The sequence below is a fragment of the Lampetra fluviatilis genome, chromosome 36, assembly GCF_964198595.1.
Source record: "Lampetra fluviatilis chromosome 36, kcLamFluv1.1, whole genome shotgun sequence".
NCBI classification, from domain to species: domain Eukaryota; kingdom Metazoa; phylum Chordata; class Hyperoartia; order Petromyzontiformes; family Petromyzontidae; genus Lampetra; species Lampetra fluviatilis.
The window spans coordinates 11,173,064-11,317,242 of record NC_136310.1 but is presented as its reverse complement, the minus strand read 5'-3'; the positions used below and the strand labels follow the sequence as shown (position 1 = coordinate 11,317,242).

At 51.8% G+C, this 144,179-nt stretch overlaps 2 protein-coding genes across 3 annotated transcripts; both read left to right on the top strand.

Moving 5' to 3' along the window:
* Positions 1 to 29,296: 29,296 nt before the first annotated feature.
* Positions 29,297 to 141,821, top strand: IGSF21 (immunoglobin superfamily member 21). Of its 2 annotated transcripts, none has more exons than XM_078873383.1 (13): positions 29,297 to 29,405; positions 63,721 to 63,836; positions 64,672 to 64,784; positions 96,612 to 96,721; positions 105,023 to 105,138; positions 107,813 to 108,017; positions 117,884 to 118,093; positions 122,424 to 122,504; positions 123,165 to 123,300; positions 128,772 to 128,854; positions 129,707 to 129,899; positions 136,783 to 136,836; positions 136,981 to 141,821. In XM_078873383.1, the coding sequence occupies exons 1-13, from the start codon at positions 29,339 to 29,341 to the stop codon at positions 137,123 to 137,125; spliced, it is 1,629 nt and encodes a 542-aa protein (XP_078729509.1). In that variant the 5' UTR covers positions 29,297 to 29,338; the 3' UTR covers positions 137,126 to 141,821. The 2 variants fall into 2 exon arrangements, with proteins under 2 accessions (XP_078729509.1, XP_078729510.1); XM_078873384.1 differs by having other exon boundaries at positions 117,884 to 118,089; positions 136,981 to 137,143.
* LOC144945117 (uncharacterized) lies at positions 85,838 to 92,442 on the top strand. Its single transcript, XM_078873385.1, has 2 exons — positions 85,838 to 87,337; positions 91,119 to 92,442. Exon 1 carries the CDS (start codon positions 85,957 to 85,959, stop codon positions 86,941 to 86,943), a length of 987 nt encoding a protein of 328 aa, XP_078729511.1. The 5' UTR covers positions 85,838 to 85,956; the 3' UTR covers positions 86,944 to 87,337; positions 91,119 to 92,442.
* Positions 141,822 to 144,179: the final 2,358 nt, after the last annotated feature.

Genomic DNA, 144,179 nt, shown 5'->3' with positions numbered 1-144,179 from the left:
CACGGAAGACGTAAACCATCAGCGTCTATCGGGGTGCAGGGGCCAGCACTCCCCACGTGGTGTGTGCTGGCCCCTGTACACCAATACAGCAGCTACAGCTGCTACTGCTGCTGCGGCTGCTTCTGCCGTGCGAACTCAGTCGTAGCAGCAGCAGGAGCAGCAGGAGCAGCCTTTTAATCTGTGTTGAAAGCTGTCCGGCCCCCCGTTTGAGAGAGGGTGGCAGAGTGCCCAAAGGGTGGTGGGTCAAAGGGGGCCCTCAGAGACTCTGAGCCACCACCGCTGAGACGCTGCTTGGCTTTGAGTCCGTGGGATTTCAGCCGCCCGCCCGTCCCAAGCAAGCAAAGTGATGAATTCGGCTTCTGAAAGTGCAAGTGAAGTCGATGCATCTCGGCCCGGCCACCGGTGAACTTGTCCGCTCACACAGAGACCCCCCCCCCGTGTAGACTCACGCGGTGACCACCACATTAACGTAGAGGGCCGTGGACTGGAACTCGGAGTGAATATAACGCCGCGTTCTCACGTGCGGTGAGCTTGACGGTCTTCGCCCGGTTACCAATGTACGTGAACAAAGACAAAGACGCCCCACGTAGCATCGACATATTTGCGGGGAAAGTGCTGTTTAGTGAGCACCGATAAAAGGTCGGCACCGCACAAAATGGGGCGGGTGGCCAGCACCACGCCCGCCCGTCCGCCCGTCCGCCTTTGTCTCCCTCGTGGTGATGTTTACACACCGCACCAGGTACTCATTTACAGTTCATATATTCGTCACTGGTGTTGGCCATGAGTGGGAATCGATCTCGGGTCGCCAGGTTCGCAGCGCAGCGCGCTAACCGCTACCCTACCGCTCTCCCCATGCACATATACATACTACAGGACGTGGAGCGAAACGTCGGACATTGTACCAAACAACACGTGACGCAACCCGAAAAACACAGGCACCACACCACGTGGTGTGTATCGGGGTGCAGGGACCAGCACGCACCACGTGGTGTGTATCGGGTGTAGGGGCCAGCAGGCACCACGTGGTGTGTATCGGGAGCAGGGGCCAGCACGCACCACGTGGTGTGTATCAGAATTCAGGGGCCAGCACGCACCACGTGGTGTGTATCGGGTGTAGGGGCCAGCACGCACCACGTGGTGTGTATCAGAATTCAGGGGCCAGCACGCACCACGTGGTGTGTATCGGGTGCAGGGGCCAGCACGCACCACGTGGTGTGTATCGGAGTTCAGGGGCCAGCAGGCACCACGTGGTGTGTATCGGGTGCAGGGGCCAGCACGAACCACGTGGTGTGTATCGGGTGTAGGGGTCAGCACGAACCACGTGGTGTGTATCGGGTGTAGGGGTCAGCAGGTACCACGTGGTGTGTATCCGTGGCAGGGGACAGCACGCACCACGTGGTGTGTATCGCAGTTCAGGGGCCATCAGGCACCACGTGGTATGTATCGGTTGCAGGGGCCAGAACACACCACGTGGTGTGTATCGGGTGCAGGGGCCAGAACACACCACGTGGTGTGTATCGGAGTGCATGCGCTGCAATGTGAGTGCATAACAGGGTACGGAGGATGTTTGACCTTTTCATGATTTGATCTTTTTTGTTCGGGATGGAAGGGACCGTATGGATTTTAACTGTTGCCCACCAGCTCACATTACCGTGATCACAGAGCCTCTCTGGCTCGCTCTCTCTCATCTCTCCCCTCTCCTCCGTCACTTGTGCTCCAAATCTCTATAACCACCCAATACCCTTCGGCGTGCCCTCGGCCTGTCTCTGCTGGTTTTCATATCCCGTGCAACTCTATTATATACATCCGTCTGTTCATATCGCCCTTTTACAGGCGAGCAATATGAAAAACGCACCAACGGACAATGAAAAACTTATTAACTATTCACATTGTTTTTTTTATTATACCAGGTAAGGTCCACTGAGCTTTGCAGCTCTTTTTCAGAAACGACCTGGCCATGAATGACAGTTTGATGACGATGGCTTATCGTCATCATGTGGAAATGTATCGCAGTAGCCAAATACTCTTAAGCGCGTATTTCTAAATGTGGAGGGGAAAACCGGAGAACCCGGAGAAAAATCCACGCGACCACTGGGTGAGAGAGACACCGCAAACTCCAAAATAGACAGCAGCAGGCGTCGTCAGGGTCGGAATGGAGCCCACAACCTTCTGTATACGAGGCGAGGGAGTTGACATTTCGCCTGCATGGGGCTACTGGGGCGAGTGCCGTTCGCGAGCAGCAGTCTGTGAACGTCGGAACGACGTCCCTACGAGGTAGTGGGGGTGGCCACAACCACGCCACCTTTGTCTCCCCAGTTCTAATTGGTTACACACCGCGCCAGCGACTCATTTCAGGCTGAGTCAGCCTCATTACGCCACCGCTCCGCCCATGTGCATCACCGTACGTACCGGGGCGGCCGGGGGGGGCGGTGGCGCATTGGTTTGCACGATGAACGCCATCACCTGAGTTTGATTTCCGGTCACGGCTATCATTCGTGAAGCAGGTCATGGTTTTTCCCATCCACCTTCACCAACCCGCACGGACCAGCGTGGTGGAGTATGGTCGAAACACCCCCCCCCCGCCCATTAGGAGTTAACTCCAGCACTGGATTGACCAATGGCTTTAAAGTAATCCGTATGCACACATGATCAAATACGTTGCAAGAGCACAGAGCTCCACAAAGACAAAGACCCCCCGTATAGCCTGTAACAGACTGTTGGGGCAAGTGCGAGGTGTAATACGGCAATTATAATCATGTTAGGTGTAATATGTTAATTATAATAATGTTGAGTGTAATATGTTAATTACAATAATGGCAGGTGTAATGTTAATTATAATAATGTTGAGTGTAATATGTTAATTACAATAATGGCAGGTGTACTGTTAATTATAATAATGTTGAGTGTAATATGTTAATTATAATAATGGTGAGTGTAATACGGTAATTATAATAATGTTACTTAACCTTCCCAGGAGAGACACTCAGGACTCAGGAGGCTGCTGCTGCCGCCACGTTGGGGTGTTTATGAGCGAGACGTTTTCAGCCGATGAACAATGTTGAGTCATCGTGTTTATCATTATCCACGTGGGGGGAGGGCAGCGGAGCACCCGGAGACGATCCCACGCCTCGCGTGAGGGGGCAACGCTCGATCCCGCGAGCCAGCAGTACGGCACCACCTCGACAGACACCGGTGTGCTGCACTAGTAACGACTTGGCATGTTCTGTTTACGTGACGAACCTTACTCATTGGCTATGTCGGGTGGTGGCGGGTTTAACGACACATTTATATATTTACGCGACCTAACTCCAAAAAACATCCATTACGGACGATATTGGTCGCGAAAGCCTCCTACGTGTTGAATGGCTAGAAGGGAGTTTCACAACAACATCCGTGTGCGCGGTGATCCACCAACCCCTCCACGGTGCTGGATTACAGGCCACGCCACGTCAAGCCACCACCACCAACACCGCTCAGCATCACCGCGAGCAGAGGGGGATAGGGGGAAGCCTGCAGAGCGCGGAAGAGCAGCCCCCAAAAGCCGTCAGCGGTGAGAATCGGGCAGCCGTGAAGCTCTTCCTGACAGATCCACCTCATCCACACCCCCGCCCACACCAGTGACCCCCTGTGCTGGAAGGGCGATCACAGCACCCTGTGCGTGCCGCGCTGCGGCTCTTCAATATACAGTACAGGGTGCTTCAAAAAATGTTAACACTTACATGGGACTATCGTTTTTAATGGGGAAAAACTCCTTAACAAAATGTTTTTTTTTTAAAACAACTTCGTTTAACTCACGGTTGAGAAGTACGTCAATGATGCGGCGCCTGCTCCCACATCAACGCGGAATTGAATTAATTACTCCCGTAACTCGTTCACATGGAGCAGGCGCGCCTGAGACACTTGATGCCCGAGACGAGAGTCAGAGTCACGTGACGCCCGAGAGAGTCACGTGACGCCCGAGAGAGTCACGTGACGCCCCGAGAGAGTCACGTGGCGCCCCGAGAGAGTCACGTGGCGCCCCGAGAGAGTCACGTGGCGCCCCGAGAGAGACACGTGGCGCCCCGAGAGAGACACGTGGGGCCCCGAGAGAGACACGTGGCGCCCCGAGAGAGACACGTGACGCCCGAGAAAGACACGTGGTGCCCGAGAGAGTCACGTGACGCCTGCTTCTTGGGCGAGGCGATTCCAGAGTTTAGGGACCGCGGCGTTTTTGACCTACACACGAATATATATAAATAATAAGGCGTCCATACATAATGTTAATTGCTTTAAAGTAGCGAATTAATTGATTACTTGATGCCGATTTTGATACAGGCATGCATTGTCACCGGATCTGAGTACGTGTGTAAATTTGGAATTGATTGGACAACAGGAAAAGGACAACATTTTGATTACAAGATATGACCACGACAAACATAGGAATCAAGTTAAGTAAAACCGTTGAAAAAAAGAACCGATGACCCACTGTAACATGATAACAAATGTATGTTAATAGCTTCCTAAGATCCATAAAGAAGGCACTCCACTTCGGCCCATCGTTTCCACTATCAACTCACCTACCTACAAGCTGGCCCGTTTTCTATCTGATACCTTGCTTCCATTCACTGGCAAGACTACCTCAACAGTACATAACTCAGCTCACTTGGTCTCTCTAATCACTGTCCCCAGATGATTTTCTCGTCAGCTTTGATGTGGTTTCTCTGTTCACCAACGTTCCTGTGCCTGACACCTTAGCAATAATTGAAGATTTAGTCCAACATGGACTGAACCTTGATGTTCCTACGCTGGTTAGGTACTGCCTTACCAACACTTCACCTGGAATGGTACTTTCTACAAACAAAATGAAGGTACCCCCATGGGTTTTCCCTTATCACCAGTGATAGCGAATGTTTTCATGGAGAAATTTGAAACAGATGCCATCCAGACATCCACCCTACGTCCTTCCTTGTGGAAGAGATATGTGGATGACACTTTAGTTATTTGACCACATTAATTCCATACACCCATCCATCAAATTCACCATGGAAGTGGAGAAGGATGGCAAGCTACCATTCCTGGATGTTTTGTTTGAGAAGAGACCTGATGGCTCCTTGGGACACTGTCTACAGGAAAGCCACCCACACAGATTCCTTACTGAAACCTGACTCTCACCACCATCCGGCACAGAAGAATTCCCTCATCAAAACACTACACCATAGGTCCCACTGCATTTCTGACCAACACCACCTAGCCAGTGAACTGGAACACATACACCAGGCCCTTAAGATTAATGGATATTCGGACCGAATTATCCGCAAAGCTGTTTCTCCAACCATGGAGAAACAACCCCCTGAGACGCCGATCAAAACCATCATACATAGCACTATATTTTGCCACTGGTAAAGGAGGTCTCATAGTGTAAATGCTTCACCCCGAACTCTCAATACTTTGATAGTGCGCTGTTTTTTGAGTTGTACGCCTTTTGGCGTCATCTGGTCCAACACCATTGGAGACTAGGCTCTAAGAAAAGCTGTCTCGGGTGTGGACCAATCAACTTCAAGGACAGTGCATATTATCATTGTCAGAGTTGTTTCTTTTTGTTTGCATTTTGACTGCTTGTGTTGTGGTTATTGCAAACATGATGCCTTGTATTAAGGTGTCAGTTTTTGTACCAGTTGAAAGGGTAAAAACCTATCACTATATTTTGCCACTGGTAAAGGAGGTCTCATAGTGTAAATGCTTACCCCGAGCTCTCAATATCATGATAGTGCGCTGTTTTTTGAGTTGTACGCCTTTTGGCGTCATCTGGTCCAACACCAATGGAGACTAGGCTCTAAGAAAAGCTGTCTCGGGTGTGGACCAATCAACTTCAAGGACAGTGCATATCATTATCAGAGTTGTTTCTTTTTGTTTGCATTTTGACTGCTTGTGTTGTGGTTATTGCAAACATGATGCCTTGTATAAAGGTGTCAGTTTTTGTACCAGTTGAAAGGGTAAAAACCTATCACTATACATAGCAGGTGTTACCAAAAAGATTTCCAAAACCTTAAACAAACACAAGATCCAGGTCCGATTCAGTACAGTACACAAAATCCGTGATCTAATCCCATCTGTGAAGGATGGCATTCCTGACATGCAATATCCTGGAGTCTACAAACTAAGTTGCACCTGTGGTGATTGTTACATTGGGGAAACGAAACGACATGTCTCGGACCGTGTTTGCGAACACAAGGCAGATCTGAAACACGGCAGAACTAATTCCTCCGCCGTGGCTGACCATTGCTATAACGCTGTGGGCTCTCATGGTACTGTTTTTTCCGAGACTAAGGTGCTCTGCAAACCTTCGGGCTACTATCAAAGGTTTGTTCATGAAGCCATCCAGATATATAAACATAGACATAACGTCAACCGAGAAGATGGATACAAATTGAGCAATCTTTGGAAGAATGTTATTAACCAGGTAAAACCACAACTGCTTTTTGCCTGCCTTCACATCCAGCATCTCCAGTTTCCTAACCCTCCCAGCCCCGCCCACTTCTCCTCCCCACCCCGGCAATTTTTTTGCCGTACTTGAGTCTTACTTGTATTATCCACTCTCCCGACTCCACCACCCCACCCTCCCTGTCTCTCCTCCCTGGCTCCTCCCCCCTTCTCTTGCCTATATGGCCTCTTGTTGCAGCAGCCCCCTTTGCCCACTTCAGCAATTGTTTCTTGCTGTGGTTGTCCCACCTGATGACGGACGCTTGTGTTGCGTCCGAAACGTCGTGATTTAATTTATTTTATGCCTACGTGACTTTACCGACAGAACCAAAGAGGATAGCTTCAAAAAGTCAAAGAGGTTCCACTTGTTCGCCATCATTGTCAACGCGTGCCTGGAATCTTCACCAGGTGGTCTCTGGAGCCTGAAGACGGCACATTTCTCGTGGTATTGTTGCAAATTCTCAGAAATGTTCACATCTTGTTTGAAGCGGCCTGCATTCCCTTTGCCCGGGCCGGTCATATTTTCGGCATGCTAAACAAGAGAGGCGCTCTCAATCAGTTCGCATTTACAATCAATGGGGATAAAGAGAGGATATGATTCTGATCCATCGCTTGCGAGTGAGAATCACCACCACCCCAACCACCACCCCCACTACTCCACCACCACCCCCACCGCCACCGCCACCACCACCACTACCACCACCACTACCACCACTACTCCACCACCCCCACCACTCCACCACCACCCCCACCACTCCACCACCACCACCACCACCCCCCGTGGTCGTCACGGCCCCGTGGCTCCGCTTGGGTGACCCAGACGGGAGATCACGCAGAGAACCCTGGCTGCAGCGGGAAAGGGTTCCAGATAGGTGAGGATGATGATTATAATGATGATAATTATAATGATGATGATTATAATGACGATTATAATGATGCTGATGATTATAATTGTAATGGTGATGATGATTATAATGATGATGATGATGTTGTTTACACACCGCACCAGTGCACTCGTTTAAGGCTGAGTTGACCTTAGGGGAGGAGGAGGACGGAAAGTCCGGCTCAAGACGTTCGTCACAGGTGTTGGCCCTGAGCGCGGAACGAACTCCGGTTGCTGGGTACCATAGCTCAGTGCGCTAACCACTGCACCACCGCTCCCCACTGATCTATACAAAGACAAAGGTTCCCCGTGTAGCCTTAACAGATGTCTGGGGGCAAGTGCTGTTAGCGAGCACCTATGAAGGCCGGAAGCGTACACGAGGGTGTGGGTTAGGTGACCAGCGCCACTCCCGTCCGCCTTTGTCTCCCCAGTGGCGATGTTTTCACACCACACCACGTGCTCATTTGAGGCTGAGTCGACCTATGGGAGGCCCAGGACCGGTTCAGATAATCGTCAAACTAACCACGACACTATCACTCCCCATTCTGATCTGTACACACACACCACACGCGCTTACTAAACTACACACGCACAGCGAGAACTACATGCACACTGATCAATACATACACCTTCATGAGCACACGCACCATCTCGTACACACTAATTAACATACGCAACCACACATCGATAGGCATAACCACGCACAATGATAAACACGCATCACACAAAATACTCAACACACATACATACACATACAAAGATCCCCCGTATAGCCTGTAACAGACGATTTGGGCAAGTGCTGTTAGCGAGCACTTATGAAGGCCAGCACAGCACACGATCGGGTGGGAGCACAGCACACGATCGGGTGGGTGCCCAGCACCAGGCCCGGCCGCCTTTGTCTCCCCAGTGGCGATGTTTACACATCGCTCCAGGTACTCATTTGAGACTGAGTCGACCTAGCAGAGGCCCTGGACCGGTTCAGATAATCGTCATTGGAATTGTCCGCGAGCGGGAATCGAACTGGGGTCACCGGGTTTGTAGCGCAGCGCGCTAACCACTACACCACCGCACAAACACACGACTAAACATAGACACACCACACAAACACTATACACCACCACCACCACGTCACCCTACCACACCATAACTACCACCGCCACATTGTATGTTGAACTTCTCTCGCACCGTACGTAGTCAACTGTGCGAGTCCACCACACAACACCGCACTGCACCACCACTCCACCACTATCAACACCCCACCACTATCAACACCACACCACCACTAAAACCGCACCACCACCAACACCACCAACACCACCCCACCACTAACACCCCACCACCAACACCACTAACACCACCCCACCACCCCACCCCACCACTAACACCACCCCACCACTAACACCACACCACCACTAACACCACCACACCACTAACACCGCACCACCATCAACAACCCCCCACCACCAACACCACTAACACCGCACCCTACCCTACCACCAACACCACCCCACCACTAACACCGCACCACCACCCCACCACTAACACCGCACCACCACCCCACCACCAACACCACCCCACCACCACCCCACCACCAACAACCCCACCACTAACACCACCCCGCCACTAACACCGCACCACCACCCCAACACCACCTCACCACCAACACCACCCCACCACTAACACCACCCCACCACCAACAACCCCACCACTAACACCACCCCACCACTAACACCGCACCACCGCCCCACCAGCAGCTCAAGTTAATTTATTAGGTATAGCGCTGTGAGCCATTCGGCTCTTGAATCGGGTGCAACCGCAACAAACAAAAAACAAAAACATGAACAACAAAACATCTTAAAGTGACTATGTGACTATGTGCAAACAGAAAATCCAAGAAAAGACAGCAAAATGTTGCAGAAAAAGCACCGTACACCAACGCTGTGTGCAAAAATCCCAGCGAGATGCAAGTCAAACAACAACAACCACAAGACAACTTAGATTATGGCCATCAGTCTTACTCCGTACTACAATAAATAAACATAGCCAAAGCAAAAAACTTTCGAAATCACCAAAATAAAGCCATGAAAGCAATGAAACAGTGATCATAGGAACTGTGACCGAATTCTCACAATAAACGACATAAACAACATGTACCACCAAACCCTGCAGTCATAGCTGGCTGCATGAGTCACTCCACAACAGCAGGAGCATCAGTCGGAGTATAAAACAATTTCAATGCACCTTTAGGATCAGCACACTAAATCAAAACACAGGTCATACTTTGCAGCGATCATCTGGAGCGAAACATTTGATTTTAGGCCACTGAATCGCACTGGCAGCTAGGGGTGTACAACTCCTCTAGAGCAGTTTTGAGTGAAGATCTCACAGGTAGTGATTCAAGTTGCAGTTTATTGGCAATAGCATTCCAGACCCTGGGGGCATCAATAGCAAAGTCGCTTCCTCCAGTATTTGTACGGCAATAGGGAATGTGAAGCTGGTAAATGGGCGAAGACCTTAGGTAAAATGTGTTTTTTGAAACAGAGAGGAGATCCAGCAGGTAATCGAACATTAAGAGATGTTAAGTTGACCAAATGTAGAGATCACCGCACCATCACCCCAACACCAACACTACCAACACCACCAACACCACCCCACCACTAACACCACCACCACCCCACCACCAACACCACTAACACCACCCCACCACTAACACCGCACCACCACCGCACCACCACTCCACCACCAACACCACCCCACCACCAACACCACTAACACCACTAACACCACCCCACCACTAACACCGCACCACCACCGCACCACCACCCCACCACCAACACCACCCCATCACTAACACCACCACCACCACCCCACCACCAACACCACTAACACCACCCCACCACGATACCTCTCCCGCTCTCTCCCTCTCTCCGTGGTGCACGCGTGGAGAGTCCCAGCACTGAGCACGCGGCGGGGAGAGAGAAGGGCGAGGCAGGGACGAGTGGGGAGAGAGAGGGGAGAGGCAGGGACGAGCTTCCGTCGGAGGCCGTAGGACTGCGAGGAGGGTTGGGTGCAGATGCAGCACTTGTCGTAGTAAAATATACAAATATTACATAGAATACAGGGGGGAGAAGAGTAGGGAGAGAGGGGGTAGAGAGAGAGGGAAGGGGTAAGGAGAGCAGAGCGTGAAATCTTTCGTGAAATCTTTTCTTTAAACAGGGGGGGGGGGCACATCAAGCAAAGCATTGAAAAAACCCCCCAAAAAAACCGAAACGATGAACGAAGCAAAGTGCCGACTACACCGAGAATTTTCCTGTTTCCTCTGATTGTAAAAAGAGAGAGAGAGAGAGAGACAAGAAGAGAGATGAGAGAAAGAGAGACGTGGAGAGTGGGCAGAAAAGGTAAGAGGAAAGGTGGAGGAGGGGAGTGATGAACGGGAGAGATAAAATAAGGGGGGGGGGGGGTGAGGCGAGAGAGGTAGACGAGAGGGAGAGGGAATCTGGGAGAGATGAGAGAAGATGAGGAGAAAGGGCGACGTGAGGGAACATAGTTGGGTAGAGAGGGAAGGGAGAGGAACGGGGGGGGGGCATATGGAATGAGAGATGTTGTTGGGTGACAGATGGAGGAACGAAGGGGAGTTGGGGAGGGAGAAGAGAGAGTGGAGAGAGGCAGGAGGAGAGGGGGCGAGTGAGAAGACGGGAGGGATGGGTAGGAGAGAGGGAATATTACATAGAAAACATAGGGGGAACATAGACATGGAGTAGGGAGAGAGGGGGTAGAGAGAGGGGGTAGAGAGAGGGGGTAGAGAGAGGGGGTAGAGAGAGGGGGTAGAGAGAGGGGGTAGAGAGAGGGGGTAGAGAGAGGGGGTAGAGAGAGGGGGTAGAGAGGTAGGGAAGGGGTAAGGAGAGCAGAGCGCGAAATCTATTGTTAAATCTTTGTTTTTACGATGAGAGGAAACAAGAAGATGCACGGTGTAGTCGGCACTTTGCTTCATTCATCATTTCGTTTTTTTATGCTTTGCTTTATGTAACCCCCCCCCCCCCCCCCCCCTTTTCAAATGAAAGATTTAACAAAAGATTTCTCGCTCTGCTCTCATTACCCCTTCCCTCTCTCTCTACCCCCCTCTCTTCCTACTCCATGTCACTTTCTCTCGCTCTCTCTCTGGCGCCGTGGAGGGTGGCCGCACCTAGCGGTTGCTCCTGCCTTCCCAGGTGTACGGACGGAGGCCCGGGCACAGGTGAAGCCTGAGCCTGGCCTAGGGAGAGGTAACTGGGGGAGGAATGCGCCGTAATCCGCGCATTTCTCTCTGTACCTAGCCTTTGTTATTACCTTTTACTGTTATTATTTTTGCTATTATTTTCATGCTGTCGCGCTGCTGCCATGCGAGTGCCATGGCTCAGCTTGGCAGTGTTGAAGCCCTCACGGACGAGCACGGCTTCCGATGCTTCCCTCCGCCGGGGACGTCACCTGACGGCGTTGCTGCTGCGGTGGCGGAGCACATCGGGCCGGCGGCCGTCCATGTGGTGCAGAAAGAGAACCGCGGCTACGTGGTGTACGTGGCCACGGTGGATGCGGCGGCGCGCGTTGTGGAGAAGGGGCTCAGCGTCGGGGGGGAGGGGGGGCTGCTCGTCCAGTGCACCCCTCTCTCCACGCCGGCTGAGAGTGACCATCTCCGGCACGCCGCCGTACCTCACGAACGCGGAGCTGAGGGCGGACCTGCAGCGCTATGGGGTGGTGGTGTCGCCCATCGTGCTGCTGGCCATGAGGACACAGCACAAATAAATGAGGCACGTTCTGTCGGGCCAACGACAGGCGTTCCACGTGTTGAAGAGCGGGCGCACCGAACTGGACGTGGCCATCAAGCGTACCGCTGGTGGCCGCGTCCATACGGTCTACCTGGCCACAGCTGTGCCGCGTTGCTACGGGTGTGGCAGCACCGGGCATATAAGGAAGAACTGCTCTGCCAGGACTAAGGAGGGAGTGGAGAGGTCTGGCAGAGCAGCGACGGAGGAGGAGAAAACGCGGGTGCCGCAACTGCAGCAGCCACGGCAGCCGCAACAGCAGCAGCAGCGGGAGCACCCGCCGCCGCCGCAGCAAGAGCAGCGGCAGCAGCGGCAGCAGCGGCAGAAGCAGCAAGGTGGTGCCGACTCTGTGCCAGGCGGAGAGTCGGCACCTGGGAAGAAAACCGACGACGACGGTGGAGGGTTCACCGTCGTTAGAAACGCGCGGAAAAAGAGGAAGACGAGCAGGCGCGAGAACGGCCAGCTCAAGAGGGCGGCTACAGCTGGCGACACCGTCGAGCCAGCCAGCCGTCCAGTGGAGATGGGGGGGGAGGCCATGGAGGCCACTGGCGACGTGCACCCGGCGGATGCGACCAAGCCGGGAACGCGATCGCCGAACCCGGCCTCACCCACCCCGACGAGGGGAGGAGAAGGGCTGCCGACCACCGCCGGCGCCATTGGTGTGCCGGGTGGTGCTGCAACTCTGGGGAGCACCCCTTCGCCCGCCCTGAGGGGTGGCGGGGAGGGGAGCGCGGAGCCCGAGGCGACGGGACAGAAAACATTGCCGAGCAAACCAGCTGCCCGGCGGATACGGAGGGGGAGGCCATGGAGGCCAGCGGCGACGCGCACCTAGTGGAAGCAACCGAGGAAGCGCGACCGTCGGACCCGGCCTCGGCCACCCCAATGCAAGAGGAAGAACGGGAGAAGCCGCTGAGCGCCTCCGGCGCCATAGGCATGCCAAGCGGTTCTGCGGCTCCGGGGAGCACCCATTCGCCTGGCCCGAGCGGTGGCGAGGAGGGGATGGAAAAACCCGAGGGGAGTGGGTTGCCCGGGCTTGGGACTGAGCCCAGCGGGACCCTGGCTCCGGAGGGGTCGGCAGAGGTGGCAGGGGGGGCCGGCGCCGATGTAACGATCGGCTGTGGGGACTCCGATGATAATTGGGACGAGACAGAGTAACCCAAAAAGACCAGAGGTTGGAGGAATGTGCCGCCGCCGGAGGAGTACACGCCCAACAGACTCCTTTGCTGGATGAGGAGGGTGTATGGAAAGCGAAACGTTCATGTGCAGGAAATGTATCCCAATAGGGAAGCTTTCATGAAGATGGCACGGATGGTTGTCAAGGACCCACACAGGTACAGTTTCAACCGGCAGGAGATCTACCGGTTGAAGGCAATGATGACCAAGGTGAAGAAACTACCCCACCCCCAACAAGGGAGGAGGGTGTGGATGAGCAGGGGGGGCCCTGCCAGGCAAAGGGGCGTCAGAGCACGGACTGACAGAGCGCATCGGACACTGGCTGTGGGGCGGTGGCGATGTTGTGCAGATGGTGTGTGGTGATTGTGGTGCCGACGCTGCGTGTCGCGGAGCGGCACGTGGGCCGGTGTTGGTTTTGTTGCCATAAAGGCTCATGCATTGGAAAACTCCAGCGCAATTGCCGCTGGTGAATAAAATTTATTAAAGTAAAAGTCTCTCGCTTTCTCTCTCTCTCTTGCTCTCTCGCTCTTTTTTTAACTGTGAGAAGGGCTGCGTGCTGCATCTGCACGCAGCCCTTTTAGCAATCCAACAGCCTCCGACGGGTAGCTGATATCTGTATGCAGAGCTCTCCATCATCTGCCACCGAGCACACGGCCTCTTCCAGCACCCACTGCTCCTTGAAGGCCGGCACGGCGTGGGTCAGCCGCGCATGGCGGAACTCCAGCCACACCCTGGCTCTGACCAGAGCGTGGAAGATGCCCAGGCTACTGGCCGGACGTTTCCCCTCCAGGGACACCTTCCTCGCCCTGTATATGGCGAGCTTAGCGTAGCCGACGAGCACATTGACCAGCCCCTGAAGATGTTGGGGTCCGTCACCCTTCGGGTATCCAAAGATGAGGACCGTTGGAGAGAAGTGGAGGCTGAACCTTAGGAGGATGTTTCTCAGGACCTTGAACGAGTCCAGGCTCTTGCACTCCACGTATTGGTGCGCCACCGTCTCCACTTTACTGCAGAACCGGCACTCCGGGGACGTGTCGGTGAAGCGTGCCAGGGAGGCATTGGATGGTGACGGTGCCGTGGGCGATGCTCCAGCGGAGGTCGCTGATGCGGTTGTATGTCAGGCTGGAGTAGAGTTGCCTTCAGCGAGGCCTCTCCGGAGAGATGCAGGGCAGGGCTTTCTTCCAGGCATGGTCCTTGTGGCTCCGCAGGGTGTCCTGTTGGTGAAACCGGACCATGTAGGAGTAGAGCACCTTGCTCTTTACATTTGCGAAGGCCACCTGCGGTAGGTCTTCCAGCCAGCACAGGTTGTGATCTGCCTTCGTTTGTTGGCATTGGCGATGCAGTGGCATGACGGAGAGCTCCGGTGGAGGGGGACCGAGAGGGGCCTTGTCATCCCAACGCCAATGGGGGGCGTTCTCCCCGCTGCCGCTGAGAAGGCCCCCTTGGCTTCGGCCAGGATCCGGGCAGCCACCCGGAGTGACTGCAGCCTTGTCTTTGCGGCCATGTCTGCTGGTCCGAGCCACCGGCCCCGTGTTTCAGGCTCCACCAGATCTCCCATCCTGGTGAGCCACGCGTTGGCGAGGCGCCTCTCCATGCCTGGGGTGGCAGTGGTGGATGGCAGATTTGTCTGTGGATTCCTGACGATTGGTTCGAAGACCAGATCCTCGGCCGATTGCGGCTGGTTCAGCCTCGTGACGGCGAGGAAGCTCCATGTCTGTAGGACGCTCCTGTAGAAAGGTAGCAGCTGTCCCAGTGGGAGGCCCTGCAGGTCAATGTAGAATAGTTGTTTGGAGCACTGCAGACCCCCCAGCTGTTTCAGGAGGAAGGAGGCCATAACGCTCCAGGCCGGTGCAGGGGCGGCGTGCAGGAACTTTTGCGCAACCTGCAGTCAGAAGGTGGCCAGCTGACTCTGCACGCACACCAGCCCGTGACCGCCCTCGTCCAGTGGCAGGGCGAGGACCCCAGCCACGACCCGGTGTCCTCCGCCCGACCAGAAGAAGTCGAGGACTCGCTTCTGAAGCGCGTTGACGAGGCTCATGGGGGGGGGGGGGGGGGTGTGCAGGGAGTCGGTGCCACAGCATGGACGTCACCAGCTGGTTCACCACCAACGTCTTTGTCCTGAAGGTGAGGAACTTGCACAGGCATTCTCCTCCTACTCGACCCAGTTCCTCTGCGGTGGTTCCTCCTCTGGTCCGAGAAACACCCCCAGGTGGTGCAGTGATGTTGTGCTCCAATTGATGGATTTTGCCAGTTCATTTTTGACGAGGAGGCCTTCGAAAAGACCTCCTGGCACTCGTGCAGCAGGGCGACATCATCCAGGGAACGCAGGATGAGGACGTCGTCGGTGTATGCCGTCAGGACCAACTTGACGCTTGGTTCCCTGAGCACCAGTCCGCTGAGTCTCCGCCTTATGAGACTCAAGAAAGGGTCTAATGCCAGGGCATAAAGTTGGCCGAATAATGGGCATCCCTCTCTCACTCCTCACTCGAATTTGACCGGGGCAGTGAAGGTGCCATTGACCTTGATCATGCAATCCGCCTTGGTGTTGAGTAGGCGGATCGTTCGGACAAAGCCATCCCCAAAACCAAAGTTCTTGAGGGTTCCCAGCAGGTATTTGTGATCCACTCTGTCAAAAGCCTTTTCCTGGTCAAGGGCCAGAAACGCGATTGAGATGCCCAACCTCTGGGACAACGCGATTAGGTCCCTGACCAGGAAGATGCCGTCGTGGATGGTTCGTCCGTGGATGGTTTGTCCGGGGATGGTGTAGGACTGGTCCCTGTTTACGACTTGTGCAATCACCCCTTTCAGTCGCAGGGAGAGAGCCTTCGTCAATATTTTGTGGTCTGTGTTCAGGAGGGACACCGGACGCCAGTTTTGTAGGTGCCTCAGGTCTCCGTTCTTGGCAAGCAGAGTGAGCACCGCCCTCCTCCAAGACTGAGGCATCACCCCGGTGACAGAGGCTTCCTCTAGCACCTTTCTGTAGTCCTCCCGTAGGGATGGCCAAAAAGCGGCATAAAACTCCCCTGTTAGCCTGTCTAACCATGGGGATGTATTTGGGGCCAGTCCTCTTACAGCTGCATCAAGGTCATTCCTGGTGAGCTTTTGCTCTAGCAGCTCTTTCCCGTCTTCCCCCAGGGTGGGTAGACCACTCCATGCCTCCGCCTGGGCCGATCCCGATGTTTCTTCAGGGGAGAACAGGCTGCCGTAGAAGTCTCTGATGATGGTCGACATCTGCTGGAGTTCGTGTGCCAGGACTAAATCTTTCATTTAAAAAGGAGGGGGAGGGGTTGACATAAAGCAAGGTATTGAAAAAAAAAATGAAATGATGAACGAAGCAAAGTGCCGACTACACCGAGCATCTTCTTGTTTCCTCTGATCGAAAAAAAAAGAGAGGGAACGAGAGAGAGGGGACAGAATGAGGGAAATGGATGGCGGGATAAAGCGGGAAAAGGGAAGGGCGCGGAGAGATGGGGAGAGTTTAGGGAGGGAGCAGAGACGATTGGAGGATAGGGAGAGAGCGGAGGGAGACGGAGGTGAGAGTGTGAGATGAAAGGGAGAGAGAAGACAGACGAGAGAGTGGGGGAGGGCGGGAAGGGAGAGCGGGGAGGGAAAAGAGAGGGGCGAGTGCACGGGGAGGGGGAGGCGAAAGGGGGGAGGGAGATGGGGGAGAGAGAGAGTGAGAATGGGGGGAGAGAGAGGGAGAATGGGGGGAGAGAGAGGGAGAATGGGGGGAGAGAGAGTGAGAATGGGGGGAGAGAGAGGGAGAATGGGGGGAGAGAGAGTGAGAATGGGGGGAGAGAGAGGGAGAATGGGGGGAGAGAGAGTGAGAATGGGGGGAGAGAGAGTGAGAATGGGGGGAGAGAGAGTGAGAATGGGGGGAGAGAGAGGGAGAATGGGGGGAGAGAGAGGGAGAATCGGGGGAGAGAGAGGGAGAATGGGGGGAGAGAGAGGGAGAATGGGGGAGGATACCGAAAGGGCGACGGATCCCAACATCTTCAGGGGCTGGTCAACGTGCTCGTCGGCTACGCCAAGCTCGCCATTTACAGGGCGAGGAAAGTGGCCCTGGAGGGGAAACGTCCGGCCAGCAGCCTGGGCATCTTCCGCGCTCTGGTCGGAGCCAGGGTGTGGCTGGAGTTCCGCCATGCACGGTTGACCCACGCCGTGCCGGCCTTCATGGAGCAGTGGGCGATGGAGGAGGCCGTGTGCTCCGTGGCAGATGACGGGGAGCTCTGCATGCTGTTATGAGCTACCCGTCAGAGGCCGTCGGACTGCGAGGGGGGCGGCGTACATAACGAGAGAGTGAACGAAAGAATGAGCGACAGAACGAGCGAGAGAGAGAGCGAGTGAGAGAGAGAGCGAGAGAGCGAGCGAGAGAGTGAGCAAAAGAGCGAGCGAGGGCTACATAAAGCCCAGTTTAAAAAAAAAAAAAAAAAAAATTTACGAAATGATGACCGAAACAAAGTGCCGAATACACCGAGCATCTTCTTGTTTCCACTGATCGTAAAAAAATAAGAGAGAGAGGGAGAATGGGGGGAGAGAGAGGGAGAATGGGGGGAGAGAGAGTGAGAATGGGGGGAGAGAGAGGGAGAATGGGGGGAGAGAGAGGGAGAATGGGGGGAGAGAGGGGGAGAATGGGGGAGAGAGAGTGAGAATGGGGGGAGAGAGAGGGAGAATGGGGGGAGAGAGAGGGAGAATGGGGGAGAGAGAGGGAGAATGGGGGGAGAGGGAGGGAGAATGGGGGGAGAGAGAGGGAGAATGGGGGGAGAGAGAGTGAGAATGGGGGGAGAGAGAGGGAGAATGGGGGGAGAGAGAGGGAAAATGGGGGGAGAGAGAGGGAGAATGGGGGAGAGAGAGTGAGAATGGGGGGAGAGAGAGGGAGAATGGGGGGAGAGAGAGGGAGAATGGGGGGAGAGGGAGAATGGGGGGAGAGAGAGGGAGAATGGGGGGAGAGAGAGGGAGAATGGGGGGAGAGAGAGTGAGAATGGGGGGAGAGAGAGGGAGAATGGGGGGAGAGAGAGGGAGAATGGGGGGAGAGAGGGAAAGAATGGGGGAGAGAGAGTGAGAATGGGGGGAGAGAGAGGGAGAATGGGGGAGAGAGAGGGAGACTGGGGGGAGAGGGAGAATGGGGGGAGAGAGAGGGAGAATGGGGGGAGAGAGAAGGAGAATGGGGGAGAGAGAGGGAGAATGGGGGGAGAGGGAGAATGGGGGGAGAGAGAGGGAGAATGGGGGGAGAGAGAGGGAGAATGGGGGGAGAGAGAGTGAGAATGGGGGGAGAGAGAGGGAGAATGGGGGGAGAGAGAGGGAGAATGGGGGGAGAGAGAGGGAGAATGGGGGAGAGAGAGTGAGAATGGGGGGAGAGAGAGGGAGAATGGGGGGAGAGAGAGGGAGAATGGGGGGAGAGGGAGAATGGGGGGAGAGAGAGGGAGAATGGGGGGAGAGAGAGGGAGAATGGGGGGAGAGAGAGTGAGAATGGGGGGAGAGAGAGGGAGAATGGGGGGAGAGAGAGGGAGAATGGGGGGAGAGAGGGGGAGAATGGGGGAGAGGGAGAGAGAGGGAGGGAGAGAGAGGTCGCGCTTCGTTTGAGCTCCTGATTTTCCTATCATATTTCTTAAAAACCCGCTTCTAACTGCTTCATTTCTTTACAGATTTTACTCAGTAAGAGTAAGTATTCTGCCTCTTGCACACACAAGTAGTCATATTTGTGTGGTTTTCTATTTTTCTTTACTTTCTGAAGCGTAACAACTCGGGGTGAGGCACAGCCTTCTGAAACACGCTGTTGTTTCTAAGGCGCGGTGGTCAAACCCATAGTTTATTCAAGCATCGTTTTCATACTTTAACAGGCTTTTTATACTTTGCTTATAGTTCCGGTATTCTTCTGCTTATGCTGTTAATCTCAGTTTGCGATTCTCAAACTATTTAAGATTTGTTTTAACTTGTTTCTTGTGTGAGCATTTGCCGTTAAAGCACCGAGTTAGAGCCACACAATAATTTGAACACTATTGTTGACTTTGCGGATTAAGCAGCCTAATGGTTAATGATTAACTATTGGGCTCCTTACACGCTGGTGCAGAATATTTATTTATTTATGACGTAAATTTAGAATTCGATCTCCATTTATTATTTATTTGTACATTCTTTTTTTCTCTATAGGTTAATTTATTCAATAAATAAAAAATACATATAATTTATTAAATAACTTAATTTATTCCTTTTTCTAACTTTCTTTATTTTCTTCAACGAGGATTACTTCTTGATCCTCAGTTTACACTCTCGAAGGGAGCTCTATATAGAAGCGCTACACCACAGTCAGGCAGCGTTTGAGGGTAGGAGGAACTAAATGGCCACCTACGCACAGGCCGCAGCTGCCAATCTGCCCGGAGCCACGAGGCCCCCCACTCGGGCCTCTGCTCCAAGGCCAACCCCCCCAAGCGCGCAGCGAACATTTCCGCCGCGCGAGAACGGCATCCGCTGCTACGCATCGAGCTCCGTCACGATCGAGGAGTACGTCGTTGCCCTGGCCGCCATCGTCCCGCCAGGCACCGTCGCCCACGCCGCGAAGCTCAGCGGGAAAGCCGTCTTCTTCCTGACAACGAAGAAGGTGGCCGATGCGGCCGTCGAAAAGGGGATAACTGTGCGGGGAGTGTACGTCCAACTGGAACCCATCGTTTCGGTGGCGGCACGAATCGTCGTTTCCAACGTGCCGCCCTACATCCCCGACAAGGACATGCTGGAGCACGTGTCCAAGCTGGGCACGGTCGTGTCGCCAGTACGTGCCCTGCCGCTGGGGTGCAGAGACCCCGCCCTGAAACACGTCTTATCTTTCAGGAGGCAGGTGCAAGTCCTACTGACTCCCGGACAACACGAGGAGGGATCGTTTGTGATTGTCTATGCAGGCATTGCCCATAGACTGTTTTATGCCAAGGATTGCATCAAATGCAATCTTTGCAAAGAAGAGGGGCACTTCCGAAGGGATTGCCCTAAACCGACGACGCCAAGGGTCGGAGGAAAGAGTGGGGAGGAGGGAGGCACAGCAAAGGGGGGAAAGCAGCAAGAGCCCCCACTGCAACAAGGCCCCCAACAGCCCACACCGGACCCGCCAGCCACGCAGCCTCCTACACCTGAGGTAGTGGCCCCAACATCGCCACCTCAAGGGACTAATCGCAAGAGGAAAAATACAGAAGAAACCGGATCGCAAGGGTCTCATTCAGAGGAGGAACCCCTCCCAGACCTAGAACCGGAAGAAGCGGTGAAACCTCCCACACCGGGGGAGGAAGCAGAACAGCTGCCAGACGCTGACGACATGGTTTTCGCCATCCCGGACGCCACGCCGAGTGACGCGCGGGTGGCGAGGAAGAAACTCGTCAAGAGGAAGAAGCAGCGTGTGTCTGGGGACGGGTCTCCACAGCAGGAGAGCGTGGACGATGAAGGCGACATCGCCACGGAAATTGACCTGTCTACTGCGGTGATAGAGACTCACTCCCCACCAGCTATGCATGAAACGATGACAGATCCTATTGGCTCAGCCCTCGACCAAGAGGAGGAAGTCGGTGGAAAGTCATCAAGCACACTTGCCGAGGATGAAATGGATGGGAATGACGAGGAAGGTCCCCGTCCCACTGCTGACCCAAAACCAGTGGAAGAGACACCCCGGGGCCATCCACCCGAAGAGCCTGAGCAGGAGACATCCCAAGTCGTCCACGACACTGGGGGAGAGGATGCCGCTGGGCCATGCGCCAGCCCAGGGGCTGCAGCTCTTCCAGCAGAGACGGACGCCGAGGAAATCGACTCAGATCGGGACGACTGCCTCAGTGTGGGGAGCGAGAGCAGCCAGGGGTCTACATTCCTTGACTCTCAGACTTGCCTGGTCTCCTTGGAAGATCTCTGCAAATTCCTTGACGACACCAACGTGAGGAAGGACAGAGCGGACATTGCCATGGTTCGATGGAAGGACAGCAAGGCATTAAAAGCCTCTGTGACTCAAGCCGACAGAGTCCTCGCCAATCAGGGACTCAAGTCCCGGGGCAAGGAGAGGGCAAGGCTGAGATATTTCCGCAAACAAATTATTAAGTGGGAGGACGTGGAGGCAAGTAAAAACCAATGCCTATGTACATCGCCTCCCTAAACGTGAACGGCTGCAGGGAGGCAGTGCGGAGGTTTTCCGCAATGTCTCTTGCGAGGAAACACGCTGCCTCTGTCTTCTTCATTCAGGAGACGCATCTCACGGTCGAGGACGAAGATGACTGGACGAAGGAGTGGGGAGGGGACTCCTTCTACAGCCACCTTGACAACACCTCCTGTGGAGTCGCGACCCTGTTCGCTAAAGGGTTTCATCCCGAACTCATCACCCAGACCGAAGTGGTGAAGGGAAGGCTGCTCGCGGTAACGGTCAGGGTGGGCGATGTTACCACCCACCTACTGAACGTGTACGCGCCGGTCAACAACAAGGAGAAGATCCCGTTCCTGCACCTCCTGAGGAGGCACCTGGCTGGGATCCCGGACGACGAGTGCGTGATTGTGGGTGGCGACCACAACTGCACAATCGGCGCCCTGGATCGTTCGGGAAGGCAGCAGGGGGGAGTTGGGCCGAAGAAGGAGATGCAGGGACTACTGGAGGACGCCGCCTTGGTGGACGTGTGGCGCATACATCACCCAGGCCAACGCCAGTTCACGTACACGAGGACGAGGCGCGATGGCTCGGTGACACAGTCCAGGCTCGACAGATTTTACATCTCTAAGAACTTTGTGACGTGCGCCATAACGTCTGACATCAGGGCGGCACCCTTCACGGACCACAACCTCATCGTGCTCCGTGTCAAGCTGGAGAGAGCCCGCGAGGGTGCGTCCCACTGGCATTTTAACAACTCGCTGCTGGGGGATGGCACCTTCATAGAGATGTTCGAGGACTTCTGGGAAGAGTGGAGAAAAACCAAAACGCAGTTCGACTCTCTGGCCCAATGGTGGGATATGGGCAAAGTGCACACCAGGCTGTTGTGCCAACAATACACCTGGGGGAGCACCAGACTGAAGAACGCGGACATCACAGACATGGAAGCCCGGGTCCTCGATTTGGAGAGTCGCCTCGCCGAGGACAGTGACCCTGCTCTTCTTCGAGAATACGAGGAGATTAGGGAGCGTCTCAAAGGCCTACAGGAGGAGCAGACGAGGGGAGCGTTTGTGCGATCCCGGGTGAAGCTCATCACCGACCTCGACACGGGATCCCCGTTTTTCTACTCCCTTGGGAGGCAGAACGGGAGACGCAAATACATGGAGTGCCTCTTTGATGGTGACGGTGTCCTGGCGCACGAACTCCAGCAGAAGTCGACCATCATCAGAGACTTCTACGGCAGCCTGTTCTCCCCTGAAGAAACATCGGGAGTGGCCCAGGCGGAGGCATGGAGCGGTCTACCCACCCTGGAGGAAGACGGGAAAGAGCTGCTGGAGCAAAAGCTCACCAGGAATGACCTTGACGCAGCTGTAGGAGGACTGGCCCCAAATAAATCCCCAGGGTTAGACGGGCTAACAGGGGAGTTTTACGCCGCTTTTTGGCCATCCCTACGGGAGGACTACAGAGAGGTGCTGGAGGAAGCCTCTGTCACCGGGGTGATGCCTCAGTCTTGGAGGAGGGCGGTGCTCACTCTGCTTCCCAAGAACGGAGACCTGAGGCACCTACAAAACTGGCGTCCGGTGTCCCTCCTGAACACCGACTACAAAATATTGACGAAGGCTCTCTCCCTGCGACTGAAAGGGGTGATTGCACAAGTCGTAAACAGGGACCAGTCCTACACCATCCCCGGACGAACCATCCACGACGGCATCTTCCTGGTCAGAGACCTCATCGCGATGTCCCGGAGGTTGGGCATCCCAATCGCGTTTCTGGCCCTTGACCAGGAAAAGGCTTTTGACAGAGTGGACCACAAATACCTGCTGGGAACCCTCAAGACCTTTGGTTTTGGAGATGGGTTTGTCCGAACGATCCGCCTACTCTACACCAAGGCAGAGTGCATGATCAAGATCAACGGCACCCTCACTGCCCCCGTCAAATTCGAGCGAGGAGTGAGACAGGGATGCCCATTGTCGGGCCAACTTTATGCACTGGCATTAGAGCCTTTCCTGAGTCTCATAAGGCGGAGACTCAGCGGCCTGGTGCTCAGGGAACCAAGCGTCAGTTTGGTCCTGACGGCATACGCCGATGACATCCTCCTCATCCTTCGTTCCCTGGATGATGTCGCCCTGCTGCACGAGTGTCAGGAGGTCTTTTCGAAGGCCTCCTCATCCAAAATGAACTGGCAAAAGTGCAGCGGCCTGCTGGTTGGAGCGTGGGACATGACCGAGTGTCCGGAGAAGGCAAAAACCATCAATTGGAGCACAACATCGCTGCACCACCTGGGGGTGTTCCTGGGACCAGAGGAGGAACCACCGCAAAGGAACTGGGTCGAGCTGGAGGAGAAGGTGAAGGAGCGGCTGGGCACCTGGAGTCGCCTGTGCAAGTTCCTCACCTTCAGGACAAAGACGTTGGTGGTGAACCAGCTGGTGACGTCCATGCTGTGGCACCGACTCTTCTCCCTGCACCCCCCCATGAGCCTCGTCAACGCGCTTCAGAAGCGAGTCCTCGACTTCTTCTGGTCGGGCAGAGGACACCGGGTCGCGGCTGGGGTCCTGGCCCTGCCACTGGACGAGGGCGGTCACGGGCTGGTGTGCGTGCGGAGTCAGCTGGCCACCTTCCGACTGCAGGCCGCACAAAAGTTCCTGCACACCACCACCCCTGCACCAGCCTGGAGCGTCACGGCCTCCTTCCTACTCAAACAGCTGGGGGGTCTGCAGTGCTCCAAACAACTATTCTATATGGACCTGCAGGGCCTCCCACTGGGACAACTGCCACCTTTCTACAGGAGCGTCCTGCAGACGTGGAGCACCCTCGCCGTCAGGAGGCTGAACCGGCCGCGATCGGCCGAGGATCTGGTCTTCGAACCGATCCTCAGGAACCCGCAGACAAAGCTGCCGTCCACCACCGCCACCCCCGGCATGGAGAGGCGCCTCACCAACGCGCGGCTCACCAGGATGGGAGATCTGGTGGAGCCTGGAACACGGGGCCGGTGGCTCGGACCAGCAGACATGGCCACAAAGACAGGGCTGCAATCGCTCCGGGTGGCTGCCCGGATCCTGGCCGAAGCCAAGGAAGCCTTCTCAGCGGCAGCGGGGAGAACGCCCCCCATCGGCGTTGGGGACGACGAGGCCCCTCTCGGTCCCCCTCCACCGGAGCTCTCCGTCGTGCCGCTGCAGCGCCAATGCCGACAAGCGAAGGCGGATCACAACCTGTGCCGGCTGGAAGACCTACCAGAGGTGGCCTTCGCAAATGTCAAGAGGAAGGTGCTCTACTCCTACATGGTCCGGTTTCACCAACAGGACACCCTGAGGAGCCACAAGGACCATGCCTGGAGGAAAGCCCTGCCCTGCATCTCTCCGGAGAGGCCTCGCTGGAGGCAACTCTACTCCAGCCCGACGTACAACCGCATCGGCGACCTCAGCTGGAGCATCGCCCACGGCACCGTCACCACCAACGCCTCCCTGGCGCGCTTCACCGACACGCCCCCGGAGTGCCGGTTCTGCGGTAAAGTGGAGACGGTGGCGCACCAATACGTGGAGTGCAAGAGCCTAGACTCGCTGTTCAAGGTCCTGACAAACATCCTACTAAAGTTCAGCCTCCACTTCTCCCCGACGGTCCTCATCTTTGGATACCGAAAGGGCGACGGATCCCAACATCTTCAGGGGCTGGTCAACGTGCTCGTCGGCTACGCCAAGCTCGCCATTTACAGGGCGAGGAAAGTGGCCCTGGAGGGGAAACGTCCGGCCAGCAGCCTGGGCATCTTCCGCGCTCTGGTCGGAGCCAGGGTGTGGCTGGAGTTCCGCCATGCACGGTTGACCCACGCCGTGCCGGCCTTCATGGAGCAGTGGGCGATGGAGGAGGCCGTGTGCTCCGTGGCAGATGACGGGGAGCTCTGCATGCTGTTATGAGCTACCCGTCAGAGGCCGTCGGACTGCGAGGGGGGCGGCGTACATAACGAGAGAGTGAACGAAAGAATGAGCGACAGAACGAGCGAGAGAGAGAGCGAGTGAGAGAGAGAGCGAGAGAGCGAGCGAGAGAGTGAGCAAAAGAGCGAGCGAGGGCTACATAAAGCCCAGTTTAAAAAAAAAAAAAAAAAAAAAAAAAAAAAATTTACGAAATGATGACCGAAACAAAGTGCCGAATACACCGAGCATCTTCTTGTTTCCACTGATCGTAAAAAAAAGAGAGAGAGGGAGAATGGGGGGAGAGAGAGGGAGAATGGGGGAGAGAGAGGGAGAATGGGGGGAGAGGGAGAATGGGGGGAGAGAGAGGGAGAATGGGGGGAGAGAGAGGGAGAATGGGGGGAGAGAGAGTGAGAATGGGGGGAGAGAGAGGGAGAATGGGGGGAGAGAGAGGGAGAATGGGGGGAGAGAGAGGGAGAATGGGGGAGAGAGAGTGAGAATGGGGGGAGAGAGAGGGAGAATGGGGGGAGAGAGAGGGAGAATGGGGGAGAGGGAGAATGGGGGGAGAGGGAGAATGGGGGGAGAGAGAGGGAGAATGGGGGGAGAGAGAGGGAGAATGGGGGGAGAGAGAGGGAGAATGGGGGGAGAGAGGGAGATGGGGGGAGAGAGAGTGAGATGGGGGGGGAGAGAGGGAGAATGGGGGAGAGAGAGGGAGAATGGGGGAGAGAGAGGGAGAATGGGGGAGAGAGAGGGAGAATGGGGGAGAGAGGGGGAGAATGGGGGGAGAGAGAGCGTGCGCGAGTCTTCCTGCTCGTCTGCTCCATGAGCCTCATTTAAACACTGGTGGTGCTGCTGCTGCTGCTTTCTGTACTGCGGGCTGCACGCTTAATGTTGTAATCATCATCACTCACCACCCTGGTTGCGGTCATAGACGGTAGTTGCAATCATCATCATAGCCTGTAGTTGTAATCATTCATAATATACTGCAGTTACAATCATCGTAATATACTGCAGTTACAATCATCGTAACGGACTGCCGTTACAATCACCATAATATAATGTCGTTACAATCATCATAATAGACTGTCGTTACAATAATCATAATAGACTGTCGTTACAACAGCATGATTTCCACATTTACCTTCCACGAACGTCAATTATCACCCTGAGTCACCATCATCGCTATCATCATCATCATCATCTCTCCAGTTATCATCATCGTAATCACTATCATCATTTATCCTCATCACGAGTCACTTTCATCACCACGACAGTCATCACCATTCTCATCAGCGCGCGATTTCAACCTCAGATTCCGTTGGAGTGGAGTGGGCTCAGCGATCCTGAAAACCTGGCGCCTCAGCCCCAGTCGGATTGGATCACTCTAGCGGGATCGTGGGAACTGGATTTGTGGCACTTCAAATTCGGGATCAACGGTTCCAGGATGTTGTGAGCAGGCTCTCTCAAACAGAACAGAACAACACGCGGACCGGATCGGAGCCCTTCAAGGCCAGACCATCCAATCCAGTCAACTCGATCCACCCCGCATCTTCGGTTTCTTTTTTGACATCTCTCTCGCTCTAAACCGGGTTTGGAACTTCCAAAAGCATATTCGATCCTTCGAATCGGATTAGAGAAACATCGTCTCCGATCAAGCCGAAGCCGATCAATAAAAAAATCTGATCCTGAATTAAAAAAAAAGAAAACCCCCCACCGTCATCAATCATCAACGTGCTGGACCGCGCAGACAATCTCCGGGATCAATCGACTCTACAACCGGTTAGGGGAAATATTCAATCTGGGCGACAGTAAACCGGATCAGAAGATACTCAACCTGTGCCAAATATAGCCGGATCTATTTTTTGTGTGGAGGGTTTATTTTTCTCGGCATACGCGGCGGGATTATCGAAAACCGGATTGTTAAAAATCGGATCGTTTAAACTGGACTGCCCAAGCCGGAGCGTTCAAGCCGCATCGTTCGAAACGTCATCAAAGCTATCGAGGAAGATAGCGGGGGGGGGGGGAACCTGGATTAAAGCCATCAAATATCGTATTAATACATCCCGAACCGGAAAGTTCAAAGCCGGATATTTCAACCGGGATATCACGGCCATCAAAACCGGTTCGGGGAAAAAAACCGGTTCGAGCACTTGAAGACCTGAAGCGAGCCATCAGGGGCTGACCACTGCAACGGATTTTCAGAACTGGAAAAACCGAAATCCTTGAAAAACCGGTTAGAAGCCATCAAACCCGCCGAAATAATTTTTGAGCCGGAGTGAAGACATCAACGCGGAATCCTACAACAAACAACAACAACAAAGCCATAGAATTGGACGGCGCGGAATGTACCACTCGCTGGTGTGTGGGGCCAAGTGAGTGAATTTGCGTCTGAAGTGAGTGAATTAGTGAATGGGTGAGAGAGACAAAATCGTGACCGAGTGAGTGACTTCGTCTCCAGAGTGAATTCGCGTCAAGAAGTGAGTGAATTAGCGAACGAGTGAATAGATTAATGTCTGAGACTGTGAGCGGTGTGGGTGAATTTAGTGAGCGATTTGGTGTTTGAGTGAGCGAGTGAATTGACGAGTGAGCTCGCAATTGAATTTAGTGTGGGAGTAAATTCGTGTTTGAGTGAGTTAATTAGTCAGAGTTAATTAGTGAGTGAGTTTATTATTGAGTGAGTGAATTAGTGCTTGAGTAAATTTGTGTTTGAGTGAGTGAATTGGCGAGCCAGTGAATTAATGAGGGAGTTTATTATTGAGGGGTGAATTAGTGATTGAGTAAATTCGTGTTTGAGCGAGTTAATTAGTGAGTGATTTTATTATTGAGCGAGTGAATTAGTGATTGAGTAAATTTGTGTTTGAGCGAGTGAATTAGTGAGTCAGTTAATTATTGAGTGAGTGAATTCATGTTTGAGTGAGTGTGAGGAGTGAGTGCGTGTTAGCGGATGACTTCATGTGAGTGAGTCGGCGGGTTTACGAGTGAGTAAAACAAGGGCTTGTAGGTGAATTGGTGGCTAAGTGAGTGAATAGATGGCGAGTGGATAACGTGGAATGTGATTACATGCGTGAGCGCACGAGTTAATTTACGGGTGTAAGTGTATAAGGGAGCGTGGGGCGGGGGGAGCGGTGGCGCAGTGGTTAGGGCACTGCGTTACGAGTTCGATTCCCTGGGCCCACGGATGACATCTGTGGCGAGTGACACCCGAAGCCGATCCCGAGCCTCGCTCCCTCCCTCCAACTTCAGTAGCCCTGTGAGCCATTCGGCTCTTGAATCGGGTGCAACCGCAACAAACAAAAAACAAGAACAAGAAAACATCTTAAAGTGACGATGTGACTATGTGCTTCACCAACTGCAAGTGGAGTTCGTGATCCCGAGTTCGATTCTCGCTCACGAGACCAACATCAGTGGCGGATATCTGAGCCGGTCCTGGACCTCGCTTCTGGTCGACTCAGGCCTCAAATAAAACATCAACACTCGAGAGAGGACTGCCGTGGTGCTGCCCACACCACATCGACCCCCCCACCACCCCACCTCCGTTCCTGGAGGCCAAAAATAGGCGATCGCTAACAACGGCCCTTGCCCGCCACAATCGTCTCTTGAAGGCGACACCCGGGGGAGGCGTCGTTCTCCTCCGCGCGACCGCGCAGACGGCACCCGCGAGTGTTTTGCGGCACCCGTTGAGCGACTGCGCTGAAGAGCCGCCGACCCAAAACAACGCGGCAAAGGGGGCGAACAAGTTCGAATCCCAGCCGGGACGGGCGGACTTTGGCGCTCGAGACTTCGCGCGGGGGGGGGGGCGCTCTACATCATCGTCATCATCATCGTCATCATCGTCATCATCAGCCTGGAGACGAACTCCAGCGGGCGCCACGGTTGAGTCTCCGTGAGCCGACACCGGGGGATCACCGGTCTGGTGGGGGGGCGGCGAGGGGGGGGGGATTCTGGGGAAGCCATGTGATTGGTGGACCGGTGGGAAGGGGCGTGGCTTTGTGCAGGTGTGAGGGTGGGGGGAGGGGCCATGGGGGGGTCCGCGCTGGTCACGTGGTTGGTCCTGGCGCTCGCAATCGGCCGAGCACCCGGTGGAGGTGAGTCTGGCTGCCCGCCTGATGATGCCCGTTGCGATTACTGCCGAAACGTCGAACTCAGATTGGAAATGTTGTGGATTTGCTCTCCAATACACAACCGGTGTACTGTACTAATGACGAATTCGGCCTGTTCTATTTACGTGACACACCTTACTAATTGGTTGTGTCGGGTGGTGGCGGGTTTAACGACACGTTTATTTCCGCGATCTAACCCAAGAAAACCTGTGTTATGGATGATATTGGTCGCGAAAGTCTACGTGTTAAACTGAGTGAGTCTTCGTGCACCTAGTCTGGCACAGGCACTCGGCGGCTGCTGTTGTTGTCGTCTTCGTGAGCGGTGGCGCAGTTGTTAGCGCACTGCGCTGTGAAACCTGCGGGGCGCAAGAATTCCATTCCCGCTCACGGCCACCACAATCGGTGGCGAATATCTGGGCCGGTCAGAGTCCTCTCGCCTGACTCGGGCTTAGATGATTACCCGGTGCGGTGTCGAAAGGACACGGGGAGACAAAGGCGGCCGCGCGTGTCGCTGGCCACCACACCGCCCTGTGTGCCCTACCGGCCTTAATTGGCGCTCGCAAACAGCGTTTGCCGCAACAGTCTGTTCAAGGCTACAAAGGTTCCTGGTTTTCCCCCCCACCCCCCTTTAGCTGAAAACCAAACCATGCAATGTCACTGGTATTGGGCCAAGACATCCCAATGCAAAAAGAACATCGCCTGCAAATGACAATTCCGCTCTTGCGTGTGATGGGCCCTGTGGCTGGGGAGATAAATTCCAAATGTCGGGGTCTGCTGTTCCTGCTGCTACTGCTGCTACTGCTGTTCCTGCTGCTACTGCTGTTCCTGCTGCTACTGCTGTTCCTGCTGCTACTGCTGTTCCTGCTGCTACTGCTGTTCCTGCTGCTACTGCTGTTCCTGCTGCTACTGCTGTTCCTGCTGCTACTGCTGTTCCTGCTGCTACTGCTGTTCCTGCTGCTACTGCTGTTCCTGCTGCTACTGCTGTTCCTGCTGCTACTGCTGTTCCTGCTGCTACTGCTGTTCCTGCTGCTACTGCTGTTCCTGCTGCTACTGCTGTTCCTGCTGCTACTGCTGTTCCTGCTGCTACTGCTGTTCCTGCTGCTACTGCTGTTCCTGCTGCTACTGCTGTTCCTGCTGCTACTGCTGTTCCTGCTGCTACTGCTGTTCCTGCTGCTACTGCTGTTCCTGCTGCTACTGCTGTTCCTGCTGCTACTGCTGTTCCTGCTGCTACTGCTGTTCCTGCTGCTACTGCTGCTCCTGCTGCTACTGCTGCTGGCCACGACGAGAGAGACTTTGTGTCGTATCGCTGTTCCTCCTCAGTTCAAGCAGCGCAGACTACCACAGTGGGTTTAAAGGCCTCGCGGTGGCTAGGATATGTTAACTACCTCGCCCGGTATACAGGAGGTCGTGCGTTCGATCCCGACCCTGACACCTGCTGCTGTATATTTGGAGTTTGCGGTGTCTCCCTCCCCATGGCTGCGTGGATTTTTCTCCGGGTCCTCCGGGTTTTCCCTCCACATTTAGAAGCACGCGTTTAGACAATTTTTCTGCTTTACATTTCCACGTGATAAGCCACTTCATTGTGGCTTATCACATGGCCAGGTCGCTTCTTAAAAAGAGCTAAATAACTCAGTGGGTCTTACCTGATAAAATAAAAAATATATATATGGTTTTAGTTTAGTTTATACGATCTATAGTGTGGGTTGCAGCGCCAAAGTCGCTCCACTGTGGCTTGTTTTTAATGCATCTCTATGAGTCGATATGCATTTCTCTGTGTCTTTATGTGGCTTTCTATTTACTCGATGTTTCATAGTTTGGGTTGCATGGCTACGGACGCACTGCTATGCATTAATATTGATGGTTCTGTCTCTCTTTGTATATCAGTGTGCCTCTGCGGGTCATCTATCTCCATGACTATCTATCTCTCTGATTCTCTACTATCTCAATGGGTCTATTTGTATCTGTACTAGTCTATATATCTCTTTGGGCCTCTATGGGTCTCTGTATCTCTCCGTCTCTACGCGTCTCCATCTATCTGAGTCTCTGTGTGTCTCTGGGTTCACGACATTGGTTTTATAGTTTGGGTTACATGGCCACAATCGCACGAATTTTCTGTGACTTGTGTCTTGAATTTTCTTACTTGGGATCATGACGATGATCTGAACCGGTCCTAGGCCCACCTCTAGGTCGACTAGGCCTCAAATGAGTATCTGATGTGGTGTGTAAAGCATCGCCACCAGGGAGACAAAGGCGGTCAGGCCTGCTGATGGCCACTCACCCGCCCGTGTGCCGTGCCCCGTGCCGGCCTTCATAGGTGCTGCTTGCTAACAGCACTTGCACCGACAGTCTGTGAAGGTTATACGGGGGTTATTTGTCTTTGTGTTACTGGGGAGCGATAGCACTATGTTGCGCTACGAACCCAGCGATCCGAGTTCGATTCCCGCTCACTGCCAACACCGGTGACGATCCATCCCCTAGGTCGACTCAGCCTCAAATAAGTACTTGGTGCGGTGTGCAGTAAACATCAGCACTGCCATCCAGGTGCTCTCTAACAGCACTTGCCCCAACAATTTGCTGAGGTTATACAGGAGATTCTTCTTCTTAAAAATAGAACAATTATATAATAGGCAATGTTCGGGCAACGGCCCTTTTTCATAACACATGCATGTGCTGTCGATATGTGATATGCTCTGAAGCAGGGTCATTGCCCGAAACGTCGCCTGAACGTCGCATGTTACACAAACATACACACGCACACATTTTATTTCAAGGGTTTAAAAAAAATCTGCTACTTGTGAAAAAAAGATTGTATATTTGGGATAAGAACTGTGAAGTCGCATTGCTTGGCACAGTGGGCATCTTCCTGCTTTGTGCATGAGTTGGTTGTGGTTGTTGTTGACTGGTTTTGCACCACTGCCAACGCAACAGCAGCAGCGCCACCAAATCACGTGTGTCAAAATAGTTGATATCACTCACTGGAAAGGTGATGTACGGGCGCCACGGTGGCTAGGAGATGTTAACTACCTCGCCTCGTACATCGGAGGTTATGGGTTCGATCCCGACCCTGACGCCTGCTGTATATTTGAAGTTTGCGTCTCTTTCTCTCTCTCTTGTCACCATCATCACGGTGGCTAGGAGATGTTAACTACCTCGCCTGGATATACAGGAGGTTGTGGGTTCGATCCCGACCCTGACGCCTGCTGTACATTTGAAGTTTGCGTGTCTCTCTCTCCGTGGTTGTGCGGAGTTTTCTCCGGGTCCTCCAGTTTTTCCCCTCCACATTTTTGAAGAACGCGTTGAGAGTATGTGGCTACTGCTGTACATTTCCACGTGATAAGCCACTTCGTTGAGCTATCATTTGTGGTCAAAGTGGCTTCTGCAATAGAGCTGCATCGTAGGTCAGCGGACCTTACCCGGTAAAAGAAAAAAAAACGGGTTTAGTCTTTTATTTTAGTACTGGCATTTAGCTCCTTCGCCTAATTACACTATCGCACGAAGTTAATATTCGTCGGCATCTCGGTAGAATGTTTCATTGGGCTAAATGCGCCACCGAGACCATAAATTCAACTACCCATTAACGTCTCGCCGGCTATGATTGTGTCATGTCACTGAGAGGGAGGGTTGCCACCCGTCCTCGTGGAGCCGGGACGATCCGGCATCCGGCTTGTTGCCGGGGTCTGGGCGCCAAGTGGCGCTGAGTTGTGTTGAACTTTGTTGGAGTTTACTTCACCGTCGTAATGACGGACCGAGCGTTGACTGAGAACGAGTTTGATCTACAATAGAAAAGGTCGCCACCCTTCCACTTCTTCACACACTCACACACGATCACGCACCCACTCATTCTTTCATCTGTCCAGTAACTCACACACCCACCCACTCACCCACGCACTCATTCACTCATTTGCCCAGTCACTCAGTAACTCACCCACCCACGCATTAATTAATTTGCCCAGTCACTCACAAACTCACCCACTCGCTCACCCATCCAGTCATTCATTAATTTGCCAATTCACTCAGTAACTCACCCATCAATCTACTCACCCATTCATTAATTTGCCAAGTCACTCATTAACTCACTCACTTAACCACTCACTCATCCACTCACCCACTCGTACACCCATTGGGGTTGCCACCTGTCTGGGTTTGACCGTAACATTATTACAAATCATTTGGTGATTCTGCAGCTGCGTGGGCAGTGCTAAAACGAGCACAATTGTATTTATGAATATAAACAAAAATATAATCACAGTTCTTAATAACAATACTGTGGCCGTAGAAACAAACACAAATCAATATATAATATGTGACGTTTCAGGCAATCATCCTTCTTCACAGCATATATATAGAGGCCAGATATAATTTGTATCCGGGCTTGAAACCTGTATGGAAAAAGTGGTAACTGAATGAAATTAACGGCGCGATCCGACTTGGTGAATTGTGGCATGCACAGGCAGCCAAGACTGCTCAACCCCATCCCCCCTTCCCGTCACCCCCCCCTCTTCCACTGCCCCCCCCTCCTCCACCGGACCCCTTCAATGGGCATCGCTCATTAAAATAGCTCGGTGGTTTAATGAAGCAAGGGAGCGCGCGCGTTAATGAGGGATGAGGGAGAGGGATCGGACAAAGGGATGGGTTCACAGGCACACACACGTGTTTGTACACACACGTGAACACACATACACATGAACACACATACACGTGTTTGTACACACACATGAACACACATACACATGAACACACCCACCCACATGAACACACACATGAACACACACATACACATGAACACACACATACACATGAACACACACACGAACACACGCACGAACACACACACATGAACACACATATGAACACACACACACGAACACACACACACACACGAACACACCTACACATGAACACACATACACATGAACACACACACACTTGAACACACACACATGACCACGTAAACACTTGAACACACACATACACATGAACACACCTACACATGAGCACACATACACATGAACACACACACACATGAACACGTACACACATGAACACACAGATACAGACAAAGATCACCCCCCGCCTCCCGTGTCGCCTTCACAGACTGTTGGGGCAAGCGCTGTTAGAGAGTAGCAGCAGCGCCTATGAAAGCCGGCTGGATGGCACGCCGAGAGTGTGACGGTGGCCAGCACCACGCCCGGCCGCCTTTGTCTCCCCTCCCCACCCAGGTGCCGAGTCGAACCTACGGGGAGGCCCAGGGACCGGTTGAGATAATTCCGTCGGCGACGCTGAGCGTGAGCGTCGGGTATCGAACTCGGGGTTGCGCGGGTTTGCAGTGCGGTGCGCTAACCACTGCGCCACCGCTCCTCTACAGATACACTTACATACTCGTGCACACACAAAGACACATGGGGACACTCATACATACACAGCAGGTACACAAACAATTCCACACAGACACACTGACACACACACATATATATACACTCTCTCGTGTTTACTGTACATAGATGTGCATGCTCATGAATAAATCCAATCATAACACTCTCATACATACACAAGCGTGTAAAGATACCTGCCCGTACAGCCAGACGGCCGGGCTGCACGTGCTGTTAGCAAGCGCCTATTAAATTAGGCCGGCTGAGCGCACGGCTCTCTGCAGTGGTCCGTTCCAGCACCACGCCCGGCCACCTTTGTCTCTCCTCGCTGCCGATATTTTAGACATCGGCCAGGTGGCGCCGAGGAGGGGTGAGTGGGTGGGTGAGTGGGTGAGTGGGTGGGTGAGTGAGTGGGTGAGTGAGTGGATGGGTGAATGAGTGGATGGGTGAATGAGTGGGTGAGTGAGTGGGTGGGTGAGTGAGTGGGTGGGTGAGTGGATGGGTGAATGGGTGGGTGAGTGAGTGGGTGGGTGAGTGAGTGGGTGGGTGAGTGAGTGAGTGGGTGAGTGAATGGGTGGGTGAGTGGGTGAGTGGGTGAGTGAGTGAGTGGGTGAGTGGGTGAGTGAGTGGGTGAGTGAGTGAGTGGTTGAGTGGGTGGTTGAGTGGGTGGATGGGTGAGTGAGTGGGTGAGTGGGTGGATGAGTGGGTGGGTAGAAGAATGCATGTACGCATTCTTTAAGCTTCCACGCCGGAAGATCGACTCGCCGTGCTGGGCGACCCACTGGATGTCCGTCGTGGCCGTGGCGTGTTAACCCCACGACAGCTCCAGTCAGCTGCTCTGCGTGTGTCGGGGGGAGGGTAAGATTTATTTATAATTAATTAATTTATTTCTAGGAAATGTATGTACGGTTCGACAAAAAACAGGTAGCCGGTTTAAAACCGGTTTTAGTTAACGGTTCATTGGCGCTTAAATAAAAGGTGTTAACAACACGAACGCACATTGGCATGCAACAATATACACGCCACTCACACACACGCACACGCATACCATTATCACACACACACGCACATGTGCATTTATCTGTGCACTAATAATCAGCTGTCAAGCACTCAACACAATCACACGGGCAAGAATCATTATGTGACACACACACACACCACTCACACAACACTCACACACCACTCATACATCCCACTCACACATGACACACACCGCTCACTCACCACTCACACACCACTCACCATTCACACACCACTCACACACCACTCACACATCCCACACACCACTCACACACCACTCACCACTCACACACCACACACATTCCACTCACTCATCACTCACACCATACACCGCTCACTCACCGCTCACTAACCACTCACACACCACTCACACACCACTCACACCACACACTAACTCACCACTCACACACCACTCACTCCTCACACACCACTCATACACCACTCGCACATCCCACTCACACACCACTCACCACTCATTAACCACTCACACACCACTCACACACCACTCACACACCACTCACACCCCACTCACACATCACTCACACATCACTCACAAACCACACACACATCCCACTCACACACCACTCACACACCACTCACTCACCACTCATACACCACTAACTCACCACTCACACACCACTCACACACCACTCGCACCCCACTCACATCCCACTAACACATCACACTCATCACTCACACACCACTCACACACCACTCATAGATCACGGACACATCCCACACACACCACTCACACACCACTCACATACCACTCACACACCACCCACATACCACTCACACACCACTCACACATTCCACACACCACTCACTCACCACTCACGCATCACACTCACCACTCGCACCCATCATCATCATGGCTTGGCTTCGCGAACGAAGATCTAGGAAGGACATCCACGTCTTCTGCAGGCACGCTGGTGGCTGAAGAGGCCTATGCGGGACAAGCAGGTCCTGCCACAACAGCTGCAAGTATAGGTCTCATCTGGGATGGGTGCTGAGGGATCATGGTTCTTCCTCCTTCTCCTTTTGTCCTCCATACGGGCCCTGCGGGTATCTTCGAAGAAGGAGGTGGCCTGGTGGACTGTGTGCCGCCAGGAGTTGCGATCAGCTACTTGTGTTGCCCACTGACGGTGATCGATGCAGCAAGCAGTGAGGGACTTCTTCAGGGAGTCTTTGTATCGCTTTCGTGGTGCCCCTATGTCGCGATGGCCAGAGGACAGTTCCCCATACAGCACAATCTTAGGTAAGCGGTGGTTCTCCATCCTGGCGATGTGCCCTGCCCAACGAAGCTGTGTCTTGAGGACCATGGCCTCGATGCTGATGACCTTCGCTGACTTGAGAACGTCAGTGTTGGCGACGAAGTCACTCCAGTGAATATTGAAGATTGTGCAGAGGCAGCGCTGATGGAAACGCTCGAGGAGACTCAGGTGACGACGGTACGTGACCCAGGTCTCAGCGCCATACAGGAGAGTGGTCAGCACAACAGCTTTGTAGACGTTGACCTTTGTGGCTCTTTTAAGGTTTCTGTTGTTCCAGACACGTTTGTATAGTCTGCCAAATGCACTGTTTGCCTTGGCCAGCCTGTTATCGACTTTATTGTCGATCTTGGCGTCAGACGAGATCACGCACCCCAAGTAGCTGAACTGGTGGACAGCTTTCAGTTCTGTTTGTTCAATGAAGATGCTTGGTGGATGGTGCTCCTCATGGGGTGCGGACTGATGAAGAACTTCAGTCTTCCTCAGGCTGACTTCAAGGCCGAAGATCTGAGCTGTTTTCGCGAAACAGGACGTAATTCGCTGCATAGCTGCCTCTGTGTGAGCAAGGAGGGCGGCATTGTCAGCAAACAGCAGCTCCCTGATCAGTTGATCCATGGTCTTTGTGTGGGCCTGCAAACGCCTCAGGTTGAACACGCTCCCGTCGAGACGAAAACGGATGTATACGCCATCAGCGTCGTCGAGGTCCTCTGTGACCTGCTGGAGCATCATGCTGAACAAAATGGTGAACAGCGTGGGAGCAAGAACACAGCCCTGTTTCACGCCGTTTGCAATAGGGGAGGGCTGCGAGAGATTGTTGCTATGTCTGACTTGTCCAAGCTGGTCTTCATGAAGCTGGACGATCATGGTGAGGAACTTCGGTGGGCAGCCTAGCTTGTCCAGGATTTTCCAAAGTCCCTGCCTGCTCACGGTGTCAAACGCTTTTGTCAGGTCCACAAAGGTGACGTACAGCGCTTTGTTTTGCTCCCGGCACTTTTCCTGAATCTGCTTCAGGACAAACACCATGTCTGTGGTTTCCCGGTTGGCTCTAAAGCCACACTGGGTCTCTGGGAGGTGATCTTCAGCTATTGCGGGTACCAGTCTATTCAGCAGTACTCTTGCGAGGATTTTGCCGGCGACGAGGGGCCATATACCGCTTTTAGAGCTTCATAGAATCCCCTGTAGTCGCCAGTATCAGCGCAAACCTGAGTTTTTACTGCGAGGTTGGTCCACCACTCGTTCTGAATCTCTCAAAGCTTGCGCTGGATGGTGCTGCATTCCAGGCGGAAGGCTGCTTTTTGTGCGGGCAGGATGGTCGGGCCAGGTGGGCCTGGTCTGCTGATCTCTTCTTTGACAGCAGCTCCTGGACTTCTAAGTTGTTCTCATCGAACCAATCTCTGTTTTTTTTCGTGGAGAATCCGAGGGTATCTTCAGATGTTTGCAGAACAACAGTTTTGATGCGGTCCCACAGCACTTCAGGAACCGGAGGCGAGTCTCCTAGGCAGCTCGGTTCCTCTAGCCTAGATTGTAGGCTTTTCTGGAAAGCTGCTTTGACCGCGGCAGACTGAAGGCTGCGGACTTTGAGCTTCTTCCTCGGGGCGCCACCGTTCTTTGGTCTGGGTTTAAAGTGAAAGCTGAGTTTGCAGCGGACAAGACAGTGGTCTGTGTGACACTCGGCGCTGGGCATTACCCTGGTGTGAAAGACATCTTTTAGGTCACGCTGGCGCACAAGGATGTAGTCTATGAGATGCCAATTTTTGACCGAGGGTGCATCCAGGTTGTTTTCAGACTGTCTTTCTGCTGGAAGATGGTGTTGGTAATGGAAAGCTGCTGTTCCGCACAGAGTTCAAGTAACAAGCGTCCATTGTCGTTGCAGCTGCCCACGCCATGCCTTCCAAGTACGCCTCTCCAGGTTTCCGAGTCTCTGCCCACTCTGGCGTTGAAGTCGCCAAGGCTGACAATCTTGTCGTCAGCTGGGATATCCTGCAGAAGGCTGCGTAGGTCGGAGTAAAACTTGTCTTTATCAGCGGGATCTGCCTGGAGAGTTGGAGCGTACACACTGAGCAGCGTTGCGTGTTGTTGGTCACGAAGTGGTAGACGCATTGAGATGATGCGGTCAGAGTGATCAGTTGGCAGGCTTGCAAGCTTGGTAGCGATAGAGTCCCTGATCATGAAGCCGACACCTGAACGGCGTCTCTCTGTCGCTGGTTTACCTGACCAGTAGAGAGTGTAACCTGCGCCATGCTCCCTCAGACTGCCTTCCTCTGAAAAGCGGATTTCGCTGAGGGTGGCGATGTCAACATCCAGCCGAGCGAGTTCGTGTGCAATTAAAGCAGATCGTCGCTCAGGTCGAGTGCTGTCAGCTGAGTCTAGCATGGTTCTGATGTTCCAGCATGCGAGTTTGAGTCCTTTCCCACCTTTTAAGGCGAGTGGGATGCGCCGTAGATTCTTTGATGTAATTCGACCGCATATGAAGATGCCCGTTGACCGCGGTAAGCCAACTGAGGGAGGAGGAGACGAGCTTTGTTTAGGCCACCTTTTCTAGGCCCCTCTCCGTGTGGAGCAAGCAGTGCTGTCCCTAGAAAAGGCTGCTTGGTCGCTCAGGGTGCTGCCAGGTGATGATGTCGTTTCCAGGTCATCATCAGACGACCACTTGTGCCTGAGCCGCCTGCATGCAGGATTGAGACTGCGGCTGCCAGTGTCATCTTACACCTGCCGAGTTCGCCCCTTTCCCATCGCTACAGGACTTAGTGAGGCCGGGGGAGGGGGGGGGGTAGACGTGAAGATTCCCTTCTTGCCTGCGCAAAGGAGCTTTCAAGTGGAGTGCAGTGTGCGCAGAACTGACCCCACCCTTTAAACCTGGGGTTCGTCTGCCATGGCCTAGCAAGCTGGGACGGTGACAGCGAGGTCCTCGGGCCGTAGGTTTTACATCAGAGTTTCCTTCTCCTAGGTAGACGGCCTTCCAAGGCTGAAGAGATCCACCTTCCCTGCTATTTCAAACCATAGCTGGTAGGCCACAGCCGCAGTCCACAGTAACGAAGTGGCGCGCCTTAGTCCCGAACACTTGGCCGTTGGGTCCTAACGAGACCCTTCCGCCCTGGCCGGTGACTCCGTCGTGGGAGTTCATTCGCCCAGTGGTGCAGTGTTGACATCACCCCCTCACGTCGTTTAGCCCGCCAGCTGAAGCGGTTTACCGGGGTGTGGCACTAGGAGCCAGACGTCAGAGATTTAGGAGATGGATGAGGACCAGTGTTTCCGTCCACTCAAAAATTGAGTGCAGCTACCAGAAAACAAAGGTACTACCTCTATCCAGAGCTCCCTACACCCCTAACCACTCACACACCACTCACACATCATACTCCCCACTCACACATCACACATCACACTCACCACTCACACATCACACATCCTGCTGTAACATCTCCAGTTTCCTCAGCTTCCCACTCCCAGCCCCGCTCACTTTCTCCTCTCCCCCCCCCCCCCCCCCGGCATTTTGTTCTTGCTCCCTCGCTCCTTATTCCCTCTAGTGAGCAGCACTACACTCCCCCCCCTCTCTATCTCTCCTCCCTGGCTCCCTCGCTCCTCATTCCCTCTAGTGAGCAGCACTACACTCTCCCCCTCTCTATCTCTCCTCCCTGGCTTCCTCGCTCCTCATTCCCTCTCGTGAGCAGCACTACACTCCCCCCCCCCCTCTCTTATCTCTCCTCCCTGGCTCCCTCGCTCCTCATTCTCTCTAGTGAGCAGCACTACAACCCCCCCCCCTCTCTACCTCTCCTCCCTGGCTCCCTCGCTCCTCATTCCCTCTAGTGAGCAGCACTACACTCCCCCCCCCCCCCTCTCTATCTCTCCTCCCTGGCTCCCTCGCTCCTCATTCCCTCTAGTGAGCAGCACTACAACCCCCCCCCCCCTCTCTACCTCTCCTCCATGGCTCCCTCGCTCCTCATTCCCTCTAGTGAGCAGCACTACACTCCCCCCCCCCCTCTCTATCTCTCCTCCCTGGCTCCCTCGCTCCTCATTCCCTCTCGCGAGCAGCACTACACCCCCCCCCTCTCTCTATCTCTCCTCCCTGGCTCCCTCGCTCCTCATTCCCTCTCGTGAGCAGCACCCCCCCCCCCCCCTCTCTATCTCTCCTCCCTGGCTCCCCCCCCCCTCTCTTACTTCTATGGCCTCTTTTTACAGCAGCCCTTTTGCCCACTTCAGCAATTGTTTCTTGCTGTGGTTGTCCCACCTGATGACGGACGCTTGTGTTGCGCCAGAAACGTCGTGATTTAATTTATTTCATTTTATACCTATGTGACTTTACCGAAAGAACCAAAGAGTATACATAGTTTAGTTTTCATTAAGTGTCTACTCGGAGCTTCTTGGATTGTCTCTTTTATTCATTAAATGGAGCATCTCTTGTCACTGTCCAGCAATAGTCTGCAAGCATTGATGGGCTCTATTTCCCCAGATAGCTTTTCTCCATTGTTGCAACGTCCTGGTGACATCGCTCGCCATACTCGTTGCTCACTGCTCCGTAGTTCGGTGGGGGAAAAAATCTAGATGAGAGTGCAAAAAATGTGTCTTTAGTGACATGTTGCAACCAAGGCTTTTGTATACCTTGAGGAGGTTTTCCACCAACTCCCTGTAGTTGTCTGCCTTGTTGTTTCCGAGAAAATGTGTTGCCACTAACTGGAAGGCTTTTCATGCCGTCATTTCCTTGCCACGTAGTCCACTGTAAAATGCATAATCTCGAATAAGTTAATAATAGAGGTGTTTGGGTTAGATCGCGTAAATATATAAATGTGTCAAAGGGCTCGCCTAATGCCCATGCATAATGCACATGCATAATGTACGTTGCCTCAGTAATCCCCCCCTCCCATCATTGTGCAAGAGCGCAGAAGGGTGGTCAACACATCTTCGCCTCTATATGAGGAACGAAACAGTAAGACTTCTCCACAAATCTGGCTGTCGCCTGATGAAGCTAGTTGTAATTACTGGCGAAACGTCGTACTCAGTTTGTTAATGTTGTGGCTTGGCTCTCCAACACACCGGTGTGCTCTACTAGTGACGAATTGGCCACGTTCCGTTTACGTGACTACCCTTACTAGTTGGCTGTGTCGGGTGGTGGCTGGTTTTAACACCACATTTATATATTTACGCAATCTAACCCAAAAAGCTTTATTATGGATGATATGGGTCACGAAAGCCTACGTGTTAAACTCGAAGGTCACAAATCTGAGGGCCAACAAAGACACCTTTCTTTATGTTAGCTTCACTTAACCTTGGACATTTTCCACGGAGGTACTTGAAAGCTGCTTGTGTTTTGTTCATGGCTTTGACAAGTTCTTCATCAGACCCAGGATCCATACTCTTTGGTTCTTTCGGTAAAGTCACGTAGGTAAAAATAAATAAAAGTCAATTAAATCACGATGTTTCGATTGCAACACAAGCAATCATCATCAGGTGTGAAAATCCCAGCTAGAAAATGTTTACTAAAGTGGGAGAAATGCCGGGGCTAAGGAGTTTATATAAGTGTGGACTGGGACCGGAGACTGTGGGGGGGAGTGGGCAGGGCTAGAAGTGAGAGGTTGAGGGAGCTGGAGATGCGGGGGGGGCGACAGAGCGACGACTGCAGTTACAGCCGATATTGGCGCCCAAAGCAAAATAGCAGCACTGTTAAACGCTGGGGATGCAATTGACTTGGTAAAATAGACTAGTATCCACTAAAAAAGTTGGGACAATTATGCGCAGTTAAATATGTTTTACCTGGTTAATAACATCTTTCCAATGATTGCTCAATTTGTATCCATGTTCACGGTTGAAGTTGTGTCTATGTTTGTATATCTGGATAGCTTCATGAACAAACCTTTGATAGTAGCCAGACGGTTTGCAGAGCACCTTGGTCTCGGAAAAAATAATATCATGAGAGCCCACAGCGTTTAAACAATGATCAGTAACGGCGGAAGAATTAGTTCTGCCCTGTTTCAAATCCGCCTTGTGCTCGCGGATACGGTCAGAGACATGACGTTTCGTTTCCCCAATGTAACAATCACCACAGATGCAACTTAGTTTTGTAGACTCCAGGGTATTGGTTGGAGAAACCGCTTTGCGGATAATGCCGTCCGAGTATCCATTCATCTTAAGGGCCTGGTATACAGTGAGGGAAAAAAGTATTTGATCCCCTGCTGATTTTGTACGTTTGCCCACTGACAAAGAAATTATCAGTCTAAAATTGTAATGGTAGGTTTATTTGAACAGTGAGAGACAGAATAACAACAACAAAATCCAGAAAAACGCATGTCAAAAATGTTTTAAATTGATTTGCATTTTAATGAGGGAAATAAGTATTTGACCCCATCTCAATCAGAAAGATTTCTGGCTCCCAGGTATATTTTATACAGGTAATGAGCTGAGATTAGGAGCACACTCTTAAAGGGAGTGCTCTTAATCTCAGCTTAGTTCACTGGCTAGGTGGTGTTGGTCAGCAATGCAGTGGGCCCTATGGTGCAGTGTTTTGATGAGGGAATTCTTCTGTGCTGGATGGTGGTGGGATTCAGGTTTCAGATAGGAATATGTGTGGGTAGCTTTCCTGTAGACAGTGTCCCAAAGAGCCACCAGGTTTCTTCTCAAACAAAATATCCAGGAATGGTAGCTTACCATCCTTCTCCACTTCCATGGTGAATTTAATGGATTGGTGTATGGAATGGATGTGATTGTGGAATTAGTTCTGTGCTGGTAGGCCATGCGGCCAAATGACGAAAGTGTCATCCACATATTCTTAGGTTTTTTCGGTAAAGTCACGTAGGTAAAACATTAAAATTAATGAAAGTAAAATAAAATAAAAATCACGACGTTTCGGAGGCAACACAAGTCTCCGTCATCAGGTGGGACCGTCACAGCCAGATTTGCTGCATCAAGTGAGGCAATGATTGAAGATGTAATCCCTTAAAAGCAAGTTGAGGGGGGAGGAGAGGGGGGGCGGAGCTCATCAGAATGTGGTAGCCAATGAATGGAACGTATCGGAAGGGAGGGGGGCGGGGCTCAAAGACGGCACGACGTGCGACGTAGAACGCATCGGGAGGGGGAGGGGGGGCGGGGCCAAAAGAATGTACGACGTGGTACACGTCGGCGGCGTGGACGTGGTTGTGCGCAAGCAACTACTGCTGCACACGCCAACGCATTGGACAGAGAGGGGGAGGGGAGGCCAAAAGAGAGTGTGGTGCAAGTGTACGTGGACATGTGTGTGTACAAGCACCTGTTGATACACATAATAGAAGAGAACGAAAATGCCCATGTTTATACCAGTGCTGGCTGAACAATGAAGAGAGTACTGTTAAACACTGGGGATGTCAGCCAAATGCAAAGCTAACCTGATTTCTAAATTCAACCTCCTATCTAAAAAGAAACCAGAGCCACACATCGCAAAGCTGGATGTTAACAAGACCGTGATTAATCAGAGTAACATCCCAATTTCTGACAATCTAAAAACGGTACTGGCCAAAGGTCTAAATTTCGCCGTCACCCCTAAATATATACCAGTAGAGGATATGATTTCTCAGATTGATGTAGCCCTCAGAGGCATAGGACACATCCATGCGGATGTAGCAAGAGCTGAAATAGCTACTATTCTTAAGAATGCTAAGAAACCCACTAGTAACATCAGCAAAAACGAACGCTCTGAACTCGCGGACTTAAAAAAGAGAGATGATATAGTCATCCTCTCGGCAGACAAGGGCAATGCCACGGTCATCATGGATAAAGATTCATACAACAACAAAATCCTGGACCTTCTTAATGATGGGAGTTACTCCAAAATTAAAAACGATCCCACTAAAAGCCTAACGACAAAAACCAACAGTATCATCACGAGTTCGACTTCCCTAATCGAACCAAGCAAACGTCCCTCTCTAAAACCATCGGCGGCAAGACCTCCCAGACTCTATGGTCTTCCCAAAATCCATAAAGAAGGCACCCCGCTACGACCCATCGTGTCGACGATAAACTCTCCTACGTACAAACTAGCCCGTTTTCTATCAGATACTCTGCTCCCCTTCACAGGCAAGACCTCTTCGGCAGTACTCAACTCAACCCAATTAGTCTCTATGGTTAAGGACATGGTACTATCTCCTGATGACATCCTCGTCAGCTTTGATGTAGTATCTTTGTTTACCAAAGTCCCAGTACCGGACACCCTAACAATAATTGAGGACTTAGTCCAACATGGATTGAATTCTGATGTACCTGCGCTGGTTAGGCATTGCCTCACCAACACCTATTTTACCTGGAATGGCACCTTCTACAAACAGAATTAGGGTACCCCTATGGGCTCCCCCTTGTCACTAGTTATAGCCAACATGTTCATGGAAAAGTTTGAATCAGACGCCATCCAGACATCCACCCTGCGTCCTTCCCTGTGGAAGAGGTATGTGGATGACACTTTCGTCATCTGGCCACATGGCCTCCCAGCATTGAACCACTTCTTGGACCACATCAATTCTAGACACCCATCCATCAGATTCACCATGGAAGTGGAGAAAGACGGTAAACTACCATTCTTGGATATTCTGTTTAAGAGGAGGCCTGACGGATCCTTGGGACATTCTGTCTACAGGAAAGCCACCCACACAGATTCCTACTTGAAACCGGATTCCCACCACCACCCATCTCAAAAGAATTCTCTCATTAAAACGCTATACCTCAGAGCCCATGGCATTTCTGACCAACACCACCTGACCGGTGAATTAAGACATGTACATCGGGCCCTCAGGATGAACGGATACTCTGACCGCACTATCCGCCAAGCTGTTTCTCCCACCACACAGAAACAGCCACATGAAACTCCGACCAAAACTATCACGTTACCATACATAGCAGGCGTGACCAAAAAGATCTCCAAAATTCTAAACAAACATAAGATCCAAGTCCGATTCAGTACTGTGCATAAAATCCGTGATCTGATTCCATCTGTGAAGGATGTCGTTCCTGACTTACAGTATCCTGGAGTCTACATATTGAGTTGCATTTGTGGTGATTGCTACATTGGAGAAACGAAACGTCATGTTTCTGATCGTGTCCACGAGCACAAGTCAGATCTGAAACACGGCAGAACTGATTCTTCGGCCGTTGCCAATCATTGCTACAACTCGGTGGGCTCTCATGAAATTGTCTTTTCCGAGACCAAGGTTCTCTGCAAACCTCCTGGCTACCATCAAAGGTTTGTACACGAAGCCATACAAATATACAAACACAGACATAATTTCAACCGTGATGATGGGTACAAACTTAGTAATCATTGGAAAGATGTTATCAACCACGCAAAAAAGACTTAATTACACATTTTTGGACCATCTTATCTGACAGGCACTATTTTACTTTACTTTACCGAGTGTTAACATCCCCAGTGTTTAACAGTACTCTCTTCATTGTTCAGCCAGCACTGGTATAAACATGGGCATTTTCGTTCTCTTCTATCATGTGTATCAACAGGTGCTTGTACACACACATGTCCACGTACACTTGCACCACACTCTCTTTTGGCCTCCCCTCCCCCTCTCTGTCCAATGCGTTGGCGTGTGCAGCAGTAGTTGCTTGCGCACAACCACGTCCACGCCGCCGACGTGTACCACGTCGTGCATTCTTTTGGCCCCGCCCCCCCTCCCCCTCCCGATGCGTTCTACGTGGCACGTCGTGCCGTCTTTGAGCCCCGCCCCCCTCCCTCCCGATACGTTCCATTCATTGGCTACCACATTCTGATGAGCTCCGCCCCCCCTCTCCTCCCCCCTCAACTTGCTTTTAAGGGATTACATCTTCAATCATTGCCTCACTTGATGCAGCAAATCTGGCTGTGACGGTCCCACCTGATGACGGAGACTTGTGTTGCCTCCGAAACGTCGTGATTTTTATTTTATTTTACTTTCATTAATGTTAATGTTTTACCTACGTGACTTTACCGAAAAAACCTAAGAATATGAATCCTTGCAGTCACGAAAGCTTCAAATCTAGAATGTCATCCACATATCTCTTCCACAATGAAGGACGTTGGGTGGATGTCTGGATGGCATCTGTTTCAAATTTCTCCATGAAAACATTCGCTATTGTTATTTTCCAAGACCAAGGCGCTTTGCAAACCTTCAGGCTACTATCAAAGGTTTGTCCATGAAGCCACCCAGATATATAAACATAGACATAATTTCAACCGAGAAGATGTATACAAATTGAGCAATCATTGGAAGGATGTTATTAACCAGGTAAAACCTTAACTGCTTCATAGTTTGCCTTCATATCCGCATCTCCAGTTTCTTCAGCCTCCTACCCCACAGCCCGGCTCACTTCCCAGCCCCGACATTTTGCCGTACTCGGTGTTGGAGCTTGTACTTCTCCACTCCCCCTACCCACACCCCCACCCTCCCTGTCTCTCCTCCCTGGCTCCTCCCCCCCTTCTCTTACTTATATAGCCTCTTGTTATAAGCAGCCCCTTTTGCCCACTTCAGCAATTGTTTCTTGCTGTGGTTGTCCCACCTGATGACGGGCACTTGTGTTGCACCCGAAACGTCGTGATTTAATTTATTCATTTTATACCTACGTGACTCAAAAAAGAGTATGGATTCCTGCAGTCACGAAAACTTCAAACATCGTGGTTATACTGTGCTTTTGTGATGCAAAAGTCACTTCACCACAAACATAGCAGAAGGTATCTGCTTTGTTCACAGAATTATGAGGTATGTCTGCTCACTTTGGTGAAGCAGAAATGTGTCCTGTTGCTAAATCAAACACTGACAAAAAAGAGCACGACACTGCCTGATTTCTAGAGCTGATATAGGGCAATTTGTTCAGCAGAGGGATGTAAGCCTAGTTATGATTGCATCCTCCATGACTTCTAGGAATAACATGATGCAATTCATTTCATGTATGGTGCAATACCAGGTTCAGATTGCATCATTCATTGTTTTGCTCAAAAAGCAAATACTGTCCAAACCCTGTCATAAATGGATTCATAGATCCAGTCAAAGATGTATTTTAGTCATTTCTGGTTTAAATTGAGATCCCTTCCTTTTATAACTCACTTATCTTCCACCATTGCCAAGTCAAGGGTCGTATATATTGACCCAGTAGCATATCTTGAAAACTAGAGGCAATCAACAATTTTAAGCATCATTTTCATTCTCAGTGACCGGGAATTAGTGAAGTTGGACTACATTTATTTCGGAAGCATTTTGGCAGTAAACCAGTGTAATCAGTCACCGGTGTTGGCCTTGTGTGGGAATCGAACTCGGGTCACCGGGTTCGTAGCGTCAGCGCGGTAACCGCTGCACCACCGCTCGTTAAACAAACACACACACAACGCAGCGACAGTGGCACATTCACTCGCTTGGTCGTCGTGCGCACACTCACATACCGGGAACCACTCATCCATATATTCATAGACATTTACACAAAGATCACCCCCCCACATCCCCCTTGGAGATTCATTAAAACCGTTGGGGCCAAGTTGCTGTTCGCAAGCACCAATTGAGGCCGGGAAAAAGGGCGTATGCAGGGGAGGGGGGGGGCAGTGGGGAGAGCACCACGCCCGGTCGCCTTTGTCTCCCTCGGTGCTGATATCTCCACGCCGCGCACCAAAGGAGTCGATCCCGAGGGGTCCCCCCGGTTTGCTTTTAGGTTTCACTCCCCAACCTTCGTCGGCGCCTGCTTGGGGGTTCCAATCCAGGTCGCCGGTTTCGTAGCAACAATGCACTGACATATCAACGGGACATTTTCTCTTTTTTTTCCAGCATCAAAGTATGAAAAATAAGCATAGGTTATTTTATTTTTACCCTTCCTGGCAATAAAACAGGAGCAAGGAATCAAGTAGTGCATTAACCACACACCGTATTTGTGCTGAACATGCAAAGAACACATGCTCTCATAATAGATGGCATTGTCTTTGAAACTGATTGGCCTACATTAGAGACAGCAGCAGCCTTATTTATGGCCTGACCACTGTACCATCGCTCCAAAAGGCAAAGATTCCCCGTGTAGCCTTAAACGACTGTAGGGGCAAGTGCTGTTAGCGAGCACCTATGAAGGCCGGAACGGCACACGAGGGGGTAAGTGGCCAGCACCACGCCCGGCCGCCTTTGGCTCCCCTGTGGTGATGTTTACACACCACACTGGTACTCAATTTAGGCTGAGTCGACCTAGAGGTGTTGGTCGTGAGCGGGAATTGAACTCGGATCGCCGGGTTTGTAGTGCAACGCGCTAACCGCTACACTACCGCTCCTCACATACACACACGCACACACACACGCACACACACGCACATGCACACATACATACACACATGCACACATACACACATGCACACATACACACACACGCACATGCACACATACATACACACATGCACACATTCTCACAGACGCACTCGTGAACAAACACAAACGCAACCTAAATTAAAACTTAATCTCGTTATTTCTGAATCCCACAATAGTAATATTGTAACAACATCATATGAGCAACTCATACAAGATGATCATATTCAAGCGTATCACCATGGACAGAAAAGTAATCTTCATTACTAAAGTATTGTCCTCATCATCTTCGGGATTCCCATTCACGATCATTACCAGTCGTTATCAATCCGCTGCTGGACGAAGGCCTCCTTCCCAAGCTGTCATCATCCGGTTTTGTTTGAACACAAATGTTAAGAATATATGAATAGTCTATCATCATGATCATCGTCGTCATCATCATCAACCGTCGTCACATGCTCCACCTTGATCACAACGATTTGTCCTGACATCGAATTCATCATCAAATTGATTAAAGTCAGCATCAATCATTAGCATCATGCCACGTGGCATGCCACGTGGAGGGGGACTTGGTGGATCACGGGGAGGCATGCCACGTGGCCAGAGGCCGCTGTGGGACTACGTGGTGGCCAGCGAAAGAGTGCCGCAACATCAATTGTTGTACTGCACATCTATGTTGCCGCAGCTCTGCCACTGCCTACACCAATGGTTTTTCACCTGGGATTGCACGCGCCCCCTGCGAGATGCCCTTTCTCTGGGTGCGAAACATGGCCAGATTTGTTTAGAAGGTAAATCATCGACATCATAAATTAACCACTGGCATGTACATACAACAGCAACTTAATTTCATCAAGCTCGATACATTTATTAACATCGTACATTTTTTTACAATTTGGAACCAAAGGGGTGCAAGGCTGCAGTGAAGGTTAAAAACCACTGCCCTAACCAGCCCGCACCGACTACAGTGGTGAAGTATGGTCAAATACATTCCACGTGACCCGCACCTCATCCAGCGGTGCATTGAGAAAGGGATGTACGTCGTGGTTGTGGTTTTTGTGGCCGGCCCTCCACCATCCGACACAGATAAACAGCTTTAGGACAAGATACAGGAGGAGAGAATAAAGCCCATTCTGACTTCCTGCTTTCAGTTAACATGCAAACAGTAAACTCGAACATATGCAGCCGAATATTGTAATATTTTATTGATAATGTCGCATATATTTATTAATTTATTTGTTCCACCACGCTGGCGCGGCCTGACCTCACGGGCCCCTGATGACCACTCCACCACTGCTTGCATCTCAATCCATTAACTCTGAAGTTGGCTCGTGGGCCCAGAGCTCATGACTGAGTTATGGCCACCACACCGGCCCCACCCCTCTACCACCACCGTGCATCCCTCGCTTGCTATTTAATCAGAGAGCCCCGCTGCCTGGCGGTGGCTATGCCACTGCACGTGGCTGAAAGTGGCTGGCAGTGGCTGGCAGTGACTGGCAGTTTTCCTCTGGCGCTGTGGAGGCAGCAGCAATGGGGGGAGGGGGACTTGGTGGATCACGGGGTATGGGTGAGCCTCCGCAACTCCAATTAGCACGGTTGGCTACGTGCGGTGCGAAATAAGAAGTTCAACAATCCAGTCCATCCCAATGGGTGTCGAGAATGAGTTGTCATGTCCCCGGCTCGCCGGGAGAAGGCGGTACGGCGAAATGTGCAACTTCATCTGTTCCATGAGTATGGGGGGGATCGATCGTGTCCCCCTTCACACGCGTCGGGTTTCCCAGCGGGTTGCTCCGGTTACCCTTCGCATGTTAAAACGCTTATTGATTGGCTCGTAGCCCCTTGACATGTAGAGGACAGCAGAGCTTGGGTAAATGATTATTGCTGAAGTGGTAATCAATTGGCCACGGTTTGTTCCTCGTTGGCCGTGTGGGGTGGATGAGGTTCTGCACGACCCAATATTGTACCGTGCGTGTGGCAAATCCGAGCCGAAAAAGAAATTACAGACGGGGAAAATCTCTGCGGGTGGCTCCGCGCGTTCTCCTCGGCTCGCCGTCCCTCTCGTGCCCAAACTCATCACATCAACAGCACGTCCCCGATAAATGTCGCCCCGACTATGACGCACGGGACGGATGCCGCTTCTGCCGCTGCGGTGTGGCGGGTGCACACGGCCGCACTTGCCACCCGGAGGTCGCCGGTTCGACTCCCATCCCTGGCGGTGGTTGACCTACAGCGATCCGGCTATTTGTTTAACCCGCCCCCACCCATACCCCAGCCGCCTCTGTCCTCACCCAAGGGGAGCTGTGTGCGTGCGGGCGTCCCACCATCGCACGTCGTCTATGACACTGGTCAACACACTTTTTCTGGCATAAGGTATTTCAATGGTTTTAAGGTAATTTTGGGGTGCTGATTCCAAACCTGGCATCAGTTTTTGTCTATCACGTCAGGTTTTTGAGATATCAAATATTGCATTTTCAATAAAAACTGCAGAAGAAAAATATTAAATAAATGTGGATATCTACATAAAATAATATTATAAACACACTATCCTAAAAATACAGCACCATATTTTAATACTAAAGCAGTCACTGACTCGCAACAACTTGCAATCATAAGTGACAGAGTTAATTTTGGGTAAAATCAATGAAAATGGGGTATGCCGATAGCATTAAAATGATGTGATAGAGCAAATCTGAGATCAGTCTAAAACAGCTGCGAAAGTCCAGGCTAGAAAAAAATGTTTTTTTTTGTTGACCAGTGTGATCAGCAGGCCGTGTGCGGTGGTTAAGAAACGTGCATTGAGATGATTTCGATGATTTTGCTGCTATGTAAATGTCCAAATGATGGGCCACTTTGTTGAGCTGTCGTTTGTGGCCTGGTCACTTCTCGAAAAAAACTTGATACCTCGGGGGGCCTTGCCTGGTGTGATGGGGATGGTTTAGCTGTATTTGTGTTTGGGTGATTTGTTTACCTTTCTTATACTTTGTTGCTACTGTCGTGTTTTTCTTCTGTTTGCTGTTGTAACGTTGTTACCCGCGCCCCTACTGGACATTTGTGAAAAAGAGCTTCATAGCTTGTCGGATTCCTACCGGTATGAATCAATATTCTGCTCCTGTTGTAAAGTGTGGGTCCTCCCAGCTCTTCCACGAGACGCCAGGCCCCTCTCTGGCGAAGGCCTCTTCCGCCCGCAGGGGCGCCACGGGCCTGCGCCTCGAGCCGTTCCCGTGTGGCGCGCGCGAGAGTCGATCGCAGTGCCGCCCCCTGCCCGACCGAGTGTCAAACTCATCGCTGTCGTGGAATTCCACATTCCCGTGGTGGGGGCAAGTCGTTAAAAGCAACTTGCGGGAGGTGGTGGTGTCTGTGATGATGCTGATGACGGCGACGGTGATGGTGGTGATTGATAATGATACTCTGGTGGCAATGTTCATGGTGGTGGTGATGATAATGAGTGATGGTAGTGATCATGGTAATGATGAAGATGATGAGTGATTGTAATGTTCATGGTGGTGGTGATGGGGGCACGTGGTAGCGTCATGCGACGCATAGGGGCTCATTTGGCCACAAGGGGGCCCAGAATCAACAGATAAAGAAGCAACAAAAATGTTAAGAAATTTATTTTAAGAAAAATATTCAATTAAAATTATCTGCAGTCTGCCATGGTCCAAGCCCTACGAAAGCATCTGGCAATCGCATCCATAGAGCAGCATCAAGTTGCGCAATCCACACCCCCTTTGAGGAAATCCTCGACCGATGGGGCCCGCATGAAAGCACGACGCATTGATAGCGTAATTGGAGTATTGTCACAATTTAAATATGTTATTATTATTAATACCGTCACTGTGAGACGGTCTTCCTCTGAACCCAATACACGATGAAACAGATCATTTACAGGGTGCTTCAAAAAAATGTTAACACTTCTGAGAATTTTCAATGCCACGAGAAATTTGCCTCCGGACTCTAGAGACCACCTGGAGAAGATTCCAGGCGTGCGTTGACAATGTTGGCGAACAAGTGGAGACCCTTTTACTTTTTGAAGCTATTAACATACATTTGTTATCATGTTACAGTGGATTATCCGTTCTTTTTTCATTTAAAACGATAGTCCCATTTAAGTGTTAACATTTTTTCAAGCACCTTGCATATAATATAGTTATAGCTTAACATATTATTGTACTAGCCTTTCGCCCATCCAAAGACGGGTGTATTTCAGTAAATCTGGAATTTGCAAGCGAAAAGCAGACCGCAACGTGATATATTCATTGCATCAATTCGTGTGCAATTTGTAAGGCCACGGTGACACAGACTTATTTCATGTAAAGGTTATAATCCCTTGTGCATCATGGCGTCCTTTTTACTTTGATGTATCAATCGCGTTACGGAGATCGCGTGATGTGAGGGTTCTGCCTTTGTAGTGAGGGTTGTGAGTTGACGCCGAGGAGGGGGGAGGAGGCGCATCGCCCCCCCCCCCCATGTGGAGTGACGTCATTCGCTAATTATTCATTGGGGGGGATGTCCATTTGGAAGACGTCATCTCTTCATGATTATTAATGAGGGGGGCTGTTCGATGTGGAGTGACTCACCTGCTCATGATTATTAATGAGGGGGGGGGGGGCGCTACATGTGGAGTGACGTCACCCGCGCACGATTATTAATGAGGGGGGGGGATCATACTCTTAGGTTTTTTCGGTAAAGTCACGTAGGTAAAAATAAATAATAAAAATAATAGAAATAATAATAGAAATAAAATAATAAATCACGACGTTTCGGAGGCAACACAAGTCTCCGTCATCAGGTGGGACCGTCACAGCCAGATTTACTGTATCAAGTGAGGCAAAATTCCAAGAGACAAGCTCTTAAATACAAGTTAATGGGGGAGGGGGGGAGGCGCTTATCTGAATGTGGTAGCCTGTGAATGGAACGTGTTGGGGGGTGTTGGGGGGGCTAAAGAGAACAATCGGTGTACCTCGACTTAAATCCATGTGGAGGACATCACCTGTTCATGATTATTAATGAGGGGGGCTGGCCGACGTGGAGTGACGTCGCGCGCAGGACACACAGATATTCTTGGCTCGTTATAGTCGTAAATACGGGATTAAAAACCATCCGTAGCTATTTCAGTAAAAGTGAGTCGGGAGAAAGGGCGTTGGCCCACAGTCAGATGTGGGAGCTGCGGACCCTGAATGGTGGTGATGGCGATGCGCTGAATGCATTCACGCTCAGATGCAGAGGTGGGTCTAGCCACACGCAATCACAAACAGAAACACTCGGACACTGAACAGTGATGGTGTTTACGCACCACACCACTTGCGTGTTCACGCACGCGCGCACAGCTAACCTGCACAAAAGACAAAGGTCCCCCGTATAGCTTGGACACACAGTTTGAGCAAGTGATGTTAGGGAGCACCTATGAAGGCCGGCACGGCACACGAGGGGGTGGGTGGACAGCACCACGCGCAGCCGCCTTTGTCTCCCTAGTGGCGATGTTTACACACCGCACCAGGTACTCATTTGAGTCTGAGTCGACCGAGGGGAGGCCCAGTTCAGATCATCTTCACCGGTGTTTGTAGCCATGAGTGGGAATCGAACTCGGGTCGCGGGGTTGTTAGCGCAGTACGCAACGTGCTAGACTACCGTTCCCCACTAACGTACACACACACACTCAGACACAATCATCAAATAATAGTGAGATTATGACGAGTTGATGATGAACGACAGACGTTCGTACATTGACAGACACGCTCGCTCACTCACTCGGACAACTCTAGCGCAAGAACAAGAACATTTCAGAGAAAAAAAAACAATGCCAATCATCAACACAATCACCACCACTTAGCGAGGTTTTCCACCACCACCGCACAAAAATCCATACCGTAAACCTGGCAATTATCAACATCAGTATTACCATCGTCTTTATTCCTACTCGAGCGCTTAACCCCATCAGCGCAGACCACAGAAGACACGGATTAGCGAATGCACGAGTGGAAAAATCAAAAGGCTCTCTCCCCTCTTGCGTGAGAGACTGCGGTTACGAATTCCAGACCACGGAGCGCGTCACTCCGCGCTGTTTCTGCCCCGACGGCGCACGGCGCTGGCTCTGTGTGGGCGCTGGCTCTGTGTGGGGGCTGGCGGATGCCGACGCGATTACCCCTCGCCCCCGGTGGGGGGGTGGGGGGCTCTCTGGGGGCAAAGCCACCGAATGGCGAGGGAGGGTTGGCGGGCCACACAAGTGCTGCCGAAACTCCCTGGAGGGGGTGCCATATAGCCTGGCTCGGCAGGAGAATGCGCTACAGAAAAGTGCGGACTAATCTCCATCTGTACCGACTCCACATGTTCCATATGTACGGTGTAGAGCAGGGGTTGGGGGGGGGACCAAAATAACAAGAGCTCATTTCCGTTTTTCGAATTCGGTAATGAAATTTTTTAATTCACTCAGTATTTCAAGAGCCACAATTTCGATGTGAAAAACGGTCACGAAGCAGCCCTACGAAGAGCCGTAGGACTGCTTCGGAGCCGCATGCGGCTCTGGAGCCGCAGCTTTTGCCGAGCCCTTGCGATAATGCGAGTGTGTGAGTGTGTGTTCGCACGCGTGTGAGCAACGGCCGCCACGGTTTCCTGCCACATGTAAAACACTCTCGCTAATTGGCCGATAACATCTAAATAAATAAGTATATGTAGGGTACCCTAGAGCTCGGGCAATCGTTGGTGCGGGGCCGGCTGACCGCGTGGCAGCTGCTGCTGCTGACTTTCCTCTCGTCTGCGGTTCCTCCTCGCGTCTCTTGAGTCCTCCCTCCCTCGTTTTTTTACGATCAGAGGAAACAAGAAGATGCTCGGTTTAGTCGCTACTTTGCTTCGTTCATCATTTCGTTTTTTTCCATTGCTTTGCTTTATGTGCTCCCCCCCCTTTTTTTTAAATGAAAAATTTCACGTACTTTCCCATTGTGAAACAAAATCAATGTGTGCTACTTTCTTCGTAGACACAAACATCCCTCCTCTCTCTCTGTCTCTGCAAGAGAGCCCAAGCCACGGCGTCCCAAGTCGACCTGGCTGTCCCATGTGTCGCTTACGACCAAATCCCTATAACAGTTGCTCACCATCGTCGTCGACAACGACCACGATTGATCCACTGCTGGATGAAAGGGCTCCTCAAGCCGCCAGCGCCAGTTCTCCCTCCCTCCTTCCCTCGATCCCCTCCTTCCATTCCCTCCCCTCCCTCCCTCGATCCCCTCCCTCCCTCGATCCCCTCCCTCCCTCGATCCCCTCCCTCCCTCGATCCCCTCCCTCCCTCGATCCCCTCCCTCCCCTCCCTCCCCTCTCTCTCCCCTCTCTCCCGACATCTCCCTCCCCTTCCTCCCCCTCCCCTTCCTCCCCCTCCCTCTCCTCCCTTTCCCTCCTACCCTTCCTCCCCTCTCTCTCCCCTCTCTCCCGACATCTCCCACCCTCCCCTCCCTATCCCATCGTGCGTACAACCACAACAAGGAGATCAGCATTACGCCTGAGCCCCCCACTCTGACCGCCTCGGGTTCACCACTAGTGCCTACCCCCCCCCCCTGGCTTTCCTTTCCCCGCGCTCTCACTTGAAGGCCCCTAATTCGTTTTCTTGGAATTGATCGCAAGATTAATTACTGCATCGATTAACTTTGTGTTTTTCGACAGAATTCCATTTGTAGGAGGGGGGGGGTGCGGATGGGGGGTTGGGGGGAAATATAGAGGGAGTGGGGGGGGTGTAGGTGAGTGGTGGGAGGAGGGGCTGGGGAAGTGGAGGATTTCATTGAGATGTGGAAACTCGGGTGGAGGTTACAGCTGCTGCTGCTGTTGTTAAGGGGATTATCATCGTCAGTGTTGTTGTTGTTCGTGTAGAGCAGTTGTCATTAACCTTTACTGCAGCCTTCCACCCCTTTGATTCTCAATCGTAAAAAAAATGATGTTCATAAATACAGAGGGTTTGGTGAAACAAGGTGGTTGTTGTGCTTCCTTAGCCCGTGCTTAATTTGTGTTTTGGATTATTTACCTTCTAAAAAAAAAATCTGCCCATGTCTGGAATCGTTGGTACCAACGTTGGCATGTGGATGGAAGTTGACACCGACAATGGCACCGACGTTGACACCGACGTTCGGCCAACGCTGGGCCAGGATTCCACGATTACTGGGTGGTGCGCTAGCGTGGCCCAGCCGCGGCACGTTTTTGCCGATCTTGTTGCCGAGGCATCGTGGTTCAATCCTGGCGGGCCACCCTGGTTAACACCGCAGTCCGCTATGGAGTCTGCGCCGTCCGCTCCGCAGCGGACGTTGGGAAGAATCCCGTGGAGCGTCGTAGGAAGGGAGCAGCGGCCCGGTAGCCCGTGGTGTCGTGCGTCACGCTCCCAATTTTTGCCACAATTGAACAAGAACATTTTATACTGGAAGTTATTTTTTTTACTCGAACGTGATCGGCACACACGCGCACACGCAGCGGCGACAACACACTAAAATCGCATCCCGCTGTGATAACCAGCACACGGAGAGCGGCTGTATAATCAGCAGCACCAGTTAATGCGTCACAAGAACGACAGCGCCCAGTACACTCGGTTATGATGACGATGAGAATTGACGCTTCGCGGTCCGGTGGAGGTTTCGCCACCGTTGTATCGGTCTGTGTACAGTGGTCGCTTCTTCAAGTGTGACATCTGGACCATCCTTCTGCTGCTGCTCCAGTGAAAAGAAATGACCACACTCCCGCCGTATATATTCATCTTGGTTTTCTCGCTGTCGAGATTCTGTATAAAATCTCTCCGTTTATTTACAATCCCCACCACTCTCTCCGTCTCTCTCTCGCGTCGCTCGGTGCCGTCGCACGGCTCTACGCGCGCCTCCCGTCGTTTATTATGACACGTTAAATTGTAAATTATTATAAGACGAATTATATATTATGACACCTTCAATTATTAACTATGACAATACTAATGATAGTTTTTATTGTTATGTTACTACTCTTTGGTTCTGTCGGTAAAGTCACGTAGGTATAAAAAAAATTAAATTACGACGTTTTATTGTCTTCTTTGTTTTCCACCTGACGATGCTTGCTTGTGTTGCGCCCGAAACGTCGTGATTTAATTTATTTTATTTTCTACCTACGTGACTTTAGTGAAAGAACCAAAGAGTATGGATCCCTGCAGTCACGAAAACTTCAAATCTATATTGTTATATTACTAATGAATGTTTTTTTATAGTATTGATTATTATTATGAATCACTTTATTATGACACCTTCAAGTATTAATTATTATAATATTAATTATATTAGTAATTATTATATTGCTAATTAATGTTTTTACGAAAGTATTAATTAGTATTGATCACTTTATTAGTACACCTTCAACTATTAATTATAATACTTATTATCCATGAGAGTTTTGTTTTTAGTTAGATCGCATACATATATAAATGTGTCGTTAAATCCTGCCACCACCCGACACAGCCAACTAGTAAGGGTTGTCATGTAAACAGAACGTGGCCAATTCGTCACTGGTACAGCACACCGGTGTGTTGGAGAGTCAAGCCACAACATTTACAATTTGAGTACGACGTTTCGCCAGTAATTACAACTGGCTTCATCAGGCGACAGCCAGATTTGTGAAGTTTTGTTCCTAATATAGAGGCGTAGATGTAGTGGCCACGCTTCTACGCTCTTGCGTCACGTGGGGGGGGGGGGGGGATTACTGAGGCAACGTACATTATGCATGTGCATTATGCCAGCCTTTGAACTTGTCCTTCCTGACTATTGTTTATTAAAATAGCCCTACCAACTGTAATCCCTATTGAAGTACGCTGTCCTTTGTAGGCATGCATTTGAATAATGTATTATTTGATGATTCGCTTCCACGCAGCACTAAGGCGGTAGCTATCCGAACGGTGAAAGTTATTTTTATTTCTTTCAATTTAGATAGATTATCCAATTAGTCTTGTCCAGTAGTAGCTAGTTTTGCACAGAACTTCAACATTATCAAAATCAATTGAGTGTCCTTGTTGGCACGCGTGTTCTGCTACTGCTGACAGTTGTTTTTGAGATAATTGAATGTTTCTCTGATATTCTTTTAGTCTCGCGCTGATCATTCGTCCTGTTTGCCCAACATAACATTTACCACACGTGCAGTTAATCCTGTACACACCTTCTGTTGATAGCTTCGGTAATACATAATTTGTACCAGATATTAATTTCTGTATTTTATGTATTGTGCCAAATCTGACTCGGATGTTTTGTTTTTCCAAACATCTGGCTAGTTTATCAGTTACTCCCGCAATGTACCATATTTTGAACGTTTTAATTACTTGAGCAGTTTCAATGCTCGTATTATTTGATTTGGTTTTGGCATTCAATGCCCTGTTTATTTGTGCACCATTGTAACCGTTCATTTGCAGCGCTTCTTTAACATGTTCAATTTCACTTCTCAGACTGTCACCATCTGACACTTTCTTAGGGCTCACATAATGCATAATGTACGTTGCCTCAGTAACCCCCCGTCCACGTGGCGCAAGAGCGCAGAAGCGTGGTCACCACATCTATGCCTCTATATAAGGAACAAAACATACCTCTCCACAAATCTGGCTTTCGCCTGATGAAGCTAGTTGTAATTACTGGTGAAACGTCGTACTCAAGATTGTAAATGTTGTGGCTTGGCTCTCCAACACACCGGTGTGCTGTACTAGTGACGAATTGGCCACGTTGTGTTTCACGCGGACCCCTTTTTAAATCCTTTATATTAAGTTTGCTTGCTTGCTTGCGTGCTTGCTTGCTTGCTTACGACCGTGCAAATCTTTCGGTCGTTTTTTAACCCACTTCCCGTGATCCAATCGAGCTGACATTTTCCACACAGACTCGTTGTGCGAGACAATTAATGTTCGTGAAAAAAATTCCCAAAATTGTACACTTTTTAGGCAAAAAAAAATGATTTTACATATATTCAAATATAACTCATTCATGGCTTTGGCTGAACGTAACAGTGTAAGAGCCCAGAGCATAACCCCTCCACAGGCCGTGGCGGAGTAGCGCAGTTGGTCGCGCCCTCGCTTCCCATGCCAAAGGTCGCGGGATCGATCCCCGCGTCCTCCACAGGCGAATATATTTTTAAATCCTTTATATTAAGTTCGCTGCCACGCATATAAAGGATTTATAGTGAAAAATTTTGTTTTTACGGGTTATACTTATTTTTCCTCCTGTGTCACTTTTATTCGACCAGAACTCCTCGCGTTCAACACCACGTAACTCTCCTGCTTGCGATGCTCGCCTGCTTTACTCCGCTCGCTTTGCTCACTCCGCTCACTCTCCTAGCCTCTTCACTGCAAGCCTGCTCTCTCGCTCTCCTAGCCTCTCCACTGCTAGCCTGCTCTCTTTCTCACTCTGCTAGCCCGCTCTGCCTCGCTCTGCTCGCTCCGCTCTCTCTCTCTCTCACTCTGCTAGCCTATCACTACACTGGTAACTTCCCACCGTACACTCTGCTAGCCTCTCCACTGCTAGCCTATTACTTTACACTCTGCTAGCCTCTCACTATACACTCTGCTAGCTTCTCCACTGCTAGCCTATCACTATGTACTCTGCTAGCTTCTCCACTGCTAGCCTCTCGCTATATATTCTGCTAGCCTCTCGCTATACACTCTGCGAGCTTCTCCACTGCTAGCCTTCGCGTACTCACACTTAGGATTCCGCTAGCCTCTCTACTGCTAGCCTTTCTACGCTCGCTTCTCAACCTCGCCCTTGCTTCCAGTGGGGGTTCAACCATCACCGCTGGTGTGGAGAGCGGGGCCCCGAACTTCTCTTGTGTTCACTCTTCACTCCAACCCACCCCTGCCTCACATGTTGCCGTATTTATCCTGCTCCTAATTAAACGCCCTAATTAAGCTGGCGTCCTCCCGTCGCCTCTCGCACGTGGCTTCCGCTGCTATCGCCTCAATCTGCAGACTCCGAGGCGCCTACACCGTGTCTGCATTTGCAGCCAGCCAATCACTGCTATGCATCTTAATGTGTCGTCTCTCTCTGGATTACTCTCTCACCGCACCTGTTTGCCCTGACGTGACTACTGTCCGCGGCTCACGCGTGCATGCACACTGCTTGCAAATCCCCGCGCGCGTTACTCCACTACATATTTACGCGATCTAACCCAAAAAACCTCTATTATGGATGATATTGGTCGCGAAAGCCTACGTGTTAAAATATTTATATTATTAATTACTATATTGCTAATTGTTTTGTTATAATATCACATTATTAATCATTCTATTACGACACCTTCAATTATTATACCATTAATTGTATTGTTATTCATTATTATATATCACTAGTTAGTTATTATATGATTAATTATTATGACGCCTTCAATCACTTTATTATGGACGCCTTCAGTCATTCCCGCGATGTGTGCGAGCGCCGCGATTGCCTGCTCTTGCACGGAGACGAATCGTACGCGTTGACAAGGAGGCAGCGGCAGCGATTATAGTGTCATAATAATCAATAATAATGTAATAATTAATAATCTAATTATATTCATAATTTATCATATTAATAATATATGATTTTAATAAAATGTATAGTAATATAATTAATCATATACTAACATAATATTATACTCTTTGGGTCTTTCGTCTTTAGGTGAAAAAATACAGCAGACGGACTGCTGAGGCAGGAAGAGATATCGCGAGAGAGCTACTGCAGCCAGAGGTTATATAGGTTTGAGATGGGTACAACCCAAGGGTAAGTGGGCGGGGCTAGAGATGGAGTTTGCAAGTAAGTGTAAGATCGCAGAGCCAGATATACCTCGGCCATTGTATTGGTACAGATTAGCATGTCAATCTGTTAATGTAACCCCACGACTATGGTGCTGAAGAAGCCATTGCATTGCTCGAGATTAGAGATTAGCATGGCAATGTCAGACGGCTCCCGCAGCAGCGGCTGTGTTAATAAGAGACATTCAGCCGATTAAACAATGAGCGCCGTCGAGGAAAATGGAGCAGTAGCTATGTTAGTGAGACATTTAGCCTGTTAATGTAAAGACATTTAACAAGGTAATAACTGTTTTTTTCACCTGAAGACGATTTCTCGTATTGCGATCGAAACGTCGGGATTTTTATTATTATTTTTCTATCTACGTGACTTTACCGAAAGACCCAAAGAGGATGAATTACTGCAGTCACGAAAGCTTTAACTCAAGATTCAACATAATATTAATAACAAATAATAATATAAACATTTATAACATAGTAATTAATAGTATAATATAATAACTAATCGTTAATATCATGATTAATATGGTCGTTCCTAATATTGTAATGAATAGTGTAATGATGTAATAATTTCATAGTTGTTATTATATTATGAGTGAAGGTGTCATAGTAAGTGACGAGCGAGTCGCTTAGAGCCGGGCGAGAAATGGGCCCAGCTCTGGTGCGTTCGCGGTGCATGTGTGCCACGGAATACGCACCACGCGTAGCACACGGGGGGTACACACCGCCTTTAACAGACTAGTTGGGGTAAGTGCTGTTGGCGAGTAGCACCTATGAAGGCCGGCACGGTACACGAGGGGGTGGGGTGGAGTGGCCAGCACCACGTGACTCGGATGGCGTTAATTTGCTGGGCGCGTCACGTGGGACGTGTTTAACTGTCATCGGGCGCGTGCGGCGTGGAGCGAGGTAACGTGAATGGGGAGGAAATTGGTGGACGCGCACAGACGGAGTGTGATGGTGGGCTTGGGACAGCCTGCATTAGGGGGGTCCGCCTAGGGCAGTGGTGCTTATCCTGGGGTGCGTGCACCCCCTGGGGGTGCGAGATGCGCTTTCTGGGGGTGCGAGACGTGGCCAGATTTGTTTTAAAGAAGGTCAATCATCGAAAACACATTAAGCACGGGCACGTAAGTACAGCTAAAGTACTTTGTTTCATCAAACCCTATGTATTTATTATTAACATTATACATTTTTATCGATTGAGAACCAAAGGGGTGCAAGGCTGCAGTCAAGGTTATGAAATACTGGCCTAGGCAATAAATAAATATCGGTGCTCATCTCCCGTCTACAGCTCTGAGCCACTCGCTGCAAATTCCACATTCTTATGGCGGGAGAAACTCTCTCCACAGAACAACCACAGCTGGCTTCTCTACAAAGTGGTATCTATTTGTATCGACCACGGAGGGATTATGGGCTGAGTTAACCCCCACCCAGAATTTAAACTCACAACCTCGGGGATTGTGAGCCACTGGCTCTACCGCTGGGCCACATGGCCCGGTGAAGGTCTTGGTATTGATGATGTTTATGATGATGATGTTGGTGATAATAGTATTGGTGATGATGGGATTGATGATGTTTATGATGGTATTGATGATGGTATTGATGATGGTGGTGATGTTGGTGATGACGCAGCCCACCTGACCGTCTCGGTGGAGCACCGCGTCACCACGGCGACAGCGGGCGATGACGTCAGCCTGCGGTGCAACATTCGCACTGAGGGGGCGCTGCGCCAGGTCACGTGGTACAAGGTGACCTCTCCTCACCTCTCCTCACCCGCTCACCTGCTCACCTCTCCTCACCCGCTCAACTCTCCTGACTTCTCCTCACCCGCTCACCTATCCTGACCTCACCTCTCTTCACTTCTCTTCACCTCTCCTCACCTCTTCTCACCTCTTCTCACCTCTCCTCACCCATTCACCTGCTCACCTCTCCTCACCCGCTCACCTCTCCTCACCCGCTCACCTCTCCTCACCACTTCAGCTCTCCTCACCCATTCAGCTCTCCTCACCCATTCACCTGCTCACCTCTTCTTACCCACTAACCTCTCACCCCCAACCCTGCACCCGAATCTAACCCAATCCCGTAAAGGTTTGAAGCCTCTTGTTAACGATAACCCAAACTTGACTCTAAATACTGAACGTTAACCCGAACCATAAACAATGATATATAATCGTAGCTCGATTGCTGCTCCTAACTCTCCCCATACCCCTAACCCCAGATGAGATGTTAACCACCTCGTCTGGTGTACAGGAGGTCGTGGGTTCGACCCCTACCCTGACGCCTGCTGTATAATTGGAGTCTGCGTGTCTCTCTCTCTTCCCCCCCGTGGTTGCGTGAATTTTTATCCGGGTCCTCCGGTTTTCCCATCCACATTTTAAAACATGCGTTAAGAGTGCTTGACAGCTGTAAATGTCCACGTGATGAGCACACGTCGTTGAACTTTTAATTTGTGGTAGCCAGGTCGCTTCTGGAAAAGAGCTGTATAGCTCAGTGGGCCTTACCTGGTAAAATATAAATAGTATAGCTTATAGTTTAAACCCTCTCCATATCCCTAATCCCCCCTGCCCTCTCACCACGGCACAGGTGCTGGATGCTGGTGCGACGCGAGAGAAGATCTTCTCGTACGAGACGTTTTGGCCTCTCAACGACACGAAGTCTACTCCCAGGCAGATTCTCAGCCACCAGGCCACTGTGCGGTGAGTCGAACCAAACCAACCCTCCATCGTGACGCACAGGCGGCACACACGGGACAGACGGCTGCCATGGGGACGTGGTGGCCGTGCTGGCCAATGGAGCGTTACCCTATGAATAACCCAACTGGTACTGCGCAACCATTTTAGTTTTTCTGCATATATTAACCCCCCCTACTCCTGCTATGGCCTTGGCACCTGATTGGCTCACAAGTGACAACATCAGTTCTATCCCTCTATTTGGTTGTTGTTTTAATTACCGTCACGACACTCCAATTGTAAATGTTGTAGTGGGTTTACTCTCCAACACAACTGGTGTTGCCGTACTAGTGTAGTGACTGACTTGGAGACGCAAGTTCTTGGAGACAGTTATTTCATTAAATCGAGCACACTTTGCACAATATACATGCTACGCTGGTACACACTCTTCTCCCTCTCATTTATACACAACTCTACATAAGTTGCTAGCCTATTTACAATGCTAGCTGTCTGACACTGACAGCACTGAACTGAGACAGCCAACTACCGTCTAGCAGCGCAATATCAGGTGAAGACGACAGTGACGAAGGCGACGAGACGACAGCGACGATGGCGACGATCTTCAACAGCAACGACGGGATCCCACTCCAAACGACAGCCCCGAGGTCCCCTCCCGGCGCCCCTCTTATACTGTCAGCATGGCCTGGCTCCGCCCCCAAGGCCACACCCCCCTTCTGAAACCTACTCGCGGGTTCTCGACTTGTCCCTTCTCTAACCTTTCCCCTACACCCCTCTCTGGTCTATCACGTGCCCTGCTGTCAGTCAGGGCTCTGCAAGCTGTAGATCCCCGTCCCTGCCAGCAGCCAGCACAATGCTGCTTTGTGACGGATTCTATGTCACTACACTAGTGTAGGGGTGTTAGAGAGAGAGCCGTTATGCATGGCAGCTTATGGGAAACAAACACAGTGGGCGGGGCTACGTGAGTGCACGGGGGGGGTGCTCTCAACGACGTCCGCACCAGGCAGCCCGGGGCCCCACCCCTCAGCGGGGGTGGAGTATAAAGGGGGATGTGTCAGAGGGCTCGGGGCAGAATGTAAAAGCTAAACCAGTGAAGACCGAAGATCGTCTAGCTAGAGCCCTGGACTCCCCTGGGACGCCGCCCTTGTCAGGGCCGCGCAGGACCGAGCCAGCGGCGTGGTCCCGAGAACCAGAGCTAGTGCTCTGGGACTCCGGGTACCGTAGCCCGACTTACCAGTGTCGGGCCAGACAGCCTCCCCTAGCCCATTAGTGGAGGACTAGGAGGTAGGTCAGAGATAGCTAGCAGTGTATTCCCAGCTAGCCGGGTGAGGGGGCCGATACCCCCTCTAGTATTGTATGTCCACAGTTGTGACTACTTGTACGGAATAAATATGTGTGCCTCACCAACGGTGTCCAAGAGTCATCAACGGTACTTCATCTGGTGTCAGAACAACTACGAACATGGACACGCGCCGGACAGCTCGAGCCGGAGTACCGCAGGTGGAGGACACCGCTGAAATTGTCGAGCCCGAGATGGCTCAACAAGACATCGTGCAGCCGGGGCCGGACGCATTCTTACCAGGGCATCAGGATGAAGAGGAGCCGCCATCAGAAGGGCTGAGGCTGGCTCACGCGAGGCTGGCGGAGCTGCTTTACGCCGCTGCTGCCACACTCGAACACATCACGCAGCTGGGGGCTGGTGGACCACCACGGGGCGAGGAGAACCGACGTCCGATGCGCCTTCCCGCCATCTCAACGGATTCAAACTTTGAATCTCCCGCCATCGCCGCAGCAGCTGCTGAGGGCGTGGCCGGCCTGAACCTCGGGTCCAACATCGCTCTCGCTGGGGCTGCCGTGTCACCGCCAGCGGAGGGAGCGTCATCACGGCTGCGACAGGCGATACCATCTGCCGTTCGCGCCGAAGCGCAGCCGAGTTACGGGGACAGCAGCCTGCGAGCTTCCATGGCGACCGCTGCGCTGCACCAACGGCTGCCTCCGCTCAAAGAGTTTGTTGGCACGGAGGGCGACTGGGGCGGCTTCCAGCGATGCTTCCTCGCCCACCAAGAAATGGCACGGTGGTCGGATGCTGAGGCTCTCTGCGCGCTGCCGGCGCTCCTCGACAGCGACGCACTCGCTGCCCTTACATCGGCGCCGAGGGAGAAGCGCTCCACGCTACAGATGGCGCTGCAGTTGCTGGCCGGGGTCTACGGACCTTCAGCGGAATGCAGGCAGCAGTTTTACGATCGCCAGCGGGGTGCAAAGGAGTCGCCCCTGGCGTACAGGACGAGTCTCCTGGCACTGGCGAAGATGGCCTTCCCTCGAATGGACGACGATGGCGTGGACGCCATGGTCACAGAAAAAATCCTCCTGCTGGCAGACGACCTGGACATCGCCGTCGTTGCACAGGAGGACACGGAGATGAGTTCCCTCCAGGCTGCGCGGCTCCTCCATGCCAACCTGCTGTCACAGCGTCGGAAAGCCAGCAGGGCAGCGGCCGGGCATGCGGTGGCTGCAGCCACCCTCCCGGCGGAGGAGGTTTACACCGTCGACCGTCGACGGCAGCAGGGGACGGGAGCACGGTCGGGCCGGGATGGGTCGAGCCGCTTCGACCGTCCGTCATCACCGCCGGCGCTCCCGCGTTGCTTCAACTGCGGCGTCCGGGGCCATGTCGCCTCGGGGTGCCGCTCTCCTCGGCAGCGCGGGACGACGCCTCGACAGGACGCCGGCCCTCCTCCTCCCAAGCTCCATCAACATAATCCGGCGAGTCGCGGCACCCCTCATGTTTGGCCCAAGCACACACTCGTCACACACTCGCACACCGCAACGAACGGGGGGCCGACATTGCGCTGCGACGGGCCAACACGCACCACTATGGGGACTCAAATCGAACCCAGGCAGTGGTCCATGTTGGCCCATCGCGTTGTGGCCGCGTCGTCGGGGTCGTCGGCCGTGGTGGGACACATTGACGGGGTGGAGGTACGCATCCTGGTCGATACGGGGGCATCGGCAACCATCATTTCCGAACTCATTTACAATATCATACTTGTCCAGAGCCGTCCTTTACTGATCGGTTAACGTCCCATTCTATGCTGCTAACGGGGGCTCACTTGGCATCATTGGACAAATTCGAGCGCAAATTTGTATCGGGGATATCAAATTGTCGGGCCCGATTTTTGTTTCCTCCTCGCTGGCGGTTCCGTGCCTGCTGGGGACGGACTTCTTGGGCAAAATGCCGATTCGTATTTTAATAGACCAGGGATGCATTGAGCTCCCGTCGGGACGACGCATGGCGTTCCTGCCTTCCCCTACTGCGGCTCGGACGGCGTTCGTAACAGTACCAGCGTTCGTCGTTAAAACAGTTCGTGTGCCGCCGGGAGCTCAAATGTTGGTGCCTCTAAAACTTCGTCGGCCCTTCGCTGAGGGCATTGGGGACCAGGGAATTCTGCTGGGACCATCTAGGGCCGGGGTTAGTGGACCTCATTTGATCCGGCCCAGACCGTTGTAAGAGGGGACGGGGACCCTTTCATCGCGGTCCTCAATGTGGGGTCGCAGTCAGTGGTAGTTTCTCAAGGGACGGTGCTTGCTCACGCGACACCGGTGCCCTGCGAGGAACCTGCTGCGAATCACGTCGGCACTGCTCCCCGGCCGCACCCACATTCGGACAGCGATGGAGGGTGGCTCGATGCGCTTTGTGCGGGATCGACGGACCTGTCAAATTCAGAGCGCCAACAGCTTAGAACGCTACTGCGGGAATTTTCCGACGTTTTCAGTCGGGACAAATACGATTTGGGTTGCACTCATCTGCTGCGTCACCATATTGACACGGGTGACAGCGCGCCAATATGCCAGAATCCGTTTCGGTTAAGTCCCGCTGAAAAGGACCATGTCAAATCGGCTATTAATGACATGTTAGCCGCCGACATCATTTCTCCTTCCACCAGCCCTTGGGGAGCGCCGATCGTCCTGGTTAAAAGCAGGACGGCTCGTTGCGGTTTTGCGTTGATTTTCGGCGCCTTAACAAAATTTCGGTTGCCGACGCATACCCGCTCCCACGGATGGATGAATCGCTGAACGCCTTGACGGGAGCGCGATTCTTCTCCACACTGGATTTACTTTCGGGATTCTGGCAGCTTCCTCTGGACGATGATTCAAAGCCTAAAACTGCTTTCCGTACACCGCACGGCCTGTTCCAATTCAACCGGTTGCCGATGGGCTTACACTCAGCGCCGGCAACTTTCCAGCGTTTGATGGAATTGGTTTTGGCTGGATTGCAATGGGAGTCGTGCCTGATTTATTTGGATGACGTTATCGTCTTTAGTAAAACTTTTGACGAACATCTCCAGAGGTTGCGAGCGGTTTTCCTAAAGATGCGGGCTGCTAATTTGAAATTCAAACCCCAAAAATGTCATTTGTTACGCGATTCGGTGCGTTATTTGGGGCACATCGTGGGGCGCTCAGGTATTGCTACCGATCCCGCCAAAACGCAGTGTGTCAGCTCCTGGCCGACTCCCACCTCGGTGGGAGAGGTCAGGAGTTTAATTGGCTTCGCGTCGTATTACCGACGGTTCGTCGCTGATTTTGCGACGATTGCCAAACCCCTACACGCTTTAACATCAAAAGGGGTTCGGTTCCACTGGGGTCAGGAGGAGGAGGCTGCTTTCTGCTCCCTTCGGGACGCCCTGGTAAAAGCTCCTCCCTTGATTTACCCCGATTTTTCGGAACCATTTTTGCTCGACACCGATGCGAGCAACACGGGTATTGGGGGCATGCTTTCCCAGGTGGTTGACGGCGTGGAACGGGTGGTTGCGTACGGCAGTCGGGTGTTGTCTCCAGCGGAGCAAAGATATTGTGTCACCCGTAGGGAACTGTTGGCAATTGTCTATTTCATCCAACAGTATCGCCCATATCTGTACGGTCGGCATTTCACCGTCCGCACAGATCATGCGGCACTGCAGTACGCCCTGCGAGTTCAACAGCCATCGGGACAATTGTCCCGATGGTTGGAGATCCTCCAGGATTTTGATTTCGAAACCACCTACCGTAAGGGCGTTCGCCACACCAACGCGGACGCTCTGTCGCGCATGCCAACCACCTCCGAATGTGCATGCCTCCTGGGGTCGGGACGTTGCAAGTCAGCAGGGGACATGCCGGTTCCGGTACTGGCGGCCGCCGCCGACGACGAAACATTGCTTCCAAATTCTATCGCACAACAGGGAAAAGATTCCCTGCTGGGTTTGCCTGTTAATGAATGGGGGCGCCTCCAGATGGAGGATACCTCCCTCCTCGCGTCACGTCGTCGCGCCGGGGAGGCGGGGCGGGGGACGGGTGATGCCGACGCATGGGAAATGCACGCGGGGTTGCTGATGCATTGGGACGGGAAATCCCATCGACACCGGCTGGTGGTCCCTTCTGGGTTACGGGGTAGGGTGGTGTGGGCTGCTCATGAGCGCCTCCTCCACTTGGGTACCCAAAAGACCCTCGCCTTGCTCCAGCTTGATTTTTTTTGGCCAGGCATGACGAGGGATGTCGCAGATCTGTTGGCATCATGCCCTCGGTGTGCGCAGCGAAAACCACCAGCACGGGAGTCAAACCCGCCTTTGCAGTTTATCAGAGTCTCCAGAGTGAACGAACTTGTCGCGCTGGATATTCTGGGGCCATTTCCCGCCACCCCTAGGGGCAATAGATATTTGTTGACCGGGGTAGAATACTTTACGCGCTGGCCTATGGCCTGGCCCCTGGCCAACCAGTCGGCAGCAGCCATCGTGGAGGCCTTTGTCCAAGGTTACGTCATGGACAAAGGTGCTCCGGAGCGGCTGCTGACCGACCAGGGAAAAAATTTTTCCGGCAAACTCCTCCAACAGGTCTGTGAGATCCTGGGAACGAAAAAAATTCGTACCTCTCTCTATCACCCGCAAACTGACGGGATGGTCGAACGTCTGCATCGAACCATCACGTCTATGTTGTCGCAGCAGGTTTCGGACTCACAGACCGATTGGGACTTGCAAATTCAAGGGGTCCTGGCAGCATACAGATTTGCCCCCCATGCTGCGACGGGATTTTCACCCTTCTTCCTCATGTATGGCCGCGAACCTGACCCACCTGTTCGGGCACAGCTGCAGATCCCCGCGCTGCTGGGAAAAACTAAATTGGCCGACCATGTTAAATTTAACCTTGCGAAATTGACTGAGGCACGGGATGCTGCCATGCTAAATTCCGACAGGCGTCAGAAAGCGAATGAGCGCCTCAGACAGGGTCGCGCGCACATGCTACAGTGGAAGCCGGGGGACAGGGCATGGCTGCACTGTCCCCCAGGTACCACTCGCGACCTCCTCAAAACTGGTGCAGCCGTGGTGGGACCCCGTCGAGGTGGTCGAGGTTTTGCGGCCTCAGTGCGTTTGCATCAAATGGGGGAAGCGCCGGTGGTTTGTGCACCCCTCTAGGCTGAAACCCTTCGTTGCGGTGCGAGGCCCCACTCCACACACGCGTGGCCAAACATGTGGGGGGTCGGCCGACTCAAAGGGTCCGTCTCTGCTGCTCTCGCCTGACGTGTTGCCGGCTGTCCCGCCCCCAGGTGCACCAGGAATGACGGGCTCCCGCCCAACAACCCCTACGGGGGATGCCGAGGGTCTCGCGACATCAAGCGCAGACTTCCTTCGAAATGGACAGCTGCCACCGGATGGTCCGCCATCCGGGGTTGCCCCGTGTGACGGGCCTGCTTGAAGGACGCGCGCAAGAATGCGCAGACTCTTGTGATGCACAAAAAGAAGAAATTTATTTTTATTTTTTATTTTCACGTGTATGGTTACTGTGCGCTGCGTCGGTGGTGTGCTCCTGGCACATTGTGTTGTGTTGTGTGTGTGTTGGGGGTTCCTTGCGATTTGTATATACGTTGCTTTTACGGAATTCGTATTTATTCGGGGGGGGTGCGTCGGGTTGTTTTCCCTTCGGGGTTTTCTGGTTCTTGTTGTTGTTCTCTTCGCGTTATGTTGAAAAATAGTGAGGCACACGCGCGGTCAGGGGGTAAATGCGCTTTTATTGTCGTTTTTTTTGTATGTTGGCAGCCGGGACGGCTGCAAGCTATGCGGGGGGAGGGGGGGGGTGATGTAGGGGTGTTAGAGAGAGAGCCGTTATGCATGGCAGCTTATGGGAAACAAACACAGTGGGCGGGGCTACGTGAGTGCCCGGGGGGGGGGTGCTCTCAACGACGTCCGCACCAGGCAGCCCGGGGCCCCACCCCTCAGCGGGGGTGGAGTATAAAGGGCAGAGGTGGGACAAAGTCATTGTTATGCAAGTCCAAGTCGAGTCGCAAGTCATCAAATTCATGACTCGAGTCTGACTCGAGTCCAAGTCACATGACTCGAGTCCACATCTCATAGGTGGGACAAAGTCATTGTTATGCAAGTCCAAGTCGAGTCGCAAGTCATCAAATTCATGACTCGAGTCTGACTCGAGTCCAAGTCACATGACTCGAGTCCACACCTCTGATAAAGGGGGATGTGTCAGAGGGCTCGGGGCAGAATGTTAAAGCTAAACCAGTGAAGACCGAAGATCGTCTAGCTAGAGCCCTGGACTCCCCTGGGACGCCGCCCTTGTCAGGGCCGCGCAGGACCGAGCCAGCGGCGTGGTCCCGAGAACCAGAGCTAGTGCTCTGGGACTCCGGGTACCGTAGCCCGACTTACCAGTGTCGGGCCAGACAGCCTCCCCTAGCCCATTAGTGGAGGACTAGGAGGTAGGTCAGAGATAGCTAGCAGTGTATTCCCAGCTAGCCGGGTGAGGGGGCCGATACCCCCTCTAGTATTGTATGTCCACAGTTGTGACTACTTGTACGGAATAAATACGTGTGCCTCACCAACGGTGTCCAAGAGTCATCAACGGTACTTCACTAGTAACGAATTTGCACGTTTTGTTTACGTGACAAACCTTACTGATTGGCTGTGTCGGGTGGTCGCGTGTTTAATGACACATTTATATTTACACGATCTAACCCCCCAAAAAACCCTTCTATTATGGCTAATGGAGCCTCTTCGTTCTGTGGGCCCATGTTCAGATCCGGTAGCTTGGTGAGACTACTTTATCGGCGACGGGAAGAAAAAAAAACATCATCATCATCGCGGGCCGGGCCACGCAGAATCTCTCCACCACTCAACTGGCACGCCGCTGTGCAGACCCAAAGGCTCTGCGAGGTGGTGGTGCAACCTCCGGCATTGTGCCAACTCTGACTGTAACAAAGACAAACATCCCCCCCCCCCTTATAGCCCTAACAGACTGTTGGGGGGCAAGTGCAGTGAGTGAGTAGCACCTATGAGGGTCGGCACTGTGGCACACGAGGAGAGGTTGTGCATGTGGCCAGCCACCACGCTTTATGGCCAGCTTTGTTTGGCCAAAGTGCCGATGTTTATGCACCGCGATGGGTACTCGTTTATTTAAGGCCGAGTCGACCTAGGGGAGGCCCAGGACCAGTTGATATATTTGCCACTGTTGTTGGTCATGAGCGATCATCGACATCGGAGTCGTCGGGTTTGTAGGGCAGTGCGCTAGTCACTACACTACTCATCATCATCACAATCCATGGGTAGAGGTGTCCACTGCACATTTCGTCATTTGTTTCCACTTTTCTCTTCGTCTTGTGCCAATATCCTCAAGCAGTTCCGCGTCTTTCTGGCGCCAATCTCTTTACGTCGTCACCAAGCCATTCCCTGAGAAGTCTTCCTCTCTTTCCGGTTCCTTCCATTTTTCCGAACAGCACCACTGTTAATGTTCCTGTTGTTGTCCACCCTACTACGTGTGTCCCAACAGTGCCCAGTTTCCTTCTCATCACTGCCTGCATCATCACCAGGTTGCCTTCCTCTATGGTGTAGCCCTTTTCTCACTTCTACGTTAGTCACTCTTTGGGTCCAGCTTAGATGCAGCAGCAGTATAATTCTGTCGAAATACATTTCCAGTGCCAATATCTTATCTCTGTCAGTCTTTTATAATGTCCAAATCTCGCAGGCATTCAAATCTGTACTGAACACGCATGTTTATTAAGATGATCTGTTTGGTCATGTAGCTGACTTGCTTGCTTCTCCAGATGTTATTAAATCCTGTCACTACTCCTTTTGCTTTTGGGATTCTCGCTTTCATTTATTTTGTGCAGACGTTGTGTCATGTTAGTAGACTTTCCAAGTTTACAAATTCCTTTACATTCACACTTTTTTTCTGCTTTCTAGTCTTACTTCTTTCTTAATGGCCTCCCTTCCGAAGACCACCGTCTTTGTCTTTTCCACATTAATCCTCAGCCCTGCATCCTTTTCTGACTTATTCAGCAGTACAACACTTTCCTGCAGTACCACACAGTGTTTTTTCTTCAGATCTACATCGTCCGCGAATCTCAGGGTATTTCTTATTTCTTCTTGCACATATATTCCTGTGCCATTGTCCTGAATGGCATTCATCACTCTCGCCAACTATGGGACGATGTTGTTTGGTGATAGTGGATCCCCCAGTCCTAGACCTATTGTTTTTGGGAACCATTCTCTTATTTTCTGTCCCAACTTTTACTGCTGACTTTGACCTTTTACCTCTATCCTGCAGAATCTGTGTTAGTCTTTTCCCTACTCCATACGATCATCATGTTGCACATGTTATAGCTTTCTCAGTCGAATCGAATGCTTTCTGGAAATCTACGAAGCAGTTGTAAAGCACTATATCCTTTCTCTTTACTTTCTCTGCTATAAGTCTTCACATCAAGATTTGCTGCACCGTGTTCCTATTTTTCCTAAAACCGCCTGTTCGTCTGACAAATAATCCTCAGTCTGTGCTTTTAATCGACTTATAAGTATTATCATAAGTAAGTAATACTCGTATATATGACACCATTCACACAAGACCTCACAGCACTTTACAACACAATGCCAGTAAAAACCCTGAGCATTAGAACTAAGAGGAAAAAACCCTCTACACAGATGGGGATACGCAAGAGAAAATAAACGTGTTTTCAGACGAGCCCTTAAAACCTCGACTGAGCGTCCCTAACGGACTGGGGCAAGACAATTCCACAAACGAGGCGGCTGGTTACTGGACACCCTATCATCACCCATCGAATGCGGATTTGTCCTCAGTACCACTCGGGGTGCCCGGAGTTGGTGGAGCGAATTTTCCAGACAGGGGCAGCGTACGGTTTCAGCAGATCACTGATAAATAACGGAGCTAATGACCCCTCTCAGGGCCTTGGAGGCCAATACAAGAACTTAAAATTCGATATTCTATTTAGCTGGAAGCCAATGCAGGTGTAGCTACATCGCCGGATGTTGCTGTGTATGTGGCCTGCCTGGCAAAGGCACGCCATACCATGTACTGTCATCACGAACGCCACCGAGGGCGGATGCACTACCGGCCCCAGCGGAGCTCGAGGAACACGGACCGACAGCGACCAGTAGCCCCCCCTGTGCTGGGTGCAATGGCAGTCCTAGAGGATAGGGTGCAGGGGGGGTGCCGGCTTCGGGAACGGGGTTCCAAGGGGCCATGGGACTCTGGTTGACCCCGGAGGACACGTGACCGGGGGCGTCTACCCGAGGACCCCCAAAAGGGGGGCTGGGGGGACCACTTGTCCAGCAGAGATCCTTCTCGATGGTTTGAGGAGGTCGTGGCTAGGGGCGGAGTGAGCCCTGCTACGGGGGATAAAAGCGAGGCTCTCAGTGGGACCGGCTGCTGTTGTGATCCTGAAGAATCAAGGTGCAACTCCTCCGCTTGAAGACAAGACCGACACGGACTTTGACCCAAGCTTGGGTCCAGTCCATCGTAGCTACTCCCAGTATAGTTAGTGTAGTTAGCTTGGTGGACCACCACCATAGGTTAATATCTGGTGAAGGGGCAGTTACCCCTTTGTGTATAGTGTTGGTGTTAATAAATGTGTTGCCTCCAATGTTAAGCCTGAGTCTCCGTTTGAGCCCACTACACAGGGAACGAAGAAGAAGTGTGACTTGCTCATGTTTCCTCAGTCCACACAAAACCCCGGGGCAGCAGAGTTTTTGGACAAGCTGCAACCTCATTTAAAACATTCCGTGTCGCACCAACTGAACAGGGCGTTTTGATGAAATGAGAAGCATTGTGCCACCAACATCCAGCGTTTGGTGATAAATTATCTAATGCGTGAAATATTTCACAGGCGAAAGAAGGGGAAGACCTTCAGTCAGATTCCTTGCGTGATGCTCAACAAATATCTCTCAGGTGAAAGGAGGAGACCTTCGGTCAGATTCCTTGCATGACACTCAAACAAGTCAAGGCGGCATAGAAAAATTACCTCGGGGTTCTCGATACCTTTGATGATGATGATGTGATGTCAAGATCATCAATCATCATACTGAACCCATTTACTCGATTAAGCAGGTTGAGGGGAACCCGGCAACATGACCTCAGTTTTGTCACGGTTAAGTGTCAGGAAATTTGTATTCATCCACACCCTGACCCTGGAGAGACACTGAGACAGGACTGAAACAGTGGAATCAGTACCGGCTTAGTATGCAGATGTGTCGTCGGCATAAACATGATCATTCAGACCATGGTGACTGAAAATGCTCCCAAGAGGCAACATAGAGATGGAAAATAACAAAGAGCCCTAAAATCGACCTCTGGAGGATACCAGTGACGACTGGGCAAGTTTCAGATGTGTGGCCCCCTAACGTGTCAAACTGTTTCCGATCGGCCAGTGAGGCGATAGGCCAGGAAAGAGCTGCACCACTGATGCCAATCGGAGTCTCGAGGCTCTTGAGCAGACGGTATTTGAACACCACACTAAGATCCAACAACACCAGGCTCAAAAGTAAGCCCGAATCAGAGGTCATGAAAATATCATTGACCACCTTAACAAGCACTGTCTCAGTACTGTGCAGTGGCCTAAACGCAGACCGGAATGGCCCAAAGAAGTTGTGGTTTGTAAGATGTTCCTGCAACTGCTGAGCTACCACATGGTTCCAAGATTTTTGACAGAAACGGAAGATGTGAAATCGGCCTACAGTCTGACACAACATTGGAGTCGAGACCTGGCTGCTTTTAATTATGGTGAAATGGAAGCCAGTTTAAACGACACTGGCATGACTTCTGGGCCTGCCTGAGCTGACTTTCTTGGGTATCGTCACAAGTATGGATTTTGTCCACTCCTCTGGTATTTCATCTTCTCTCGATACTTGCTTGCTCGACAGACCTGTTCTTCACCTGAGGACGGCTGCTTGCGTTGTGGCCGAAACGTCGTGAGAATTATTTTATTATGTTTTGTTTTTATTATTTTATTATTTCCATTCTACGTGACTTTGCCGAAAGAACCAAGAAGATGAATCCCTGCAGTCACGAAAGCTTTAAATCGAAACTTGCTTGCATAGTTTGTGGATTGATATGATAAGTTCCTTCACTCCGGCTTTCATACTTTTTCCGCTTATGCCGCCCGCTCCTTTCTCCGCTTATGCCGCCCGCTCCTGGACTTTTTCTTCACATGTCTTATTGACTTTTCCACTTCTTCGTACAAGACGCTATCATTTTCATTATCCCTCGGTGGTGGGGACATCTTTTCCAGTTCATCCAGCAGCTTTGTTCTCTTGACCCGTATCCTGATACAAATCACTGCAATACTCAGTCCACCTCTTTGTTGTCTCTTCTTTGTCCACCAAGATCTTGCCGTCCTTGCCTTTTATCACCGTTTTCCTCGGCTGCCACTTCCTCTTTGTGCTCTTGACTCGTTTGTGCACCTCTCTTGGTCTTGTATTCTCCAGCGCAATATTCAATGTCACTACGTTGCCTTTCCAGTCACCCCTGCTCATCATTTCTTGCCGATGTCCTAACCTCATTGCATAGCTACTTGTACTTATTGCCATCTTATACGATTGCTTTATCTTTCATCTTATTTTTCATCTTTTCCTCTCTTTTAGTTCCAAGGTTTTTTCAGTTATCCATTTTCTTCTGGGTTTTACAACTAATGGTGGTGCTGCTAGGGGCGGCCCGAGACGGGCTGCCAGCAACTGGTGCCCCCCTAAGGTGATGCATGCAATCGGCACCCGACCCCAAAATCCCAAGGGCAGATCTAGGCTGAGGTTTTTTGGTAAACTGGGAAACTTGTTGCCCCTATGTTCCGTTTAATGTATTTGTAAGAGAATTGTTTTTAAATAGAGACATAATTATTTGGTTTGTCTGTCCATTTACCTATCTAACTGATATTTTTGAGATCAGATTAAATAGAGACACACGACATTTTCAGAAAAGATTTGTACACGACAGCTAGACGATATTTAAGTCCGATTTACGCTATTTATTTTTGCCTTAAATAAAATACTTTAAGTGAAGAAATTCTAAGAAACGTTGAGAAATTAATTATAATTCATATTCCCTCGAATTTGGCGCCCCACTTAACTTGGCACCCGAGGTGACCGCCCCAGTTTGCCTATAGGGATGGGTGGCCACCCCTGCGTGTTGCTACTACTGCTTGCTCCACGATCTCCTTCAGTGTTAGAGCCTTGCTGTCGACGCTAAGGTGTTGTATTCCCCCCCGCCCCCTGATTCCACTCGACATTTCCTAATTCGTATTTCCACACCTCTCTCTTGGCCTCCTAGTTATCTGTGTTCCTCTTCTTCTCATATTGCGTTCTGGGTATATACGTTTTAGTTTGAGCCGTAAGTTGTGCAGTACCAAGCAAGCCGTGGTCTGACACATCGGTTCCAAGGGATGTTCTGCATAGTCGAACCGATGTCTTCCAGCCTCTGTCGATCATTACCAGAGCTATCATATTCCTTTTGTTTCAACTTAGTATTACATCCTAGCATGTCATGTCTCGAAGCAAATTCTTGCACAGTTTCCCACTTCTTTCATTCTCTCTCCATATCCGTTCCTTGTGCACGATGCATTCCCATCCAGTGTTATCCTTCCCAATATTGGCATTCCAATCTCCCAGAATTGTCCTAATATCTTTGTGAGGCAGTTCCTTTCAAGTGCTTTTCCAGCGTTACGTAGATTTCTTCAGTGTCATCATCTGTGCCGACTGATGCTGTTGCATACATTTGGACGATGGAGATATTTAGGTGTTGCCCATTAAATCTCGCTACAATTACCGTCGGACTAACCGGTCTGTCTCCACATAATGATGCTTTGGCTTTCACGCTCAACAAGAGCCCCAACTCCTTTGGTGTGCACTTTATCATCCCATGACCAGATGACTTCACCCCCCATTTATCTCCCTCATTCCTGTCCATCGCATTTCTGCAAGTCCTAGTACGTCGTGCTTGGTATATTTCCATTTCCTTTCTTCGCGGCTCTTAACTGCCCCATTGCCCACAGCGTTCTCACACTCCACGCCCCTGACTGTGGTGTCCTCATTCGCCATTCTCAGCCTCTTCGTTCTTTTGGGAAGTTGGCCGCTTTCTTTCCTAACGGCTGTCATAGCTGCTGCTGCTACTGCTGCTGCGTTGCCAGTAGCAAGTTTTTCAACCCAATCCTGCAGGGCTGCTCGTCTGGGAGACGCGGACCTTGTTGATCCAAGCCGATGTCCTAGCCGGTATTCTTCTTCTTCCTCTTCCGCTTCCTCTTCTTTTTCTTCTGTGGGAGTCACGTGGCATTGTATTTACTCTCCGTTTTTTTATTTTTCTTCACAGCCGAAGTATCGGTACCACGCTTTTCAGCCCCCAACCCCTCCCTCCTTTTTTATCCAGGCTTGGGACTAGCTCCAGATATCCACTGCATTGTGGACAGTCACCCCCGAGGCACAGTTACTACTCAAAGACAAAGAACCCCCAAACTCTACCGAGCAGCATAGTCTGTCACAGACCGTTGGGGCAAGTGCTGTTAGCAAGTGCCTATGAAGGCACGCAGGAGGGTTGTGGGTGGCCAGCACCAACGCCCCCACCTGCCTTTTCGTCTGCCCAGTGCTAATGTTTGTGTAGTGACTGTACCTGTCACTGTGTGGTGCCGGAACTTGCGAAGTCACGGCCGGTAATGTTGTCATTGCGGGCAGCCCGGGTTGCGGGCTGCAGTTCCAACACTAGCGGTGGTTGGGTGAGCGCGGATTAACGCGGAGGTACCGCAAACAGAGTGCGGTGCCGGCTCCCAGTGAGGGAGAGAGAGGCAGTGTCAGCCAGCCAGGGTGACTCTGGGGCATGACTCTCTGGCTGACCTGTGGACGGGGGCCGAGGGGCGGTTACGTGGTCCCGGAGAGCTCTCGGGAACATTCGAGAAGGAGCTCGAGAAGCCTGGAATGTGGGTGGGGCTGAGGGCGGAGCCAGCCCCAGCCCGTGAGCATAAAAAGATAACTCTGTGAGGAGCTCGGGGTTCTTCAAGTGTCGGTGTTCGAAGATCCACGTCGGGGAGAAGAAGTCTCTCGCCACGCGGTCCGGGACCCAGCTTGTGGTCCGGACCGGGATAGCGAACCGTGTCTAGTTCTGCCGTAGCGTGGTTAGATGGGCATTCGAGACCCGAGCGTAGGTTGTGTTATGTTCGTGTTGTTGTGTGAATAAATAGTGTTGCTACCAAGTTATCGTCTGCGACTCAGTTGGACTCAATACAAACAACACTGCAGGCGGGTACTAATTTTTGTTGTTTGTTTAAGGCTGAGTCGACCTCGAGAAAAAGGTCCAGGATAGGTTCAAATATAATATGGCCGACGTTTCGGGGGTGCCGACTGGGCCTTTCTTGAAAGCACGTAACGCGTGAAAATGTATCGCATATTATACATTCCCCTTGAAGGCTACGGCGTTATATTACTGACAGGCGTTCGTGTAGTTGAGTATTTGCTCATGCACGACTCCTGACGCAGCAGCACCACCACCAAATAATTGGATGAATATATCACGGTCGTGATATAATAAGTCACAGAGCCTTGGCATTAGTAATAAAACAACGTTTGTTGTGTCCATGAGCCTTTGGCCACCAAAGAATGGTTTTATCACTCTACTAGAGAGGGTGGCAAATGCTAACAAAGATATATATTTAAATCGCGTTTTATCTCTCCGAATCACAGATGTCTCGGATAGCAAGGGTCAGCATGGGCGCAGCTGCTTTGAGTAGATTTTTCATTAGAAGGCTGCCCGAGCTATTGTGTAGAATAGACTGCTTGTGATAGGGAACATCCACGGGATATAGACAGTGAATAGGAGCCGTGTCTTTAGACGGTGAATAGGGGCCGCATCGCACGGCGTTGTGCCATGAGATTCCTGCTCATAGTGGACAAGGCTCATGGTGGACACCGCCCATGGTGGACACCGCCCATGGTGGACAGTTTATGGTTGAAAACTCGGGCAGTCTCCACTGCTCGTGGTGGACACTGCCCATGGTGGACACTGCTCGTGGTGGACATTGCTCATGGTGGACACTGCCCATGGCGGACAATTTATGGTTGAAAACTCGGGCAGTCTCCACCGCTCATGGTGGACACTGCCCATGGTGGACATTGCTCATGGTGGACACTGCCCATGGTGGACAGTTTATGGTTGAAAACTCGGGCAGTCTCCACCGCTCATGGTGGACACTGCCCATGGTGAACACCACTCGTGGTGGACATTGCTCATGGTTGACACTGCCCATGGTGGACACCGCTCGTGGTGGACACCGCTCGTGGTGGACATTGCTCATGGTGGACACTGCTTATGGTGGACACTGCTCGTGGTGGACACCGCTCGTGGTGGACACCACTAGTGGTGGACATTCGCCACACCAAGTGGCCGGGTCGTTAAAATCGTATTTTCTTGTTTTTAATTACCGGTAACATCGTAAAACCAAATGAAAACTGGTTACCGTCATAACCGGTTTTTGCCACATAAAATACAAGTGCCTGGCAATATACATAACGCGTCCATGTTTTTGATTGAGAAAAAAACGAATGCAGCAGCCACGGTGGTGTAGTGGTGGTGGTGTCGTGGTGGTGTAATGGTGCAGTGGTGGTGGTGTAGTGGTAGTGTAGTGGTTGTGGTGTAGTGGCGGTGGTGTAGTGCTGGTGGTGTAGTGGTGGTGTAGTGGTGGTGGGGGCAAGTGCTGTTAGCGAGCAGCAGTGCCTATGAAGGCCGGCATGGCACAGGAAGGGTTGGTTGGTAGCCAGCACCACGCCCGGCCGCCTTTGTCTCCCCAAGTGGCGATCGTTATACACTGCACCAGATATTTATTTGAGGCTGAGTCGACCTACATTAACAAAGACTAAGACCCCCCTCTCTCATATAGTCTTTTAACAGACTGTTAGGCTATGTGCTGTTAGCCATCACATGAGCAATGCAACACATACCCACGCACACATACATAAACACACTGATAATCCAACACATACCCACGCACACATATGTAAAGACAGTGCGTATGTAAAGACAGTATGCGGACTAGCGGTCACGAGCGGTAATTACGGGTGTAGAGATAATATAGAAGGCTAGCGGTCATAAATGGTAATAACAGGCGAGGTGACAGAGAAGGGAACGATCTGGAATCTCCAGGAAGGTTCGGGAACTCACCAGAGAGTTAGATATGTAAGAGCGATGGCCAGGGGTGGAGCGTTGGCCACACTGGGAATAAAAAGGGGTGAGAATCAAGGTTCTAGACTGCTGTGGAAGTCGGGGTCGTCACGGTCCGGGAGCGCTGTTGTCACGTCGGTCGTCGCTGTCTTCGGTCATCACTGTCTTCGCGCCGTCGCTGTCTTTGCGTCGTCGCTGTGTTCAAGTCATCATTTTGAAGCGACCGACCAAAATAAATAAACCCTTTACAATCCGTGTGTCCGAGAGTCGTTACAACTGGTATCAGAAGTGCCTGCATCAGTATGTCAAAATATACAAGAAAAAAATAACCTACCTGAATCGACTTCGGATGAGGGAGAAGATGAGGAGGAGACCCCCCTCCAAGCAGTCCCAGGAAATGGGGTCTCGGTCTACGAACCCGTGGGTGTAAAATAAGCGGCGGCAGTGGTGGAAAAAGAGGGAGCTGGTTGCAACAGCCACAAACCACGAAGGGGTGGTGTGAGGTGGCAGGATGGTTCCTCACGGCCGTCGCGCATCTCTCCCTGCAATTGGGCGCAGCTGCGGAAAGTAGGGGAGCCGCGGAGAGTGCACTGCAGGTCCCGGTGGATGGGACGGGACGAACGGCAGCTGCCATCATTTGCGTGGTGGAGCCCGCGCGAACGGCGGCTGCCATTGCCCCCATGGCGGAGCCCATGCAATCACTGGCCTCCATTTCTCCCACGGTGGAGGCGGCGTGATCGACAACCGCCATTTCACGGGTGACCCAGGTGGCAACGGATCAGCTCCGTCTCTGGTGACGCAGGGGAGAGCAGCGGACCGGCCAAGACGAATGCCTCCCGTTAGGGAGTTTGTTGCAGCGGGGGGTTACTGGGCCACTTTCACCCAGAGATTTGAGGAGGCATATTTATCAACAGGGTCAATGGAGGATGAAGCTCTGAGGGCCTTGCCGACTGCGCTTGATGACGGCGCCCTTGCAGCATACCGAGCCATTCCTGAGGACATGAGGGCCACCCTTCAGCAGGCATAGAAGGAGATGGTGGCCGTCTTTGTCCCGCCATCCAGCACATGCAAGAAGTCCCTGCAGCGGAGGTGGGGGGAGGCCGAGATGCTCCTCGCTTACCACAGCGTGCTGATGGTGCTGGGGCAGGCAGCGTACCCACGTATGGATCAAACGGTACTGGACTCTTTGGCCATGGAAAATATGCTGGTGTTGGCGCAGGAGATGGGGGTCGTGCTGTGGGTAGCTGGGTTTGACGGCAAGGCTGGGTTTGACGACGAGGGGAGACCTCGCGACAGCCTCGAGACTGGGGGCGACGGGAGGAGGCGACTCCTCAGCAGGAGACACCCGCCATCGCCTGCTTCATGTGTCGACAACCAGGAGCGATGCCCGACCAACGACGGCATCGTCGAGATCCACCCTTCCGCCGACCCCTCCACAGCCCCGGCAGGCAAGTCGCGACACACCAGACACCTGGGCCAAACCACATCACGCATCTAGGGCATCCCGTGTTCCAAGCGTAATTTTCACCCCACATTGGGAGTGGCCGGCTCCATCGATAGACACAGGTGCCTCAGCTACTATTATCTCGGAGTGGATATATGAGATGTTACCATCAAGGGGCCGTTGCGTTACGCTGGTGTGGAATGCGTGTGTTGCAGCTAACAGAGGGAGGATGGGAATCGTAGGGCAGGTAGGGGCTTGCATAAAGATTGGGGAAATTGAAATGTCGGGCCTGTGTTGATTTCAAAAACACTGGCAGTACCTTGTCTGTTTGGCACCGACTTTTTTAGTAAAATGCCTCTTAAGATTCTGACGGACCAGAGATGCATCGAAATGCTGTTAGGGCAGCGATTGTGGTTTTTGGAAGCCAGTTATGAACGTAACAGTTCAAGCCCTGGTGAATGAATTGGTAAAGATTCTGCCAGACACGCAAATGTTGGTCCCTTTGCATTACCACAAATGCTTATATTTGGCCGACCCCAATGCGGGAGTCCTCCTTACTCCGTCCAACACAGCGACCCGTGGGCTTACGCTGGGGGGCGTGCAGACCATCCTGCGGATGAGCCAGGAGCCATTTCTGCAAGTGTTAAATATGGGTGCGGGGATGGCTGTGGTCCAGGCGGGTACTGTACTGGTCCACGCAACGGCTACATGTTTTCGAGGCTGTGGACTCAGCTGCGGTGGATGTCGCAGGTGCGGTGGAGGAGGGAGCCGAGTCAAATTAGTTGAATGGGGCATGGGCTGATAATTGGTGCAACGAGATTCTGGATTTATCTGATGCGCAATGGGCGAATTGTGGTCATTGCTACGGCAATTTTCAGATATTTTTAGCAAGGGCAAGTTTGACATTGGTCATACCTCGCTGCTGCAGCACCATATTTATACGTGCGACGCAGCTCCTATTCGCCAGAACTCATACCGTTTGAGTCCAGTAGAAAAGGTGCATGTGCAGCAGGCAGTGGAGGAAATGTTGGCGGCTGATATAATTTCACTGTCAAACAGCCCTTGGGGAGCCGCTGCGGTATTGGTGAAAAAATCAGATGGGAGTTTAAGATTTTGCATTGATTTCCCTCATTTGAATAAGGTCTCGGTGGCAGATGTATATTCGCTTCTGCATATGGATGATTCTCTGGATGCATTGTCAGGCACTCGTTTTTTTTCAACATTGCATTTATTGTCGGGATTTTAGCAATTACTCCTGGATGAGTCATCTAAACCACAGACTACATTTTGAACACCTCATGGACTGTATCAATTAAATTGTCTTCCTATGGGATTTAATTCGGCGCATGCCACATTCCAGGGACTTATGGAGTTGGTCCTAGCAGGTTTGAAATTGGACTCATGCCTCATTTATTTGGACAATATCATTGTGTTTGGTCGCACATTCGAAGAACATTTGCAATGGTTGCGAGCAGTTTTCTCAAGAGTACGTTCGGCTAATCTGAAATCTAAGCCTCTAAAATATCATCTGTTACAAACCTCGGTACGATATTTGGACCACATTGTAAGCGCTTCTGAAATAGCTACAGACCCAGACAAAACGGAGTGCATACATGATTGGCCAACCCTGAAGACTGTGGAAGAGGTGCACAGTTGTGCTGGGTTTGCTTCTTACTACCGATGGTTCGTTCCACAGTTCGCGACAGTTGCAAAACCCTTGCATGCCCTGACTGCTAAAAACAGAAGTTTAAATGGGGTGAGGAGGAGGAGGCTGCGTTTGTTGCGCTTCGCAATCACCTCTCCAATGTGCCCCCCCTTGAATATCCAGATTTTTCCCTGCCGTTCATCCTAGTGTAATGACAGCCATAGAGGGTTCACGTGGGGATTGGCTTGCCGGTCCTGCTTGTAGCCAATAAGGGTTGAGATAGGGACCATGGCCCACGCGTGATCACGACAGGTCATCAGGAGTGATTGGCCTAGCCATTCGGGGCCCCAGCTAATGGGGAGCCGGATGAGGGGCGTGGTCCCGGGATTGACAGGGAACCATCGAGAATGGTCGAAGCTGTCCATGAACGATTGGCTGGGGGAACCACGTGACGAAGGTATTAAGAGCGAGTGAGAGAGAACGATCGGGAGCAGACTGAAACTGACAAGAGCAGGGTCACGGAGAGTGAGTGAGCAAAGTGTATTGTGGAGTGGAAATAAAAGGACTGATTCCGAAGCCGTCTCCCGAAGGATTATTACATTGGTGTCAGAAGTAATTCTGCGACTGTTTGGACGATTGTCAAGATGTCTAAGCACCTCAGAAAAAAGAACTTGCCCGTGCCTCTATCGGAGGAAGAGGTCGAGACGGATGAAGATGAGCTGTTGGGAGCTACAGCCCTGGTGCTGCCGGCTGATGACGCTCGCCTCGACGCCTCTCAGCGTCGACCGGGGGAGAATGCAACCACCGCAGGACCGAGAGACGAATGGCGGCTGATGGCGGAGCAGATTGAGTCGTTGCGCGCAATTCTGCTAAGCCTGGTGACCGCGGTGGCGTCCTCACCAGCCGTGGGTCACCAGATCGCCGATCAGCTGGACGCCGCGGGAAGGGGTCCTGCTATGGAAGCGGGACCCGCCATTGCTCCTGCCACGCGGGAGGACGCCATCGTCTTGGGTGGGGCGGCTGCGCAGGAGTCGTCGGTTGCCATTTTGGGCGCGCCTACCACCACGCGGCCGCCGGACGCCATTTTGTCTGCACCGAGCGGAGAGCGGGAACGGCAGCCGGAGACGCCCGCGGCACGCGCCTGCCACCGCGGACATCGCCTTCCACAAATTAAAGAATTTATCGCCGGGGGCGATTGGAGTGCTCTTACGTGGCGCTTCGAGTCAGCTTTTAGATCTGTCAAGTGGACGGAGGAAGAAGCGCTGGGAGCACTACCTACGCTGCTCGATGATGTGTCTCTGGGAGTCTTCCGCTCCATCCCGGCGTCCAAGAAGAAGACACTGCGGGATGTGTTCACAGAGATGGCGGAATTTTACGACCCGGCGACATCGGCCACCAGAAAATTTATGTCGTGTCGCCGGGCACCGGAGGAATCGCCGTTGGCCTATCGGGGGACGTTGATGGCGATGGCCATGGCCGCCTACCCCGACGCAACGGCCGAGCATTTGGATCCACTCATCCTTTCCCGCATGCTGGAGTTGTCTCAGGAGCTCAACATCTCTCTACCAGTGTGCGGCCACGAACCGCTTTCATCGCGGTGGGTGGCGCTGCTGCCTGGACGCAAAGTTTAATATCGAGCGGTGGGACCAGATGGCGGCGTGGATGGGGAAACCCGAGATCGACGGGCCGCCTCTGGGGTGGTCTCCGCGACTGGTTTTCCACTGCTCCGACGACTCGGGCGACGACGACATGCTGGCTGCTGCTGTCCCGCATAGGATTCCGGGACGGCGGCTGCGCGACCAGCGGGGCGACTACACGGGCCGACCGCGTGCGAGGGCCGGGTCGTCCGACCACCGGCCGACGTCGGCCGCGTGTTTTAAGTGCAGCAGACGGGGCCACTTCGCCCGTGACTGCCGCTGCCGACCTCTGCTGTCGCCTCCTCCGCCAAGGGGACCTCCATCTCATCTACCTGCTGCGGAGCTGCAACAACCTCGGGCGAGTCGGCACAAATCGGACACCCGGCAGGTCGTGTCACATCACTCATCCACTCGCACTCATTCTTACACTCCTAAGGATAATTTTACTTCTCCTGCTCCATTGACACGCTCTGCTACACAGTGGAAGAAATTGGCTCGCAGGATTGTGGCTGCGGCGTCGGGCTCGTCGACGGTACGCGGTACCATCGACGGCGTTGACGTCCGTATCTTGGTGGACACTGGCGCATCGGCTACCATCATTTCGGATGTAATTTTTCATTTGTTGTCCATTCCTGCGTCGAGAATACGCAAGGTTAATGATGCGTGTGTTGCCGCCAATGGGGGGAGCATGGGTATCTGCGGACAAGTGGATGTGAGCATCGCTATCGGAAATATTGCCGCCGCAGGACCTGTGTTAATTTCTCGCTCGCTAGCTGTTCCATGCTTGTTGGGTACGGATTTCCTGCGCCGGATGTCGTTGCGAATACGGGTCGACCAGGACTGTTTGGAAATGCCGGGGGGTCGTAGGATGGCGTTCCTGCCTTCCCTGCTGGCCAAGGCGCCTACAGGTAACGCAGTTACTGCTGTAGTTGCGGCTACGGTGGAGGTTCCATCGGGAGCGCAAATGCTTATTCCGCTACGTTACCGAAAACCACTTCAAATGGGAAGGGGTGCGAAAGGCGTGCTATTATCTCCATCGAATTCCGTATCGAAATCTTTTCTTTGGCGGCGGCACAAACGATCGTGCGCCCAGGCCAGGCACCTTTCATACAGGTCTTGAATGGGGGACCTGATCACGTTGTTGTTCCGGAGGGATCGGTGCTGGCTAACGCCACTACCGATTTCGCCTCTTGTGAAAAACCGCCGTGCGCTCGGATGCCCGCGGATGGGCCTCCGCATGATCGTTCACAAGAATGCTGGATCGCGAATTTATGCGGAGAGAATTCTTCCTTTTCAAATGAACATAGGAACGCCTTGCGTTCGCTGTTGCTGCAGTACGCTGATGTGTTCAGCAGAAATGATTTGGACCTCGGCCGCACATCGCTTTTGTCGCACCATATTGAAACCGGTGCGGCGCCTCCTGTCTGTATGCACCCTCACCGCATGAGCCCGGCGGAAAGGGAACACGTGCGTGGGGCGGTAGATGAATTGCTGGCGGCGGATATTATCTCGCCATCCAACAGCCCTTGGGGCGCGCCCGTCGTTTTGGTTAAGAAAAAAGATGGTGGTACGAGGTTTTGCGTTGATTTCCGCCGGTTGAACAAAATCTCGGTAGCGGACGCGTACCCCTTACCGAGGATGGATGACTCATTGGATGCTTTATCGGGTGCTAAATTCTTTTCCACCCTTGACCTGTCCTCGGGCTTCTGGCAGCTTCCCCTCGATGACGAGTCAAAAGCCAAATCGGCATTCCGCACGCCGCAAGGCCTCTTTGAATTTAATCGGTTGCCGATGGGCCTGAACGCGGCTCCGGCCACGTTTCAGCGGCTCATGGAATTGGTGTTGGCGGGACTGCAGTGGGAAACGTGCCTCATATATCTAGACGATATAATTGTCTTTAGCCGCACGTTCGAGGAACATCTCCAACGCCTTGAGACAGTTTTTCAAAGAATGCGTGCGGCTGACCTTAAGTTTAAACCGAGGAAATGCCACCTCCTGCAACACTCCGTCCGTTACCTGGGTCATATTGTCAGTTCGGATGGTGTATCCACTGACCCTCTGAAAACGAAGTGTGTACGTGAGTGGCCCACACCCACTTCAGTGGGTGATGTTCGGCGGTTTATTGGATTCGCTTCCTATTATCGCCGCTTTGTTAAGAACTTTGCGACGTTGGCAAAAACCATTACACGTTCTGACTGGCAAAAATCAAAGGTTTAAATGGGGGGCGGAGGAAGAAAGTTCCTTTATGGCACTTCGGGACCACCTCGCCACGGCGCCTACGTTAGATTACCCAGATTTTTCACAGCCGTTCATCCTTGATACGGATGCTAGTGATATCGGCATTGGGGCCGTTTTGTCGCAACGTAAGGACGGGGTTGAGAGGGTGGTGGCGTATGGCAGCAGGGTTCTGTCCCCTGCGGAAACGCGATATTGCGTGACAAGGCGGGAACTTTTGGCAATTGTCCATTTTGTTCGATTGTACCGACCGTACCTGTATGGACGGAAATTCCTGGTCCGCACTGATCATGCGGCTTTGCAATATTCCCTCAAATTGGATCAGCCGTCAGGCCAATTGGCCCGGTGGTTGGAATCGTTACAGGAATTTTCCTTCGATATAACATACCGAAAGGGGGCCCATCATGCGAACGCTGATGCGCTCTCAAGGCTGCCGCCCGTTCCTCCGTGCACTTGCCTGATGGGCACGCACCGCTGCGCCACACCGCCCACGTCGCCCTGCCCGGTTATGGGGGCAATAGCGAATGAGGACGACGCAGGGGCGAAAGCGAAGGAGGAGGACCAGCAGGTGTCGGTGGACACCGATGATACCTTACGGCTGCCGCACGTGGTCTGGTTGCGCGAGCAGGAGGCCGATGCCTCGCTACGTAAATTGGTTGGGAAACAGAAATCGCAATTGGCGGGCTGGAAGTGGCAGATGTTCCGGGGTAAGTCGGGATTGCTAATGTGTACCGACGGGGTGTCTCACCGACCACGCTTGGTGGTGCCTACTTCACTTCGCTACGACCTGCTCCGTGCTCTGCACGCTGATAAGTTGATGCACCTCGGCGTCCAAAAGACTGTGGCCGCGATGCAAAAGGATTTTTTCTGGGCCGGTATGACGGCGGACATCAATGATTTTGTCCGCTCGTGCCATGATTGTGCGAAGAGGAAGCCGCCTCGGAACCACTATGTACCACCGTTGCGTTCCATTGAAGTGTCCCGTATCAACGAATTAGTGGCTCTCGACATTCTGGGGCCGTTTCCCCCGTCGGCTAGGGGCAATAAATACCTTCTGGTCGGGGTGGAATATTTTTCTCGATGGCCGATGGCCTGGCCTCTGCCCGACCAAACGGCAGCGTCCATCACCGACGCTTTCTTGAACGGGTATGTCATGGACAAGGGGGCACCTGAAAGGCTGCTCACAGATCAAGGCCGGAATTTCTCCTCTAAATTGCTTAGGGAAGTTTGTGACGCGCTAGGTACAAAGAAAGTTCGCACCTCCCCATACCATCCACAAACAGTTGGTATGGTGGAACGATTCAACCGTACCCTTTCCGCTATGCTTTGTCACACGGTCAGTGAAAAGCAAACCGATTGGGACTTGCACATACCAGGCGTCTTGGCGGCATACCGCATGGTTCCGCACACGTCCACGGGATACTCACCGTTTTTTTTGATGTATGGCCGTGAAAATGTTCCACCCATCGATGTGCAACTGGGTACGCCGAGTAAACAACCGTCCCGCTCCCTGCCTGACCACGTGCGTGACTCGCTTGAACGAGTAACGGAAGCGCGAGAGGCTGCCCAGTGTGCGACGGCCCGTGCTCAGGCAAGGAACGAACGGTACGCGCGTCGATCGCATACTCGCATGCCTTGGTCAGTGGGAGACCTGGCGTGGCTCCACTGCCCCCAGGTACCGGCGGGCACATCCCCTAAACTGCACAGGCCATGGCGGGGGCCTGTGACGCTCGTAGATGTTCGGAACTCGCAAAGTATCCGCGTTCAATATGGCAAACGTCGGTGGTATGTTCATTCCTCGCGACTTAAACCCTATGTTGACGCGCGTGTCGGTCCTTCATCCCCAATAGCTGACCTGCCGGGTTCTGCTGGGCCGACTACGCCGCTTGACACGCCCGTTGATCCCAGGGGGGACTGTGTTGTGCCTCCTGCAGATGAACAGGTTCTGAGGGCTGAGGAAGCCCCCGCTGCCCCCCCTCCAACGGGGCCCGCCCTGGACGTGACCAAGCACCAACAACCGACTTCTTCTTCGAGCCTGCCACCTCCTGTCCATCCGGAAGCAAAGCGACCTTGCGCTGGGAGCGGAGAGGGTCCCGCGTCGCGTACGCGGTCGAAATCTCTTTCGTTTCGTTAACGTTTGATCATTCGCTGATTCCCTGTCGTTACCGCGCTGCAGGGGCGCCCTAATGTATGTTGTGATTTTTTTTTTATTATTATGGGTGACTGTTTTAAATGTTGTTAGGCGCGGGAACACCGGTTCACCCTCAAATTGTTAAACGCACCTTGGTGCCCTAATAAGATGTTGCGGAATTGGTTCTTCACCCTTTTCCCAGCCGAGACGGCTACATTTTTTCACCGGGGGGGGGGGGGGGGGTGATGTAATAACAGCCATAGAGGGTTCACGTGGGGATTGGCTTGCCGGTCCTGCTTGTAGCCAATAAGGGTTGAGATAGGGACCATGGCCCACGCGTGATCACGACAGGTCATCAGGAGTGATTGGCCTAGTCATTCGGGGCCCCAGCTAATGGGGAGCCGGATGAGGGGCGTGGTCCCGGGATTGACAGGGAACCATCGAGAATGGTCGAAGCTGTCCATGAACGATTGGCTGGGGGAACCACGTGACGAAGGTATTAAGAGCGAGTGAGAGAGAACGATCGGGAGCAGACTGAAACTGACAAGAGCAGGGTCACGCGCGGACGGGGGCTCGGGGTGCCACGTGCGCGGTGGGGACTTGCGTAGTCTGTCCTCTCTCCATTGTCTGCCAGCAACGGAGAGTGAGTGAGCAAAGTGTATTGTGGAGTGGAAATAAAAGGACTGATTCCGAAGCCGTCTCCCGAAGGATTATTACACTAGACACAGATGCCAGTGACCTAGGCATAGGGGCTGCCCTGTTTCAGGTGAAAGGTGGGGTTCAAAGGGTTATTGCGGAGCAGGGGTATTGTGTTACCCGGCGGGAACTTTTTTCCATGGTCTACTTTATCCAACAGTACAGGCCTTTCTAGATTCTAAGCTTTCGTGACTGCAGGAATTACCCTTTGGTTCTTTCGGTAAAGTCACATAGAAATAAAATAAAATAAATAATAATAGAATACAACGTTTTGATTGCAACACAAGCAACCATCACCAGGTAAGAATTAATGAGAAAACAAACATTTTACTACAATTGTTTTCTTAAACTTCCTATTTCTCTCTCTAAATTTTGCCGTGCTTGTTAGTTTGTAAGTCCATTGTCTCTCCTCCGGCCGCTATGGGCAGGAATTCCACACAACTCTCTCATTGTTCTCTACCCCAATTCCCCCCCCCCCCCCTTTCTCTGCCCCACCCCCCTCTCTCTATTTAAGGCCTTGACACAGAGGCGTTGTCTTTCTGTTTGTCTATGTGTGTGTCTCTCTCTGTGTGTCTCTCTCTGTGTGTCTCTGTGTGTGTCTCTCTCTGCTGGTGTGTCTGTCTATGTGTCTTTGTGTCTGCGTTTTGTCTCTCTCTCAAATTTAGCAATCTTTGGAAGAACGTAATCAACCAGGTAGTGTGTTGACTGTTGTGTTAGCCGAATCTCTGTGTTGTATTGCATTATATTTCTAATTTTACTATGTTTGTTTTCTCATTCATTCTTACCTGATGATGGTTGCTTGTGTTGCAATCGAAACTGCGTATTCTATTATTATTTAATTTATTTTCTTTCTACGTGACTTTACCGAAAGAACCAAAGAGTACAGGCCTTATCTATACGGCGGGGAGTTCGCAATCCGCACGGACCATGCGGCCCTGCAGTATTCCCTACTAGTAGACCAGCCTTCCGGCCACCTGGCTGGAGATACCTCAGGAATATTCCTTTCGCGTATTCTATCGGAAGGGCTTAAGGCACTGCAATGTGGATGCACTATCTCGGTTGCCTCAGGAAGAACGGTGTGCATGTGTGTCCGGCGCGGGCGGTGTAAACCTCCTGCAGCTGGGTTGCCACAGGTCGTAGCAGCACTAAGTAATGCAGAGCCAGCCGGAGTGGTCACGCCTACGAATAACACCTTGGGGCTCACACGTGGAATGGGGGCAACTGCAGATGGAGGACAGCTCCTTGTTAACTTTGCGGCACCGCGCGGAAACAAATCGCGACAACCCTACCTCTTCGGGAGTCTCGGGGTTTGTTCTCCGTGAAGGTCTACTAATGAGATGGGACGAGGTCTCACAGCGTCGATGGCGAGTGGTCCCCACTTCCCTACGGGGTAAGCTGACGTGGGCGGTACATGACAACAAATTATTGCACCTCGGGCATTGGAAAACGTTGTTGACCTTGCAACGAGACTTATTGGCCGGGAATGTTGTCCAATGTTCACCATTTAGTCGCAGGTTGCACAGAGTGTGCGTGCCAAGAGCCCCCGTTGAAAAAGTCTGAGCCCCCGTTGCAGTCCATCACAGTGTCCCAAATCAACGAATTAGTTGTGCTAGACATCCTGGGACCTTTTCCGTGTACTCAAAATGGGAACAAGTGCATTCTGGTCGGGGTGGAGTATTTTACCTGGTGGCCAATGGCTTGACTATTGCCTGACCAAACAGCTGCATCCATTGCAGATGCATTCCTGCACGGCTACGTGATGGACAAGGGAGCCCTGGAGCAGCTTCTCACTGACCAGGGTCGAAATTTTTCGTCTAAACTGCTGCACGAAGTGTGTGACGCACTGGGTACGAAAAGGATTATAACTTCACCATACTATAACATCTATGCTCTGTCAAGTGGTTAATGAGGCACAGACGGATTTGGACTTTTGCATGTTCCTGGGGTCCTGGCAGCCCCACACGCCTCTACGGGATTATCCCCTTTTTTTCTAATGTATGAGCGGGAGAATGAACCCCCCATTGAGGCTCAATTGGATACGGCCTCAGGGAAGACAAAAACATCTATTCCCGGACCTCTGCAGATTACGCTCGATCGTGTGGCAGAGGCGCATTAAGCAGCTCGAGAAAATACTGCCAGGGCGCAAGCCGCGAATGAAAAACACACAGAGCAGCATGAGCACGTGCTTCCATGGGCAGTTGAGGACACGGCATTGTTTTTTTGGCCACAGGTGCCGCTGCGTACGCCCCCCAAACTACACCGGCCATGGTGTGGTCCCGTGGAAGTCATAGAAGTGAAACGGCCGCAGTGTGTGTGAATGCAGGCAGGACGTCGCCGTCACGCTTAAAACCATTTGTACATCCCCACCCAGACAGCTCATCCCCATGTCCTGTATGGCCAGTATCTGGTGGGTCCAATGTGCCGGGGTGATCGGCCAAAGAAACCGTGCGTCAAGGAAAATGTGTTGTGCCGCCCACAGTTTCCAAGTCCCTGATGTCCGGGGAGTCACAAGAATCCGCCTCGTGCGATGGACCGGTCTCTGGAGCCCGGTCTAGTCCTTCCAAGGAAGCCAGGGATGAGCCTGCCCCTTCAAGGCTTTTATGCAGAGAGGCACAAAAATCCGCCATGGGCGAGGGACGGGCATCAAGAACCTGGTCAAAGTGCTTCAAGATGCGCTAGTAGAGCTGGAAGCCCTAAACCATGGACTTTGAAAATTCCCCTTGAGCGACCTGCGGTGGTGTGTGGTTGGTGACCATGACGGTTATGATTATTATTGTGGCGGTCGGTCGAGGGAGATAATTATTGTGTTCTTGATTGTTGTTATCGGGTGGGTCGGTTCACACCGCTCACCCATCATAATAGGCCATTATAATTGCGATCGTCGGGCGTCGGACTATTTGTATGCAGTTCTTCTGCCCCAACGCACATTTTTTCATTGTTAATCGCCGAGACAGCTACTTTTTAAGAAAGGGGGGGGGGGTGATGTAAATACAGTGTATATATAAAGACAGTTGCGTGGGTAATGACAATGCGCGGACTAGCGGTCACGAGTGGTAATTACGGGTGTGGAGATAATATAGAAGGCTAGCAGTCCCAAGTGGTAATAATTGGCTAGGTGACAGATAATCGAACGATCTGGAAGCTCCAGGAAGGTTCAGCAACTCGCCAGAGAGTTCGAGAAGTAAGGGCGTGGCCAGGGGCAGAGCGCTGGCCACGTTCCGCCCCTGACCACGGTCGTTGCTGTCTTCGCGTCGCCGCTGTGTTCAAGTCATCGCTGTGAAGCGACCGACAAAAATAAATAAACCCTCTACACACACTGACAATACAACACATACCCACTCACACATACATAGACACACTGACAATGCAACACATACCCACGCACACATACATAGACACACTGACAACACAACACATACCCACGCACACACAAACGGACAGACTGTACACTTGTTTTATGCATTGAAATCGAGTTTTATGCATTGAAATGCAAACTGCATACATGTGTATAAACACACACATAATAAACAGCCCACCCTCACTGGCAATGTATTTATAAACACATTAAAATAAACACACCAGCGAATTACACTGCCGTATGTAAAAAAAGATGAAGATACCCGGGATAGCCTTTGAACAGACTGTTGGGGCAAGTGCTGTTAGCGAGCACCTATTAAGGCCGTCACACGTGGCACCTATGAGCGATTGGGGTGCCGACACCACGCCCGACCGCCTTTGTCTCCCTAAGTGGCGATGTTTTTTTTTTATATACACCGAACCAGCCATACATTTTATTTTCGTTCAGGTTGAGTCGACCTAGGGGGTGATGGTGCCCAGCACCGCTTGGGCCTCCACCGTCGTTTCGAAATTCCCCTCCGACGTAGACACCATGACTTGACATCGGCTCGCCGCGCGCTAACCACTGAGCCCACCGCTCACATTCTCGTTCGACTCAGCCCATCAGCCCTCCCTCCCTCGGGGGGGGGGGGGGGAAGTCAACAGACGTCCTGTAGAAATACTTGCCCCCTGCCATAGGAATGTGTAATTTCCACAACCAGCTACGGTGATGGTGGTATCCCGAATGGTGGGATTGTGAACCCAATCCGTGCAGACATTTGAGCGTTCAATGGTGAATGAAGGGCCTCCCCACACCATGTTCATCGTAAAGGCCGGTTCAGATATCACTCGCGGCAATCTGATGTTATCGCCGTGTCCAGGTATCGAACTCGGGTTGCCAGGGGTTCGGAGTGCAGTGTGCTAACCACTGTGTCACCACTCTCACGAACTGATGTTAGCCGTGTCCAGGAATCGAACGAATTGTCACGTTTTGTTTATGTGACAACCCTTACTGATTGGCCATGTGGGTGGTGGCAGGTTTAACGACACCTTTAAAAAAACTCTCCAAAAAAAAGCTTATGGATAACATTAGTCTAGAAAACCCTCCGATTACGACTACTGCTGCATGCCTTTCAACAGCGAATCCCAACCAATTCTGACCAAATGCTTAAGACGCGACTATTACCAGCCACTCAGGTCATCCTCCTGAGTGACCTCTACCCAGACATGCCATCCTCCATGACCTATTATCCTATGAACCCAGGCTGGCAGACGTGAAGCTGCGAGACCACGGGCCCTACCAGTGCCACGTGAGCGTCTACGACAGGAGCCGCATGCTGGAAGCCACGGGGCACGTGTTCCTCAACGTCATGGGTAACAGAGACACTCACCCCCAACCCTCAGCCACCCATCCACTCACCCACCGCCTGGCCCACCCATCCACTCACCCATCCACTCACCCATCCACTCACCCATCCACTCACCCACCACTCACCCACCGGTTCGCCCCCCCCCCCCCTGCTCACTCGCCCGCTCACCCACCCGCTCACCCGCCCGCTCACCCACTCACCCACCCGCTCACCAACCTGCCCACCCACTCGCACACCGACCCACTCACCCATCCTCCCACCCACTAACCCACCCACCCACGCACCGCACTGCAGGCCACTACACTTCTCTCCGCTTCTTCCCTCACACTGTTCCACTGTGGAGTTTCCTCCTACTATCATCATCATTGGTGTCGTCATCTATTTTGCACTCCAAGCTCTCATAACAACAACAATAACAGCAATAACACCAACAAAAAAAGAACAATAACAGCAACAACAATAATCAGAACAACCTCGCTGCGTTCAAGAAACGTGTTCATGCACTCTTTTCCAATTACACATTTGACGGCGGTGCTGTTTGTTTCTGTCTAATGGCAGCTTGAGGTTTTGGGCCTCTCTGGGCCTCTGCCCGGCAGCAAACTCAGAGAGTTACATCGAGATCCATATAGTTTCATAGCGTGACATAGAGACTCATAGAATTACATAGAGATCCATAGCGTGACATAGACACTCATAGAGTTACATAGAGACCCATAGGGCACTGCAGGGTTGCAATGTGCGAACTTAACACGGACAACAACAAAGACGACAACGATATCAACGACGACAAAGACCACAACAACGACAACAACAACAACGACAACAACTTATTGACACATGAAGCCCAAGCCAGAAAGCTACTCAGCCCACCTCTACAGATTCACGAAGCTCGCCGACCCTTGCTTGCATCCAGTTAGCTAAGGCATATATAACGCATGCACGCACACATACACACACAACAACAACAACCGCCATTCGCCACTAAGTGGCGATGACGTCACCACGACGCTTGTGCCAGGCCATGTGCACCCTGAGGCCACGTGAAGTGTCGAACGCCCGCTGGCAGGAGGTCACGGGGCAGACCCAGCAGGTGCCACGGGTCGACTGACCGAGATGACCGAGATGACTGGCTGATGCACCACCTGTGCCCCCTACTGTGCCAACTTGCTGTGCTTTAGCCACCCGGCGCTCCGCTCGTTGTTGTGAGCGTCGCTCCTCCGCCCTCCGTTGTTGTTGGAGGGCGACTGCCTCCAACTGCCCAGTAGCGTCCTTCAGGAGCCTCCTCCACTGAGGCCGATCTTGACACCGCTGGTACCAGTCATCGGCAAGTCCACTCAGCTCCACGTCCTCCTGTACCACATCACTCCATCTCTTCTCTAGCCCGTGCCGCGCCCGTTTAGCCCCCTCGATCCGGCCGAACAGAAGCTGTTTGGGCATGCGGTGGCTGGGCATGCGGGCTACATGACCCAGCCAACGCAGCCTTGCCTGCCGGAGGAGCTCACTGATGGGACTTTGCCCAGATCTTTCAAGGACTTGTGAGCTCCTCACACAATCCAGCCTGGTTAAACCCAGGATGGATCGTAGGCAGGCCAGCCTAAATGTTTCCAACCGGCGAAGATGCTCCACTAGGGGGGTCCACGTTTCGCAAGCGTAGAGAAGGGAGGGAATGACCGTGGCCGAGAAGACCTGAAGCTTCGTGCGGAGCGACAGACCAGGTAGCTTCCACACAGCGTTACGCAACCGATGAAAAGATATTGCCGCTCGACTGATTCGGAGTGAGACCTCTGCTGATAAACTGGAGCCGGTCATAAGCACACTGCCCAGGTATGGGAAACTCTCCACTCTCTCCACAACTGCCCCATCACCGATTGGGAGATGTGGGGGTGGAGTGCCCGATGGTACAAAATACCCAGGCAGGTGCTTAGTTTTGGTGGGGCTGATGGTAAGGCCCCACCTCTTAGTGGCACGCTCCAGTCTCAGCAGCAGCGTCTCCAACTCCTCTTCTGAATGAGCAGCTATTACCAAATCATCGGCATACATAACGTGGTTGACCAATAGGGAGCCATCCCTTGATCGCACCCGGGCGTCGATCAGCCTCTCATTATATCTGTACCAAATGGTAATTCCCCCGGTACAGCTATTGAAGGCTTCACGAACTACGCAGTCGAAATAGATGTTAAATAATGTGGGAGCCAGAGGACATCCCTGTCGCACCCCAAGGTGTACAGGGAAAGGTTCCGACTCCCGGCCACGTAGTTTTACCCGGGCCCGCTCACCATCATGAAGGTCCTTAATGATCGTGAGCAGAGGGTCAGGGACTCCGAAAGCACGAAGAACAACCCAGAGCCCAGTCCTACTGATGGTATCATAGGCCTTGACCAGGTCAATAAAGCAGAGATGTAGGTCTTTTCGGAATTCCCTACACCTCTGCTGTAGCAGACGGACAGAAAATATGGCATCTGTGCAGGACCGCCCTTTCCTGAAACCGCATTGGGGCTCCGCAAGCCTCTCCTCAGCGTGCCTAGCAAGGCGATGTTGAATAATCCTTGCCAGGACCTTACCCGGCACACTGAGGAGTGAGATGCCCCTGTAGTTGTTACAGTCGGTACGGTCCCCCTTCTTAAAGAGGGGGACCACCAGGGCATCCTTCCAATCCTGCAAAACCTGTCCAGTGGTCCAGACTGTTTTTATGATGTCATGTAGGTCAGTCTGTGCACAAACGCCACCCTCCCTCAGCATTTCGCTTGGGAGATCATCTCTGCCCGGTGCCTTCCCTGGTCTCAGACTCCGGATCGCCCTCAGTACTTCCTCAACAGCTGGCACCTCAGCCAGCCACTCACAGGGGGTGACCTCTTCCAATATTTGAGGCACCGCAGCCTCGGCAGAGTCATCCCCACTTTGTGCCACGTTGTTTCCAGGCTGAGGGATTTCCCCTCCCCCAGGACCCCACAAAAATACTCAGCAAATCTGCGAACCTATTCCTGGGGGTCGGAGATTGGATCACCGTTTGTTCCCCTAATGATGGTAATAGGTGTGGCACTGCAGGTAACTTTTTTGATGGAATTAAAGAGTGATTTGTGATCACGGGCCATTCTCCGACGTGGGATGTTGTAGCCGATGAGAGTGGGCCTGTCGCTTTTTCTCAGCCAGCTTGAACACCTCCTCTGTCAGCCAGAGTCTCTGGGGAGGTCTGGACCATGTACTCAAAGCAGCCATTGCAGCTGCATGAGCTACAGTCCTGAACCTCGTCCATTTCCCCTCGACATCAGGACAAGTCGGGGACAATGCCAACCCCAGCCGCAAGCGATGATTAAATTCTGACTTGCAATAATAGTAGGTTTTTACCCTTTTAACTGGTACAAAACTGACACCTCTGACTTGCAACTTTCATCAGATAGCTGAGACCATGCCACTATGGGTTTGAATGGGGTCCTGGGTGTACACCCACCACCGGAGTGGATGAATGGCAGGCGCATCTTACAGATGACAAGTCAATAGTCAGTGGGCAGATCAGCTCCTAGGTAGGCCCTGGTGTCAAGGACATGGGCCCGCATCCGCTGTTCCGTCACTATGTAGTCCAGCAGATGTGCTTGCTTGGACCCAGCATGCATCCATGATGTTGTGTGGATGCGCCGATGCCAGAACAGCATGTTGGTAATTACAAGCCCATGGGCTGCACAAAAATACAGCAGCCTCCTGCCGTTATTATTAAGCTGATCTGGCCCATGCCTTCCAATCACTCCAGACCAGGTGCCAGCATCATGACCAACTCAGGCATTGAAGTCACCCAACAGGATGACTCTATCCCGAGGGGCCACTTTAGCTAGCACCTGTGATAGGAAGTCATGGAAAACATCTGACTCATCGGCCTTGCCTGCATCCTTCCACGGATGTTCGTCTTTGGTGGGGGCATAAGTAATCACGACCACCACTCCTCGCCTCTGGTTGATGGGAAGGTGAGCCCAAAGTAGCCTGGGGCTTACAGCTTCCACCACTACCACGCTCCCACCACGCTCCCACGCCCCATTCATTATTTTTTTCATAAGAAGAACCACTCCCTCTTGTTTGGCAGTCTCCTGTCCCGAGTAGAGGACTGTCCACCCCTCATGGTGGCAGGAGCCAGAACCGGTCCACCGGACCTCCTGAATACCACAGAGATCCAGGCAGTACCAGTCCAGCTCCCGACAGAGGAGTGGTAGCCTCTCCTCCATAGTGAGCATTCGAACATACCACGTGGCCACACGTAGTATTTTTGTTGTTGTTTTTTGAGGAGCCCCGAGGGTAAGGATTCAGTTTCCTGGCTCCATCAAATGGGGTTTGGTCAGGAGACGTCATAGACGCCTGTACCCCCGGGGCTTTCGGTATAAGATTAATACATTTTTAAACTCGTAGTTTAGTGGTAATTAATTGAAGATGGAGGGGTTACCAGCCCCTCGCACCCGTCCAGAGCGCCCATTTGGCCGCTTTGTTGGTTATAAACGCCATAAGGGGAATGGCCAATTTAAGTTGGCCCTCCCCCCACGGCACTGCCCACCACAGCGTTGCCGTCTGGCACCACGAGGAAGGAGGGGTTGTTTTTGCCGGACACATATACACATATACACACATACAAGCAGACAACGGCTGCCCAGCCAATATAGCAGCAACAGCTCATTGCCAAGACGAATACCTTTAAACTGGGCCACGCATAAATCACACGCACGTACACACACATACGCATGCACGCACGCACGGAGCGCTGCGTGTATATATCACAGCAAAGTGTAAAGTCCACACGCTGACAGAAACACAAATAACACAACACACACACGGCTACACAAATCTTACGTGCGCGCGTTTAAAAGACAAAGGCAGGCCCCCTATACAGTCTTTAACAGACCGCTGGGACAAGTGGCGATGATTATGCATCGCACCGGGTACTCATTTGAGGCCGAGTCGACCTAGACGAGGCCCAGTATCGGCTCAGATAATCGGCGCTGGTGTTGGCCGTGAGCAGAAATTGAACTCGGGTCGCAGGATTCGTAGCGCGGTGCGCTAGCCGCCACACTACCGCTCCCCGCACCTGCGGTACCATACAAAGATAAAGGTCCCCTGTATCGTCCTTGACAAACCGCTGGGACAAGTGGTGTTACGATGGGGCGGCCGCCTTTGTCTCCCCGGCGCTGGCTGGCTCCCCCACACAACAGACATATGCATGCAGGGACAACGATGACCCGGATAGCCTTCGACAGACTGCTGAGGCAAGTGCTGTTCGCTTTTAGGGTATTGCGTGAATGTGTGTACGCGTGTGTGTGTGTTTACGTGTTATTGAGCGCCTATTAAGGTGCTCGCTAACAGCACTTGCCCCCAACAGTCTGTTCAACCTAGACAGGGGATCTATGTTATCTTTGTATTTGTGTTAGTGAGCACCTATAAGGCCGGCAGTGCAGAGGTTAGCGAACCCAGTGACCCGAGTTCGATTCACGCTCACGGCCAACACCGGTGATGATTGTCTGAACCGGTTATGAGCCTCCCTTAGGTAGACTCAGCCTCAAATAAGTACCTGGTGCGGTGTGTAGACATCACCACTGGGAAGACAAAGGCGACCGGGCGTGGTGTTGGGCACCCGCCTCCTTGTGTGCTGTGCCAGCCTTCATAGGTGCTCGCTAACAGCTCTTGCCCCTACAGTCTGTTAAGGCTATACGGGGGATCTTTGAACCTCATCACGGACACGCAGACACACACACACGACCCGACCCACACAAGCGCAGACATACATACATACGTACCCACGCACCCCTATAAACTACCCATTCACACATGAAAAACCACACACACATTTTTTCTCACACACGCACATACCTACCCACACACACACTTACAATATCATAAAAAAAAGAGAGACAACCCATGAGCCCGAACAGACAGTTGGGGTAAGTGCTGTCAGCAAGTCATTGCCGTATTACAAAGACACACGTCCCCCTCGTAGCCTCAACCGAATTTCGTGGCGAGTGCTGTTAGCGAGCAGCACTTGCCACTTGCTCACACGCGCGGTGGGGTAAAGTGTGGAGTGTGGGTACTGCCACCTCTCCCAAGACGTCTTCTGGTAAACGTGGAGGAGGAGTAGGGGGAGGAAATTGCCACTCGAAATATCACTGCAGCAGAGGGCCCTTCCGGCAACAGTGGCGTCAGCTTGCAGTTTCAATGCTGCACCTTTAGCTGTGTCTCAAGTATACACACTAGCAATGTAATACCGAGACAGAGATCCCCCGTGTAGCCTGTAACAGACTGTTGGGGCAAGTGCTGTTAGCGAGTAGCAGCACCTATGAAGGCCGGCACGGCACACGAGGGGGTGGGTGGCCAGCACCACACCCGGACGCCTTTGTCTCCCCAGCGGCGATGTGTGGGTACTCATTTGAGGCTGAGTCGACCTCGGGGATGCCCTTGACCAGTTCAGATAATCCTCACTGGTGTTGGCCGTGAGCGGGAATCAAACTCGGGTCGCCAGGTTCGTAGCGAACCGCTACACTCCGGTACATTACGCACACACAAACTAACCTACCCACACATACAAACTAACCCACACACAGACAGACAAACTAACCTACCCACACACAAACACAAACTAACCTTCCCACACACACACAAACTAACCTACTCACACACACAAACTAACCCACACACACAGAAACTAACCTATTCACACACACGTGCAGTCGTATAAAACCTCCTCTTGAAACGCCTTCCTCCCTCCCCGCGTCTCTCTGCCGCCTGCCCACAAAGGGGCTCAATTTTATTGAATTATGACTTAGACTCCAGCGTGCATGCTGATGTGGGGCTGGTCACCCCCAGGGACGCCCAGGCTGCCACCAAACCACTGAGCCCACGCGGAAGTAATTATCATCATCATCATCACGATCATCACCACCATCATCATCATCTCCATCATCATCACCATCATCACCACCACCATCAGCATCACTATCATCACCATCACCACCATCACTATCATCACTATCATCACCACCACCATCATCACTATCATCATCACGATCATCACGATCATCACCACCATCATCATCCCCATCATCATCACCATCATCACCACCACCATCAGCATCACTATCATCACCATCATCACTATCATCACTATCATTACTATCATCACCACCATCACTATCATCACCACCATCACTATCATCACCACCACCATCATCACTATCATCACCATCATCATCACTATCATCACCACCACCAGCCAGCGATTTCATTGATCCGTCTCTCCTTGGGTTGGGTCCCCCCCACCCCCGCCTGCCCCGGGACGTGCTCCATTCCTCAGCTTCCGCCTCTGTTCTCGACCACCGGGAGAATCTTTTTTCTTCCTGGAGAGACAAATCCGATGAGCTATAAAGCTCTTCTTCCCACAGATGTCCAGTAGGAGCATGTAAGAACGTTATAGCAAACAATAGAAAAATACGGTAGTCGTGCAAAGTATAAGAAAGGTAAACAAATCCCCCTAACACATAGAAATAAAACGAAACCATCCCCATCCTACCAGGCAAAGCCCTGAGGTATTCATTTCTTTTTCAGAAACGAGTTGGCTATCACAAATGACAGTTCAACGAAGTGGCTCATCATTTGGATATTTATAGCAGAAAAAAATATCTAAATAATCTCAATGCGTGTTTCTAAATGTGGAGGGGAAAACCGGAGGACCTGGAGAAAAAATCCACGCGACCACGGGCAGAGAGAGAGACACCACAGACTCCAATATACAGCAGCAGGCGTTGCCAGGGTCGGGATCAAACCCACGACCTCATGCATTCCAGGCGAGGTAGTTAACACCTCATAGTCACCGTGGCCCCTCTCTCTCTCGCTCTGTACGAGATGGGTTCGTAACGGCCTGGTCATGCGAGTTCACTTCTCTCGCCCACGGCCAACTTCGGTGAGGAATATCTGAACCACGTGCTGGGTCCTCCCCTGTGCCAAGCCACCCCTGAAAGGAGTTGCCTGTCGTGTCAACGTTGTTAACTTAACGTTGGGGCTGAAGTGCACCCCTTCTACTTTCACTTTCATTGAATATTTTTACTTGTTAAATACGCCACAGCCACGACCGTTCCCAAATGCAGACGGTCTCAAGTGGGCAGCTCACGGGCGCGTGTTCAAAACTTCACCCCGCCCCACCGCCCCGACGCCTTTCACCGGCCTTACACAGTCGCTCGTTGACAGCACCCTGGTTGATCGGCTATGCGCGGGGTAGCGGCGACGTGGCGGGTGATTGGAACCTCTCGCTCGCTTTCTCTCTCGTTCTTTTCCTCTCCGTCAGTGCCACCGTCGTCCATCTCTCTGATCGCGGCGGACGCCCCGGCGCCGTTCAACCGCTACGAGGCGCGCAACTTCACGCTGGTGTGCATCGTCTCCGGGGGCAAGCCAGCGCCCACCGTACGTTACGGGGAGGCAGGGTGGGAGGATGATGAAAAAACACGCACGGATAACAACCGGCACCTCCACCACCACCGTAACCCCACTTCCACTCCCCACCCCCTACCCTGGATTTGGAAACGCTGCCACGTGGGCGAGCAGGTGAGCGAGCGGGCGGCGAGGGTACGGGTCGGTGGCGTGCGTCGGTAATGCGATCGGTGTCGTCGCCGGTTCCGATTCAGCTCCATGTCCCCGCGCGGTGCAGTTGTAATGGACGGTGGAAAGCATCTGGAACTCCCCCCCTCACCGTCCCCCCGCCCCCATCGCCCAGTCCGGGCACAATCCACCTTCGTGGCACGCGTGTGAACGGGTCCGCACGCAAGTCGCGCGATCGGCAGGTCGCGTGTGTGCAGCAGGGTTAGGTGCACGCATCGGCCGTTCATCTCAGTCAGTCGACCCGTGGTGCCTGGGTCTGTCCCATGACACCTGGGTCTGTCCCGTGACCTCCTGCCGACGGGCGTTCGACACTTCACGTGGCCTTAACGTCCACCTAGCCTGGTACAGGCGCCGTGGTGACGGCAGGTCGCGTGTGTGCGGCAGCGTTGGGTATTGGCCGGTCATCTCAGCAGTCGACCCGTGGCACCTGGGTCTGTCCCGTTACTTCCTGCCGATGGGCGTTCGACACATCACGTGGCCTTAACGTGGTGACGTCACCACCACTTAGTGGGGAATGGCGATTGTTATTGGTGTGGGCACTTCCACCTCTTCTACGGCGCTGGGCTAGCGTGGGGGGTAGGCGACACCCCCCTACCCCGACCAAGTACAGGGGCCCGCTAGGCCTAGTAATGGCCCAGTAAAGGTTGAACGTTGCCCCAACTTTTGGGGCAATCGTCGTAATGTTGTTGTCATCCTTGGAACCTGTTGGCACCAACGTCGGCTCAACATTTTATGTTCACCGCCGACAGGGCAGCACCATCAGTTTCACTTTAATTGTTGAATACTCACAAACCGACTGACGGCTCACGCGGACAGCTCACATGCTTGGTTGCCTCTAAACGTTCAATTATTTCCTACCCAGTGATCAATTTCCATCCGCGCGGCGTGAGCAGAGATGGGTTCTGCAGTAACTCTTCCAGGCGGCTTTATCATCCTCCTTAAAACAACATGAGGATGGCCGAGGTGTCATTCCGCGACCAAGCTATTATTTGCATGATTTCTGTGCAGACGTGGAGCGAACGAATCCCGATAATTCTGACCCCAATTTTTTTCTCTGCCTCCCGTCTCCTCTCGGATAATGGGCGCAGCCACTCCGCCGTCGATCAAAAGCTCCTCAGAAATAAAAAATCTGAAATCTTTACGTTGGCTGGAAGAATCCAGTGAGCTTGTGAAGCTCCTTTTTTCCACACGGATGTCCAGTTTGGGGGTCGGGTCAGAAAATGACAACAAAAAATAGAAAAAAAATGCTTAGAGTGCAAAGTATAGGAAAGCCAAGTCAGTCACGAAATGTAAATAAAACTACAGTAGACTCTCAATTACCCGCGCTAATGACGGGGAGGATAGCCGCGGATAATTTCAATTCGCGGATAATCATAAATCATAACCATTGTCCACGAACCTCTATGGGAAAAACCACTAATATAGTTGTAAATTATGTTTACATTAGGAAAATAGAGTTTGTCATCACTGCGGGTGCTCAGAGGACTCGGCCCACTGAGTGGATGACAGCAGAGCCACGCCAATCAAAAGTCATTCAAACTCTGCCAACTGTTATAAAGATATTGCAACTACTGTATTGTAGAGGCGATCACGCAGATTTCTAATTAACCGAGTGGTGCCTCTCCTCAACATCGAATCCACGTACAAAATTCTCAAAGTATTTCTGACGCAGCCCTTCGGTCGCACGGCCTTTCATTCCTGGGGGTGGGTGCATCATTTCAGCGATGTTGCTCCATGACAGAGCAAGCTTCTGGACATGGTTTCGACGCATCAGTGTCTCACCAGCAGAGTCAGGCTCTCCAAAAACAGTGCTGGTGAGCCGCCAATCTTACACGGGGGGAGGGGGGGGGGTGGTCTTAGTGCGACGCTAAAATTATACAGGGACTCTACTTACGAACATTCGACGGCCACCACCACCGTCACCACCACCACCAGCGTCACCACCACCACCAGCGTCACTACCACCACCACCATCACCACCACCACCGCCGCCACCATCACCACCACCGCCACCCATTGACGCGACTACTCAAGCCAGATACGGCCACACCCAAGTTAACGTTGGAGATGCATTGACTGAACGGCGTCGATCGAAGCGGTGTAACAGGGTAATCAGCAGCAGCGGGTGGTTGGTGATGGTGGAGGCGATGGCTGAGAGGCGCTGGACAGCGAGGGAGGAGGCGCGAGGAGGATGGCGACGGCGCTGCCGGCGACGCGTGCGCGGGTTGGGCTCCGAGGCGACGCTCGGCGAGAGGCGACGGCATGAAGATTGAAGTGGGGACGGAGTCAGAGAAAGCGACGCTCGCGGGTGACGGGGACAGTCGGGGCGAGTGCTGTGCATACGTCCGGGCTGTCCCGCACATGCGAGTCACCCCAGGGAACCTCGACCTGGTGTGGGCCACCCCTAGGTCGATTTGACCTAAAACATTTTTTGACCCCACCGCCCCTTCCCACACCCCCCACCGCCCCTTCCCACCAGGTTCGATTTAAACGCGACGGGGCGATCGTGGAGGCGCAGGGGGACGCGGTGGCGGTGCCCTCCTCCCCCTCCTCCCTCCTCACCAACCCCCGTGGCCGGCCCCGGACTAAAGAGGTGAATGACGAGGAGGAGGAGGAGGAGCAGGAGGAGATGGCGATGGCGGACGCGGAGAAGAGGGACGACGGCGGTGGTGGTGATGATGGAGGTGATGGGGATAGTGACAATGATGGTGGCGATTATGGTGACGGTGATGGTGCCGATTATGGTGATGGTGATGGCTGTGGGTGGATTGGCCAGTGCCTGAAGAGAGCGGACAGTCTGAGCGACAACGCTGCCTATACGATCCAAACTGTTTTTTATTTAACAGGGAAAGTCCACTGCGCTATATAGTAGCTCTTTTTCAGAAGCGACCTGGCCACAAATGTTGGCTCAACGTAGTGGCTTATCATCATAACGTGTAAATATATAGCGGCCAAATAGTCTAAACGCATGTTTCTAAATGTGGAGGGAAAAACCGGAAGACCCGGAGAAAAATCGACGCGACTGCCGGGAGAGAGACACGCAAACTCCAAATATACAGCAGCAGGCGTCAGGGTCGGGATTGAACCGACGACCTCCTGTAGACCAGGAGAGGGAGATAACATCTCGACCGTTGCGCCCTGTCAACAGCGCTGAGGGAGACGAGAGGGCCGGGGAACCTGTGGCTAGGGGTAGTGTCAGGGGTAGAGCTGGTGCTAGTGACTGTTTGACTGGGGTAGTGTCAGGGGCAGAGCTGGTGCTAGTGACTGTTTGACTGGGGTAGTGTCAGGGGTAGAGCTGGTGCTAGTGACTGTTTGACTGGGGTAGTGTCAGGGGCAGAGCTGGTGCTAGTGACTGTTTGACTGGGGTAGTGACAGGGGTAGAGCTGGTGCTAGTGGTTGTATGGGGTAGTGACAGGGGTAGAGCTGGTGCTAGTGACTGGCTGTCTGGGGGTAGTGACAGGGGTAGAGCTGGTGCTAGTGACTGTTTGACTGGGGTAGTGTCAGGGGCAGAGCTGGTGCTAGTGACTGTTTGACTGGGGTAGTGACAGGGGTAGAGCTGGTGCTAGTGGTTGTCTGGGGGTAGTGTCAGGGGCAGAGCTGGTGCTAGTGACTGTTTGACTGGGGTAGTGTCAGGGGCAGAGCTGGTGCTAGTGACTGTTTGACTGGGGTAGTGACAGGGGTAGAGCTGGTGCTAGTGACTGTTTGACTGGGGTAGTGTCAGGGGTAGAGCTGGTGCTAGTGACTGTTTGACTGGGGTAGTGTCAGGGGCAGAGCTGGTGCTAGTGACTGTTTGACTGGGGTAGTGACAGGGGTAGAGCTGGTGCTAGTGGTTGTCTGGGGGTAGTGTCCAGGGGCAGCGCTGGTGCTAGTGACTGTTTGACTGGGGTAGTGTCAGGGGCAGAGCTGGTGCTAGTGACTGTTTGACTGGGGTAGTGACAGGGGTAGAGCTGGTGCTAGTGACTGTTTGACTGGGGTAGTGTCAGGGGTAGAGCTGGTGCTAGTGACTGTTTGACTGGGGTAGTGTCAGGGGCAGAGCTGGTGCTAGCGACTGTTTGACTGGGGTAGTGACAGGGGTAGAGCTGGTGCTAGTGGTTGTCTGGGGGTAGTGTCAGGGGCAGAGCTGGTGCTAGTGACTGTTTGACTGGGGTAGTGACAGGGGTAGAGCTGGTGCTAGTGGTTGTATGGGGTAGTGACAGGGGTAGAGCTGGTGCTAGTGACTGGCTGTCTGGGGGTAGTGACAGGGGTAGAGCTGGTGCTAGTGACTGTCTGGGGTAGTGACAGGGGTAGAGCTGGTGCTAGTGGTTGTCTGGGGTAGTGACAGGGGTAGAGCTGGTGCTAGTGGTTGTCTGGGGTAGTGACAGGGGTAGAGATGGTGCTAGTGGTTGTCTGGGGTAGTGACAGGGGTAGAGCTGGTGCTAGTGGTGGTCTGGGGGTAGTGTCAGGGGTAGAGCTGGTGCTAGTGGTTGTCTGGGGTAGTGACAGGGGTAGAGCTGGTGCTAGTGGTTGTCTGGGATAGTGACAGGGGTAGAGCTGGTGCTAGTGGTTGTCTGGGGTAGTGACAGGGGTAGAGCTGGTGCTAGTGGTTGTCTGGGGTAGTGACAGGGGTAGAGCTGGTGCTAGTGGTTGTCTGGGGTAGTGACAGGGGTAGAGCTGGTGCTAGTGGTTGACTGGGGTAGTGTCAGGGGTAGAGCTGGTGCTAGTGACTGTCTGGGGTAGTGTCAGGGGTAGAGCTGGTGCTAGTGGTTGTCTGGGGTAGTGACAGGGGTAGAGCTGGTGCTAGTGACTGTCTGGGGTAGTGACAGGGGTAGAGCTGGTGCTAGTGGTTGTCTGGGGTAGTGTCAGGGGTAGAGCTGGTGCTAGTGGTTGTCTGGGGTAGTGACAGGGGTAGAGCTGGTGCTAGTGGTTGACTGGGGTAGTGTCAGGGGTAGAGCTGGTGCTAGTGACTGTCTGGGGTAGTGTCAGGGGTAGAGCTGGTGCTAGTGGTTGTCTGGGGTAGTGACAGGGGTAGAGCTGGTGCTAGTGACTGTTTGACTGGGGTAGTGTCAGGGGCAGAGCTGGTGCTAGTGACTGTTTGACTGGGGTAGTGTCAGGGGCAGAGCTGGTGCTAGTGACTGTTTGACTGGGGTAGTGTCAGGGGTAGAGCTGGTGCTAGTGACTGTTTGACTGGGGTAGTGTCAGGGGCAGAGCTGGTGCTAGTGACTGTTTGACTGGGGTAGTGACAGGGGTAGAGCTGGTGCTAGCGACTGTTTGACTGGGGTAGTGTCAGGGGTAGAGCTGGTGCTAGTGGTTGTCTCGGGTAGTGACAGGGGTATAGCTGGTGCTAGTGGTTGTCTGGGGGTAGTGTCAGGGGCAGAGCTGGTGCCAGTGACTGTTTGACTGGGGTAGTGTCAGGGGCAGAGCTGGTGCTAGTGACTGTTTGACTGGGGTAGTGACAGGGGTAGAGCTGGTGCTAGTGACTGTTTGACTGGGGTAGTGTCAGGGGTAGAGCTGGTGCTAGTGGTTGTCTGGGGTAGTGACAGGGGTAGAGCTGGTGCTAGTGACTGTTTGACTGGGGTAGTGACAGGGGTAGAGCTGGTGCTAGTGGTTGTCTGGGGGTAGTGTCAGGGGCAGAGCTGGTGCTAGTGACTGTTTGACTGGGGTAGTGTCAGGGGCAGAGCTGGTGCTAGTGACTGTTTGACTGGGGTAGTGACAGGGGTAGAGCTGGTGCTAGCGACTGTTTGACTGGGGTAGTGTCAGGGGTAGAGCTGGTGCTAGTGGTTGTCTCGGGTAGTGACAGGGGAAGAACTGGTGCTAGTGGTTGTCTGGGGGTAGTGACAGGGGTAGAGCTGGTGCTAGTGGTTGTCTGGGGTAGTAACAGGGGTAGAGCTGGTGCTAGTGGTTGTCTGGGGGTAGTGACAGGGGTAGAGCTGGTGCTAGTGGTTGTCTGGGGTAGTGACAGGGGTATAGCTGGTGCGAGTGACTGTCTGGGGTAGTGACAGGGGTAGAGCTGGTGCTAGTGGTTGTCTGGGGTAGTGTCAGCGGTAGAGCTGGTGCTAGTGGTTGTCTGGGGTAGTGACAGGGGTAGAGCTGGTGCTAGTGACTGGCTGGAGGTAGTGACAGGGGTAGAGCTGGTGCTAGTGGTTGTGTGGGGTTGTGACAGGGGTAGAGATGGTGCTAGTGGTTGTCTGGGGTAGTGTTAGGGGTAGAGCTGGTGCTAGTGGTTGTCTGGGGGTAGAGTTGGTGCTAGTGGTTGTCTGGGGTAGTGACAGGGGTAGAGCTGGTGCTAGTGGTGGTCTGGGGTAGTGACAGGGGTAGAGCTGGTGCTATTGGTTGTCTGGGGTAGTGTTAGGGGTAGAGCTGGTGCTAGTGGTTGTCTGGGGGTAGAGTTGGTGCTAGTGGTTGTCTGGGGTAGTGACAGGGGTAGAGTTGGTGCTAGTGGTTGTCTGGGGTAGTGACAGGGGTAGAGCTGGTGCTAGTGACTGGCTGGAGGTAGTGTTAGGGGTAGAGCTGGTGCTAGTGGTTGTCTGGGGTAGTGTTAGGGGTAGAGCTGGTGCTAGTGGTTGTCTGGGGTAGTGACAGGGGTAGAGCTGGTGCTAGTGGTTGTCTGGGGTAGTGACAGGGGTAGAGCTGGTGCTAGTGGTTGTCTGGGGTAGTGTTAGGGGTAGAGCTGTTGCTAGTGGTTGTCTGGGGTAGTGACAGGGGTAGAGCTGGTGCTAGTGGTTCTCTGGGGTAGTGACAGGGGTAGAGCTGGTGCTAGTGGTTGTCTGGGGTAGTGACAGGGGTAGAGCTGATGCTAGTGACTGTCTGGGGGTAGTGTCAGGGGTAGAGCTGGTGCTAGTGACTGTCTGGGGGTAGTGTCAGGGGTAGAGCTGGTGCTAGTGGTTGTCTGAGGTAGTGACAGGGGTAGAGCTGGTGCTAGTGGTGGTCTGGGGTAGTGACAGGGGTAGAGCTGGTGCTAGTGACTGGTTGTGTGGGGTAGGGTCAGGGGTAGAGCTGGTGCTAGTGGTTGTCTGGGGGTAGTGTCAGGGGTAGAGATGGTGCTCGTGGCTGGTTCACGAGGGGTAGTACTAGGGCTGGACTTTCGTAACATTCCTTGGCAACTTTTGCCATTAAAACTGCGGGCTAATACACGAGGCAGAATAAATGCAACCGCTTTTACGAGTTGTAAATCTTAGGCAAAAAATTTAATTCCCTCGTGCGATATGAATCACACTTTACGTGGCCTCTTCATTAAACACAATGTGCAGACGTGCATGCACACACACACACACGCTGTGGCATCTGGGCTGCATTCTCATGCTCGTTTATATATCCCAAGACAGAGATCACAATCAGAATCTTGATTTGTTTTTATCCGAGAGGAGTCCAATGACCTATGAAGCTTTTTCTGACAGACAACCAGCCATCCTCTTGGTTCTTTCGGTAAAGTCACGTAGAAGGGAAGTAATAAAATAATAAAAATAAAACATAATAAAATAAGTGTAGTGTGTAGTGTAATATTACACTATGTATTATTCTAAGGTATAGGGTGGTGTATAGTAATACAGTATATAATTTAACGTTGGGTTTGTCTATGGCAGCATATAGTACGGGGTAGACCCGTATGATGTAAGGAAAAAAGTTTAGCTGCGACATAAAATTGTAATGTATTACTTACTGTTAGTAGCTCAGCTTATTGGATAGTATATTTAGTATAATGATAATACTATGTAGTTTATACTTTAGTTTTTTACGTGGTTGTTTAGTTACTGCAGCTACATACTATTAACATTCCTTCCCTTTATTAATGCTACCCCTATCCCCTCCCTTTGATGCTGCTAATCCTGCATAATGCACGGGCATAATATGACTTTGAAAACCCCCCGCCCACCTCCTACGCATTTCACAAGTAGTACTAATCACATACCTGCATTTCCCATAAATATGCTAAATTCCTCTTGATATGCAAATTATTTTGTCAAGGCGCCCTTCCCCCCTTCCAACCCAGCTTAAATATACGCTCCAAGCGTGGTGGTGTTTCATTCAGACGCTGTCTCCCCGACAGACCTGGTCTTCACCTGAGGACGGCTGCTTGCGTTGTGGCCGAAACGTCGTGAGAATTATTTTATTATGTTTTATTTTTATTATTTTATTACTTCCCTTCTACGTGACTTTACCGAAAGAACCAAGAGGATGAATCCCTGCAGTCACGAAAGCTTTAAATCGAAAGACATCCAGCCGTTTAGCAGACGTCTTTGCCGCACGGGCCACCTCTCGTTTCCGTTGGCCATTGTCTATCCACTGCTAGATGAGGGCCTCCCCAAGCCGTCGGCATCCCTCACAGCCCAGGGATATAGTGTTCCGTCGGCGCGTCGTCGCTCCATCTCCGCGGTGGGCGTACTCTCGGCCACGTTCCCTCCGTTTGGCAGCCATTCTGTCAGCGGTCTCGTCCATCGGTCGTTTTCCCTTCTAGAAGTGTAGTTTTTTAAATTATTATTTTAGAGTCTCAAGACTCTTTTCAAGAGGGTCCTTCCAGGCATTGGCAGTAGGCGGGTGGGGGGGGCGATGTCGCTGAATGTGTAACCCTAATTGAGTAATTTGCAGGTAACTTTTAAGCATTGGGGTGTTTTGTATAAGACCGGTGCCGTTGTGTGGGAGGGTTTTTCTTTTCGCGATGGGAGGAAACCGGAGAACCCCGAACAAACCCATGGTGGACACGGGGAGAACATACAAACGGCAGTCACTCACACTCACAAAAAGACAAAGATGCCCCATATAGCCTTAACAGACTGCAGGAGCGCTGTTAGCGAGCACCTATGAAGGCTGACATAGCACACGAGGGGGGTGGGTGGCCAACACCACGCCTGGCGCTTTTGTCTCTCTGTTGGTGATATTTACACACTGCACCAGGTACTCATTTGAGACTGAGTCGACCAATTCAGATAATCATCACTGGTATTGGCCATGAGCGGGAATCGAACCCGGGTCACCAGGTTCGTAGCGCAGCACGCCAACCACTACACTACCGCTCACACTCATTCACCCACTCATTCACCAATGCCAACAGCCGCCATTCGCCACGTGGTGGCAAGTGACGTCACCACGGCGCCTCTGCCAGGCCAGGTGCACTTTGAGGCCACGTGAAGTGTCGACTGAGATGACCGGTAGATGCACCAGCTGTACCCCCTAGTGTGCCAACTTGCTGCATTTTAACCACCCGGTGCTCCGCTCGTCGTTGTGAGCATCGCTCCTCTGCCTTCCGTTGTTGTTTGAGGGCGACTGCCTCCAACTGCCCAGTAGCCACCTCCACAGAGGCAGATCTTGACACTGCTGGTCCGCTCAGTTCCAAATCCTCCCGTACAGCATCAGCTCATGTCGTGCCCGTTTAGCCTCCTCTGTGTGGTCAAACAGAAGCTGATTGGTCATCCGGTGGCTGGGCATGCGGGCTACGTGGCTACACACTCACACTCATTGAAACACACACACACACACACAACAATGGATGCGATTCGTCACTAAGCGGCGATGACTCCACGTGGCACCTGTGCCAGGTTAGGCTGGCCGTCAGGAGGTCACGGGAGCTATGTATGGGTTGACTGAAATGTGGTGACAGGTACAACCAAGTTTGCATCCTATTGTGCCAACTCACTCACTATCACACTCACTCACTATCACACTCACTATCACACTCACTCACAATCTGCATAACAGGGGGAGAAAACATAAACTCAAAGACAGACTCACTCATTCACTCTATCTTTCACTCATACTGAATCACTCAAACTCACTTTGCAGATTTCGATTTAAAGCTTTCGTGACTGCAGGGATTCATCTTCTTGGTTCTTTCGGTAAAGTCACGTAGAAGGGAAGTAATACAATAATAAAAATAAAACATAATAAAATAATTCTCACGACGTTTCGGCCACAACGCAAGCAGCCGTCCTCAGGTGAAGAATGAAACACCACCAAGCTTGGAGCGTATATTTAAGCTGGGTTGGAGGGGGGAAGAAGAGCGACATGACAAAAGAATTTGCATATCAAGATGAATTTAGCATATTTATGGGAAATGCGTAGGAGGTGGGTGGGGGGTTTTTCACTTTGCAGAATAGGAGAACATACAGTGAGGGAAAAAAGTATTTGATCCCCTGCTGATTTTGTACGTTTGCCCACTGACAAAAAAATGATCACTCTATCATTTTAATGGTAGGTTTATTTGAACAGTGAGAGACAGAATAACAACAACAAAATCCAGAAGAACACATGTCAAAAATTGTATAAATTGATTTGCATTTTAATGAGGGAAATAAGTATTTGACCCCTCTGCAAAACATGACTTAGTACTTGGTGGCAAAACCCTTGTTGGCAATCACAGAGGTCAGACATTTCTTGTAGTTGGCCACCAGGTTTGCACACATCTCAGGAGGGATGTCCCACTCCTCTTTGCAGATCCTTTCCAAGTCATTAAGGTTTCGAGTCTAATGTTTGGCAACTCGAACCTTCAGCTCCCTCCACAGATTTTCTATGGGATTATGGTCTGGAGACTGGCTAGGCCACTCCAGCACCTTAATGTGCTTCTTTTTGAGCCACTCATTTGTTGCCTTGGCGGTGTGTTTTGGGTCATTATCATGCTGGAATACCCATCCACGACCCATTTTCAATGCCCTGGCTGAGGGAAGGAGGTTCTCACCCAAGATTTGACGGTACATGGCCCCGTCCATCGTCCCTTTGATGCGGTGAAGTCGTCCTGTCACCTTAGCAGAAAAACACCCCCAAAGCATAATGTGTCTACCTCCATGTTTGACGGTGGGGATGATGTTCTTGGGGTCATAGGCAGCATTCCTCCTCCTCCTCCAAACACGGCGAGTTTAGTTTATGCCAAAGAGCTCCATTTTGGTCTCATCTGATCACAACACTTTGACCCAGTTGTCCTCTGAATCATTCAGATATTCATTGGCAAACTTCAGACGGGCATGTATATGTGCTTTCTTGAACAGGGGGACCTTGCGGGCGCTGCAGGATTTCAGTCCTTCACGGCGTAGTGTGTTACCAACTGTTTTCTTGGTGACTATGGTCCCAGCTGCCTTGAGATCATTGACAAGATCCTCCCGTGTAGTTCTGGGCTGATTCCTCACCGTTCTCATGATAATTGCAACTCCACGAGGTGAGATCTTGCATGGAGCCCCAGGCCGAGGGAGATTGACAGTTATTTTGTGTCTCTTCCATTTGCGAATAATCGCACCAACTGTTGTCACCTTCTCACCAAGCTGCTTGGCGATGGTCTTGTAGCCCATTCCAGCCTTGTGTAGGTCTACAATCTTGTCCCTGACCTCCTTGGAGAGCTCTTTGGTCTTGGCCATGGTGGAGAGTTTGGAATCTGATTGATTGATTACTTCTGTGAACAGGTGTATTTTATACAGGTAACAAGCTGAGATTAGGAGCACTCCCTTTAAGAGTGTGCTCCTAATCTCAGCTCATTACCTGTATAAAAGACACCTGGGAGCCAGAAATCTTGCTGATTGAAAGGGGGTCAAATACTTATTTCCCTCATTAAAATGCAAATCAATTTATAACATTTTTGACATTCGTTTTTCTGGATTTTTTTGTTGTTATTCTGTCTCTCACTGTTCAAATAAACCTACCATTAAAATTATAGAATGATCATTTCTTTGTCAGTGAGCAAACGTACAAAATCAGCAGGGGATCAAATACTTTTTTCCCTCACTGTACAAACCCCATTCACTCACTCACGTTAGAGTGGTGAGTGAGGTCTCTAGCGTGTGGTGGACTAGAGTGGTGAGTGAGGCCTCTAGCGTGTGGTGGACTAGAGTGGTGAGTGAGGCCTCTAGCGGACAGTGGACTAGAGTGGTGAGTGCGGCCTCTAGCTTGCGATTGGCACGGTTGGCTACGTACGGTGCGAAAGAAGTTCAACATACAGTCGATCATCGATTAATTATAATACGAAGGTCCTGGGCGAAACCTCTCCAAAGCCTGTCACCTAGTTATGGCGATCAGCAGCATCATGTAGCGTGACAAAAAATGTAACTATGCTTGATTTGAATATCAAATATTATATACAGTACATTATACATTACATACGACCACTTAAATAATGAAAATGCTGCACTATATACAATTTGCATGACTAATAACTACAGTAATACTAATAACTATAGCACTTTTTGCTGGATCGGACTGTATATGTCAAGCATGAAAACTGTATATATACTTGCAGTATATTCATTGTTTAAGTTGTATGTCGTGTATAATGTACCGTATATAATATTTAAAACTGAAATTAAGCATGGCGACTTTTTATTGTCACGCACACGGTGCCGATCACCGGACTAGTTACAGCCTTTGGAGTGGTTTTCCGGCGATCACCGGAATTGCAATGCCAGGTCGGCCCATGGGAGCATCAGATAATGTTGGAGGCTGGATAATCGCGCGGTGACGGATAATCAGTGTTAGGGCTGCTAACAAGTCCTTTGGTTGGCTTTCGTGTTTTTTTCCACGACAGATCGCATTGCAGCTCACTCTCCCCCCCTCCCCTCACCCGTTGGCACTCTCCGTCTCTCTCTGATTTTCCTCGCAGCTTCCTGGATCGACCCGGATGACACCAAACCGGACCCCGCCACATCCCGACCTGGCGAGACGCACGCCCACTCACGGGGTCCCGGAACGAGGGGAGCTACAGGATCCAGACCCCAGGCGGACGGGGATAGGGCGGTCGCGGCTGCCCCCCCACCACTGCAACCCTCCCACAAGTCCCAGGGGGTGGTGGCGGCGTCGCAGGCGAAGGTGGGTGAGTAGGGCGAGGAGTAGGGCAAGTTTCCTTTTTTTTTTCAGCCGACGTCACGATTCGAAAATTCGCTGTTCGTGGGTTAGGGCCAACATCACGAAGCGACCACGTCCATGTTCGTGAGGCCCCCTCCACCGACACGGTGGAGGGTGCCCCCCAAATGTAATTTTAATTTTCCACGTGCTGGGCGAGTATTTTAGGACACTCCGGTTATCATCAGGAAGTCTGAAAAACTATTAATAAAGCAATGGCATATTGAGTGATTTGAACACATTTATTCATAAGCACGGTTGGCTACGTACAGTGGCAAAGAATTTCAGCATACGTACATTAACCTCCTAGGTATCGCTTCCTGTCACTCTCCGCTCCCGTGTGGGCCACATTGATGGCATCGTACCTCCTATTTACAGCCCAAGACATTTTTGCAATTCTGGAAACTGCCTGATGGTGCTGGTTGTAACTAGGCAAAAAGCGCCGGACTCCCCAATGTTAGATGTTGTGTGGATCGCTCTCCAGCAACACTACGAGTGGTGCCGCTGAAGCAGCAGTATGTGGGCCACTTTGTTCATCACGTGGCTACTTTGTTAATTGGCTGTGTCGGGGTGGAGGAGGGGTGCACAACACAACATTTAACTTGTGCGGCCATCTGAGCCAAAGCAAAAAAACGATTATCAACGTTAATAATATTAGACGCAAAAGACCAACGCGTATTCTGGATATTCGGAGTGTACGGTTTCTCTCTCTCCCCGCGGTCGAGTGGATTTTTCTCCGGGTCTTCCGGCTTTTCCTTCCACATTTATAATCAACGCCACGCCTTTAGAGTATTTGGCTGCTATACATTTCTACACGATAAGGGAACTTCGTTGAGCTATCCATTTGTAAAAGCCAGGTCGCTTCTGAAAAAGAGTTATACATTACAGCCCAGTGGGCTTTACCTGATAGAATTTAAAAACATTTTAAGAATAAAATTGAAGGGCAACTTTCACAGTAAAATCCAAAAGTTGCATGCAAAAGTTGTATACGGGTCTAGAACTGACGACGCTTGACGTGGTTTCAAGCGGCAACATCGACAATCTGATTTGATCACCGCTCGACGTGGTGGTGAGAGTGGCGCTCCGGCTGAGTGAGCGAGTCGGAGCTGAAGCGATCGTGGACCCACTTCCCGACCCCACGCGACCTTTTTTTTTCTCTCGCCGTGTCAGGCGGTGGATGTTTCACAACAAATCTTGGGCTTGAACAGCACAAATATCTCGGCACCGCTGGCCCGCCGGCTCCGACATGGCCATTATGAGCCCCCTGAGACAGAGAGAGAGAGAGAAAGAGACACGCAGACCAGTGAGAGGTTTGATTGTTAGTGGAATTGGTTTGGTGTCTCCGACAAGACCATTATGAACCCCCTGAGAGAGAAAGAGAGACACGCAGGCCAGTGAGAGATTTTATCCTTAGTGGAATTGGTTCGGTGTCTCTGACACGGCCATGATGAACCCCCTGAGAGAGAGAGAGTGGGATACGCAGGCCAATCAGAGCTTTGATTCTTTGTGGAATTGGTTCGACACGGCCATCGTGAGCCCTGCCGCTCGTCCGCCTGCACGCGCAGCGTACGAGCACGGAGCCCCGTGTTGCGACGCGCAGGAACTCGGATGAAGAAGCCGTGGTGACGATGAACGACGTATGAAAAAATAAGAAGAGGTTTGTTACTCTTTCTGGCAATGTTAAGATGTTCAAACACCAAATAGAAACCTTTTGCAAGGAATCAAATCTGCATTAACCACACACCGCACTTGTGGTGAATATGCAATCAAACATGCTCTGATAATGTGATGCATTGCCGTTGAAACTGATTGCCCTACACCAGAGACAACAGGCTTCTTTAGGGCCTCGTCTCACCTGTGTCAGACCAGAGAACAGCGCCAAAAGGCGAACCATACAAAGACAATACAGGTTTATCTGGGTTAGATCACGTAAATATATAAACGTGTCGTTAAACCCGCCACCACCCGACAGCCGATTAGTAAGGTTTGTCACGTAAACAGAACGTGCAATTCTGTTTCGTTACTAGTGCCAGTTCGTTACTAGTAGAACTAGTGGTACTAGTTCTACTAGTAGTACTAGTAGTACTAGTAACGAACTGGCATGTTCTGACCTTACTAATTGGCTGTGTCGAGTGGTGGCGGGTTTAACGACACATTTATATATTTACGTGATCTAACCCAAAAAACCTCTCTTATGGATGATATTGATTGCAAAAGCCTCCTACGTGTTAAACATTACAAATAATGCACTATCAGGGCATTCATAGTTCAGGGTGAGCAGCTACAAAATGGGACTTTTTTATACTGGCAAAAAGGTCCCATTACGATCAACGAAGCTGGCACGGGGAAGCCGTTGTGAAGTTCACGATATATGACCCCGTGCCAAGCGGCAACGCCGCCTGCCGCCGTCGTCGGCGCTGGGACTCAGCCTGGCAAATAAATACTGTAAAATAGCATGAACAAAAATAACTCTTCTTTATGAGTGCCAAGATTTAGGAATCAGATTGACACTAAAAGACAAACCGGGGGGGGGGGGGGGGTGGAGAGGGCCCGGCAGGGAGGGGGGGTGCAGAGGGGAGGGTGGGACATAGTATATAATGAAATAGCAATCTTTGGAGATCGTAATCAACCAGGTTATGCGTTAATTGTGTGTTAGCCGACTCTGTGTTGCAATGCATTACATTTCCCAAAAAAAATGCTACATTTTGTTTTCTCAAACTGCCTATTTCTCTCTCTAAAATTTACCAGGCTCTCATAGGTCCATTCGCTCTTTCTCTCCCTCGGTCGCTTCGGCGTGGATTTCCACACAACTCCCCTAAAATGTACCAGTCTTGTTGGGTCTTTCATTGACATGGTAATTTCTCTGCTCCAGCAGCTGCTCCAGCAGACTCACCTCTCTCTCTGACCCCCCCCCCCTCTCTCTATTTAAGGCATCGACACAGAGGCATTGGGTCTCTGTGTGTCTATGTTGTGTGTCCGTCTGTGTGCCTCCGTGTCTGTGTTTTGTCTCTCTCTCAAATTGAGTTCTACCTGATGACGGTTGCTTGTGTTGCAATCGAAACGTCGTATTCTATTATTTAATTTATTTTCTTTCTACGTGACTTTACCGAAATAATCATAGAGTAATGAAATAAGTATTGTAATTTCTACGCTGATCACCAATTCGTATTTGTCTAACATTTCTCAAGTCAAGGGAACAGACGAGGCTCTCCTCTGCGGAACGCCGGGTTGGGATGCGACGGATGCGACCGAGTTCATGGGGGGGGCGTCGGCGTGGGGTGGGGGGGTAGGGGGGTGCGGGGGGGTGGAGATTTAGAGGAGCCCAGCCCGTAAATCCCCCGGCGCGTTAACTGCACGCGTGCCCGTGTCACTCCTCGCGCGTTGTAAAGACGTTGCCGGGAGGTTTTGTGGCCTCGTAATGGCAAGACGGGCCAGGAGCTGACAACGCCGGCTCTGTGGTTTCAAGGTTAAAGGCCTGAGGCTCGGGGTGGGTGTCTGTGTGTGCACGCGTGTCTCCCTCTAGCTCTCCCTTTCTCTTGGGGAGGTTCATAATGGCTTTTGGCACCCCCAGCTAGCTCTGCTTGAGAAGCCCGCTTTAAATCCAGGTGTTAGTTATGAGGTGGTTAAGATGCAGCCCTGCAGTTCCCATGCTCGTACTGATCAGTGGCGAAAGGGAGTCCGCGAGAGGGAAACTTCGAGAGCCCCTCCAGTGCTCGTAACAAGCCGCGTGGTGATGGCGGTGGTGCTGGCGGCGATGGCGGTGGTGGTGATGGTGGTGGCGGTGGTGATGGCGGCGGTGATGGCAGTGGGATCGAGTGTTGCTCCCTCGCACGAAGCGTGGGCTCGTCTCCGAGTCCTCCGCTTTCCTCCTCCCCCCACGTGGATAATAAACAGGACGACTCAAGATCGTCAATCGGCTGAAACGTCTCACTCATAAACACCCAACGTAGTCCTATTACTCAGTGTGACTCTCCTAGATTAATAAGTAAATTATTATTATAATTATTGTCCAAATCCTAGCTCCACACCCTAACCCTGACACTAGTCCTAACCATAGGGGTTAAATTCAGCCGAGTCTCTCTAAGCAAGTGACCGCACCCGGCACGCCACTCTCCAGAATGCCTCTGGCCGTGGCTGCTGATCGCGTGCCGCCTGCGCCGGTACAAACCGGCGACCCAAGAAACATTCGGTGAGAGCCGGCGACCCCTTGGGTGCATGCCACGTCGTGCAGCCGATTGGTCGATCTTTACTCTGTGACCCCTGTGACCCCCCCCCCTCCTCTGACTCCTGACCCCACCCAGACTCCCAAGGGGTCGCAACCCCGCCTGGTGGTGTCTCTGCACGAGGAGCCGGTGTACTTTCTGCACCAGGGCGAGATTCCTGTGAGTTGCTCGCGCCCCCGTCACTCGCGAGTCACGGTGTAGAGTGAGTGTAGTCAGGGTGTAGTCACGGTATAGTCACGGTGTAGTATGAGTGTAGTCATGGTGTAGTCACGGTGTAGTCACGGAGCGGTGGTGCGTGTGGCTGTGGAGGTGAGCGGCGGCATGGTGGAGGTGCTTTGTGTATGTAGTCACGGTGTAGTCACGCTGTAGTCAGGGTGTAGTCAGGGTGTAGTCAGGGTGTAGTCACGGAGTGGTGGTGGTGTGTGTGAGCGTGCAGGTGAGCGGCAGCACGGTGGAGGTGCTTTGTGTATGTAGTCATGGTGTAGTCACGGTGTAGTCACGGTGTAGTCAGGGTGTAGTATGAGTGTAGTCAGGGTGTAGTCACGGAGTGGTGGTGGTGTGTGTGAGCATGCAGGTGAGCGACGGCACGGTGGAGGTGCTTTGTATATGTAGTCACGGTGTAGTCACGGTGTAGTCAGGGTGTAGTCAGAGTGTAGTCAGGGTGTAGTCACGGAGTGGTGGTGGTGTGTGTGAGCGTGCAGGTGAGCGACGGCACGGTGGAGGTGCTTTGTGTATGTAGTCACGGTGTAGTCACGGTGTAGTCGGGGTGTGGTCAGGCTGTAGTCAGGCTGTAGTCACGGAGTGTGTGTGAGCGTGCAGGTGAGCGACGGCACGGTGGAGGTGCGTGCGCGCCTCACCTGGCTGCTGAGCCCCACGCTGGACGACCTTGCACTCTTCAGCTGCGAGGTTCAGCACCCAGCGCTGTCAATGGCCATGCAGCTCGAGCGCACCCTGAGTGAGGACGCGGCGGGCGGGGGGGGGGCGCAGTGGGGGGGGAGGTGGGGGGGGAGGGGTATTCAGTTGGGGAGGGGAGCGTGGTGGGGGGGCGCAATGGGGGGGTGCTTGGTGGGGGGGGGACACGGGGAGGAGGCGCCAGATGGGGGGGGGCGCTTGGTGGGGGGGGGGGAGCACGGTGGAGGGGGGGTGGTGGTGACGCGCGCACCGAGCGACCGTACTTCACCGCGCCGGTCGCCCGCGACGGCGAGGGAGTGTGGCCGTGGGAGCGCACAAGTACGGCACAACACCTGACACGATCTTGCCGCTGGGTTTAGCCCTGACAATGCTGGCAGCGTGCCTACCAGGTGCTATAGGCGGCTGCGCTGCGCTGCCTGGGACCACAGAGGCCAAGTGCAACAGAGTCTTGTGTGTTGCGCTGTACTTCTGCGCTCCGATTTCCTGGAAGTTACCGAGCTCCCGGCTTTTACCGGCCCTACGCTGACCCAGCACGGTGAAGTATGGTCGATTGACGCCGCTCGCCCTCCACTGCCCTGGGGAGGCCCTCATCCAGCAGTAGAATGACAGCAGGGCCATGTGTATGTACACGCTCATACGTGTACACACGTATGCGTCCGTACACACCACACGTGCACAATTGTGGATGTCCACGTGTGGCTAATATTTTAACCGGTTCTGGGACTCCCCTAGGTCGACTCAGCCTTAAATGAGTAGCTGATGCAGTGTGTAGTAACATCAGCAGGGGGGAGACAAAGGTGGCCGGGAGTGGTGGTGGCCACACCAGGCCCTGTTGAGCCATTTCGGCTTTTAGAGGCGCTACTCACTCACAGTGTACACTTTGTGTGTGTGTATATACGTGTGTGTGTATATACGTGTGTGTGTGTGTATATACGTGTGTGTGTGTACACGTGTGTGTGTGTATACGTGTGTGTGTGGGGAGTCTAGCAAAAAACAACCCACTATCTCCTCGTGGTGCCGGGCGGCAATGCTGTGGTGGGCATCGCCGTGGGGGGAGGACCAATTTAAATTGCTCTTTCCCGTCATGGCGTTTGTAACCACCACAGTAGCCAAATGGAGGCTCTGGATGGGTGCGAGGCGCTGGTAACCCCTCAACCTTCAATTAATGAGCACTAAACCACGAGGGAAATTTTTAATTAATAAGCTTGTGCCGGAGGCCCCGGGGGGACAGGCGTCTATGACGTCTCCTGGCCAAACCCCATCTGGCGGAGCCAGGAGACTGAATCCTTACCCTCGGGGCTCATCCAAAAGCAACAAAAAACCACTACGTGTGTCCACGTGGAATATTCGAACGCTCACTGCGGAGAAGAGGCTGCCACTCCTCTGTCGGGAGCTGGACTGGTACCGCCTGGATCTCTGTGGTATTCAGGAGGTCTGGTGGACTGGCTCTGGCTCCTGCCACCATGAGGGGTGGACAGTCCTCTTCTCGGGGCATGAGACTGCCAAACAACAGGGAGTGGCTCTTCTTAAGTACAAACGAATTAAGGGAGTGTTGGAGCATGGCAGTGAGGTGTGGAAAGCTGTAAGCCCCAGGCTACTTTGGGCTCGCCTTCCCATCAACCAGAGGCGAGGAGTGGTGGTCGTGGTCACTTATGCCCCCACCGAAGACGAACATCCGTGGAGGGATGCAGGCAAGGCCGATGAGTCAGATGTTTTCCATGACCTACTGTCACAGGTGCTAGCTAAAGTGGCCCCTCGGGATAGAATCATCTTGTTGGGTGACTTCAATGCCCAAGTTGGGCATGATGCTGGCACCTGGTCTGGAGTGATTGGAAGGCATGGGCCAGATCAGCTCAATAACAACGGCAAGAGGCTGCTAGATTTGTGTGCAGCCCATGGGCTTGTAATTACCAACGCGCTGTTCCGGCATCGGTGCATCCACACAACATCATGGATGCATTCCGGGTCCAAGCAAGAACATCTGCTGGACTACATAGTGACAGAACAGTGGATGCGGGCCCATGTCCTTGACCCCCGGACCTACCGTGGAGCAGATCTGCCCACTGACCATCGACTTGTCATCTGTAAGATGCGCCTGCCATTCTTCCACTCCGGTGGTGGGTTGTACACCCAGGACCCCATTCAAACCCTTAGTGGCATGGTCTCAGCTAGTTGATGAAAGTTGCAAGCGAAAATGTCATCATCGCTTGCGGCTGGGGTTGGCATCGTTCCCCCACTCCTCCTGATGTCGAGGGGAAATGGGCGAGGTTTAGGACTGTGGCTCATGCAGCTGCAATGGCTGCTTTGGGTACACGGTCCAGACCTCCCCAGAGACCCTGGCTGACAGATCAGGTGTTCAAGCTGGCTGAGAAAAAGCAACAGGCCCACTCTCATTGTCTACAGCATCGCACGTCAGAGAATGATGAGGCTTACCGCATCCTTTGCTCAGAGTTTCAGAGAGCCGTGAGGTGCTGCAAGGATGAGTGGTGGTCGCGGGTTGCTGAGGAGATGGAGTCTGCCTCAATGGCCCGCGATCACAAATCGCTTTTTAATTCCATCAAAAAAGTAACCTGCAGTGCCACACCTATTACCATCATTAGGGGAAAGAACGGTGATCCAATCTCTGACCCCCAGGAACAGATTTCCAGATTTGCTGAGCATTTCTGTGGGGTCCTGTGGGAGGATGAATCCCTAAGCCTGGAAAACAACGTGGGACAAAGTGGGGATGACCCTGCTACGGCTGCGGTGCCTCAAATATTGGAAGAAGTCACCCCCTGTGAGTGGCTGGCTGAAGTGCCAACTGTTGTGGAAGTACTGAAGGCGATCCAGAGCCCGAGACCCGGAAAGGCACCGGGCAGAGATGATCTCCCAAGCAAAATGCTGAGGGAGGGTGGCGTTTGTGCACAGACTGACCTACATGACATCATAACAACATGACATCATAACAACAGTCTGGACCACTGGACGGGTTCCGCATGATTGGAAGCATGCCCTGGTGGTCCCCCTCTTTAAGAAGGGGGACCGCACCGACTGAAACAACTACAGGGGCATCTCACTCCTCAGTGTGCCGGGAAAGGTCCTGGTAAGGATTATTCAACATCGCCTTGCTACACACACTGAGGAGAGGCTTGTGGAGCCCCAATGTGTTTTCAGGAAAGGGAGGTCCTGCACAGATGCCATATTTTCTGTCCGTCTGCTACAGCAGAGGTGTAGGGAATTCCCACAAAACCTACATCTCTACTTTATTGACCTGGTCAAGGCCTATGATACCATCAGTAGGCCTGGGCTCTGGGTTGTTCTTCGTGCTTTGGGAGTCCCTGACCCGCTGCTCACCATCATTAAGGACCTTCATGATGATGAGCGGGCCCGGGTAAAACTACGTGGCCGGGAGTCGGAGGCATTTCCTGTTCACTTTGGGGTGCGACAGGGATGTGCTCTGGCTCCCACATTATTTAACATCTATTTCGACCATGTAGTTCGTGAAGCCTTCAAATAGCTGAATTTCCATCTGGTACAGATACAATGGGAGGCTGATCGATGCCAGGGTGCAGTTAAGGGATGGCTCCCTATTGCTCAACCATGTAATGTATGCCGATGGTCTGGTAATTGCTACTCAGAGGAGGAGTTTGAGGCGCTGCTGCTGAACCTGGAGCTTGCCACTAAGAGGTGGGGACTTACCATCAGCCCTACGAAAACTAAGCACCTGCCTGGGTATTTTGTACCATCGGACACTCAGCCCCCACAACTCCCAATTGGTACTAGGGCAGTTGTGGAGAGAGTGGAGAGCTTCCCATACCTGGGCAGTGTGCTCATGACCGGCACCGGTTTGACAGCAGAGGTTTCACTCCGAATCAGTCGAGCGGCATTATCTTTTCATCGGTTGCGTAACGCTGTGTGGAAGCTACCTGGTTTGTCGCTCCACATGAAGCTTCAGGTCTTGTCGGCCACAGTCATTCCCTCCCTTCTCTACGCTTGCGAAACGTGGACCCCCCCCCCTAATGGAACATCTTTGCCGGTTAGAAACATTTAGGCTGACCTGCCTTCGATCCATCTTTGGTTTAACCAGGCTGGATTGTGTGAGGAGCTCACATATCCTTAAAAGATCTGGACAAAGTCCCATCGGTGAGCTCCTCCGGCAGGCAAGGCTGCGTTGGCTGGGTCATGTAGCCCGCATGCCCAGCAACCGCATGCCTAAACAGTTTTTGTTCGGCCGGATAGAGGGGGCTAAACGGGCGCGGTATGGGTTAGAGAAGAGATGGAGTGATGTTGTACAGGAGGATGTGGAGCTGAGTGGACTTGCCGTTGACTGGTACCAGTGGTGTCAAGATAGGCCTCTGTGGAGGAGGCTCGTGAAGGACGCTACTGGGCAGCTGGAGGCAGTTGCCCTCCAACGACAATGGAGGGGGGAGGAGCGACACTCACAACGAGCGGAGCGCCGGGTGGTTAAAGCACAGCAAGTTGCCACAGTAGGGGGCACAGGTGGTGCATCAGCCAGTCATCTCAGTCAGTCGACCCGTGGCACCTGGGTCTGCCTCGTGACCTCCTGTCAACGGGCGTTTGACACTTCATGTGGCCTCAACGTGCACATAGCCTGGTACAAGCATCGTGGTGACATCACCGCCACTTCGTGGCGAATGGCGGTTGTTGTTTGTTGTTGTACCTGTACATGTGTTTAGGTTTTTTCCATCTGGTTTCTATACATTGTTATTGCTTTTATTGCACTTACTCATCATCTGAATTGTTACCCACTCACTCATCCAATCACTCATACATTCACTCACCCGCTCACCCACTCGCTCACCCACTCACCATTATAAATGACACTCCTATCCTGTCTCCCGAGGTCTCGCCTTGTTGAACAAAATCAATTTGAACTCACCCACTCACTCCTAATCTCGCTCACCCACTCTATTCGCTCAAACACCCACCCACCAACACACTTGCTCAACAACCCAACCACTTACCCACCCACTTGCTCACCCATCCTACTCTCTCACCCATCCACCCACTCACTCAACCACTCACCATACTCACACACCCACTCGCCCAGCCACCCAGTCACTCACCCACCCACCCACCTGCTCATTCACCCACCTGCTCATTCACCCACCCATTCACCCTACTCACACACCCTACTCACCCACACGCCACCCACTCGCCCAGCCACCCAGTCGCTCACCCACCCGCCCACCCACCCACCCACCTGCTCATTCACCCACCCACCTGCTCATTCACCCACCCACCTGCTCATTCACCCACCCACTCACCCTACTCACACACCCACTCACCCACTCGCCCAGCCACTCACCCACCCATCCGCTCACCCACCCGCTCACCCACCACACTCACCCACCACACTCACCCACCCACTCGCCACCCACTCGCTCATTCACCCACCCACCCGCTCACCCACCCACCCACCTGCTCACCCACCCATCGTTACTAATTGACACCATACCCGCGTGGAGCGTGCGACGTGGGGGCCGCGTTCCCTCCGTTGTTGCCTCCCCCCAGCCGCCCCCAAGGGCCTGCGGATCGACATCCTCCCGCGGAGGCCCCTGGTGGGACGCACGGTGCGGTTCAGTGTCGACTTCCAGGTAAGCGGAACCCCCGCCGATGTCCAGCACGGTGACGTTGGGGGGGGGGTCTATAAATACACAACGGGCGACGATTCGCTCGATTGCCATCCTGTGACGGCACTGTTTGTGTGTCGTGAAAAGGGCCGTTGCCCGGAACGTTGCCTGTTTTAAAATTTTGCCCCCCCCGCCCGAGCAGCCCCCAACAAACTGTTGGGGGGCAAGCGCCGTTTGGGAGCGCACGAGGCGGTCGTGTGGCCAACAACCACGCCCCGGCCGCCTTTGTCTCCAGGTGTTAACCACCTCGCCCGGTAGACAGCATGTCGTGGGTTCGTTCCCGACCCTGACGCCTGCTGCTGTGTATTTGGAGTTTGTGGTGTCTCTCTCCCCGTGGTCGCGTGGATTTAGCTCCGGGTCCTCAATTTGGCCGCTATAAATGGCCACGTGATGATGATGATGATGATAAGCCACTTGCTTCAGTTGTCATTTGCAGCCAGGCTGCTTCTGAAAAAAAGCTGCGTAGCTCAGGGGACCTTACCTGGTAAAATAAAAACAATAGTGACGCTGTAGTTTCGTCTCCTCATGTGCTGATGTTTGCTTACCGCACCAAAGTGCAGTGCTCATTTAACACTGACTCGACCTAGGGGACGCCTAGGACCGATTCAAATATAAATACACCGCTGTTATTTAGCTGCGGTCCCTTTGTGAGCCATATCACCCCCACCCCCGTGGCCTCCCCCCCCCCCCCCCGTGTTCCCACCCTCGGTGGCCCCCCACACCCCCCCCCCCCCCGGTACCCCCCACCCACCCACCCCCCATGTGTCCCCCCATGGCCCCCCCGTGTCCCCCCCCCCACGTGCCGCCCCCCACCAGAGCGAGGTGTTCCCCGAGCCACTGTACAGGTGGACGCGCGTGGGGGGCCCCCTGCCCGACGGGCGCCCCCACAGCGAGGGGCCGCGGCTGCTGCTGGACAACGCGGGGGCGGCGCTCAACGGCTCCATGTTCCGCTGCTCCGCAGAGAACGCCCTGGGGGCCACCGACATCCACACACGCCTCATCATCTACGGTGTGTGTGTGTGTCCACTCACCACTCGCTCACCACCGACATACACCACTCGCTCACTAGAGACACACACACGCCTCATCATCTACGGTGTGTGTGTGTCCACTCACCACTCGCTCACCACTCACTCACCACCGACATACACCACTCGCTCACTAGAGACACACACACGCCTCATCATATACGGTGTGTGTGTGTACACTCACCACTCGCTCACCACTCACTATCGACATACACCCACTCGTTCACCACTCGCTCACCAGAGACATCCACACACGCATCATCATGTTTCGTGTGTGTGTACGCTCAACACTCGCTCACCACAGACATACACGCCTCATCATATTCAGTGTGTGTGTGTACGCTCACTACTCACCACTCACTCACCACATACACATACACACGCCTCATCATATTCGGTGTGTCCCTGCGTGGAACGAGGTGATTGTCACGAAGCAAGGCGCCGCTGTGTGTGTCACGACAGTAGTTTGGCAGTAGGGAGGCAATGCTGCTGCTGCTGCTCCTGCGGCTTCTACTGCTGCTGCTCCTGCTGCGGCTTCTGCTGCTACTCATGCTGATACTCCTGCTGCTGCTCCTGCTGTGGTTTCTACTGCTGCTGCTCCTGCTGCAGCTTCTATTGCTGCTGCTACTCCTGCTGCTGCTGCGGCTTCTACTGCTGCTGCTCCTGCTGCTGCTACTCCTGCTGCTGCTGCTCCTGCTGCTGCTCCTGCTGCGGCTTATACTGCTGCTGCTCCTGCTGCAGCTTCTACTGCTGCTACTCCTGCTGCTGCTACTACTGCTGCTGCTGTTGCTCCTGCTGCTGCTCCTGCTGCAGCTTATACTGCTGCTACTCCTGCTGCTGCTACTGCTGCTGCTGTTGCTCCTGCTGCTGCTCCTGCTGCAGCTTTTACTGCTGCTGCTCCTGCTGCGGCTTTTACTGCTGCTGCTCCTGCTGCTACTCCTGCTGCTACTCCTGCTGCTGTTCCTGCTGCGGCTTCTACTGCTGCTGCTCCTCCTGCGGCTTCTACTGCTGCTGCTGTCCGTAGTTCTGACCGAGTCAGTTGCGGTTCTGTCGTTCTCTTTCGATTAGTCAAAATCTGTAACCGTGACGCGGGCGCACAGAGCGGCCTGCTGCCTGCTACGAACGACGTCGCGGGGATCTTTAACGTCCGCTGCGAGCATAGCAGCCGGTGCGGAGTGGCAGCAGCGGCTTGTTAGAGGAGAAGCCCTCCTCCTCGTTTTAACAACGGTAATTGGTCGTTAGGTGATTTGGTTGTTAAGCGAGTGTCGGGAATGCACGTTAAAGGATTAAATTCCGATTTAAAGCTTTCGTGACTGCAGGGATTCATCTTCTTGGTTCTTTCGGTAAAGTCACGTAGAATGGAAATAATAAAATAATAAAAATAAAACATAATAAAATAATTCTCACGACGTTTCGGCCACAACGCAAGCAGCTGTCCTCAGGTGAAGAACAGGTCTGTCGATAAGACAGAGTCTGTCTTATCAACCTGAGGACGGCTGCTTGCGTTGTGGCCGAAACGTTGTGAGAATTATTTTATTATTTTTTATTATTTTATTATTTCCATTCTACGTGACTTCACCGAAAGAACCAAGAAGAGGATTAAATTCGTTGCGACAGCAACGAAAGTTACCCCTTTTCATCTAAAAAAGTACTTTATAATATTTTAACAATGGAGAGCAATACATAAAGATAGGAACAACATTATAAACACATAATATTAAAAGAAAGACAGTTAATACATGTTTTAATTAATATTTACTGTACCTACAACAGCCCGTCGTTAAGAGGGGAATGGTCGGTAAGAGGGGTTCTACACTACCATACACTACTCGACCATACACTACACTACTATACACTGCACTACTATTCACTACTCTATACACTACACTACCATACACTACTCTACTATACACTACACTACTATACACTACACTACCATACACTAATTTTTATTTGAAGCTTTCGTGACTGCAGGAATCCATACTCTTTGGTTCTTTCAGTAAAGTCACGTAGGTTTAAAATAAAATAAATCACGACGTTTAGATCGCAACACAAGCGGTCGTCCTCAGGCGGAAAAAATATAATCCAGCAGTGGAACTGCTGAACCAGCGAGAGAGCTGTTACAACAAGAGGTTATTTACGTGGCAATAGGTAAGCAAGCGGGGTCTGAGCTGGAAAGGAATTCCATCCACGGATGCAAGCACGTCAGTTGTGTTAATGGGGGAGATTAGGGAGAGAGGGATTAGGGAGGGAGATTAGCATGAATGAGCTTCCGTCGCCGCATAAGAGTACCATGCCCGCATATGCGCACAACAGCAGTGTTAATGAGAGATTAGCACCATGAGAGTGCAATCCAAAGGACGTGAGCATGAGAGTGCAATCCAAAGGACATGTGAGAGATCTAAGAGAGAGGCATAGAGAGAGAGACACAGAGAGTCGGAAATAACAGCTGAAATAGGCAGGTAGGATGGAAACATCACAGTAAGTTAAGACTTTACCTGGTTAATAACGTCCTTCCAATGATTGCTCAGTTTGTACACATCTTCTCGGTTGAAGTTGTGTCTGTGTTTATATATCTGGATGGCTTCATGAACAAATCTCTGAAGGTAGCCGGTAGGTTTGCAGAGTACCTCCGTCTTGGAAAAATACATTTCGTGTGAGTCCACAGCATTAAAACAATGATCAGCAATGGCAGAGGTATTGGTCCTACCGTGTTTCAGATCTGCCTTGTGTTGACGAACGCGGTCCGAGACATGTCGTTTCGTTTCCCCAATGTAACTGCTGCCACAACCACAACTCAATTTGTAGACACCAGGGTATTGCATGTCAGGAATCACATTCTTTACAGATGAGATTAAATCACGGATTTTGTGTACTGTGTTGAAACGAACCTGGATCTTGTGTTTGTTTAAGATTTTGGAAATATCTTTGGTAACCCCTGCTATGTATGGTAAAGTGATGGTTTTGGTTGGATCCTCAGAAGGTTGTCTCCCCATGGCTGGGGTGACAGCTTTGCGGATTGTACGGTCCGAGAGGGCTTGGTGTACGTGCTCCAACTCACTAGCTAGGTGGTGCTGGTCAGATATGCAACGGGCCCTATGGTGTAGTGTTTTGATGAGGGAATTCTTCTGGGCTGGATGGTAGTGGGAGTCAGGCTTTAGATAGGCATCCGTGTGGGTGGCTTTCCGGTAGACCAAATGTCCCAACGAGCCATCAGGTCTCTTCTCGATCATAACATCCAGCAATGGTGGCTTGCCATCCTTTTCCACTTCCATGGTGATTTTAATAGACGGGTGTATGGAATTGATGTGGTTGAGAAATTGGTTGAGTGCTGGCAGGCCATGTGGCCAGATGACGAATGTCTCATCTACGTATCTCTTCCACAAGGAAGGATGTAGGGTGGATGTCTGGATGGCATCTGTCTCAAATTTCTCCATGAAAACATTCGCTACCACTGGCGATAAGGAAGAACCCATTGGGGTACCCTCATTTTGTTTGTATAATGTACCATTCCAGGTGAAGTATGTGTTGGTAAGACAGTGCCTTACCAAAATTGGTATATCTGGATTCAGTCCTTGTTGGACCAAGTCTTCAATGATTGCAATGGTGTCAAGTACAGGTACATTTGTGAACAGAGAGACTACATCGAAACTTACGAGTAAATAATCTGGGGACAGTGAGATGTCTTTAATTGACGATACCAGGAGTTAAGAACAGAAGGTGGTCTTACTAGTGAATGGCTGTGAGGCCTCAGACAGATATCGGGCCAGTTTGTCGGTGGGTGAGCCAATGGTAGAGACGATGGGGCGAAGGGGTGTACCTTCTTTATGGATTTTTGGTGAGCCATATAATCTGGGTGGTCTTCCAGCAGAAGGTTTTAAGGAAAACCATTGGTCTGTTCAATTAATGAAGCTGAATGAGTGATGATATTGTTCGTTTTTGTAACGAGGTTGTTGGTGGGATCTCTCTTATTTTTTGTGTAGCTACCATCATTAAGTAGGTCCTGACATGATTTTGTCCATGATGACAATGGCATTGCCCTTGTTGGCTGAGAGCATGACGATATCATCCCTCTTTTTCAATTGAGATAACTCAAAACGATCATCCTTATTGATATTGCTGACTGGTATCTTAGTGCTTTTGAGGGTTGCAGTGAATTCAGATCTTGTCACATCTGCAGCGATGTTTCCCAAACCCTTAAGAGCTACATCGACCTGGGCAATGATGTCATCCACTGGTATCTGTTTGGGGGTGACTGCAAAGTTGAACCCTTTAGCTAAAACTGACTTTAGACCATCGGAAATTGGGTTATTACTCAGATTAATAACAACCTTGTCAACGTCTAACTCTTTTACGTGTGGATTTGGTTTCTTCTTGGAAAGGAGGTTGAACTTGGAAATCAGGTTATCTTTACATTTAGCTGACATTATATCGGCTGATGAAGCAGTCATGTTATCTACATGTTCCCAATCAGATGTAGACATTTTTTCCATCAATTTTAAGTGTGATTTCAAGAGTCGCTTGTCTACATGATCTAGTTCAGTACGGAGCAGTCTAATTTTCTCTGAGATCAGGGTCAAGCTAGTCCTGAACAAAATTCTTTGGCATTGGAAGATGTGACAGCAGCAGAGGTCAGTGTGAATGAGGTCGGTATTACCTTAGAGTCGCAGCATCTCTTCAGAAATGTGAGTGACTAGATCAGATGAAGCATTCTTGTCTCGGAGTTTGTTAAAAGATCTTATGGTTATGTGGAAACCCTCCCTGTTGAGACTGTCCCCAGATGATTTACTCGTCAGTTTCGATGTAATTTCTTTGTTCACCAAAGTACCTGTGCCCGATACCATTGTAATCATTGAAGACCTGTTCCAACAAGGATTGAATGCTGATGTACTGGCCCTGGTGAGACACTGCCTCACCAACACATACTTAACCTAGAATGGAACATTCTACAAACAACCCCCAATGGGTTATCCATTATCTCTGGTTGTAGCCAATATTTTAATGGAAAATTTGAGACGGACACCATCCAGGCATCCACTGTCGCTGTGGAAGAGGTACGTAGATGATACGTTTGTCATCTACGTACCTCTTCCACACACATTTGTCATCTGGCCACATAGCCGACTGGCTCTAAACCAATTCCTCAACCACAGTAATTCCATACACCCAGCCATCAAATTCACCATGGAGGTAGAAAAGGATGGCATGCTACCTTTCTTGGATGTCCTAATACAAAAGAGACCAGATGGCTCAATCAGCCATTCTGTCTACAGGAAAGTAACCCATACTGACGCCTACCTAAAACATGATTCCCACCACCATCCATCCCAGAAGAATTCCTTCATCAAAACGCTACACCATAGAGCTCAATGTATCTCCGACCATGAACACCTAACCAGTAAACGCAAACACCTACACCAAGCTCTCAAGGCGAATGGATATTCTGACTACACAATCCGCAAAGCCATCACCCTGAACGTGAGGAAGGAGCCATCTGAGGATCCAATCAAAACCATCACTCTGCCATACATAGCAGGGGTAACCAAAAATATTTCCAAAATCATGAACAAACACAAGATCCAGGTCCGATTTAACATAGTACATAAAAGTTGTGATCTGATCCCACCTGCGAAAGACAAGATTCCTGACATGCAATATCCCGGCATCTACAAACTAAGCTGTATCTGCGGCAGCAGCTACATTGGGGAAACTAAGCGACATGTCTCGGACCGTGTTCGTGAACATAAGGCAGATTTGAAACACGGTAGGATCAATACTTCTGCCGTGGCTGATCATTATTTTAATGCGGCTGGCTCACACGAAATGTATTTCTTTAAGACGATGGTACTTTGCAAGCCTACTGGCTATCAACAAAGATTTGTTCATGAAGCCATCCATATCTACACACAGAGACAATTTCAACCGAGATGAAGGTTATAGACTCAGCAATCATTGGAAAGATGTCATCAACCACTTTGGGTCATGACTTGATTTGTGTTTTCTTGTCAACCTCCACCGTCAGCAGTGTGGGTGTGTGGAGTGAGGTGCAATGCTTTGATTGGTGTAGACCTACTGCCGGTGTCGGAGCTTTCTCCTACATTAACATTAGCTGCCCCGCCAATCTCTACACCTTTATAAACCGCTCTTTGATTGGTGTAGACCTACTGCTCGTGTCGGAGCCTTCTCCTACATTAACATTAGCTGCCCCGCCCATCTCTAAACCTTTATGAACAGCTTTCCCTCAGAGGCTAACCTCCCTGTTCCTGAGGACGACCGCTTGTGTTGCGATCGAAACGTCGTGATATTTGTATTCACTTTATTTTTATTATTTTATTGTTATAATTTTTTCTCTATACGTGACTTTACCGAAAGAACCATAGAATATGAATTCCTGCAGTCACGAAAGTTAAGGCAAAATTTACTATACACTACTATACATTACTATACACTACACTACTATACACTACACTACTATACACTACAAATTGGGCTCTATGGAGGCCCGTCGTTAAGCGATTAGTCCTGAACTGGGGTGGTCGTCAAGAGGGGTTCTACTCTACACCGTTAGCGCACAACTTTCCACAGCATTAACTAGGGGAGGGGGGGTCGACCTGCCAGATTGGAACCGTGAACCCTCCTGCAAACAAAGCGTCAGAACCGCGTCGCTGGCACCGATCCACTTATTTCTCTGACGCCGCAATCATCCTTCAAGCGATGTCGTTTTATCCGCAAGTTGCGGTGCGCAACTGGTCGGAGGTGTTTACCCTCCGCGGGCGCGGGGTTAGCGTTGTCCGTGGTACGCGCACGGTGGTAACGCGTGCACGGCTTTGTCTCGTCCGCTGCGTCTGTGTGTGGCCCACATAGAGAACCCGGCCGCCGCCAGCGGACGCCAGAGGCCGCCGGCGGTGGCAACCGGAGGTGAGATGGGGGGGAACTCCATGCGTCGCCGCTCACCTGCATCACCTGCGTCACTTGCGTCACCTGTGTCACCCCTCACCACTCACCGGCGTCACCGCTTACCTGTGCCACTGCTCACCTGCGTCACCTCTCACCTTTGGACAGGTACCACGAGGACCCAGAATCCTTTGCAGCGGTGCTTGCTGATGGCAGCCATGACCTTGGCCCTTGGCACGTGACATCGACCTCTGACCTCTCAACTCTACCCACCATCCCCCTCTTTCTACCCCTTTTTGAAAAAAAGAATTGAATTTACAAAATAATTCTAATAATGATAATAATAATATATTGCTCTATATATTCATTAGGAGATGGAAGATATTTTTATTGTGTTTTAAGGTATGGAAAAATAAATGTTAAATTAAGCAATTTCTTAAATGCAAGCAGGTGCACACACACACACACATCTCTATACCCAGGGTACTCATACAGATACACACAGGGCTACTGAAATACCGTATACAAAGACAGCTACACAGACAAAGGCAATGGTGCCCAGTATAGCGTGAACAGACTGTTGGGGCAAGTGCTGTTAGCAAGCCCCGAAGTAGACCGACACGGCACATGAAAGGGTGGGTGTCCAACACCACGCCCGGCCGCCTTTGTCTCCTCAGTAGTGATGTTTACACATTGCACTCGATACTCACTTAAGACTGAGTCGATTTAGGGGAGGCCCAAGACTGGTTCATATAATTATCACTGGTGTTGGGCCGTGAGCAGGAATCGAACTTGGGTCGCTGCGTTGGTAGGGCAGTGCTAGCCGCTACACTACCGTTACCCAAAGACACAGATCCCCCGTATAGCCTTCACAGATTGTTGGGACAAGTGCTGTTAGCGAGCACCTATGAAGGCCAGCACGGCACACGAGGGGGTGGATGGCCAACACCACACCTGGACGCCTTTGAGGCCGAGTCGACCTAGGGGAGGCCCAGGACCGGTTCAGATAATCGTCACTGGCGTTGGCCAAGAACGGGAATCTAACCCGGATCGCCAGGTTCGTAGCGCAGCGCGCTAACCGCTACTCTACCGCACCCCACCCCTACTGGTACACACACAGGTAAAGCGAACATGTACGTCGACAGGTACATCCATCGGTACACACACACAGATAAACGTATACACAGAGGAATGCGCGCACAAGTACCCACATACAGTCCAGTAAACACTCATGGATACACACAAGGACACATATATAGGTACACAGGTACAGGTGCATTATCACACAAAGGCACACACACATATACGCAGAGGTACATACACATAGGTAGATATACGTGAATACACGTGCATACACAGGTGTATCTAAACCCAGGTACACACATAGGTACGTATACGCAGGTGTGTACATCACAACCCTCATCCAGGAGTGGATTGTCAAAAAGGTTGTGCATACTCACACACGTACACAGGTAAACCTTAATACAGGTGCACGTATCGACAATCGTTACACAAGTGCTGACTGGTACGTATACAACGAGGTACACACCGCAACAAACAAAGACAAAGATCACCCGTATAGCCTACGGCCGACTTTGTCTCCCTAGTGGCGATGTTTACACCCCACACCAGGTACTCATTTGCGGCTGAGTCGACATAGAGGAGGCCCATGACCGGTTCAGGTAATCGTCACCAGTGTTGGCTGTGAGCGGGAATCGAGCTCGGGTGGCCGGGTTCGTAGCACACCACCCTAACCGCTGGACCACCGCTCCCCCATCCGCAGGTACACACAGGTGTACACAGGGTGGCCCAAAGAACGAACACACAGGGTTATTTCATTTATTGTAACACTCGCATTAAAACGCTGCAATTGCTTATTTTATTTAAGATAACATTTCAACTGTTATTCATATTTAAATGTTGTTATGCTGGTAGGTTCGCCTCGAATCCGTTAACAAAACCTCGACGCCACAAGAATCCTGAATGTATTGAGACGGAACATGAATTGAATGTTCAAAGATGATACCTTTAATCTTTGAACAAAAAAAGTCCGAAATTCATTTGGAAAAATAGTTCGTGCATGCATTTGCGTTCATTGAAGTCAGCTTGAACATTTGTTAAAATATAGAGACTCATCTACTTACTAACATTCGACTTCTGACCTTTCAGAGATACGAACAAACCTGTCCGTATGTCCAGTTGCCCGTTCGGACCGAGAATCATAAGTTCAACCGCCGTGCAATAGATGGCGGTAGTGGCATCTGCAGAATATGAAAAACAAGTGGCATCTACATCTGCAGAACGTGAAGAACCAGTGGCATCTAAATCTGCAGAACGTAAAGAACCAGTGACATCTACATCTGCATAACGTGAAGAACCAGTGGTATCTACATCTGCAGAACATGAAGAACCAGTGGCATCTACATCTGCAGAACATGAAGAACCAGTGACATCTACATCTGCTGAACGTGAAGAAGCAGTCGCATCTACATCTGCAGAACGTGAAGAACCAGTGGCACCTACATCTGCAGAATATGAAAAACCAGACGCATCTACGTCTGCAAAACATGAAGAACCAGTGACATCTACAGGAGATTATACAACTTTTAAAGCCATTCCCCGTGTTTAGTGTACATGCCGTACAAAATGTTTGGAATCGACAGGAGTAAAGTTGGTCTAACAAACAGACCCCAGGAACCAAACTCGTTCGTAAGTAGATGAGTCCCTGCACATTAAATAACCCCATATGATGTGTTACAATAAATATAATAACCCTATGTGTCCTGACTTTGGCAACACTGTACATGTGCATGTAGGTACATACAATACTCATGGCAGGTACACACACAGGTACACACTGTGCACACCATAGGTATTTGTCCAGGTGTATGCACACTCAGGAAGGTGTGTGTGTGTAGCTATGCGTGTACAACCCAAGGATGAACACAAATACGCGCGTACACACGACATAACACGTCGGGGGCATTGTGTTGTAACGTGTGTATACTGCATTTAGTGTAACGAGGTGAGAACTGTGAAGAGACCAGGTCGAGAGTTCTCGTTCACAAGAGCGACCAGGGGAGGCATGAGTGCTGCCAGTCCGGGACGATGATTGCTACTGCTGCTGCCGTCTGTGTACAATCTCAATTGTGCGGGGCATTTTTCTAATTTGGCAAAGTTTGAGTTGCTTGACAATCGGCGTGTCGCGAACATCCGCTGTGGCGCAGACAGCACCGCGTTTCTCGTGCCGTTGACATGCGCCGCAGTGCCGGACCAGGGGCGGCCCGCTCGATTCGAACCCCCGTGGATCTTTTGCACAGCAAGCGACGGGCGCGCAAACTGCAGGCGGCCGTGCCGCCGCCCACGCGGGAGAGTAGACCAAACATCCTCTTAAAAGATTTCGCTCTCGTAGAAAGTGTCCCCCTTCCACCAGCAGTGGCCGCGAGCGAGAACTTGCAGAAATGCTCCTTTACACTTTTGGACTGCCCCCCCCCCCAAACCTCCCCGCTAGTGACTGCATGGAAACCAATTCGGGTGTTGTGCAGATTTCGTTTTCAAATGTTCTGGCCCTCGTGCGCAACGTCAAAATGACCTGGGAGTGGGAGGGACTTTCTGAATAGTGAGCGGGGCTGCCCATAGGATTAATAGAGCATTTTTGTAAATATAAATATGTCGTTAAACCCGCCATCACCCGACATGGCCGATTAGCAAGGTTTGTCACAAAAACACGTGCCAATTCGTTACGAGTACAGCAACACCAGTTGTGTGTTGGAGAGTAAACCCACGACAACATCCACAATTCGAGTACTGACGTTTTCGCCAGTAATTACAACGAGCTCAGGTGACAGCCAGGAGGGGGTGGGGTGGTGGGGTTACCTGAGCAGTGGGAGTGGCCACCTCCTGGGGCATGTGAACGGGAGGCGGGGCCCAGTGTCCGGAAGTGGCGTCATAGTGCGGGGGGGGGGAGCTAGTGGCCGAGTGAGCGTAGCGATGTAAAAGTGGGGCGGGGTTTCACGGAGCGGAGGAGTGGGGTTGGCAGCTCGGGCCCCACGTGCCCCGGTTGAGACCTCCCAGAAATAGGGTTATGACCTCACACATGCGCGCGTGCGGACATTTAAACGCACACGAAACACGACAAAAAGACGCACGGGTATGCACACACAGGGACTCCTCTACATACGAACATTCTACTTACGAAATTTCAGAGATACGAACACACCTGTCATTATGTCCAGTTGCCTGTTCGGACCGAGAGTCGTAAGTTCAACTGCCGCGCTATAGATGATGGTGGTGGCATCTGCAGAACGCGAAGAACCAGTGGCATCTACGTCTACAGGAGATTGTACAACTTTTTAAAAGCCATTCCCCGTGTTTAGTGTACATGCCTTACAACGTGTTTGGGAATCAACAAATCGACTTACGAACAGTCCTCTGGAACCTAACTCGTTAGTAAATAGAGTCCCTGTACAACTACACACGTGTTAACGCACCTTTCAGCCTGAACGAGTGCTGTATGCGAGCACCCATTAAAAGTGGCCCCACACGCCTTTTGTGTTGGGCGTTGGAACCACCCGACCCTGACCACATCCGTCTCAGTCCATTACTGGTGTTGTTCATGATCCACAAACCAGCTGCTGTCACTCAACTGCTTGGCCTGGCGGTCCCCCCAACCACTCACTTGGTCAATGCTGGTTGCTGAAGGCGGGTGGGTGAGGGCGGTTGTGGAGCATGGATGCGGACGCATAATACAGTACAACAGTGGATTCTGCCGCACATAGCTCCACAGCCTATAGCACCCTAAGTGGCTCAGCGGTTGAGAGTTATGACCCAGCCCGTCATTCCTTTCCGGGGTCGAGAAAATCCGTACCACTTTGCGGGGGATTCAACGGCGGTTGTCCTATGAATAGACTCGTCCCCGCCATAAAGAATGTGGAATTGCCCCCCCCCCCCCCACTGACTCACAGCCGTTAACGGGAGACGAGCACATGGCATCATCATTTGCCCATTTGATCGGGAACTCACTTTCACTTTTTTTTACGAGACACGCGATATTAACTTTTTATGCGGGCAAGTCATTATTGCCGACGCTTTTAGTCGGCGCACCTGGCTGCTAATTCGTGGGCTGTCGGCCCCTGTTGAACTCCCCGCTCAGGGCCAGCAATGGCATCAAGGGGCTGAAGAGTGCTGAGGCCGGCACTGCTGCGATTATTATACTGTATATCCTTGGGTTCCAATCCAGGTTACAGCCGGCCCTGATTATAGACCGGGTTCTCAAATGTAGCGATGAGTTAATGGTCTCAGCCCGGTCACCAGTGAGCACACAACAACAACAACAAAAACCATCTGCACTTAATTTGAAGTGCCAAATCTGATTATAATTATAATAATATTTCGTTCGATCGTCATGCAGTTAACTTTACTCTCATGGCAGAGCGGGCGTGAAAGTGCTGCCCCTCTACTGAGTGTGGACAAGAGTGTCACTTGAAGAAGGGATCTCTGAGGTATCTCTGTGATATCCGCTTCCGTGGGCCGTTCTATAGCCGACACGCACAAAAGGCTGCTCTGCTGTGAGATTTCCCAATAGATTATTTGCCTCGTGACACCGATAGCAACACTGAATAACATTTTTGCGGGAAATTACGAAATAGATATAAGAAATTGTTTATTCAACTTACTTTACGTGCAATTGGGAGCCACTGTCATCGTAGTTACCACCAGCCACGGGTTTCTCCAGCCGACTCCATCCCTTATGATCCTGCGATGTAATGAGCCGAGTTCCTCGCTCCATCTCAACGGTGGACTTTATTTTCTCACGGCTGTCACTCCATCATGAATTATTATTCTAGGCTAGGTGCGCACTGAGACCACCCCGTAGTGTATAGAAAGCTCTCGCTGCTGGAAAGAGGTCATAGGACAGACCCAGCAGGTGACACGGGTTGATTGACCTCGATGACCGGCAGTTGCACAAGCTGCGTTCCCCAACTGTGCCACCTTGCTGCGTTTTAGCTGCCCGGCGCTCCGCTCGTTGTTGTGAGCGTCGCTTCTCTGCCCTCCGATCACAGCCTCCCTTCCCCCACCCCCACCACAAGCTGAGCTGCAGCACGGCTCTCTACATTTCCCGTGCTTCTGCGTGGTTGCTCACCTGGAGAAGAGTCAAGACGATTGGTAGGTGAGCAGGTGGGTCGCGTATGGTTGGGATGAAGTGTGTAGACCGAAATAAACGCTGCAGAAGCTTCCCGTCTTAAAGCCTCCCTCCCAACTACCACCCCCTCGAGTTGATGGAGGCCCCCTTCGGCCAGCAGTGGCGTAAACGAGCAATTGTACTGCTGTGCCTCTAATCCCTTGGCACACGTTGCGTTATCCATAATACAGGTTTTTTTTTGGGTTAGATCGCGTAAATGTGTCGTTAAACCCGTCAGCACCCGACACAGCCGATCGGTAAGGCTTGTCACGTAAACAAAACGTGCCAATTACACTGGTCTACAGCCGAAATGCTTCCGAAATAAATGTAGTCCAACTTTACTAATTCTGGGTCACTGAGAATGAAAATGATGCTTAAAATTGTTCATTGGCTCTAGTTTGCAAGATATGCTACTGGGTCAGTATATATGACCCTTGACTTGGAAATGGCGGATGATAAGTGAGTTTTAAAGGGAAGGGATCTCAATTTAAATGAGAAATAACTAAAATACATGTCGATTTAAAGCTTTCGTGACTGCAGGGATTCATATTCTTGGTTCTTTCGGTAAAGCCACGTAGAAGGGAAATAATAAAAATAAAACAATAAAATTCTCACGACGTTTCGGCCACAACACAAGCAGCTGTCCTCAGGTGAAGAACAGAGCTGTCGGAAAGACAGTGTCTTAATGAACACTGCTAAGCTTCGCAGAGTATTTTAAACTGGGTGGGAGGAGCAGAGAGCCTTGACAAAGGAGTTTACATATCAACAGAGGAATTTAGCATGTTGATGACTGCAGTGTTCATTAAGACTATCTCGGCCTCGCTGTGTGCTGCGTTGCACCGCTAGTCGAGTAGATAACCTTGCGTTCAATAAACCCTCAGAGCCAGGATGAACGTCCGACTCCAATCGTCATTTATTGATTTTAACAAGGTAAAACTGGTGAGAAAACACAGATACAGCATCTGTTATAACCCGGAAACACCAACACAATGAACACCACAGCATCAGAACATTGTCTTAGATAATAATAGATCCTGGACGGACCACGCCGCTAAATTACCACTGAACAACTACACAAGAGCACAAGCCGGTGCGTTGCATAAGGACACATCGTGTATTCATCCCACTGCACCCCAAATGTACAGCATTACACATAACGCTAAACTGTGGATGAGATACTTCGTCA

Bases quoted from the DNA above. Each gene is read 5' to 3' on its own strand.
- IGSF21 (XM_078873383.1), top strand. From the start codon at position 29,339: ATGGGGGGGTCCGCGCTGGTCACGTGGTTGGTCCTGGCGCTCGCAATC. The intron at 96,722-105,022 runs GTAACAGAGACA...CCTCTCCGTCAG, and splicing joins CGTGTTCCTCAACGTCATGG to TGCCACCGTCGTCCATCTCT. The intron at 122,505-123,164 runs GTGAGTTGCTCG...GTGAGCGTGCAG, and splicing joins TGCACCAGGGCGAGATTCCT to GTGAGCGACGGCACGGTGGA.
- LOC144945117 (XM_078873385.1), top strand. From the start codon at position 85,957: ATGTCTAAGCACCTCAGAAAAAAGAACTTGCCCGTGCCTCTATCGGAG.